The sequence below is a fragment of the Mixophyes fleayi genome, chromosome 10 (assembly GCF_038048845.1).
Source record: "Mixophyes fleayi isolate aMixFle1 chromosome 10, aMixFle1.hap1, whole genome shotgun sequence".
Taxonomy (NCBI): Eukaryota; Metazoa; Chordata; class Amphibia; order Anura; family Limnodynastidae; genus Mixophyes; species Mixophyes fleayi.
Genome location: NC_134411.1, coordinates 12,116,989 through 12,261,167, shown reverse-complemented (window position 1 = coordinate 12,261,167; position 144,179 = coordinate 12,116,989). Strand labels below are relative to the sequence as shown.

At 39.5% G+C, this 144,179-nt stretch overlaps 1 protein-coding gene across 1 annotated transcript; it reads left to right on the top strand.

Moving 5' to 3' along the window:
• Nucleotides 1-51,183: 51,183 nt before the first annotated feature.
• Nucleotides 51,184-133,165, top strand: LOC142104105 (mucin-2-like). The gene is made up of 16 exons (XM_075188594.1): nucleotides 51,184-51,328; nucleotides 73,662-73,799; nucleotides 74,886-75,050; nucleotides 76,331-76,425; nucleotides 82,157-82,283; nucleotides 83,809-83,943; nucleotides 84,932-84,984; nucleotides 95,736-95,887; nucleotides 101,365-101,503; nucleotides 110,320-110,499; nucleotides 115,909-116,148; nucleotides 121,614-121,770; nucleotides 124,050-124,178; nucleotides 128,068-128,212; nucleotides 129,710-129,792; nucleotides 133,062-133,165. The coding sequence occupies exons 1-16, from the start codon at nucleotides 51,184-51,186 to the stop codon at nucleotides 133,163-133,165; spliced, it is 2,187 nt and encodes a 728-aa protein (XP_075044695.1).
• Nucleotides 133,166-144,179: the final 11,014 nt, after the last annotated feature.

Genomic DNA, 144,179 nt, shown 5'->3' with positions numbered 1-144,179 from the left:
GCAACAATGTTTATGTAGGTGATAGGTGTCAAAGCAACATCCACATGAATGCCAGGACCCAAGCTTTGTCCAGAGTATCACACTTCCTCCGTCGACTTGCCTTCTTTCCATAGTGCATCCTGGTGCCATCTCTTCCCCCCAGGTAAACAACGAACATACACGCTGCATGATGTAAAAAAAAACATGATTTATCAGACCAGGCCAACTTCTTCCATTGCTTCACAGTCCAGTTCTGGCGCTCACATGCCCATTGTAGGAGCTTTCAGTGGTGGACAGGGGTCAGCATGTGCACTGTGACTGGTCTGTGGCTACGCAACAAGCTGCAATGCACTGTGTGTTCTTATACCTTTATACCATAGCCAGCTTTCAGTTTTGCAGCAATCTCTGCTACAGTAGTTCTTCTGTGGAATTGGACCAGGTGGACTAGCATTCGCCACCCACGCGCTTCAATGAGCCTTGACCCTGTTTAAGTTTCACTGGTTATCTTTCATTGGTCCACTTTTGGTAGGTACTCACCACTGCATACCGGGAACATCCCACAAAACCTGATGTTTTGGAGATACTCTGACCCAGTCGTCTATCCATCACAATTTAACCTTTGTCAAAGTCGCACAGATCCTTACACGTGTCCATTTTTCTGACTGTTCACTTGTTGCTTTATACATCCCACCCCTTGACAGGTGCCAATGTTATTCACTTCCCTTTTCAGTGGGTTTAATGTTGTGGCTGATCGGTCTATATGCACATATACATGATATATAATATACAATATGTTCAATTTGTGGAATGCTGGAATCCTTAGTATTACACAGTGATTTCATTTGCTCAGATATAATGTACACAGCCCCACAAATTTGCAACTTCTATGAACTAAACCTGTAAATATATAGCATACAACCTATTTTTTTTTTATTTCTAATGAATTTTTCTGCTGACTAACTATACCTTACTATGCCTCCCTTTCTCTTCCAGTGGTAGACAATAATGAAAATGTCTGCAGCACCTGGGGGAACTCATATATTAACACATTTGATGGTTTTTTTTATAACGTTAATGGCAATTGTACATACGTTTTTGTCAAACACTGCCATGTATTGACTGAAGACTTTAAAATACTTATCCAACGGGATATGAGGGGTGATAAGCCTCGTTTAATCAATATTACCATAAAACTGTTATTCCTGATTATTGACGCAAGTACAGCAGGTATAATTGTCAATAATAAAAAGTAAGTATTAGTTTGAAACTTTGAGAAGCTTTATCATTGTTTCCTTCTACAACATTCACTTTTTATCACATCTTCATAAATTATTGCTACTCTTTATTGTTATTAAATAGCACGTGCAATTTCTTGCGGTGTTACATGCATAATTTTTAAGACAGTATATCAATCACCATTGAGCAAGTTTGTTAACAAGGTCGACCTGTATTAAATCAAGTAACAGGCTAACAATGCATATATAGGCAGACAAATAAACAGCAGATGCAAGTGTAGAATAATACACGGAGACTTGCAATAAGCAGGATATAAAAAAATATTTTTGGGTTCAGGTGAAAGAGGGAAGCAAGTGAGATGCTAGAAGTATGCAAGACAAACGAGGGAGGGTAACATTTGGAGAAATAGATAAGTTGGTGACAAATTATGCACTGATGCAATAAGAAAAATGGAAGGCAAAACAGAGAGGTTGTGGAAGGGGACTGGAAAAAGCTGGGGTTGTTGAAAGCAGTTGCTGGCTTCTGTAATGTATTTTAAATATATGCTCTTAAACTCTAGTTTTCAGTTTCAGTGATAATAGAACAATATACTGTGTGAGTTAACCAGTGATAGCTCTTTATGTCTAGAGAGCTGTATGTTTATTTTGACTCTAGTACTATGCTTGTAGTATTGTGCTTCATTCATTAACATTATGGCTATAATACGTATGTTAAGTTGTGACCATCTATTTGGATTTCTTATTTGTCATTTCCATTTGGACTACTGCAGGTAAGAAGATCCCCATTTAATTTATAAGATGGTAAACAACGAATATGGGCGTGTTTGCATTTGATCACATTTTAGATGGAAACAGTGACTTTTGCATCTATTAATAAGCTTCTCAGTACACTATTATCTTTTGTGTATAGAACATTTCGTTACATTATGTTGTGTACGAATAGTTCAACGTGACTTTCGTTTTTATAGCTAACACTGCAAAGTCGCATCTCTGTGCTATTGTTTGGCGTAAGTATGTATTTGTATGACTGATGCACAAATACTGCTTTGTTTTCAGTTGAATATATGCTGACATATGTGCAATTCAAAATACACACAGCAATTTATGGAAATGCATTTTTTACGCACGTTTTAATAAGCAAAATGCCTCAAAATCCAAACCAGGACTCTAGTCTTTCTAATATTATGCATTATTACATAAATAATGTATCATTTATCCTGAAACCAATTATTCTGAGCATATTTAATTGTAATAAACATATCTGATATTTATTATAGCAATCATCGTAGGCATTAAGTTGTATGTACTATTAAAAAGCAGGCAATTTGAAATGAAAATATAGGGTCATACTTCCAATTTATTGCCATTTTTCCACCTGTTATGACATGAATGAATGAAACATCATTGTTTTCACTTAGCAGTGATATGGGCAGCACGGTGGTGTAGTGGTTAGCGCTTCTGCCTTACAGCACTAAGGTCATGAGTTCAATTCAAGACCATGGCCTTATCTGTGAGAAATTTGTATGTTCTCCCCGTGTTTGTGTGGGTTTCCTCCGGGTGCTTCGGTTTCCTCCCACAATCCCCCCAAAAAATATTGGTAGGTTATTTGGTTGCTCTCAAATTGACCTAGTCTGTCTGTGTGTGTGTCTGTATGTGTGTTAGGGAATTTAGACAGTAAGCTCCCATGGGGCAGGGACTGATGTGAGTGAGTTCTCTGTACAGCACTGCAGAATCAGTGGGGCTATATAAATAAATGGTGATGATAATGATACTAGATGCATGGCTAAGCTCTCAAAAGATACTGTGAAATGATACTGGTAAAATGTGACGACAGGTTTATAGTTAGGGTAGGGCATGTCCTAGATAAACTTTAAATAGCTTGGTAAACATACAGCTAGCAAGTTTTTGTGTGTAACATTAAAATACAGCCAGTATTTAACTTATGTGCAAAATAATAAACTAATATGCACCCCTTGTATTGTAACATGGTTTTCTCCAGGTGAAAACTTACTTATTTTTGTAATTCCTTAAATTAATTAATCAGGCCCACATTAGTTTGAAAACACATTAAAATGTCACTAAAGTAAAAATCCACATTCAATGTTAGACAGATTTCGCTGTTCTCTCTTACCTGATCTTGCAGTGTAGACGACCTGATGTTCTCTCTTGCTTGTTCTTGAAGCGTTGTTGTCAGTTGGCTTCTGGAACATTGGGCTCCTGTATTGAAAATGTGCAAGAATGCAAAATGTTAACAAACCCTGAATGATTCAAACACAACACTCCATTATGATAAAATAAAACAACCCCTTAGTACAGGCATACATAGATAATAAAAGATATGAAAATGTATACTAACATCCATGAACCCCTGACAGTCAGTTCATTAAACCCCCAGCCCTTGGCCAATTTATAATTTTTATGCCCTCTGCAGCATATCCCCCCCCCCCCCCCCCGAGTCATATTCTCACCACTGGCCCCCATATAGAGAAAAATATTTATCCCCCTGCAGCTTCTCCCCCACCCCAAGTAATTATTGGTGCCTGTGCTGCCCCCCGCAGTAATTATTTGTGCCTGTGCTGCCCCCCCAGTAATTATTTGTGCCTGAGCTGCCCCCCCCAGTAATTATTTGTGCCTGTGCTGCCCCCCCCCCAGTAATTATTGGTGCCTGTGCTACCCCCCAATTATTTGTGCCTGAGCTGCCCCCCCCCAGTAATTATTTGTGCCTGTGCTGCCCCCCCAGTAATTATCTGTGCCTGTGCCTGCAAACGCACGCCCCTGCTCCCCCCCCCCTCCCCCCGGTTATTAGCACAGTCATTCACTCTTTTACTTACCTGCTGAGAAATGTGATCTCATCTTCTGTTCTTCTCCCGCGTCCGGCGGTGACTGTTGTTTCAGTGCGGGCACGGTCTGTCTGCATAGTGTGGTCATGTGAGATATTAACATCTCACGTGACCACCCTGAATAGCGCACAGCGCCCGCAGTGACGGCAGCTGACAGCTTCTGATTAGCTGTCATCTGCTTACTGGAGCTGAGCCTGTGTATGGAGTCATAGGTGGACTTCATACACATGGGTGGACCGCATACCGTAAGAATTCCGGGGCGGGGCGGGAGGGGGTGGATTTGAATCGGGCGAAAAAAAATAAAAGGATTTTTTTTCAACTAAACAGCGCTGCTGCACCCCCCCCCCCCCCCAAACCAGCGCCCCAGGCTGCAGCCTGGCCAGCCTGTTGGCTGATCAGGCCCTGCATACAACAGTTTAACTACAGTAAATAAGTTGCTATAAATCAATTAATTATAATGAAAACAATAATAATAGTAATAATATATGGATTGGAATTTGGGTTGTGTGTAACAAAGAAATAAAGTTACATACCTGTGTTTAACATTGCTGAAACAATCCTAATAAGCAGCCCTATGTGTCTTTACATGAGCCAAGTTAATGTCGGGGGTGACTTCATCACACCCGACATCCATTTCGTAGCACAGCACAGAGGAGTCACCCGCGCAAACTATCAGCAGCAGTGAAAGATTATCGAGTATCTTATTGTTGTTACTCTGAATTTGGACTTTCTGCACCATGCAATTATGAACTAGCTGTGTTCTCTGTATGTATCTAATATAAATATTAAGAGATGATTGTATTTTTAATATTTTAAACCATTTTAAATGTGCAGTGCTGAGTAGGGTGAAAATATCACCCACTGTTACCCTCATCGGAGGCTTCTCCAAGAGCCATTGTTCCCGCCACCCTATCTTTGAATCTCTGTAGATTTCTATTAGTCCTCCTGATGCTACCTATATTGGTGACCATTTCAAACTGGTCAATAAAAAAAATGATTCATGGGTGCAGAAAGAGAGGGAAAAAAAGTTTTTGGCATTTAATTCCCCGAACCCCACTAAGGGGCAGATGCAGGTAAGTTAAATTGTAGCTGGTAATGGGACTACTGCTTTAATCATGATTCTGCAACAGGTTTCCTAACCCTTACTAACTTCATTTCCAAGTAAGTTTAATATGTTAACTATGTTTTCTATGGTTTTTTTGATGATCAGCTATCGTTAGTGTTAGTGTATTTTATGTGTGGCCCAAACCAACTCGTCGTCTTCCAATGTGGCCCAGGGAAGCTAAAAGGTTGGACACCCCTGGTTTAAATCATTCTTCTCCCTTTACCTCATTGTCAATTAATTTGGAAATAGCAAATACCAAGATCCTTCCACAGTGGTTTATGTAAAAAAACCTCCTACTCTTTTCATAGGATTGCTGCTTTCAAATGTATTAATTTCATTATACTTCCCAATCCCTATAACACAACCTGTGGCAGTATTTTATTTGCTCTAAGCTGGCGTTATAAAATAAAGTGATGGTAGTCATTACACCGACGCTGGAAACACCGACATCAGATACCCGATATGATCAGGCCGAAGGTGTAATTCCCGACAGAATGGTAATAGTGGCAACTTTAAAAAGAGATGTCAAACTATTTCGACGAATGAAGATCCCGGCAGCCTACAATGATGTCAAATTGAAGGGCCACACTATGATTCGTTCTGCTTAAGCTGATCATTTAAGGAGGCGCCGACTGCATAATGCTCTTTACAAAGTCTAGCATATTGTACAGCCGGAGACTCCTTAAATTAGCAGATTAACATGAATTATAGTGTGGCCCTTCAAAGTGTCGTCATTGGAGGCTGCCGGAATCTTTATTCATCAGAATTGTTTGACATCTCTTTTTCAAGCTGTCACTATTACCACTCTGTTGGGAATTACACCTTCAGCCTGATCACGTAGGGGTACCCGATGTCATTTTTTTTTATCATGAAATACTGAAATACATTTATCACAATGTTAATTATGCCTACTGTACATAAAATGCATTTTTTTTTGCAGTTGCTATTGATTGCAAACAAATGTTCTAGCCTGCATTTGCATCCGTCATCACTATCAATCCACACTTACACCTGCTCTATAGCTGGTGCAAGGGATACAGCTGAAAATCACGTACCTGAGAAATGCCCAGAGCTTGAATTGGATGGATGTGTGTGCGCTCTAACTTGGCACACCCTTACTATACATTGCCTATGTACATATGCCCCTTCTCTCCGCCCCTTGATATAGTCGGCTGACAGAAGCATCCTTTGCTTCTGAAGATGAATTGTATGCACTTACGTTCACTGGAGTACAGTCCATTTTTACGCAGAGCAATTTTACGCAAAATATGGCTCGTATCAGCATTTCTTTTTTTTAATGAGTCAGGCTGTATATATTTATAGATTTATCAGATTCTTGATTTTTGTGGATCTCAAAATCAGCATGGTTTGGTGGTTCATGTGATGGATTTGAATGGATAATGGTGTGGCTTATTTTGGCCCACGTTTCCTTTTGAGTGTTGAGAGGTATATATTTACTGTGATAACTTCGATGGTTAACATTGTTAAACACTAGTATAAGCATACAAATATAGTAAACCAAAAATGAGCGCTAATGTATTACCAAGAAGCAGCCCAAGGTGCATAAAAAGGAGCCAACTAGTATAAGCATTGCCTGTCCAGTCAATGTCTGCAAATGCATGTTGAACTGTAGTTACACAACTCCAAACAAGCACACATAACTCAAAAAGTTGAATAATTGAATTGTGTAAAGTTAGAAATGTATTACGTTTTCACATGTGAAGCCTTATCACATGGGGAATTAAATAGGCTACACGGGTTAAGCCAATGTTTAGAGTAACAGCAGACGGCATTAGATGTAAAATTCTCTTGTGTTAGGGGTGGAAATACTCTCTGAATAAACAGTATTATTTGTAAGAGTAGACACATATAACAGACTGAAATACACGCACATGTGTATGTAGAATGATTTCACATCAGAATGCACATAACTTTTATTGGATCATAAATTAAAACAGCAACTGCTAAAAATACAATAAAATAATTAAAAAGTTCAAATATAATCCATGTATAGATTGTTTTAGTTTCATAAATTATTTTTAAATAACTACTGGTAACTAGTGAACTATTCATTGCATACAGTGCATACAATGCATTTTGAAAATAAATCTTGAATGCATTCATTTGTTTTGTGATGTCTAGTGAGATGGAAAAGTGTAATATTTTTAATCAAAGACTATGCTGTGTCGGTCATCAGTATCACCATTGTCCTGTAGCAGATGTAAAAGATACGGCTGAGAACAAGCGCACTTAAGCATAGGATTTTAATTAGACACATCTGTGTGAACAGGCCCTTACTGTACATGGTCTAGCTTAGTCCTCTCCTTCGCCTCTCAAGTTGTAAGAGGTTATATGTGTCCGCAGGGTTGCCTTCAGAAATCATGGGGCCCAGTATGGGCCCCCCCCGGGCCCCCGATGAGCGCCCCCCTGATGAGCACCACCCGCAACAGCGCAACACATACTTACCTGGGGGCCCGCTGTCTTGCAGTCCGCTGGTCTCCGCTACTCTGTCCTCAGCCTGGCTGTCACCATTACAGCCATGCACCAGAATGCGATCGCAGGGATGGTGGAATCATTCCCCCTGTGATCATGTGATCTGTCACAGGCAGATCACATGATCGCAGCGGGCCCCCAGGTAAATATGTGTTGAGCTGTTGTACCCCCTGTACCCCCCTGATGGTGGCCCTGTGTGTCAGATATGTGCGGATAGGAATTACGTGCAATTGCATTCACATACTTAAGTTTGGTTTCTGGGGTTGCACAGTGTGAAATCACTGTTGTACATCTGAACTTGAATCAGACCCTTACTATTTTTCACTTCTGCATTCATATTATCAAATACCCAATCATCTCTACCACAAGTGTTTTAACATACCTCTTTCCTTCAAAATAATCCATCATTTGGGCGTAATGTAAATATACGTATATCTGTAAGAACAAACTCTTCTACTATTTCTTAGAATTGTTTTACCATGCAGTAGCTGCTACTTTAATACAATATATTGAACACAAATCGCTTTTAAAAAACATAGATAGTAAATATATACAATATATTTTACTAATCAGATGAAGCTGGCTTTATTGCACTATTTGTTGGGTTAATCAAATGTGATTCAACTTGATAAACCTGAAGCAAGATAAATAGCATTGTGCTTCTATAATCTCAATGTCTCTGGAATTATGCAGTTATTCTTTTTGTAACAGTGTAATAAACATAGCATAAAGCTTGCCCCTTAAGTATATCATAAAGGGGTAATGTTAACTTATGTGACTTAGATTAGACCTGTGTGATCATTAATTCATCAAAAATATGTTATTGAAAGTATTAACAGTGTATTCTCATTCCTTCTTTTACATTTGCAACAGAATTACTGTTCCATATAAAAACTTAAATTTGAATATTGAATACGTTGGCATAGACCTGATTTTTTCAATGAATGGAATAATAATAAAATGGAATCAAGATGACAGCCTACAGGTAAGAAAAGTCCACACATAGGGCCTGATTCATTAAGGATCTTAACTTGAGAAACTTCTTATTTCAGTCTCCTGGACAAAACCATGTTACAATGCAAGGGGTGCAAATTTGTTTTCTGTTTTGCACATAAGTTAAATACTGACTGTTTTTTCATGTAGCACAGGAGACTGAAATAAGAAGTTTCTCAAGTTAAGATCCTTAATGAATCAGGCCCATATACCGTAACTATGTAAAACTTATCATACCCTGTTTGATCTTCTATTTATATTTGCTACACAGCTTTGTTTTCTGTTACTGACCATTTCAGACTGGGAGAGGGCAGTTGCAATGCACTTCCATTCTAGATTGTATGCTTTCTTCAAAAACACATCTTTAGCCCAAAATCTTTGATAAACTCCTGAAACGTTTATGTGTATTTCTGACCATGTTTTTAGCCTATCTTTCACCTAAGGCACATTTTAATGTATTTTAACTTTGGTATCTGTCCAGAACTTCCCAAGTGGGCTTGTTAAGAATGGTACAACCTACATAAGGTTATGCAATAGTAATTTAAGGATCTCATAATTGTCTCGACCCTCGTTACCCCTTTTCCACCTTCAACTGACTTTACTGCTCACCCCCTCCACCAGGGGCGGGCCCAGAATCTCAGCTGTCAGGGCTGGCAGCCCCCGGAAGCAATATCGCCGGTAAACCCGCGATAAATGTGATGCGGCCGCATGTGCGCCCCCCGGGATGACATCAGCCAGCCTGCGCTTCTACCTTCCTTGCTCCTATTCTTACCTTGATGCTCACAATTTAGCCACTGAGTTCAAAAGCAAAATCGACTTTCAAGAAATCTCCTTTCACCAGATCCATCAATCCATGTTCTCCTCCACTCACCTATGCACCCGCATATCTTTTTCTCCCGGTAATGTGGATGAGATCTTCAAACTCTTATCTTTCTCTTCCACCTCTACCTGCCCATTAAACCCATTCCCTCTGAACTCTTCCACTTTCCATCCACAATGCTGGTCTGCACCTTTTCAACTTGTCCCTCTCCATAGTCACTTTCCCTTCTGTCATCATTCACTCATCTCTCCTACCCCCAAGAAAACATCTGTTGACCCTACCTCTCTTTCTAGCTACAGTCCCATTTCCTTTCCCCCCATTGCTGCCAAAATACTTGGGCAACTTGTGCACAACTGCCTGACCAATTCTCACTCCCTTCTGGACCCTTTGCAATTGGACTTGCACCTTCTGAACTCCACTGAGGTTACGCTCACTAAAGTGAACAATGACCTACTAACAGTATAAATGTCACTTCTCCCTACTCAGCCTCCTTGAAACAATGTCAATTTTGTCAGCCATTCTCTCCTCACTCACTGTTATGATCTCATCTTTATTAGTAGGTATAGAAAGAGACTAAGTCTATGAACAAGCTCAGCAGGAATAATGTTTTCCGCCACTCTCCAGCTGCCTCTGATGATGCCTAATTACTGCTCTTTAAATATGGGCCTTGCAGTTTTGCTAGGTCTTTTGCTTGTTACCACACCGCAATATTTGCTGTGCACACTCTGAATCTTATCCCAGATTCCTGAACTTTTGCTAAACCTTTGATATTAAGGACTTTATGTTTGGTCGAGCAAATCCAACTTTGTTTTCTGCTCAGCGTATTTGCAAGTTTTTACCAGTCTGTATCTGTATGCAATCCCTAAGCTCATGTGACCACAGTGTGGCTTCAGTCCTGCTATTGGTCAGCCTGGTTACTTGCATCAATAACTGTAGTCTTATTTTCTGCTTAGCCTATTACCAATGTGTTCCTGTTGGCAATACCCAAACTCCTGTGACCATAGTGTGTCTTCAGTCTTGCTGTTGCTCAGTCTGGCCTTGCTTCCTGCTCAGTGTATTACCAGTGTGTTCCTGTATGCAATTACTTAGCTCCTGTGCCTATAGTGTATCTTCAGCCCTGCTGTTATTTAGCCTTGGTACCTGTACTATTACTGCCACCTTATCCAGCATGGTCTTCAGCTACTGAGGTCCTCTAATCTCATTAATCATTATTTACTATATCTGTGACTGTTTACACAGCATACCTGGTACATGTCTATACGGAAATAATGATCTGCCTTCCACTATTCAGCATTGGAATAAAGTTTTGTGACAGACACCCATTACTCCCTTGGCCTTTGCAGGCTTTTTCTCACCTGGTTCACCTTTTACACTACTTAGGACACATCATCCACTTTACTTCCTCAATCTGTTGATGTCCCTCAAGACTTTGTTCTTGACTCTCTGCTTTTCTCCTTTATACCTTGTCTTTCAGTGAACTCTCCACTATCACCTATATGCAAACCTACCTCTCGTCCCCTGAACTCACTCCTTCTTTGTTTAACTGCCTCTCAATGATCTCCATATGGATGTGTCAATGCTACCTAAAACTTAACATGCAAAAATGGAGCTTGTCTTCGTCCATTCAGTGTTAGTACTTTCTCCTAGCATTCCTCAGGGTTGACACCATTACACTCCCCCCAATTCCACAAGCCCACTTCCGTGGTGTCATCCTTGACACTGGCCTCAGATTCACTCCACACATACATTCCCTTGCAATGTCTTGTCACCTCCTTCTTTGAAACATTGCCAAAATATACCTGTTTTTCATTCAGGACTTTGACACACCTTTATCCTTTCTCTCAGTATTTCCTGCCTTGGCTATTGCAACTTCCTGCTCAGTCATATCTCCCCTCTACAATCCATGTTAAATGCCATGGTGTAACCAATACTCTACATCCACTGCACCGCTCAACAAATCCCTACACTGGCTGCCCATTTTCTCCAGAAATAAATTCAAGCAACTCACCCTCACATTCAAAACCTTTAACAAACTCCTCCTGCTTCCTACATCTTCTGCCGTGCACCTTGCATCTGGTCTCACTCTCACCTCCAATAATTCTCCCATGGTTCTCCACATTTATGGAACTCTATACCATGACTGACCATATTTTGCTCTAACTGTCAATCTTTGATGGTCTCTCTCAAACCCCCCCTATTCACTTAGGCTATCCTCCTGTGGTGGCCGAGTACTGATGGGATTTCCTTCCCTTACCTTGTCCTCCAGACACGAGTCAGGTTCTTTTTTATTCGGACATCCGGTGGTCAGGAGATAAATACTTCAATGAGAGGGACAAGGATTGGTCAAATAATAATAATAAAGCGGTAAAGATAATTTTGGTAAGCCACCGCGCCACTGACCCCTTCAACTCAATGGTAATGACAAAATATTAATTTGATCAACATAGAGCACAATAGCATTTAACATATAATAACAATAAATCAATTTTCAGGTAAATCACTTAACATTAATATTCAACTAAAACATTTGGTGCACCAATATTATCTTGGTAACGTCACCATATTTTACACTCAGTCCTGGGTTGAACTGTGCACAGGGATTTAGTAGAAGTGCTGCACGTGGTTGGGGCCCATAAATTACTTTTTCACGACAAATAAGCTGATGATCTTTGGTATTGCACAGTCTCTTTTGTGTGTATTCACAGACCTCTCTATTTTCTCTCCTCTCACACTGTTCTCAGTACAAAGCTCAGTCTGTTTAGTGTGATGTCACAGATCTCAATACTGCTTATTTATTTTCAGTACTTTCCTTTTTACCTCTCTTTGGCTCACTCCTTATCTTCTTCTCTTCTTACACTTACTTCACTTTTAATCTGCTTATAGATCACTTTGTCCGATTTTCACTCTGTTCTTATTTTTGCTCTCTCAGTCTATGCAGACACAGGGATCTCTCTCCCTCAGAAGTCTAGAACTTTCCTCTTCCCACTGCCTTCTGGGAGTTCACAGTTATTACCAAAGTTAGTGGACTTGTTTCTATGCCACACACTCCTCCTTCCTGTCACCCCCGGCAACCACCAACCACTCCCAACTGTCACTTCTCCCTCAGGAAAATATTTTTTTTTTTTTTTAAACCTTTATAAACACTTTTAACAATTAACAAATTAAATTAACAAATTAAAAACATATAGATACACCCCAGGGTACTCAGATTTTGGGGCACCACACTCCCCTCACCTGATAATACTCAATCTGCATGTTTTACCAGCTATAATCCCATCTCCACTCTGAGTTCCAACTTCTATTGTCACCATTTCACTCTCCCTCTAGACTGCAAGCTCTTATGAGCAGGGCCCTCACGTCAGCATCCCCTTTGTCATCCTCAAATGTATGCAGCATTTGTTTTTATGTGTGATTTGTATTTTGTATGATTTATCATTCTGACTGGATGGGTTTATTGAGTGATGCATTGCTTCTTAATAACTCACAATTGGGTGCCTCAGTTGTTCATTGGTTGACATTAGTGGGCCAGGATTTAAAAGACAGTGCAGTATACACAATCCTGCCTGAGCAAGTGGTAGTTTTTCTACCTTGTGCTGTTATCTGTGTGCTAATTTGACTACCCGTTACTGTCTTGGCTTGTTCTTGGACATTTCTATGCCTGCTGTCTGCTCTGTCAGCTGCTGTCTATTGGGGTTAATCCGAGGTCTGTAACCTGTGGGTGACTCATAGAGAAGTTCATTACCTACTTGTAGGGATCCCTAGAGAAGATCAAATATGCTTTATACTCTGTGGCCCAGGTTAACCAGTCCCAACTGCTAGTAGCATGTTGGTTGCATTACTTAACAGTAATTCTATTATTTTCTTTTACATTTTTATACTCACTTTTCTCTTTAAACAACAACTTTGCAGGGCTGCTTTTATATAAGTCAGTGGGGAGATGGCAATATAAAAAAATATATGCGTTATGAGAAAGCATCTGACCCAATTATCTCATCAAACTAATTAATTTCCACTTCTCCAATTAGGTAGAGTTACCTGATAAATATAAAAATCAGACATGTGGCCTTTGTGGTGACTTTAATGGACTTCGGAATTACAAAGAGGATTTAAATGGTAAGTACCATATAACCAGAATATACCATGATTTTATTGCTATATAAAATGCAGTGGGAAACAGGACAAGTTTGAATGGTACTGCAGTAGTCATGCCAGCAGTGCCTTCCTCATTCTGCATGTGGTATACAGGGCAAAGCTTCAGCTATGTTATCTAAAGATTGCTCTAATGTGCTTTTATCAGGTCCAAAAGTTAATAGGACAAAGGACACATTTTGAAGTGTAGGTGGAAGGGTATGGTAATATTTTGTGAATGCTAAAATTTGCCTTTTGCGATATAATGAACTTGCATTTTATATCTACAGACTCTTTAAAACAATCAGAGTATACGGGAATATTTATCAAAATGTCTCTGATCTCAGTGATAAGTCTGATTTTTAATCAACGCTTATTACTGTAATAAAAAAATAACTTAGTGCTACAATTTAACAAAAAAAAATGTAGATGAGGCAGCAGAGCGATACTGGCCTGGACGATAAGCATTAACTTGCTGCCATGTCAGTCTCTCCAGTTGTGCACATGCGTGTGCCTGTTTATCGACATGTACATGCACCTTGGAACTCAAAGCTCAGATTTGGACTTTCAGTTTACACTAATGTTGAAAAAAAAGTAAATACCTTTTTAAAAAGATCAAATATATGTTTAAAATATATATTTTTCTTAATTTAAATCATTTAAGTGGTATCTCAGCAACATGTTCACACATGTTAGATTATGATTTCCCCTTCACTACTTCCCTCCTCGCTAGTCTGTACACATACACACACTGAACTGATTTATCTCCTGCACCCACTACACTCACCAGCCTACATAAACAGAAATAAACCTCACACCTACAAATCCTCCTTGCATGTCCTCTTTCTCACCCTGCTCCTTCTTATGGCTGCTGGTAATATCTCGCCTAACTCTGGGCCCCGTACAATCCCCATTATCTGCTCACGCTCCTTGCTCCACCCCCAACCTTTCCATGCATCCTGTACTTCAAATCCCGCCAACCTTATTCACCTATCTCCACTGTCCTCTATTCCCTCCTCCTGAGCACTATGGAATTCCAGATCTGTTTGTAACAAACTTACATCCGTCTATGATCTATTAATTTCTAAATCAATCAAGCTCCTTGCCATTACAGAAACTTGGCTTACCTCCTCTGACACTACATCCCCTGCAGCTCTCCTATGGGGGACTCTCCCTCAGCCACACTCCCAGACCCGGATACAGGCAAGGTGGTGGAGTAGGTATTATACTCTCTCCAAGCTGCACCTTCCAAGTCATATACACTGAACCCTCCCTCTCATTCTCTTCCTTTGAAGTCCACACTATACGTCTGTTTTATCCTCTTCACCTTCGTGTTGCATTTATCGCCCCCCCCCCCCCTGGACCAGTTTACCAATTCTTTGACAACTTTGTAGCCTGGCTCACTTATGTATTAGTCTTTGACCAACCTACACTCATACTTGGTGATCTCAACATTCCCATTGATAACCCCACTGTCTCTCCTGCCACTAAACTTCTTTCACTTACTTCCTCCTTTGGTCTCTCCCAATGAGCCTCATCTCTCAACCACTGTGATGGGCACTCCCTTGACCTTATCTTCTCCCACTACTGCTCCATCTCTAGCTTCTCCAAAGAAGTCTTTCCACTCTCTGACCACAATCTCATTTCCTTCAGCCTCACCTTACCTCATGCCCTTCCCCCTGCACCCAAATACACATGTAGTAATAATAATAATAATCATGATCATCATCAACATCAACATTTATTTATATAGCACCAGCAAATTCCGTAGCTCTTTACAATTGGGCACAAACATTAATAAAACAATTCTGGGTAATACATACAGACAGAGAAGTAAGAGAACCCTGCTCGCAAGCTTACAATCTATAGGACAATGGCAGTTTGAGACACAAAGGCATGTGCTACATCATATTGCACAATGGACCAGCTAGAATGCGAAGGTAAAAGTATTGAGTGGGTTGTGTGTGTGGCAATGTTGGTCAGAGGGTTGTTGTCTTGTGTTAGCTGTGTAGAGGGTAGTAATAGGGTAATACATGGAGATTAAGATGGTGGTTGAGGAATATCATAAGCATCTCTGAATAGGTGGGTTTTCAGAGAACGCTTGAAGGCTTAAAGACTAGAGGAAAGTCTTACTGTGCGAGGGATGGAATTCCACAAAGTGGGTGCAGCCCGAAAAAAGTCCTGTAACCGAGAATGGGAGTATGTGATGAGAGTGGAAGAGAGACGTAGATTTTGTGCAGAATGGTGGTGTCGAGTTGGGAGATATTTTGAGACAAGTGAAGAAATGTAACCAGAACAAATAAGTTTGCAGACAAGAGCCAATCTACAGATAAAATGGTGTCAATAACATACTCTCTATACTCATAACACAGTAATGAAACATTGATGGAAAAGTTCAAAGTCCTGTGTTCCTTTAAAAAAGCAGCATAAGCATGCTGACGAAGTTCCAAAGAAATTCAATGTCCCTCGTAGGTCAGGCATAAAACATAAAAATAAAAAAAAATAAAAATAATAGTGCAGACTGTAGATATAGCAAGATGGTAGAGATAAAAAACCCCAGCTAATCCGTGAACTCAGAAAACGATAGGAGAACCACGTGTGGACAAGGGATAATTTTTAACCCCTAAGGGGTGTGCACTCACCAGACGATATAGGTAATCAAGTCTATAATACAGCCATTGATCGTCCCATGCAGAAATAATCCTCAAAACTGGAGTTCCACTCAATCGTTAGCGGATCCAAAAGAAAAAACAGAGCTCCATAGTGTAAAAACATATAGAACAGCTTTATTCACAAATAAAAACTACTCAGCGTCAGAGAAGTCCTGAAGATAGGGAATAGATGTGCCCTTACCGTCCTTAGGATGGAAAAAGCGTGTGTAAGGTAGAGAAGAATAGCGAAACAGTCCCGGGTGATTCTCACTCTCAGTCTCGACCTGGAACACACACTCTAAGAACCGGTATCGGAGCAAATCCACACTTCAGGCGTTTAGCGTCTGACGTCACTTCTCCCAGCACCAACGCTTTTCGGCTCATCTAGAGCCTTTGTCAAGGCATGACATGCCATCTATATTCCTTACTTCCACCCCTGCAGCCATTTTCCTTATCCCCCCCTGCACCATTGCCCTCACAAGTCATTTTCATTACCCCCCTGCAGCTATTCACCCTCCAGTGGCAGCCCAGATTATTTCAGACAGCCCCGGAGCACCTACTTTATGAAAAATAGTAAAAAAATGTCACATGCCGGAGGCACTGCACCACCCCGGGATCCAGCATCCCAGCCTGTAACCTGATCAGCCTATTGGTTGATCAGGCCTTGCATGAGCTGTATTTGCATGAACACACCCTTAGTGTACATGCCCTTTCCCTCCCTGTCTCACTTCTCCAGTTGCAGGTGGGCGTAAGTGGCAGAAATAAGCAAGTCAGCATAGGAGCTTATGTGTTCACCCACTTTCTGTGCATGCGCAAAGTGATTTCACACAATCTACGCTATGAAAAACAGCATTCCTTTTTCTCCGAAACAGTCCCATAGTACATGTATATGCAGTATGTAGAATATGACTATTTTGGAGATGAGAGATGTCAAAACCCTGCAATTACCGACGGCAAGGGGGCAGGACTGCTTCAATGAGTACATATACAGATCGGGAGAGTGCAGTATTTTTGTTCACCTAAAAGGAGTCATATGTGCCTACTGTATATGGCAGGAGAATTGTCACCCAACTTAGCTAATATATAGGTCAGAATGGAGCAATGAGAGTTGTTTGTGCTCTCTGCAAGAGCCGATTGCACTTGAGTAATTTTCCAGGTCTTTATCCCCACTCCTGCTCTGGAGTAGATCAGGTCATTATGCATTATGCTTTTCACACCATTTCATACTACCCAATAATCCTATTTTTCATGGAATAGGCCAAATTTACAGCGGGCAACAGAGGAGCAGCATGTACAATTGGGAGATTGCTTGTTTCTTACAATTCTTCTGGTTCTAACATTACTAATATTTGTTTTACTTACAGACAACCAAGAGAGCATAGATAGTTTCATAAACAGCAACTTAGCAGGAGTTCCAGGAGAAGTCTGTGTGCACGACAGCACGCCTTCATCTGAATGTAACACTGGTGTAAGTTGCATGTATGTGTAAATTGTGCTAATCATAAATACATTTTGTTACTACACATTTTAATCCCTCTTCATTATTTAACACAATGTGAATTGTGACTTCGCATAAATCATCAAAGTAAGTTAAAATGTACAAAGGTCAATAGGAAAACAGAGTGTGCCAGTTATAAAAATAAAAGAATAAGAACCATTTACCATGAAAAGCAAAGGAAAATAAGGATGAGTGGGACATGTGGAGTACAGTCAGTTCACCTATTTGTCTCATTGGACAATAGGCTTATGACATAAAATTCATATGGCTAATGTCCTTTCCTTCACGCACCTTACCAACCTTCGTACCTTATAAGTGTAACTTAAACTAAACAAATAAAGACACAGACACGTTTAGCTTCTTTGGCAAAAGGTCGCAGTTTATTAATAATAAACCAATTAAATGAATTTCACCTGGTGGTGGCGAGAGTAAACTGCAGTCAACTAAACAACCAGTCATCTAACCAAATACTGCAATGCCCAAATGGCATTCAAACTAACCAAGGAATAATCCCTTAACATTGGCCGGTGTTAAACAGGCGTCAACATGACTGCTCCCATCTGGACTCAACATTGACGGCCACGCAAAGCACGCCAAGGGATCCTCCACTGAGAAGGATCAAGAGTAATGTTACTTAAAAGGGGCAGTGACGTGCGGACAAATATCATAGCCACCGTTTTGACTAGTCGCTGACTGCACTGCTCTCCCACCAACTGCGCCTCCTCTATAAAAAAGATTGTTAAACAAACCAAACAACTAGTTGGGTGGGCGGGAAGGTATCAGTGAAAGTGCGGGAAGAAAAGACCCAGCAATCTATGGGAGTTACTACTGAAGAGGCTATGCCACTCCCCATGGATCCTATTGGCTGGGTATCGTAAAACTTTAACCCTGAATGGGTAAGGGCCTGAAACACATAAACCAATGCTCTTTAAGTGCCCTCAGCTTAATGGCCTCGCTTAACAGAATTGCAGGTTATAAAACAGGCCCTCTAATGGCCAACTCAGTTGAAGCAATTGCCTTAAGCTCTAAGGTGTTAAAGACATATCATATCAACACCCAAAAGATTACTCCTTGACTTGTTCATAGGAAAATGATTTACTTTATATTTTTTTGCCACCCACCATATTAACAAATGTGAGACAACATGGAAGTGCTTTTCCTTGACTTTTTAAATAGACATAAATTAATTTCAGTGTGTTTCTATTAACCTTCATTAAGACTATAAAAGTTCAGTCAACTTTATAGCCTTTCACACAAATAGTTTCATCACCCTTTGTGACTAAAGATACTTTAGACATCAATAGTTAGGATGTTAACATTTTTGTTGGATTTTTGTTAAGCTGAGAAGAAATGTTTAATTTATAAATGTTTAAAAGTGAATATTATTATATAGTTTATTTAATTATAGATTCCCCATACGGGTCTTTGTATCTGATGAGCGGAGGTACAATAGCGATATAAAGGAAGAATGAGTGTTGATTGGTTCCTGTGTGTGATCATATGTGCCTAAGGCTTTTTTTCTAAACATTGAAATACAAATAAATGCACGGGTTAATAGAGGTAGTTTTGGGGGATTGTGTTATGAGAGGGGTTGCAAGTTCTTTTTACCGCAAGCCATAAATGTTTTCAGACACAACTGAAGAATTCTTTCTGAATATTGTGGTATTTTGGAAGGCTCAAAATGTTTCGGAAACTTGCATATAGGTAACTAAGCGAAAAGGTGATGTAACAAGAGCTGAATTAAGGGCCTAGTGTGCCCATTAACTAAAGCAAAACAAAAAAACATATTTGCAAAAGATGCCATCCACTTACTTTGGTGTAGAAATATAAGAGAAATCTATGTACAAGAGAAAAGTGTTGCGGTTGCATATGTATTCATGGTTATTTTTCATTTTGTCCAGCATATTCTTTCTTGAGAAAGACACATATTATTTCACACATTGCACTTGTTTTACAGAATACAACATGGGAGAACATATTGAATGGTCCTGAATTTGCTGACTGTGTTGCACATTTTGATATGAAGCCCTATCTTGAGATTTGTAAAAGGGACACCTGTGCTTGCAGAGAAAGTGAAAGTCATTATAGATTCTGCATCTGTTCCACCTTGACTGAATTTTCCAAACAGTGTGCCATAGCCAAAGGAATACCAGACAACTGGAGGAGACCAGACATATGTGGTGAGTAGCTGCCTATGTGTTGTTTCAGGAAGGATGAGGAAAGTTGTGCATTACTTAAAAAAATGTTTAATGTATCACTTCATGTCTGTTGTATTACAAGGACAAAAAACAGACACAAGAGTTACCAATATGCCTAACTTAAGTATAGTAAACTCTTATTTCATCATCGTCATCATCAATTTATATAGCAGCACTAATTCCGTAGCGCTGTCCCTTCATCAGTCCCTGCCCCAATGATGCTTACAGTCTAAAGTCCTTAACACACAGAGAGATACTAGGGTCAATTTGATAGCAGCCAATTAACCTACTAGTATGCTTTTGAAATGGGGAACGGCTGCAAGGGGATTGATATAATCATCATCATCATTTATTTATATAGCGCCACTAATTCCGCAGCACTGTACAGAGAACTCATCCACATCAGTCTCTGCCCCATTGGAGCTTACAGTCTAAATTCCCTAACATACACACACACACACACACAGACAGACAGAGAGAGAGACTAGGGTCAATTTTTTTTATAGGAGCCAATTAACCTACTAGTATATTTTTGGAGTGTGGGAGGACACCGGAGCACCCAGAGGAAACCCACGCAAAGATGGGGAGAACATACAAACTCCACACAGATAAGGCCATGGTCGGGAATTGAACTCATGACCTCACTGCTGTGTGGCAGAAGTGCTAACTACTAATCCACCTTATTTGCTGAAATAAGATGGATTAGTGGTTAGCATTACAAGCTAATTAATTTACTGAATGCTGATAGCTGTATTAAGTGGCTTTCCTGAGCAGGGTGCCTGGTACTCCCATTCCGCATGACCTGACTAATCAGTCAGCATTCACATCCACAATTGGGTTGCAGCAACGCGTCTGCATACTCGGTTGCTGTAGAATCGACAGTTCTCTACAAGCATAGTTTTCATCTGTGACAAAACAATATTAATAATCACAGTGAGGGACATACCTGTACTAGCACAGTACAGACATAACAACTTCCACAGATATTACTGAATGAAAATAAAAAAATGCCATATAGAATATTACATAGAGCTTATACAAATAATTAATTGATTTCATTGCACTTTCACTGATGCACCGATGAACTTGTACCAAAAAAGTGCATGTTATAGCTAATTCCATTACTTTTAATGAAAAAAATGTGATCATAATCTGTTTACGGAAGTTAATTCATAATTCATACTGAACAATCCCAAGGAAGATTGTATGGTGGGTAACAATGGGAGAGGTATTTCTGAGACAGAAAACTAGTACAGACCATCTCTTTAGGGTACAAAATACCAAAGGAATTTTAGATCACCTATGCTGGTAATTTGGGTGCATCAGTAATCTTCTTTATTTTTATAAACTCCTTATTTTCATCATATTGACAGAGTGGTTCATAAATAAAAGGAAAATAATGCAAACACTATTCAATGGCGTCCCAAATAAGTCTTTTTTCATTGAGAGAAAGCAACAGAGGCAGCTGTTGATAAGTTAGTTAAAGAAAGCAAAAACGGTGCAAGGGAGAAGCAAGCAAAAGGCATCTAAGATAAAGATGTATGAGTCACCAAAGTTAGCTTTTGCGCATTTTGTCCGAACTAGAACTTAAAATGTATAATTCACAACCAAGTTAGCATTTTTCTATTCGTACCATCATATCATCCCAATTTGCCATATCCCATGCCAATTCGCCCTGCCCACTTAATTTCAGTGATCTATTTTACAATCTCTGCAGATAACAATATAATGGTGGGGTACTTATTATTATGATTGTCGTTGATATAAGGCAACACATTGTTCTGAAGTGCCGGGCAGTCGAGATAGCAGAGCATAAATAAAACAGGGACAAACAAGGTAGACAAAATAAATGTAAACATTAAAACAGAGTTGGGAAGACCCTGCTTGTGAAAGAAGTTACAATCAAATTAGATGAAATGTAATATGGGGGCATGGTGAGTTAATGTTTTTTTTAGTTAAGAGTTAAGCTTTGTCTGTATTTAGAGAAGTTCTTTAATATTTTTGTGTTGTTGTTGCCAAAACGTACATTGGTACCAAATTCAGTAAACATGACATGATGAGGACTGTAGTGCCCCAAATATATATATGCCTCACAGCGTTGGGGTCATGAGTTCAATTCCTGACCATGGCCTTATCTGTGTGGAGTTTGTATGTTCTCCCCGTGTTTGCGTGGGTTTCCTCCGGGTGCTCCGGTTTCCCCCCACACTCCAAAAACATACTAGTAGGTTAATTGGCTGCTATCAAAATTGACCCTAGTCTCTTTCTGTCTGTCTGTGTCTGTGTGTGTATGTTAGGGAATTTATACTGTAAGCTCCAATGGGGCAGGGACTGATGTGAGTTCTCTGTACAGCGCTGCGGAATCAGTGGCGCTATATAAATAAATGGTGATGATGATGAACCACGTACAGATGGCCTGCACTACCGCTAGGCGAACCAAAGCAGTTCCCTAAGGGACAAGAGTGTAGGTTGTGCCTAAAATACTGAATGTTTGACATAATATTACTAATTCAGTGTCTGGATTGTCACTGGTGCACCCCCACAATGAGTGCCAGCCGCTGACATGGAGGGGCAATAGCTAGCCGCTTCTTACCCATGAAGATACAGGCTTCTACTGCTCCATATTTCTAATGGGCTGGGAAGGGATAGGGTTAGTGTTGAGCATCACACTCCCAAGAATAGAAGATGCCCCCTGGTGTCCACTCCATACTTTGTATGTAGCGGGATTGGGGGGTGATTGTTTCACTGATGCACGATCGTTTCAGTGCCCTTGGCCACCCTAGGTCCACAGCACTACATACACAATCAATGTGGGCAAAAAGAGAAATACCTACATAAATGAGGGATACCAGACATATTGAAAGCATGGACACAAGTGTGGCTTATAAATTAATTAGGCACATAACAATTCAGCATGGTCAAGGTCATTTATAAAAATGCTTAACTGATCTGGTTTCCTAGAATTATGGCTAATATAGCTGCAAGAGGAGGCAGTGTTATGATTAACTGGCTATTTGTAACGATAGCAAAGTAGTCTAGAATAGGTGAAGGATATACCAGTTTACTGAAGCACAAACACACTGTTGCAGAATATGACAGAACAATGCAATAAGCAAACACAATTCAGGAATAGCAGGTAATAACCAGAACACATAGTTTAACAGAATCTGGGTGTGGCTGGATAGAAATAAACAGTATTTGAACATAAACTGGATTACAGGTAATATTCTGGAACTAGAAAGGACAGAAGCTTACCATGAAATAGATTTCTCGGCATAGGCAAATGATGTGAGCCAGATGCTGAAGGAATACAGGTAACCTGTGAGTTTGGAATGATACTGGAAGGTAGCCAAATTTACACAGGAACAAACAATGGTCAGCAGAATATTTAGGTTACAGGATAAGGCAAACAACAAACAGTGACCAGCAAGGTACATGGTGAGGGGCAGGAATAAATAGTCAAGGAAGCAGGTGTAACCAAAAACAAAATAATATCAGGCGCTCTAATATATAAAAATAGATAAATGATAATATCTGGAAATGCAGCTGGAAATGGGCAAAGTCAAGTCTACAATAAATAAATAAATATAGAAAAACAGCAACCAGCGCAGATAATCACCAGAAAAAAATAAACACACTTGGTATCCGTGAAATGTGTAAATATATATAAAGTCACTATGGGACTAATTGCATAGAAATAAATATCTATAAATATAATTTTAAATCCCAGCCGGCACATGTATTGCATATATATTTATTTGGTAAAAAACCACAATAAAAATAAAACATATATAGCAAAAGATGTGGATAATCACTCCTAAAAATGACATAGAAATGATGCTATAGAACTATAAACACATATAATAATCCCATACATGACAAACATGGGACAATAGAATATAAACCAATACCAACATAGGATTGATCCACCTATGTTGTACATATTGATACCACCGTTGGAAATTATTTCCCTAAGTACTTTACATTGAGGTCTGGATCTAACACATCATTTACGATCAATCCTATGTTGGTATTGGTTTATATTATATAAATGTTCTCAGTCACTTGATATGAAGCCTTTATTGGATATTTTGTAACTCTGAGACAGCATTTTCCACCGTAACAAGTGCAGTAGAATAGTGCTGTATCCCTCCTGCACCATTACAGACATTGGTATACTCAATGCCAGTGCACACAGGCCGATTTGGCTGCACATAGTAGTCAACTGCCCTAAACTGAGCATTCATTCTGGAAAAAGATTTGCTTCACCCACAGCTAAACCATTCAACTATTCTACAATTGGTCCTGCTAAAGCAAGAAATGGGTGGATCCTCAACACATGGGCCTCTTTGAACACTTGTTTTAGTGCAGGGATGGCCAAGTAGTCAGAGACTAAGAGTCAAAAAATATCTATAGATACCGCAAAGAGACAGCTTTAGCTTTATCTTTTATATATGTGTGCATATAAACATAATTTACAATATTTTTCTAAGAAAAACAAAGGGTATCCAACATTGCTAGATTACTGATCATATCAGCACAGCTCTGCACTGAAAAGTTCCTATGCTGTTGATTTGTCCAGTGGAGGAGGGTTCAAAAGTACTTACAGACTGCATCCACAGTTGCTTCAGAGGGAAAGGGAACTGTTGAAATGAGGATAAAAAATTCATAAATGGCCAATATGCCCCTCTAAACCTTTTTACATTCAAATCAGATCTCCCCACATAACCCTTATATAAAAATCAGCCTCCCCACATGACATCAGACCTCTCCACATGCTGTCAAATCTATTCACATGTCCCAGAAAAGCCTGTTGTCAGGTGCCGTCTCCGCTTTGCCACTTGGTGCAGGAGATGGACGGCTGCACCTTCTCAGCAACCAAGTCCTGTTGCCTAGCAGCGGGACGATATCTCTGCTCACCTGTCTGCAGCCAGCATGTCTTACCGACAAAATCTCCCTAACCCAGTCAGGAGGCACCTTAGGGTATATAAAGCAGCCTCTGACACATGTCTAGTGCCAGAGTATTTGGTCTTCATCCTTGCTCCAGCGTTTGTTCCTGTGTTGTTGTTGTTATTTGGATTCTGACCCCGGCTTGTTCCTGACTTCTCCTTTCGTTCCTGATTCTGGCGTAGAGTGATATTTGGTATTGACCCAGCTTGACCATTCTCCTGCTTCTGATTTGGCTATATCTGTTCCTCTGGTTTTGACCCGGCTTGCTGACTTCTCTTCCATCCTGCATCCTGGTGGACTGTCACCGCTGCTTCAATTGTTACCTCGCCAGCTGACTGATACTGAGGGCCGCGACCTGCACGTCCCTTGCAGCTGAGTCCATACCTCCTTACGGGGGGTTTGTCACTCACCGGAGTGTGAGTGCCTCCACTCTGGTACGTGGTTCTCCATCTTTCCCGCTCACACCTGTGTGGAACCGCGGCCGTCCGCCATCCTGTCGCACTGGGCATGCGCAGGTCCCTTTAACAACTACACCTGACCACTAATGTGATTGATGGATCAATCACTCCTCCCTACTTAAGGCACCTGCAGCCTTAGGTAGTGGCCTGATCTTGAAGTCTCACTCCCAGTGAACTTCTATAGGTGTGTGCAGTTTCCAAACTGCTTCCAGCTCTATTCCTGTGTGCAGTTTCCAAACTGCTTCCAGCTCTACTCCTGTGTGCAGTTTCCAAACTGCTTCCAGCTCTACTCCTGTGTGCAGTTTCCAAACTGCTTCCAGCTCTACTCCTGTGTGCAGTTTCCAAACTGCTTCCAGCTCTACCCGTGTGTACAGTTTCCAAACTGCTTCCAGCTCTACTCGTGCTTCAGCTTCCACGCTGCTCCCTGCTAAACTCAGCGGCGGTTCCCATACCGCTACAACGCTTCACTTCTCAGCTGATTCCGGATCTACACAACTAAGTATGCTCTACTGACTATTGACTATTGCCTATTGCTCGCATACCAGTTGTATCCATTGTTGTTTGCTGCACAGGGTACAAGTACCCATATAGACTGTGTTACTGCATTGCTTTATTTAGGACAAGCTTTCACTCAAGCTACGATATCTCCTCACGCTACTACTTAGCGTTATTGTGCATATCTGCTGTGACCAGCTTCTCCTCCCTGCAAGGCATCTACTCCATACAGACTATTCATTGTGCCTTCCATCTCTGCCTCACAAGACATTGCTCTACTCGCGCTGTTTCCATACAGCCACAGTTTGCCTTTCAACTTCACTCTCCTGCACCTGGACAAGTCCTCATTCCTTCTCACAGCAGTGGTACAACTTGCTGCACGCAGACCACTGACTTCCCTGCTACCTACCCGCACCTGGACAAGTCCTCCTATCACAGCGGTGGTACAACTTGCTATATGCAGACCACTGACTCTCCTATTACCTACCTACACCTGGACCAGACTCTTCACCATAGCGGTGGTACAACTTGCTGAACGCAGACCACCGACTACCCTGCTTCCTACCTGCACCAGTACTATTCTTCCCATCACTGCAGTGGTACAACTTGCTGTACGCAGACCACTGACTCCTCCTCTACCTACCATCACCTATCCACATCCACTCCTCGTGTCTACATTATCTTCAGCCTCCAGTTTACTGCTCCAAGTCGCTGACTTTCCTCGAACCATAGCTGCAAGTCGCTGACTTCCTCAGACTATCTCTACTCTCCTGCTGTTGTGTCGCTCCAATCATTCACCTGCCTGCTTTGAGGTGCGTGCCATAACCCCGCCTCTCTAGCAGAGTTCCATCTGGTGAAACTCGGGTAAGCAACTCCTAGTGCCCGTGACAGGGTTCCTGGTGAAAACCAGTGGCGTGTTAGACTCGGCGCCTCAGTACTCTGTAGCGCCAACTGCTGGCAGGTATCATCAATTCCACCTAGCGATTCTGACACCTGTCAAATATCCCCACATGCCCATTAGATCAATCCAAATGCCCATCACATCTGTCCCCTGCCATGAGATCTCCCTACTTGCCATCAAACCTAACTGAATGTTGCTTGTCTTCCATCAAACCTTTACACATGCTCATCATACCTCCCTGCTTACTACAAGATTTCACCACATGCCCCTTACAAGCAATCAGACCTCCCCACATGCCACTTACATGGCCATCAGCCTCCGCACATGCTGCCAGATCTCACCATGTGCCCCTTAAATGCCATAAGACCTACCCACATGTCCCTTATATACCTATCAGCCTCCTTGCATGACACCAGATATCACAGCGCAGATGAAGGAGGGAGACCACACTATTTGTTCATCTCCTCCTTCCCTGATTGGATTGTCTGTGACCTTCTTGTGTTAAGCAGACGAGGTCACAAGACGCGGCTACTCACAGTCAGTCGAGCTGCCGAATGTTTCCCAATCTGCACCTGCCAGGACCTGAGCACTGTACTTGACTGATTTCGTTGTGCTTTGATAATTTTAAAGCACAAAGGATTGACTATAACTGCTTTAGTGAGACCCAGCCTTGTAGGTGCTTTGAGACACAATCAAGTATTTCACAAAAGTGTCCTGCTTGATATGCCTTGATGTCACTAGATTTTGAAAAAGTTTTACCTTAAAGGGGATTATTAGCCGGGATGAATGGAATATAAGAAATGAGATTTGTACTTTAATTGGTAACTTGGGTATAGTGCTGGACCCTTGCTCTCCTTATGATTATACGTAATATACCCTTGTAGTAAGACCTGGGGTAAGGACATTCCTTATGAGAGTAGTAGTGCTTGTAAGCAGTTGAAAGCACCTATAAAGAAAACTGACTTGTGCTGTACTTGTAGTATTGAGGCACAAGACCATCTAGGCTGTTAGGTATGTGTTCGACAGCTAGACATTCATTTGGTTGACATTCAGAAAGTTGACAACATTAGGTCGACAAGTCATATGTTGACAGTATTATTTGGTCGACAATTTGAATGTAGAAGATTATTAGGTCGAATGTGCAAATATAGGCAGTATTATTAGGTAGACAATTCAAATGTAGGCAGTATTATATAGTTAGGATTAGAGTTTGGGATATTATTGTCGACCTAATAATACTGGTAGCTTTTGAATTTTCTACCATATAATTGTCAGGCCGTAGGCCTATTGAAGACTACAATGAACAGGACACTAACCGGTATTAGCACTACTGAACTAGCAGGTGCGGAGTCTAACGTACCCCTGGTATTCGCCAGGGACCCCCGCAAGGAGGTTTGGACTTTGTTGCACAGGGTACGCATGTCGCGGTCCTACTAGCCAGTTTCCGGTGTAGCGTATAAGAGTCAGACGGTCCGGGGTCAAGCCAATCGGGAATGCAAGGTACCAGGGAGAATCCAGAGGAATGGTCAACAAGCCGAGGTAGCGGGAACAGTATGGGTCACACAGATAAAGGAATGGTCGCCAAGCCGGGTCACAATGAGAGAGCAAGTCACAGGAAGCACAATCCGGAAACTAGGAGCAGGGAAACCAGAAACACAAGGTCAGAAACCTGTTACTCTGGCACCCTAATGGCGCCAGAGCCAGGTTTATATAGAGGCAGGTAGCAGCTGATAGGAAGAGCCAAGAGGCGGCACATAGAGACACAGTAGCATCCCGTTGCTAGGCAACGGGACGGTGGTAGGGTGCATGCGCCCGACAAGAGAGTTAGCCGGAAGCCGTAGCGCATCTGTTGCCTAGCAAGAGAATGCTACGGACCGGGAGGCAGGCGTCCGTCCCCGACTGACAGGGGATTGGCGGGGACGGCGCCTGACAATAATACTGTCTACATTTGAAGTGTCGAAAAAATAATACCTTCTACATTGCAATTGTCGACATAATAATACTGTTGATGTTATTATTGTCGACTTTCCAACCCTTATTATTATTGTCTAATATTATGATTTCGATCATATACATGTTGATCATGTCAAACATATATATCACACCTGGCTCTTATCTGTTGGATACTGCTAAATAGCTTGCAGGACAGCACTGACAAACTATATATGCAGAAGAAGTCTGTATCTTACAGGGACGGTCTTATGTAGAGATGCTCACTGACCCCCGTGTTTTGTTTTTGTTTATGGTTTTGGATCTGGATTACCTTCGTGTTTTGGTTTTGGCTTTGGTTTTGCAAAACCGCTCTTGTGTGTTTTGGTTTTGGTTTTGTTTTGGTATTTTAGAAAAAAATAAAAAAATTTTGGTCTTAAATAACCTAATTTAGTGCTCCACCAGTTTCTTAGATAAGTGAGGTAATTCTAAAGCTAATAAATTATGAAAAAAAAAGTTTAATCCCTGGTAGGCCGTCCTTAATTCGAACACTTGTCTGCAAATTATACAGACAAACCTGGTTGTCTACCTCCTCCATCTTTGATTATTGGCAATGTAGCCATCGTCTTTGGGTGTATATTACACCCTCCACTTGTAGTTGAATATAAAAAAAAAGGGGCCTGCACAAACTGTGGAATTAGAAAGTAAAATTAAATGGACCACGGTAGTTTGGTGGCTATGTATGCCCCCCCCCCCCCCCCCGCCCTCCACTTGTAGTTGAATATAAAAAAAGCGGCCTGCATAGACTGTAGAACTAGAAATTCGAATATACAAAGAAATGGACAAAGGCAGTTTGGTATCTGTCTGCATCAGATCCCCTCTCCACTAGGAGTAAAATAGAAAACTATTAAGCCGTTATATAATCTAGAATATAAAAAGAAATTGAGAAAGGCAATTTGGTATCTGTCTGCATCATAATCATCAACATCCTCATTAGCGCCCTCGTCACCTCCACAAATCTCCCCCTCATCCTCTTCTATTTCCGAAGTGGCATCCTCAATTTGTGTATCACCGGCTACACTCGGGCTGTTCAGGTACACATCAGCAGAACTGCTGAAAGGGCCCTTCTTTATGGGTACACTAACAGAATGCTCATGATTAGACATACCACTGTTGGATGGACTCTCCACAGGGATTGGTGTAATTTCTGATTCAGAGCAAACATTATCCTCCAATGCCTTACTGTTATCTTGCAGCTCGACTTTGACGCTTAACAGTAGTTGTGCACCATTTGTAGGCTCGGTAACATTTTTGGATCTGCCACTAATAGAGAAAGGCGAAGGCCTCATTCTCTCTTTGCCACTGCGTGTGTAGAATGGCATGTGGCAATTTTTTTTTTATCGGCACTTAATTTCCTCAGTTAGACTTTTTTTTCGCTTCAACACCGTAAAAAATTTTTGGGTGTGTGTTTTTTTGTATGATTTCAAAAGACGGTGTAGTTTGACATCGCCTTTCCCAGATGACGTACTGGGAATACTACCATCAGGACTGGTGACAGAACTTGGTTGCTCATTTTGCTCATATGTGGACTGCTTTGAATTCATTCTGAGCCCAAAGCACTTGTAGTGCTAAAAATTATTTGGTAGATATTGCTGAGAGATAGTAATTTTGACAGCCAGAAATATTTATGCACAATTATGGGGGACACCCCAAAAGCACTGAGGAGTGCTAAAAATTATTTGGTAGATACTGCTGACAGATAGTAATTTTGACAGCCAGAAATATTTATGCACAATAATGGGGGACACCCAAAAAGCACTTTGAGTGTCAAATATTGAAAAAAAAACAAAAAAAACCCTCTATCCTCCTCTCTTCTCTAGCGATTTTTGTTAGCACAATTGGAATCAGAATATTGTATTCTCTGTCCCTGCTCTAATCAGCCTGTGACTACACCCTGCTCTCTCCCTCTGTCAAATGGCGATGGATTGCTGTGGAGGCGTGTATTTATAATCTTCAAGTATCGCGAGAACCGAGCCCCGAGATCCGACGACATCACGATGACGTTCGGCCTCGATTTGGATTCAGAGCGGGCGGTAGATTACTGAGCCTAGGCTCGGTACTCGGATACCCAAAGTTCGGGTGGGTTCGGTTCTCGGGGAACCGAGCCCGCCCATCTCTAGTCCTATGTCACCTGCACAAAATGGGAAACAAAATATGTTATATAGGGACATATAATAGTCCAGAAACACTGCTGCCCTGGTGCCTAATGTATTGTGAAGCACACTTTGCACATTTTTGTTAGGTCTTATATAATTTTTGTTTAAGCAATGTTGCTAGCAACCTACAATTTATTTTATGCTCTTATTACATTTGCTTACAAAGTAAGAATGCACACTTAACTTTTAAATAGGTTTCAGTGGAGTTGCTTTTAAAGAGTAATTGATTCAGCAAAGTGAGCTAGCGATTACTTATTTGCAACCTCTAAGGCTGCCATCTGAGACAGAAGATCTGTGATTCAGGCTTGTTTATTTGTTTTTTATGGCACTTTTTGCTTAATGATTAAACCATGTATCTGTGGGCTTCCCAGAGTGTGGTAGGTGAGCCTTGTTTGTGTTATTTTAAGTAGGGATGTGCACCGGCCACTTTTGGTGTCTCGTGTTTTGTGTTTTGGATTCGGATTTGCTTGAGGTTTTGGGTTCGGATTTGTTTCGCAAAACACCTGACGAAAGGTTTTGGTTCGGATTTAAGGTTTTGGATTCGGATTTATTTTGAAAAAAACATAAAAAGTGCTAAAAACCAGTTTTGTGGGTTTTTTTTTCACTCCTACGCTATTATTAACCTCAATAACATTCAATAACAATCATTTCCACTAATTTCCAGTCTATTCTGAACACCTCACAATATTGTTTTTAGGCCAAAAGGTTGCACTGAGGTAGCTTGAGCACATAATGCCAAAAAAAGAGGTACAAGATGGAATTGTTCTGGGCCCTCCCTCCCACCCCTCACGAGATTCAACGCGAGACTTGGACGACAGAGCCTCGTTTTCAATTTTTTGCCCGCCGGAAATATCCGAACAGTGCTCGGATCCCGTTCGGATCCGCACTGTTCGGGTGGGCTCGGATTAGCGGAATCCGAGCCCGCTCATCTCTAATTTTAAGTGAAGAAGTGTTCTATTGTGTGTCTAATATCATAGGTCAAAGGAAAAAAAATGTAATTCTAAAAATATTTAAAATGTTGCTTTGAACAAGAAATATCAGTCTATTAAGAAAAACAACAAATTGTATAATGGTGCATGTGCACCTGAATAGCTTTGGTTTTGTACCTGTACATTTAGATGATCTGCCTACCACCCATGATAGAACATGCTTATTCTTCACATTCAGTAGATGCCACCACAAACTAGAAGTGTGGCTAGAGAGAAGGTGTAACATTTACAATGTGCAAAAGTGTAAACAGTACCTCAATCTCCATCCTCCACCACGTTAAAAACACACTTTTCATTGCATTAAAATTTTTTCCCATTTATCTTAATTAATTTGATTGTTTTTATCTTTAATATGCTGCTATATTTAACTGCATTTATAGCTTATATTAATCAGGGGTGAGTGGACCTGAACTGCCTTTATCACATTTGACTTGATTTACTAGTTAAGATCAAGGGCTAGATTTATTAAGCTGCGGGTTTGAAAAAGTGGGGATGTTGCCTATAGCAACCAATCAGATTCTAGCTGTCATTTTGTAGAAGGTACTAAATAAATGAAAGCTAGAATCTGATGAATCTGATTGGTTGCTATAGGCAACATCCCCACTTTTTCAAACCCGCAGCTTAGTAAATCTAGCCCTTGAAGTGTTTTTGCAGGTTGAAAACCACTGTGGGCCTTTCCAAAAATCAAGGAAGACTCCTCAAATTAGCACACTCCACCCCTTTATTTAATTTTGATAATCTCTTCCTGCAAAATGAAATTTTTAGTTTTTGCAGCTCTTCACAAAAATAAGTACATTAATGCCCATTCCGTACCTGAAGGGCACCCTTGCCCCACCAAGTTCCTTGTATGGGCTCATGCAAACTTCTGTGCCTTGATAAGCATTACCATCCTGTTCCTGAAGCCCATGCTTGTTAGTGAAAATCTTGGTGCAAATGTGCAAATCAAGGCACAAAGCTGATTTTGTGCAGCATCTTGGCTATTTTGAGTTTTGTATATGGGGCTCTAATTTTGTTCAGGTAGCAGTGGACAACAAAGTATGGGACAAGGAAATATTTTAAATGCTCAACTTATTTTTTGAAATAGAGACCAATAACAAAAGGCAACTTTTTTAACATTACCCCTAATTGAATTCTGTTAACTATCCTTTATTTTAAAACCGTCTCATTCAGATCACTATATTATTATCACTTACATATCAAATGATTTTTTTTATGTCATCTAATTTGTATTTTTTGCTAACAAACTACTACATTGAACAGCACATATGAAGTCACTATTATATGCATATAGGGAATATCCACAGTTTCAGAACAAGCGTAATAACACTATGATTCTCCATTCTTAGAAATAATATGCCCTCCAACCATGGAATATAAAGAATGTGGTACAGCTTGTGAGGCAACCTGTAGCAATCAAGAAGTGGGGACTTGTACAAACATCTGTGTCACTGGTTGCTTCTGCCCAAATGGTATGTATTTATATTATATACTCAGATCTGCTTAGATACATATAATGCCCTAAACACTTTGGGCCTGATTCATTCAGCTAAGTAAAGCAAAAAAATGAGTAGGTTTTCTCCTGGACAAAACCATGTTACAATGCAAGGGGTTCAAATTAGTTCATTATTTTGCACATAAGTTAAATATTGGCTGTTTTTTCATGTATCACAGAATTACTTGATAGCTTTATTTTTACACTGAAATTTAAGGTTGATCTAGGACATGCTCTACCCCAACTATAAATCTGCCATCAATTTTTTAATTTAGCTCCCCCTCCAATGCAACATGGTTTTCCCAAGGTTCAAAGTTGCTCATTTTTTGCATTACTTTCCTTAATGAATGAGGCCCTTTATATTTACCCTAGTGCTACAGATCTTTACCATGCACTTTCTCAACTACGGTGTACTTAATAAATACCAGACTTTCACAACTCTTCTAAAATGTTGTACAATATTAGTCATAAGGGGAATTACAGTTTATATAATATAATACATCATATTGCAGACTCTCTCTGCTGTATGTGTTTGTCACAGTAGCATTGGTTATTCAGGAAATAGTGCCTCCTTTTAACTCGAGCTCCTGCTGAATAATGTGTGAAAATGTCTTCAAAGCTCAAGTAACTAAGTAGGGCTTGCTTTACATACTATATACAAAGCAGGGATGATAGCACTTATTTGCTTTTAGCACAGACAGAGCTAAACTGTATGTTGTATATGTGTCATCATTCACAAATGAGTAAATGAGTAGGTCTAGGTACACACTGAACAATTTTCCAAATGAAGTGTTATCTCAAACGATTGTACCTACGACTGAAGGTCCGATCAGTCTGGCAATTCACGTATACACACTGAAACATTTACCTTCAGATCTGTGCTCTTCAACTGGTCCTTCATCTGGTCCTCTAGTCTTCAGAGAATGACAGCACAATATTAATTCATTCATTATTGTCACATTGTCACACTGATTAAAACCGCCTTGTTATAGCTTTCCACATGTCCTAACGAATTTCGTTAGCTTCTGTGACTCTGAAACTAAACATTCTGTCTCAGAATGAACAAATTTATTATTCCTTCTAGAACACTCTCTTCATTTATTCATTTATTAAGCCCGACTCTGTAAACTTTATGGAGATAGTGAGCGTGAGTGCATACACGCTACATGATCAGTTGGTGATTGGTTGGAAAATATTAAACAGTACGACCAACCAAATGAGCCGACAATCGACACCTTGTAACGACTTTCGATCATCATGTCACTATACACACTAGCCCAACTTCTGACCGATTTGCCCGATTATTGGACGAAAACGCTCCAGTGTGTACCTAGCTTAAAGGTTGAGCCTGATATTCTATCAGTTTAGAACTGGTAGACATTTGCTTAACATAACCAAATCAACAAGAGATAAGTGTTTTAATCCTTCTTTCAAAAAATTTTCTTAATAGGGTTAAATTTAAGGGGAAGCTAGTCCAAGTGCAAAATGTAATTGATTTAATCCTTAAATTTTCAAAGGATACTTATGTAAACCCATTTGGTCATATTGTCTCTGGGATGAAATCTGCAAGCATCTTATTTTTCATAATATTGTCCACATTTGTGAAATGTTATCAGGTTTACATAGATGGATGATATCAAAGATTGGCCTTAGGAAGGTTAAAGGTAGGGTTATTCCATTCTGGGGAGAGAAGTATGACAGATTGCAAGCCAGAGAAGGCTCCACATGATGAAAAGCTGTGTCTCATGAATGATGAGTCTCCCATTACTGCCCATATTCTCCTACTAACTACCATTTATAGGCTTATCTGACCTGGAACAATGCACACACCATTTAAAAATATTACCTGGATTGATTACTGCCAAAAACTGAATGTGTGAGACAACCGATGCATAAAGTATTATCATGTATGTAAGTTGTATATAACAACACCCCTCATGTTTATTTTCAGACACAGTGTATGATGATGTTACAGACAAAGGATGTATCGAGCGATCCGACTGCTACTGCAAGTACTCAGGAAATGTCTATCCTAATGGGGCTTTATTGGTTCTCACATGTGAAAATTGGTAAAACTTGTGTATTTATAGCTTTCTAAATAGCTTCTCTGTGTAAAGAAATAATCTTTAACTAATTTTTCACTTTATTTTCACAAAAGACAATCTTATTCAAATTTCTTTCATTTAAATTACTGCACCATGAGAAAGCTTGTTGCAGATTGGCACTGATAAATGTTTTACATGTATGCTGTATACCCCATTCACACTGCCTAAAAAAATTCGGGTTTTTGCTGGGGTGAGCCCTGACGACCCAGGTCTAGGCTCAGTGTGAATGGGTTCCGGGACATCTACCCGGGTCGGATGACCCTGGAATTAGACACTGGTCTTTTGGAGGTTTATTCCAGAGTCCAAGCCGGGTTGCTGCCAGTGTAACGGTGAGACCCAGGTTGAAAAGCCCGGGTCTCACCGAACACCATTGTAAAGTAAAAAAAAAATAGTGATCTTGCCTTGGAGACCCGGCAAGACCCATGTTCAGTCTGAACACTGTCTACCTGGGTATTTCCCTGGTGTCCTGTACTGTCCCCCGGCGATATCCCGGGTTCATATACCCGGGAAATTGCCAGGGTGACTATCTGAAACTGGTACTATATATGTATTTATTGTAATTTATGTATATAGTACCACTACATTACTCAGCACTTTACAAAGAGCTTACAGTCTAAATTCCATTACACACAATAGGCTCAATTTTTTCTCAGCCTATTTTTGGGCTGTGCGTACATGAAGAAAACCCACGCAAACATGGGAAGAACATACACAGATAGCGCCCAGGTTGGAATTGAACTTATGATCTCTGCATTGTTAGTCAGCGATGCAAACCACTGAGTCACCATGCCTTATGTATCCAAGCATATATTATTTCTACAGTTTTTCATTATCCATGTTTACCTTTTTTTAAAAACAATTCATACACGCAAGATAGCTCAAACTGAGTACAGGTGGAGCTATCACACCTTTGTGAACCACTTTTTTTTCTTTTCTACAAAACATTGGTTTGCCTTGTGGTTTGGCAAACCTCCACTGCATCAATGGATAAATAAACTTACAGAATGAATATAGCTTTCAAAATATCTACTTTGACTTCAATCAACTCTTGACTTCAATGATAATAGTGTCGCAATAGAACAGTCCTGGACAATCTGTGGCTCTCCAGGTGTTGTGAAGCTACAAGTTCCAGCAAACCCTGCCAGCTATCAGCTGGCAAAGCATGCTGGGGTTTGTAATTTGTCAAACCTGGAGAGCCACAAGTTGTCCATGCCTGCCATAGAAAGTAACAGTTAGTGCCTGGTCTGAGCAGGCAAACTCTTCCAGTAGACAAATTGAAGGGAAAGTGGTGTAAAGTCACAGTCGGAACACTGCATTGCTGGGCACTATAAAACAATGCTAGTCCACCTTCCCAGGGACCCCTCTCTGCTATTTTGACCATGTGTCATTCCCGAGTATGCTAGGAAGAGGTCCCGCTCTGATGAGCATAATCAGAGCCTCGGGAGAGTGGAGTGGCATTGCTGGGTCCCCATCACCTATCTGCCCCATAATGGCTGCACTCTCTGCAGCGATAATAGTTCCACCACTTGTCATAGTGATACTTTAGAAGTAGATCAAAATTGGGCAAGGTGTGGCTGAAATGTCAATTTGCTGCTGTAAAATATTGGAAATGGCAAATCGGATCTATGTTGATGAAGTGCACTACAATGTGCTTTTACAAGTTAGTATTTTTTTGCTGCATAAACCAGATAAAGTCTGTGGAAACACTTCCTCAACGTTTCCTCTTAAGGTTTTTTGTAATTAAAAGATTGACTTTTTCATGTACTCATATATAATCATGCACCTTGGCATACAGAAATTACAAAACACAGCTTGACATGCACATTACAAACACAACATAACACTTAAACAGGTATTGGGTGCTAATTTAACTCTAGAAGACAAACACTTGGGACTCAATGAACACGTTTTTCAATAAGGGATCAGAGAACCAAAATTTGTGATTACAATCCCACATGTAACTAAATAATTTTTGATAGTTTCTACACATAGTGTTTTTCTTTTTACTGGAAGAATGTGGCCTTCTGCAAGGCTAGTGCGACACAAACCTTAAGATAATGGCACATGGCTTGTTCATAGAACAGGCCAGTACCCATGCAACAGAAAATTGGGATTCAAACTGCCTGCTAAGAGAGATTGTGAACATTTAGTGTAATACTTTGGTACACGGAGCACACATGTGCAAGTACGTCATGAATTGCATCACACAAGCTATAAAAAGACAGAATTTTGTAGCTAAACAAATGTATATGACCAAGGCCAGATAAACCCAAGGTCTAACTTTGCTACAGCCCAGGGGCCTCGGGCATCCAGGGGGCCCTTGACTGTGCTCAGCGGCATTTTTGATCGGTGTGGGAGCGAGGGTGCCCCCGGCCCGATCAATGCTGCTAAGCCTGTCACTGTAGTCCTTCCGCGGCACTCAGTAATCTCCTTACTGAGGAGATCTTGTGATTCTCACTCTCACGAGTAACGGCCCAAATTTTCTTGCACATCTCTGTGGGTACAAACACACAGCAAGATCCCCCAGCACACTGCTATAGCCAGCAAAAGACCTGCCATTTCTACTGTAGATAAAAATGCAAAAGTCTTAGCTACACACATTTGCAAATATATGTTAAAGCCACCCGTCACTCCACAGCGCTTTTGCTAATAAGGTGGTCCTAACTCTAAACAATGAGAGTCCCGTATATTTGGGCCATACATTTATGTGTTTTTAAATTGAGAGCTAACTTACCCGGAGGAACCCCAAAAGCCTCCAAACAGCAGTCCAATGCCAGCACTCCCCCTCAGCTACTGACACCAACATGCCTCTCAGACAAATACAGAAGTGGAAGTTGCTCAATCAATTTATATACATCTCTGTGGGTGCAAGGAAACATCTGTGATGTTTCATTGCTGCAGGAGGCGTTCCAGTTTTTATTCTGCAATAAAAACTGACCATATTATCTGAGATTATGTCCACCACCTAAATAATAAGAGTAATACAATTGTGCACATATTGTACATATTGGAAAGGCTAGTGACATGGAAAACTTCACAATACTTATTGGAACTGATTAACAGTTGGGATGATTTGCTCATTTATAAATTTTGTTATGAGGTTGCGGAAACCGCAAAATATGTGGCACTATTTGACCAAGGTGTATATACTTTACACTATTTGGAAGTGCATCCGAGCTTGCTTGAAAATTTACAGGATTGGAAAGTACAGGAGAGCAAAAGTTAAAACATCACTTCAAAGTCCGGCCCGCTATCACTTTGAAACACCTCATTAATTATCTTCAATGTTTCCACTCCATTACTAATAACAAACTGTTCCTTTTGTTTCACAGTTCCTGCACAGATGGGGCATGGAACTGCACACGAAGGCCTTGTCCTGGTTCTTGCTCAGTAGAGGGTGGCTCTCACATCACAACTTTTGATCAGAGAAATTTCAAACTTCATGGGGAATGTACCTATATTCTAGCCCAGGTAACAGGCACAGCTTTTTAGAAATTGTATATTTTAAAAAGAATTTAGTACAGAAATACAATAGCAATGTTGTCTGAATATGCCATAATAATATAAATACATTTTATACACTTGCTAAATGTGACTGTTCTTAATGAGCAATCAAGTGTAATCCTGTCATAGAGATATTTTGCTCAATACTCATTAGTTGATAAACGTGTGGTAAAAACAATAGAAATATATTATTAATATATTTTAATGCTTAAAGGTGTTTCCTAGTGTATGTCCTTGCTAAAAAATTTAACAAAAAGGGGGTGGGTTGTGAGCTGGTGCAGAAATATGCAATCTCTTTAATTTAAAAGAAGTTAGCAAATCCCCAAATCCCTTTGCAGTACAAGTCACAATTGAACCTGAACAAATATCTATCTCTATCTATCTATCTATCTATCTATCTATCTATCTATCTGGTCAACTTAGAATTATTGGCACTCTTCATGAAAATAAGCTAAAATCAATATATGAAATACATATGGTACGCTGCATAGTTTTTATTTCCCCACTGTGTTTTGGATACAAAAAAAGCCTTTTCTTTATTAGCCTTTTCTTTATTAATTAAAAAATGGGCAACCCCATTATTAATATTTGGTGAAGCCTCCCCTGGCATGAATAATAGAACTGAGCTGCTTTCAAGGTTAGAGGGGATTTTAGACCACTTCTCCATGCAGAACATTTCCAGTTCCTTGATATTCTTGGGTCGTTGCACGTGGACTGCCCTCTTCAATACACACAACAGGTTTTCAATTGGGTTCAAATCTTGAGATTTGGACCATTGCAAAGCTTTGATTTCGTGCTCCCGAAACCATTTCTATGTGGATTTTGGTATGTGCATCAGCCTTCTGGCAGAGACGCATCCGTTCTGGCCTAAAATCTTCTGGTAAAGAGTTCCACTGTATACGGCTTGGATTCTTCGGTATATGCTGTTTCTTCAGCTAGTGATCTTGCTCCTCTGTGCCGTACTACCAGGCGCGGGGCTGCACAGGCGGCCGCATCACATGACACGTGATGCGGGCGTGTCATTGATGATGCGGCTGCAACGCCTGTCATGTGATGCGGCCGCCTGTGCGCTGATGCGGCCGCAGGTAATATTAAAGTAAAACATGCATCCATGGGGGGGGGGGGGGGGGCGTCCCGAACAGAGGTCAGACTGAGTGGCCCGGGGGAACGATGACCCCCTGCCCCCCAGCACAGCCCGCCCCTGCGTACTACTCTACCTCTACAGAGTCTATTCTCCTTACCAACCGTCTGTCACCTATCACGTCAGTGGGCTAACCTAAGGGCCGCAACCTGTGGACCTCCGGCAGCAAAATCTATCCCGCCTTGCGACGGTTCACGGTGAAGACCGGGGGGGTTGTTAGACTCCGCGCCTTAGGAAGGCCAGCGCTAACACTGACTGATTGTAAACTCCTGAGAACTGTAACAATTTGACAGTAGATGTCAGGTGCTTTATTTTTTGGTTGCTGTCCCTGTTTTTTCTCAAAGCAAGATAATGGTGGGACAAAAAGTTACATTTTTGTTTCATCTGACCACATCACACGATTCCATTTGTATTCCAATGACATTTTGCAAAGCTCAGGTGTTGCATTTTGTGTCTTGATGTTATGAGAGGCTCTTTTGTGCAACTCTTTCAAAAAGTTTCTTGTCATGGAGGTAGCACCTGTCAGTGGATTTTGCAATTTCAGAGCCTCAAAATTCAGCTAAACGGTGCAGTTACGAAACAGTGATCTTTGGTTTCGTTTTAGTCTTTGCCCCTCTTACCATCCTGCTCACTGTACGTGGGGGCAGTATACTCATACATCCTCTTCCTGGCAGATTTTCAACAGTTCAATGCTTTTCTGTCATTCTTATTATTGCCCTGATTGTACTTAATGGTAGTTTCAACTGACTACATTATTTTTTATAACCATTTCCTAATTTTTACAGGTCCACAACCTTCTATCTCCTTTCAGCTCTTTGGTTTTAGCCATGTTAATGGAGGACAAACAGATTTTATATGTGTCTAACCTCATATTTATACACCAGGAAAACAGGAAGTGGTCATAGTCAACTAAAGATCCAGGAGACTAGGAGCAATAAAGAGAGACTAAGATGGAAATTACTTTGGTTTTATTTAAAATATTCTTTAAGGCTGCCAATAATATTGCCCCATATGTTTTTAAAAGAATACACTATTCTTAAAATAAAATAAAAAAACACTTGTAGGAATGATGCCTTTTATCTAAATGGTAAGCAATTGCTCCATAACATTTATGAAAAACATTTGAATAATTATACGTATTGTTTATGCTATATGGTCTTATGGTCATTTTTCACCAATTTTTTTAGGGGTGCGTAAATGGCACTCAAAATCTTTTTCTTATCCCTCCTCTCAGTCATTACTTGGTGGGCAGTTCAGCTTTATCTAAATAGAACATTTGAAGTACTGTTACTAAAACATCATATATTAAATTCACCTGGATGAAATAGTGCCACAAATTCTCTATATCAAACTGCACAATCTCTTGCACTCCTGGTTGGGCCCAGTAGTTCCACAAACCATAAACCTCTTCATGCTGATTCATACAGGCTGTCAGGGGGCATCTGTTTCCTGCCCCTCACAGGCTTGATCCTCTTCCATTTATATGCAAGCAGACTGTCTCTGCTTTCTGCCTGTATTAACTGCAGTGTCTCTCTGACTACATGCTGTAACTCTTCATAGTATGTGGTCACATAGCCCCCTTAGTGCTGGGGCTGCCAATTATCTCTTCGATGTGCCTGGGGACTTCTCTATGCAGCCACATCTCTCAGTCCTCTCTGGGGATCCTCTCTCCCAAATGGCCATGACTCATAGCAATGATGCAGCCACCCATGCAACTGTTTAGCCACCATCCCTTAAAAGTCCTTGTTCTTTGCCTTCGTTTGCCCTCCAGATGACTTCTGCCAGGCCATTGCCACTCTGAAGGGCAGGCGCTGCACACATTTGCCCATACTGATCATGCATATTTAGAATAAAAGGTATTTTGCACTTGTGGTCCCTTGCACCAGGAGTGTTAGATTTTGGGTACTCATATGCAAGTAGAGTACAGTAAAGGCATGGTCATGAAAGTTAGCCATGCTTTTAAGAGATGCATCCTATTTATAGTTAAAAGTAAGTTTAGGCAAGTTCTCAGATGTAAATGTTGCACATATCCAAGGCAGACACAGGTTTTGGAATTGATAATGATGACTGCCAAATCTTCCATTGTTAAAAACAAATAAGTTTAATTTGTTTTTAAATGGGCATGTCCTCCACTAAAATACCTTTACATACTAGCATTATGCAGCCTGGGCTGAGCCCTGACACAGAATTAATATGGACTGAATTGACCGGGAGAGTCAATAGTTGCCCAGCCAATAAGCATTTTCTCATGCCACTTATGATTGGCTAAGTGGTTAATGGGAGCTGTGAGGACACCGGGGTTAGAACCAAAGCTCACTAGATACCCTGTCCTCTAGGTTCACAGGTCACACAGGTAAGGAGACAGGAAAGAAATAATAATCCCTTTTATTAAACAAAGTGTACACACTTAGTAAAATACAACAGGGCTCCCCAAGGAGAAACTTGTTCCCCCACCAAATATATCAAGTGTCAGAAAATCACCAGTGCAAGTAAAAACTCCCCAACCAAGTCCCCAGCAGGTTACCTCCAAGCACAGAGTCCTAGCAGGCCCAAACTCCTGGTAATAACATCCAAAGCTGACAATCCAAGTGGGCCACGGTTTCTGATCCTTAAGGTGGGTCTGTGTATCTTGCTGATCCCAGCCGCTCGGCCAACTCTCCACCAGCTTGGTGGGACCCTGGGTATAGTCTCCCTACCGATGTAGGCTCACCAATACCCCAGAATCTGCGAGTGTCTCCTGATGGAGTGGTAACAGAATCAGTCCTAGAGGTACACTGTCCGATCTCTGTCAAGAAGCTCCTGCCTTAAGCATTCCTTTAAGGCCCTGCGAGAATACGGTTACTCTCCAACAGTCCAAGTCCTCACTGTCTCAAGATTCTCCAACAACTCCCCTCTTGTCCCTTCCACAACCCCCCACTCATTGTCCTCTTGTGATTGGTGGTGTGAAGAGTTTGGGTGGTAACAGGGTTGGAAATAGTGCATGACATCAGTGGTCTCCCCCCCTGCGGTGATGGTGCCATTCGGACTGTGTTGCAGACTTGCTAGAACAATAGTTAGCAAACAGGGAGAGACCCCCTCCTGATTTTAGATAAGGTCCTGACCCTCCTCTTTTTAACCCGTTCCACTACTTTTTGATGTCACAGGGTCCACAGCTGATTCACACTTCCTGTGAGCTGCCTCTCCTTTCCCTTTCTGGACACAACAGCAATAATAGATCTGGCCACCGGGCGGCATTTAATAACAGAGTGGGCCATGGTTGTTCAGTTGGCCCACTGAGGACAGACCGGGTTGGCAGGATATTCTCAATATAAGGCCCGGGTCTGTCACATACCTCCCCCTTATTAAATCAAGGGGACAGTTGGAGTCTGGTGGTCGGGCTCCAGATGTTCTCCTTGGCACGGTGGGTTCCTTAATGAAGGGTTCTCCTCCTCTCTTCTGGAGAGTCCGTCCGCATTTGAGTGGTCTTTCCCCTTTTTGTGCGAGATAGTAAAGTTATAACCTTGTAATGCTAAACTCCACCGTAATAACCTCCCATTTTCCCCAGAAGATCTTTGTAACCAGTAAAGGGGGTTGTGGTCTGTAATTACTGTAAACTCTTGCCCATAAATGTAGGGTTGTAATTTCTTTAGGGCCCACACTATGGCCAGGCATTCTTTTTCAATTGTGGCATAGGCTACCTCTTTATCCACCAGCTTTCGGGATAAATAAACCACTGGGTGCTCACGCCCATCCTCCCCCACTTGGCTGAGCACAGCACCGAGTCCACACCCTGAAGCATCTGTCTGTACCAGAAATCGTTTCTTGAAGTCTGGGGCTGCTAACACTGGGGACTGGGTCAATGCTGCCTTCAGAGCGTCAAAGGCTTCCTCGCACTCTGGGGTCCATTCTATATGTCTGGAGCATTTTTTCTTTGTCAAGTCAGTCAGGGGCCTGGCAACAGTGCTATACTGAGGCACGAATTTTCTGTAGTACCCTGCTATCCCGAGGAACGCTCGTACCTGCTTTTGGTTGGTGGGTCGGGGCCACTGAACAATGGCTTCTACTTTTGCCGGTTCAAGTCGTATGATTCCCCCACCAACACGGTGCCCCAAGTATTGCACTTCTGCCATGCCCATGAAGCATTTGTCTGGGCGAATGGTCAACCCTGCCTGCCTGATTCTCCTCAGGACCTCTGACACTTGCACTAAGTGATCCTCCCACGTCTGGCTGAAGATGGCAATGTCATCTAAGTAAGCCTGGGCAAATTCCTGACACCCCCCCAACAGGTCATCAATCATCCGTTGGAATGTGGCTGGAGCATTTTTCATCCCAAAGGGCATTGTCGTACATTCAAACAATCCCAGTGGGGTTATAAAGGCTGACCGCTCCTGAGCTTTGGGGGTGAGGGGAATTTGCCAATAGCCCTTACTGAGATCCAAAGTGGACACAAACTTGGCTGCCCCTAGCCTGTCTAGTAGCTCATCTATTCGGGCCATGGGATAAGCATCAGTGGTGGTGACCTCATTTAGTTTACGGTAGTCCACGCAGAAGCGGGTGGTCCCATCCTTCTTCGGGACCAATACCACCCCTGCAGCCCATGGACTATTTGACTTCTTAATTACTCCTAAGGCCAGCATTTCCTCTATCTCCTTCCGTACTTGGGCCAGTACTGCGGGGGTCATGCGGTATGCTACCTGCCTTATGGGCTTCTCCTCCCCCGTGTCTACATGGTGGGTGGCTAGGTGGGTACGCCCGGGCTTACAGGTAAATTGGGCCTGCTCCTTCTCCAGCACCTCCCATTATTTCCTGCCTCTGTCCCTCTCCTAGCTGCGTCCCCACTGTCACTGTCTCCACCCCCTTTTCCTCTCTCACCTCCCCTATCATCTCCAGTAGGGGGTCTACCTCTGTGGGACCCATGGGGGGACAACACACCACCATTGGTGCCATCTGCCGTTCCACATAACCTTTTAGTCGATTGATGTGGAAGGTTTTCAGCCAGGTTTCCTCATCATCCAGCGCTACTACATAGTTGACCGGCCCTACCTGCCTCACCACTTTGTATGGGCCATCCCAGGTGGCTTGAAGTTTATTCTGTCTCATTGGGACTAGCACCATCACCTTCTGTCCTGCGTTCAGCTTCCTATCCTGAGCGTGGGCATCGTACCACTCTTTCTGTCTTGCCTGGGCTCCTTTTAAATGGCCTTGCGCCAGCTGCGCTACACTCTTCATCCTCTCCCTCATCTTCTCTACATATTTAAGGATAGGCTGCTCATTGGCCTGGAACGTTCCTTCCCAGCTCTCTCTAACCAGGTCTAGGGGGCCTCGTACCCTCCGGCCATACAAAAGTTCGAAAGGAGAGTATCCGGTGGACTCCTGGGGCACTTCTCTGTATGCAAACAGGAGCTGCTGCAGGGCCCTGTCCCAGTCTCTCCCTTCAGACTGTACATATGCCTTCAGGAGGTGTTTCAGCGTTCCATTGAAATGCTCACATAACCCATTGGTCTGGGGATAGTACGGAGTGGTTCGCAGGGGCTTAATGCCCCACTTTTCCCATAGGGTCTGGACTAGGTCCCCTTGGAATTGGGTCCCCTGGTCAGTAACCATTTCCCTGGGATATCCTACCCGGCTGAAAAGGTCCACCAGAGCCTGGGCGACATGCTCTGCGTCTATGGACGACAGGGCTACTGCCTCTGGGTATCTGGTGGCAAAGTCCACCAGGGTGAGGATGAATCTTTTTCCGGTATAACTGGGGATGGCTAATGGACCTGCGATATCTATAGCCACCCGGGCAAAGGGCTCCTCAATTATAGGCAGGGATTGTAGTGGGACTTTCTTAGGGGCTCTCCCTATTCTCTGGCAGGTGTCACAGGAGGCTTTGTACCGTTTCACATCCTGGGTGACTTGAGGCCAGAAAAAAGTCCGCAACACCCGGGCCAACGTTTTTCTGGTCCCAAAGTGCCCTGCTGCTGGAATGTCATGGGCCAGCGCTAATAAATGGGTCCGGTAAGCCCAGGGTACTACCAACTGCTTCACTTCTGTCCCTGGGTCTTGATCTAGGGTGGGGGTGACTACCCTATATAACAGCCCTTTGTCCCACACTACTTTACTGCCTGCCACTTCCCCTCCCCCACGTCTGCTGCACTCCTCAGTTTTATCTAGGGATGGGTCAGTCTGTTGGGCCTTCCTAAATTCCCTTCTGTCCTCCTCCCCCAAATCAATTTCTGGTACAACATCAGATCTTTTAGGGTTACTCACCAACGGTGCTGCCTCTGGCTCCTTGGTTCTGGTTGCCGGGGTTAGTCTTGGTGGTCTCCTTGGCGTTGCGGCTTCTTGTGCAGCTGTGGCTTGCACTCGGCTCTGGCTGCGGGTCACAGCTTGCACAAAGTGAGTGACCAATCCCTGGCCCAAATCATTCCCCAAAATCACTTTTTCTCGTAGTCCATCCAGGATGCCCACCACCACCATTCCAAATCCCGCCCCCCAATCCAAATGTACCCGGGCCACTTGAATATCTGCAAGATGGCCCCCCACCGTGGAAATCCGGACCTGCTGTCCCTCCATAACTTGGGATCTTTTAATTATATCAGGCTCCACCAGGGTCAGGGATGCTCCTGAGTCTCTCAACCCCTGGACCTTGCAGTCCCCCACCCACACGTCCTGTAGATGACCCTGCATATTCCTAGGACTCTGCCTCCCCTCCCCCAAAATCAGGTTCACCACATACACCCCGTCCCTTGCCTCTGGCACATCAGGACAGGGTGGCTTGGCCTCAATGCCGATTTCAAAATCTCCTGGGGCATACTGTACAGCGGCCACTGGTGCAGCTCTGGCTCCTGCCATCGGACCTTTGGTACGGGGACAATCTCTCTGGAAGTGCCCCACCTGGTTGCACCGATAGCACCTCTTTGGATTCAGGTCCCAGGGTCTGGATCGGACTGGTTCATCTCTTGGATTCCAGGCAGAGTTCTCTCTAATAAAGGGGCCTCGAGGTGTCGCTAGACTTGCTGGAATTGGTCGGCTCCCCCTCCCTGCAGCTGCTTGACTAGGCATACTAGGGGCTCTCCACCTGGGTTGACTCACCACATACTCATCAGCTAGCCCTGCTGCCTCCTCAGGGTCTCTGGTTTTCTGTCCGCCAGCCATTCACGGATCTCTGGGGCCATTTTTAGAGTCAGCTGCTCCAGCATAATGAGCTCTTTAATTTGCTTAGCGGAGCGGGCCCCTTTCCCTTCCAACCATTTCTCACAGGCCCTCTGTAGCTGGCTGGCAAATTCCTGGTGTGACTGTGACCCTCCTTTATTTAAAGTCCTGAACTTGTATCTGTAGGTCTCTGCATTTAACTGGAATTTTACCATCAGCGCCTTTTTCACCGTACCATAATCCCCACATTCTTGAGGGCTTAGAGCCTGGTAAGCTTCCAGCGCTCTCCCAGTCAGACTGGGTCCCAGATATTTGGACCACTCTACCTCCTCAATCCCATGGACTCCCATCAAGTTTTTAAAAACCTGGAGATGGGTAACAATGTCTGCATCTGCCTCTTTAAAACTTGGGACTCCACTATATCCCAGCTGAGGTCTCAACCGGGCCTCTCCCCGACCTTTTTCTCTCTGAATCTGGGGTACCTCAGTTGCTACCCCCAACATTGCTTGGAGTACAGCTGCCCTTTCATGCAGGGTTGCCCTTTCCCCCAGTGCTGTCAGCCAAACTTGCAGCACTGCTGGAGTGCCGGACGGTGGTCTGGGTTGTGTCCCACTGGGGGGTCTCTGTGGCTGGCCTTTGGCCTCCTCCTCCTCCACCTCTGACTCTTCCATCTCCTCAGGGTGAGCCCTTTCGCATTCCATTAATTTGGCCACCAGAACTTCACGCACGTCTGTGTCATCAAAGTCCACCCCTTTGGTTCTGCAGAACCCCTGCAAGTGTTGTTTCCTTGCTTTCATATAGAATCTCTCTGTGGCTTTTAAACTGATCTGCTCTGCTTCTGTGGCCATTCCTGCTGACTTCCCAGCTAGGTTCTTTTTTTACTAACACTGGTGCTGACAGACTGTTGCCTTGTGTCCTTACAGAGCCTGACCGTATCTGGATACGAGTCCCTGCGCTCTACCCAAAAGTTGGGACTGTGTGATCCCACTGCTGCCACCAAAATTGTGAGGACACCGGGGTTAGAACCAAAGCTCACTAGATACCCTGTCCTCTAGGTTCACAGGTCACACAGGTAAGGAGACAGGAAAGAAATAATAATCCCTTTTATTAAACAAAGTGTACACACTTAGTAAAATACAACAGTGCTCCCCAAGGAGAAACTTGTTCCCCCACCAAATATATCAAGTGTCAGAAAATCACCAGTGCAAGTAAAAACTCCCCAACCAAGTCCCCAGCAGGTTACCTCCAAGCACAGAGTCCTAGCAGGCCCAAACTCCTGGTAATAACATCCACAGCTGACAATCCAAGTGGGCCACGGTTTCTGATCCTTAAGGTGGGTCTGTGTATCTTGCTGATCCCAGCCGCTCGGCCAACTCTCCACCAGCTTGGTGGGACCCTGGGTATAGTCTCCCTACCGATGTAGGCTCACCAATCCCCCAGAATCTGCGAGTGTCTCCTGATGGAGTGGTAACAGAATCAGTCCTAGAGGTACACTGTCCGATCTCTGTCAAGAAGCTCCTGCCTTAAGCATTCCTTTAAGGCCCTGCGAGAATACGGTTACTCTCCAACAGTCCAAGTCCTCGCTGTCTCAAGATTCTCCAACAACTCCCCTCTTGTCCCTTCCACAACCCCCCACTCATTGTCCTCTTGTGATTGGTGGTGTGAAGAGTTTGGGTGGTAACAGGGTTGTAAATAGTGCATGACAGCAGTGGTCTCCCCCCCTGCGGTGATGGTGCCATTCGGACTGTGTTGCAGACTTGCTAGAACAATAGATAGCAAACAGGGAGAGACCCCCTCCTGATTTTAGATAAGGTCCTGACCCTCCTCTTTTTAACCCGTTCCACTACTTTTTGATGTCACAGGGTCCACAGCTGATTCACACTTCCTGTGAGCTGCCTCTCCCCTCCCTCTCTGGACACCACAGCAATAACAGATCTGGCCACCGGGCGGCATTTAATAACAGAGTGGGCCATGGTTGTTCAGTTGGCCCACTGAGGACAGACCGGGTTGGCAGGATATTCTCAATATAAGGCCCGGGTCTGTCACAGGAGCTGGTAATTTTTGGAAGGGGAGCTAACTCGGTTTTGCTACCTCCTTACCATAGAAGCTCCAGGTCTGACCAGGCTAAGGCCTGTGAAGTCCAAAGGTGATTTCCAATTTAGCAGAACTTCACACTCGTTCCCCTGTTATTGTGTTAACCAGCTCAAGCTCTATACTGCTGTTTCTGGTTAAGGATTTTAGGGAGATACACTCGGCTTATATATATATTTATTTATTAACAATGAATGAGACAATTATCACCATTATCAACTTTTCCCCTAAGACAAACTTGTTTGAATGGTTCACAATGATGATATTGCCCGCTCTATCTTTTCTTCATATGCATCTATATAATGGACATAAGTTGATAATGATGACTGGTAGCTAGATTTTTAGTTGGGTATATCCTGACATATGTGCAACTTAAAATAAAAATGTATGCAGATGTATTTTTGCATGTATGTTCTTGATCCATTTTTGCGTTCAATCCTAAAAGGGGCCCAATGTTTCTAATGTGACAGTAGACTATTCCTTAAGTATTTTAAACTTGAAAGTCTTACAGACCTATTACAATGCAAATATATATATATATATATATATATATATATATATATATATATATATTTTCAGATATAAATCTGTTTGTTATACAAAGAAAGTATCAATCTTTATGTAGTTTCTCCTATTTTTTTCCATGCGTTTATTATTCTTCTTATTATTATTATTGTTATTATTATTAGCAATATTTGTGGTAGTAGTCATAGTAGTATTATTTATTAAGTTCTTTATTGTTGTATTTTTTATTCTTCAGCTGTGTCCAACATCCGTCTTTAGCGTCCATGGAGAAATTAAATCATGTAACCATAATGATTTTGAAACTTGCCTATTAAATATAATTCTAATAATTCGGGACTTGGAAACAGTAAGTAATGTCACAAGCTGAACTCAGAACAACCCTACATAAATCTATATTATCAGATATCACTAGAATTATGAGTCATTTTCCTTTAATCATATCCAGCACTGTATAAAATATATATCAATACACATAAATACATAAGGCAGTAAAAAGTAAAGTTCCTTTAAGGGGAGTTGTCCACTCAATTTAATTGTACAATAGAGATAAACAAAATTATGGTTAAACTTTGCATGAATCAAACTTTACATCACAAACAGACCAAGGGCTAGATTTACTAAGCTGCGGGTTTGAAAAAGTGGGGAAGTTGCCTATAGCAACCAAACAGATTATAGCTTTCATTTATTTAGTACATTCTACAAAATGAAAGCTAGAATCTGATTGGTTGCTATAGGCAACATCCCCACTTTTTCAAACCCGCAGCTTAGTAAATCTAGCCCCAAGAGTGGCAAAGTTCCTGTGATAGTATTCCGCATTGTGGGCCTGATGCTGAGTTGGACGTATATTCGGTGTAATTTATGCTAAAAAAAGTAGTCCGTAATAATAGTGGATTTACACCCATATGCATCAAACAGCTCTGCACTGTAGCATACAGTATGTACTAGGTTTACATCAGGCATACATACACCCACATACAGTACACATCAGACAATTAGGTCATAAGCACAAGAATAGTTTGTTAACATTTGTTTTGATAGTGTAAAAGTGTGCTATTTCTAGAGTCTGTTACTGCGCTCTGTTAGCACTGAGGGTCTAATAGTGCAGTAAATATGCCAAGAAATATTCAATAACCAACCTCATTAATTATGGATTATACAAATTGCAATCTTTAATGGAAAATTGTATATATGATCCTGCACATGACAGAGAGTGTCTGTGCACATGAGAGAAAATGTGCGTGCATGTGTTAGAGGCTGTGCATGTACGGAAGCGAGAGTGTTCATGCACGTGAGTGAGAGTGTGCATCCACGTGAGTGAGAGTGTGCACAATATGAAGGACAGATTGAACAAGATGGAAGACAGACCCTATGGAAGACGAGAAGTACAAGATAAAACAAGATGGAAGACTAACTGCATGGATGAGGACAAAGACAACATCAAACAAGATGGAGGACAGAAACAGAGAAGAAAAGAAAGTAAGATAGAATAAGGAAAAGCATAGCTGGGTTATAGTGTTTAGAAGAATTTGGTTCAGAGGATTTAGGTATATTGCAGGAGGAGGTATATTGCATTATTATAGTAAAGTTACTACATAATATATTGTACATTATAGTAAGGCTAATGCCCAATATAATATAATTATGAATTAAGCATTTGTTACCCATGACATTTTATAGCTAACCTCGTCAATATCTAACATGGCATCTTAGATTTTCTTAACATCTCTATACAATCTTCCTAAACTTTCCTCTTGCACCACAACCAACCATAGACAAGGTTGTCCCAGTTACTACATTAATGCATCACAATCAGAAGTCCATAAAGGCTGCACGTGTGAATTCCATTTTTGACCGGGGCCCTCACCCAAGTATCACACATGCTTGGTAATTCTGTCAAGGTAACACACTTTCACATGTAAAACTGCTTCTTCCAAAAACAGTCTTATCAATAACTTAACGACAATGAATTATAAGTATAATAAAATCTTTTGCAAAAACATACAGACAAAATACATGGTACCACATTATTGTACTTCACAGATAACTATTAAGTCATTATCAGAAGAGTGTTTCCAGTTTATCGCCAGTAATGTGTTATTTCATTTTGTTAATGAGATAACTTATATTATTGATCTTTTCCTATGTATATAAGTTCCAGCGTTTCTTTACTTTATGTGTATATGTATGTATGATTATGTGAGTGTGGAAAACTGAAATAAAATAGAAAACAATGTATGTAAGTGAAATATCAGTATGTTGTCTCAGTGTACCTTTGTCTATATGTATGGGTTAATAGGGAGAGAAAGTGAGCGTGCATGTGAGACAGAGCATGCATGAATGTAAGAGAGAGTGTGCATGCACATGAGAGAGAGTGAGCGCGTGCACGTAAGAGAGTGTGCACAAGATGGAGGACAGAGTGAACAAGATGGAGGACAGACCACATGAGGAGGAAAAAGACAGCCTAATACAAGATGGAGGACCAGCTGCATGGATGAGAACAAAGATAACATAAAACAAGATGGAGGACAGACGTCATGGAGGAGGACAAGGACAACATAAAACAAGATGGAGGACAGACATCATGGAGGAGGACAAGGACAACTTAAAACAAGATGGAGAACAGAAACAGAGATGGAAGAAAAGAAAGTAAGATAGAAGACAGCCAACCATAGCTAGGTCATAGGATTTAGCAAGGTTTGGTTCAGAGGATTTAGGCAGAATGTATTGCAGAAGGAAGTATATTGCATTATTATAGTAAGCTTATTACATAGTATATTGCACATTATATAGAGGTTAATACACAATGTAATATAATTATGGCAGTCTTAGTATAGTTGGCTATTGCAGGGTTAAGCAGTAGAGAGTAGTTAAACAGTATATATATTATAAAGTAGTATACCATAGGTATCGTTAGTACAGTGTAGTTATTACAGAATGATAGATTTATTAGGCAGTATACAGTATGTGAACAGTATAAATAATACAGAGTAAAATACCGAAGGTAATGTTAGTTCAGTACATTGTAGTTATCAGAGATGTGTGATAACCCCTGTGTTTTTGTTTTGGATGTGGTTTTGATTCTAAAACGCATTTGTGTTTTGGTTTTGCGACAGGGTTTGACAAAAAAACTGTGAAAGGTTTTGGTTTTAGTTTTGGATCTGGATTTGATTAAAAATGGTGAAAAATAGGTAAAATAATGTCATTTGAGCTGTTTTGTTCCCATATTACTCTTTATGACATTAACATTCTTTTCCAGTCATTTCCAGTCTATTTTCGAATGATCCCTTTTTCATAATTGTCCTAAATGTCACCAGTTCTGCAGCAGGGCCAGGCTGGGCGGGGAGGGGGGTTAGAAAGAAATCTACACCCCGGGCCAGTCCCATAGTGGGCTACCTTGGGCTGGTTCACTGGGACACCTTCATTTTTTTCTTTAAAATGCTCCTAATAGGCTGCTGAGTCGAATCTTGCCTCCAGGCTAAAATTTCCTAGAACTTCCCTGGTATGCTGCAAGCTTTCTTAATGAAAGACTTTTTTCATTTTGCCATCGTTGCATTTGCTCTCTCCCATGCCAGTCCAAAAATAATTAATCACACTATACAGTTCTCTAACTCCATCACTTTGAGTAAATTGTCAGCCATCATATTTCCATCTCTATATGTATTCTTTGCCAAGGCCAAAATGTGTCCTCTTAATTTCTCAGAATGTGGACTTACAATTGCATTGTCAAGACATGTTTTGGGCAACAAAATCGGCATCAAATGTGATTATTATATACTGACATGTGTGGGAAGAGCAAATATTGGCCTAACTGAGCTGTATATTTTACATATTTCTTACAAGTTACCATTATAACATATAAATATATTATTTATATACATTCTATATTTATATAGATGGGTGTTGGGGACCACCTCATCTCAAGCAGTCCCTTTTACCCCAGGGTTGGATGAAGCTTTCCCTGAGGTAAAGACTCTTCAGCTTTCCCTCCCCAGAAATATATACAAATTCCATGGTTTGATTCAGAAGCACAGCATTGGGGCACAGAGCATTTAAGTAAGACAAGCTAAGCAAAGCCCTGTTCTAGGCTACCAATGAATGCTTTGGCCATTGAAATATGTATTGTGTGCACAGTCTTTGAATTTTTGTAGAATGAGTGCAGGTCACCTTCATCCATTTACTTTCATAAATGTCTAACTCTATTCATTTATACCACTGTCCAATCAATAACCACTGCCTGGTAATTTAATTACAGCTGCAAGCCCCAGCTGTCTGCTACTAGCTGGGATGCAGCGGCAGTGTGAGAGTCGTCAAGGTTGCCCTGGCAATGTCTGAGCCAGGACGCGGCCACAATTTGGATTCACTGAAGCCATCACTGCTAGCACGGCAGCTTGTGACATATGATTGGCCGATGCAAAATCTTGCAGCAAAGTCACTGCACCCCTACTTGCTGCAAATTTTGGGCAGTCCCCTTTACCCTGGGGTTTGACAAAGCTTCCCCAACGAGACTGGTTCTTCAGCCCTCCCCATAAATATATACGAGTCCTCTAGTTTGATTCAGCAGGGCAGCGTTATGGTATAAAGCATATAAGAAAAGCAAGGTTAGTGGCTACCGATGAGTGCTCTGGCCATCAAAAAATGTATTGTGTGCATAGTCATTGAGGTTTTTTAGTATGGGTACAGGCCACTTTCGTCTATCAGCATCATCATTTATTTATATATTTATATTGCGGCAGCAAATTATATAGCTCTTTACAATTGGAGATCTACTTGTCTAAATATTCACTGATGCCTCTATCCATCTAATGACATCTGATTCTTACTGCCTCTTCATATCCCATGATGCTGTGTAATGTTCCAAATTTAGTGGGTGTGTAGTGTTTCAACTTTTTAACTCTTGCATCTTACACTAAATTTTCTGCCCAACACAAAATTACCATCACTATAAAAACTTAAAATTTTAAAAGAAATAAATCTATTTGTTTTTTGGATTCTGCTACTAATAGTTATACAGCAAAATATACTACTTAGTTCAGAATGATATCTAACTCTGGCTATATACTAGTACTATTATATATGCATGAACAGCAACCAGTAGCCACTAGTCCATCTACTCTAAACTCTATGAAAGATTGCCATTAAAAACAATTTCTCAGCAATCTATTCTAGCTAACTAATGTCCACAAAACAGTTTTACAATAATCGCATGACTCTATAGGTTCTCACTCTGAATGCAATTTTCAGAGCAGAGCACTGCAGCTAACCTCCTCACTGACTGCTCTAAGATGGCACTTGAGAGGGATATATATATATATATATATATATATATATATATATATATCTATGTATACGTGTGTACATGTATATGTATATATATATATATATATATATATATATATATATATATACATATACACACGTATACATATATATATATATATATATATATATATATATATATATATATATATATATGTATACGTGTGTACATGTATATGTATATATATATATATATATATATATATATATATATATATATTAGAAATGTTCACTGATACCCGTGCTTCGGTTTTTGTTTTGGATCTGTATTAACTTTGTGTTTTGGTTTTGGCAAAACCGTCCCCACGTGTTTTGGTCTTGCTTTTGGAACTGTATTTTTTTTAAAAAAAATGCTAAAATATGCTAAAATCACATAATTTGGCTCTCTTTTAGCTCTTACATTATTATTAACCTCAACAACACTCATTTCCAGTCAATTTTGAGCACTTCACAGGTCACAACATTGTTTTCATCCACTTTCAGCCAAAGACTGAAGCGAGCTGGCTGGATAGTAAGCGACAGAGCAACAGCTCAAACACATGGCATTTCATACCACATCTAGGTAACATTGTCACACAACAGTGGCAGAAAAGAAAAGTACATGTACAGTTTAACAAACTAAGCACTTCAGTGACAAGGACTGCCACATTTGTGGCTGAACTGTTTGGTTTGTTTGGGCCCCCAAAAAACTATCTACCAGTACCTTAGCTGCCTTAAACCCAACAGTGCTGTCAATGAACTCTGTCTACAGTGGCAGGATGTTGCTGTCATCATTCTCACGCTCAGCCTTACTGTCATCAGTGTATATATCATCCCCACTCAATATTAATTAATCTCTGCTGTAATCTACCATTACAGAAGTCTCTGTACTTTGATGTAATTGGCGGTAAAGGCCTTCCTCATTGAATTTGTGGTTCATTTTAATGAACAACTTTTTTCCACATTTTTAGGAATTAGTCTCCTTCGCCGATTACTGAGAAGGTTCCCTCTCGGCTGTGCTGAAATTTTTTTTTGAGTACACACTGGAGAGTGGGCAGCTTAGGTATTGCAAAGCAAGTTTGTAAATGGGTCTCCAAATTGTGTTTTATTCCTCCCAGTATGTAAAGGGACTGTCTGACATGTCTAATTATATGCTGTCATTACAATAATCCTTCACTTTTCTTTGTATGTTGATAGTAGGATCAGGTGGAGTTATGGCAGAGGTAAAATTGACAGTATTATTAGGACATCAATTGCAATGTAGAAAGTATTTATTAGGTTGTCAATTCAAATGTAGACAGTATTACCCCTAACTCTAATCCTCTAACCCTTTCCCTGTCCCTATCCCTACACCTGTCCCTATTCCTACACCTGTCCATATAGCTGTCTCTAGACCTGTCCTTAACCATATCTCTAGCCCTATAACAATACTGTCCACATTTGAATAGTCTCCCTAATCATACTGTCAACCATGTGAATTGGTGACCTAATAATACTGTTTAGACCTGAACTGTCGACTGTTACACAAACTGATAGAACAAGGCCAAAATGTCAAACAGTGGAGGATGGAATTGTCCTTGGGAAATATGTTAAAAAGGTTTAACAAACTCACATAGAAACAGGAGGGGTAGCAGGTACAGTTTAACAAACTTATGAACTCTAAGACCGCTGGCTTTTCGCTGTTCCTCCATCCTCTGAAGCATATAAAGGGTGGAATTCCACCTTGCTACTGCATTTTGCTTCAATTTGTTGCAGGGAAAATGGTATTCTTCTTGTAGCTGCTGCAACTGTACAAACACACGGCAGTTCATAGTACATCTAGGAAACAATACCAAACAGTAGGGGCAGAAAAGAAAAGTGGTGCAAGAAGGAATTGTCCTTGGGCCTTCCCACCCATTCTTATGTTGCATCTTAAAAAGGACATGAACACTTTAACAAACCAAGCACTTCAGCAACAAGGAGTGTCAGTTTTGTGGCTGAAGTGCTTGGTTTGTTTGTGCCCCCACAAAACAAGCTACAAATGGGCTTAAGACAGCTTAGCTAACAGTGCTGTTAATGAACTGTACAGTGGAAAGTCATGCACCAGTGGAAGCAGTTCTTACCAGTGATAAGAACAAGGCCATTGTCATGCCTGGTTATAAGACCAATAAATCCACCTCTTATGTGTAGAATTATTTTTAATCCTAACAGTTAACTAGCCATTTGTAGCATTTGTAAAGCCACAGTCAGTAGAGGTAGGGACCTTAACCATCTTGGAACCTCATCTATGTTACACTATTTGATCAAGTTCATGGCAAGGTCTTGGTAAAATCTGAAATTTATGCTAATAAAATAACAACAAGTAGTCCAGCATCAGCTAATTCCCTTCTCTCGGCTAGATCCCAACGTCTGCAATCTACATCCCCAACACCTTCATCATCAGTATCCTCACTAGTGATCGGAGTTAGTCCTGCATCCAAGTTGCAAAGGCTAGATGACTTTCCACTATCCAGTATTCCTCAGAAGAATCCTTGAGCGTTAGGACTAGAGATGGTCACTGACCCCTGTGTTTTGGTTTTGTATTCGGTTTTGGATCTGGATTACCGTCGTGTTTTGGTTTTGGTTTTGCAAAACCGCCCTTGCGTGTTTTGGTTTTGGTTTTGTTTTGCTATTTTTGAAAAAAATACAATTTTTTGGGTCTAAAATAACCTAATTTAGTGCTCCACCAGTTTCTTAGATAAGTGAGGTAATTCTAAAGATAATAAATTATGAAAAAACAGTTGAATCCCTGGTAGGCCATCCTTAATGCGAACACTTGTCTGCAAATTATACAGTCAAACCTGGTTGTCTACCTCCTCCATCTTTGATTATTGGCAATGTAGCCATCATCTTTGGGTGTATATTAGACCCTACACTTGTAGTTGAATATTTAAAAAGCAGCCTGCACAGACTGTGGAGCTAGAAAGTAGAATTAAATGGACCACGGTACTTTGGTGGCTATCTAAGCCCCCCCCACCCTCCACTTGTAGTTGAATATAAAAAAAGCAGCCTGCACAGACTGTGGAGCTAGAAAGTAGAATTAAATGGACCACAGTACTTTGGTGGCTATCTAAGCCCCCCGCCCTCCACTTGTAGTTGAATATAAAAAAAAGCAGCCTGCGTAGATTGTAGAACTAGAAATTCGAATATACAAAGAAATGGACAAAGGCAGTTTGGTATCTGTCTGCATCATAATCATCAACATCCTCATTAGCACCCTCGTCACCTCCATAAATCTCCCCCTCATCCTCTTCCAAAGTGGCATCCTCAATTTGTGTATCAGCGGCTACACTCGGGCTGTTCAGGTACACATCAGCAGAACTGCTGAAAGGGCCCTTCTTTATGGGTACACTAACAGAATGCTCACAATTAGACATACCACTGTTGGATGGACTCTCCACAGGGATCGGTGTCATTTCTGATTCAGAGCAAACATTATTCTCCAATGCCTTACTGTTATCTTGCAGCTCGGCTTTGACGCGTAACAGTAGATTGTGCACCACTTGTAGGGTCGGTAACATTTTTGGATCTGCCACTAATAGCCAAAGGTGAAGGCCTCATTCTCTCTTTGCCACTGCGTGTGTAGAATGGCATGTTGGCAATTTTTTTTCACTTAACTTTTGCTCAGTAGCACTTTTTTTTCGCTTCAACACAGTAAATTTTTTGGGCTTTTTGTTTTTTGCACTGATTTGTAAACACTCTGTTGTTTGACATCGCCTTGGGCAGATGACGTACTGGGAACAGTAACATCAGGACTGGTGACAGAACCTAGTTGCTCATTCTGATCATATGTGGACTGCTTTGAATCCATTCTGAGCGCAAAGCACTTGTAGTGCTAAAAATTAGTTGGTAGATACTGCTGACAGATATGACTTTTGACAGACAGAAATATTTATGCACAATTATGGGGGACACCCCAAAAGCACTGAGTAGTGCTAAAAATTATTTGGTAGATACTGCTGACAGATATGACTTTTGACAGCCAAAAATATTTATGCACAATTATGGGGGACACCCCAAAAGCACTGGGGAGTGTTAAAAATTAGTTGGTAGATACTGCTGACAGATATGACTTTTGACAGCCAGAAATATTTATGCACAATTATGGGGGACACCCCAAAAGCACTGAGGAGTGCTAAAAATTATTTGGGAGATACTGCTGACAGATATGACTTTTGACAGCCAGAAATATTTATGCACAATTATGGGGGACACCCCAAAAGCACTAGGGAGTGCCAAATATTAACAAAAAATAATAAACCTCTATCCTCCTCTCTTCTCTAGCGATTTTTGTTAGAGCAATTGCAAGAAGAGTATTGGATTCTCTGTCCCTGCTCTAATCAGCCTGTGACTACACCCTGCTCTCTCCCTCTGTCAAATGGCGATGGATTGCTGTGGAGGCGTGTATTTATAATGTTGAAGTATCGCGAGAACCAAGCCCCGAGATCCGACAACGTCACAATGACCTTCGGCCTCGATTTGGATTCGGAACGGGCGGGAGAGTACCGAGCTGCTCGGTACTCGAATACCCAAAGTTTGGGTGGGTTTGGTTCTCGGAGAACCGGACCCGCCCATCTCTAGTCAGGACTGCTGCTGCTGCTGCTGTTCCTGCTGCTGGGGGTGAATCTTCCACCCAGAAGCAGACCAAGAAGAAGACTACTAGTAGTTTACAACAATTGACTGTTAAACAATCCTTTGCAAGAGGAAGCAAGTATGACAGCTGTCACCTAGTCACACAACGGATCACAGGCGCCATGGCGACTATGCTAGTATTAGATCTGCATCCAATATCCTTCATTAATGCAGCAGGTTTTAGACATTTAATTGAGGTCCTTGTCTTCGTTAGAAAATTCCATCTTAACACCATTTTACAAGACAAGCAATTCTTCTCCTGTACCAGGAGGTTACAAAAAAGAAATTTATTGGGCTACAAAATCACAGAACAAGGATGCTGTGGTGCCATGTTGTGTGTTGCGAGAAGAAAGTCTGTGGCTTGCTCATCTTTAATTGAAACTCGTCTTTCTTTAAGGACTTTTCTACATATGGCTACCTGAAATGAGGGCAAAGATTCAGCATCTGGATCTCAAAAGATCCCAAAAACTGCTGCTATTGGTTTTTTTTTACATCAATATTTTTATTGATTTTTTTAAAAAAAAAATATGTGGGGTACAGAAAAAAGAAAGAGGGGAAAGTAAAAACAAAGGGAAACACATGGGAGACCCCCACACAGGAAGGGGGGAAGTCACTCAATTGAAGAAGGGCTCCTGATATCAACAACATACATACAGAGAAATGTGATTATATATCAAAACAAAATAACTTTAGTTTTGAAAGTCTGAAAATATTCATGGTATAGCAAGGGTGCCGGGTGGTGTAGTCTGTTCATTGGGCTGGGGATATTCTATGAGGGTCGCTGGAGAGAGGGGTGGTGAGGAATCATAAATGACTCGAGATACGCCAGGGCCATCTGTAACATATTCATGCCATCTAAACCATCTCATATTGGGAGCTGATGCAGATGTGGATTAGGGCATTCTATTGTCTCCATCTCAAAGCTGTACTGAATATTTGAAATTATTTGGATGATAGAAGGGGAGGTGGGGTATTTTCAGATTTGGTCTATTGTCACTCTAGTGGCTGTCAGTATATGTGTTATGAACCTGCCCTTAGTATTGGCCTTATCCAAGATGGCTGGGACTGTCTCATGAAGATTCCATCTTGGATCTCATTTCCTGTTTGGGCCTAGAAAAGGCACTTCAGATTTTGAAGCCTTTGCTTGAGTATTGTGTTTGTATCTGAACTTGATGCTTCCACAGAAACTTGCTCCCTCTTGTGATTTGGAATACAATTGCTTTATATTTCTACCAGACCTTTATCTGTCTTGAGACTGTGGATTTCTCTTGTTGGATACTTGAGATTTGTATGTATATATATATATATATATATATATATATATATATATATATATATCTCAAAATAAATCATGTTTACTACAGAACTACCTGGCTATTAGGTTCCATTTGTGATACCAGAAGTGTGACAATATGTCCCAAGAGGTATCGATCTTGCTTAGGGATGGAGGTCAGGTATACATGAAGAAGAGCTAAGGCAGGGTCTGGAGCAATGGTGGTTTTCAAGACAGTGGAGATCAAGCCAAATACCTCGCCCCAGAGTGGCTTGAGCACTGGGCACATCCAAAATACGTGGAATACGTCAGCTATCTGGGCACAGTGATTCCAGCACAATTTTGATTAGTTTGGACAGATCTTGTGTAGCTGGTCTGGGGTAAGATATTGCCGGTTGAGGAGTTTAAACTGCATTTGTATGAGATTAATGCACTTCAACATACAGTGGGAAATTAAATAGAGTTTTTCCCATTGTTGCCGGGTGAGGTTTAGACTCACATCTGCTTCACAACAAAATTGCGCTGGGGCTTTAGTGTAGGGGATCAAGGACTGGAGGTATTGATACCAGAATGTCATATACAACAAATGTTTTTTTGCCAGTGTGAGTATTGTCACCATCTCTATTGTTTAGCTACTTTTACTCATTCACTTGCAATGATTAGGGCACCAATAATGACTCCCTCGGGACTTGAATTACCAAGTCTATAATCATGGCTCCGCCCATGTACAGATGCCAATCCAGTGGATGGACCAATCAAGAACTAGTAACCTATGGCCACCTCCCATATAAGGCCCTCTGAAAAGACTCTCCCTCTAACACACAACTATAATCCCTGACGAAGCCCCACGGGGGCGAAACGCGTAGGTAACATTCATTCAAACAAACAATCAGCTCATGAGCTCTTTTTCACTTTTTTTCACGGACTCTGCCGAAATTGCACTTCTGCGCATGCTGACGCCTAAACTCGAGAGACGCAGACACACATCTGCACAGACAGGAGGGGAGGCCGGCCGGGAGTTACTCCCCACCACATCACAGGACCGAGGACAGCATTACTGCAGCACGTGGAACCCTAAAATATCGGACTGGGACTCTTTCTGGGAACACACTCCGGATACAGGTCAGTCACTCCTGTTTTTTGGCATCGCAGTCTGGTTATCACCGCTTTTTTGTGTATGAACTCACTTTCATCTCTGACCACACACAGCGGCTACAGTCACTGGACCTCACACAGTGTGTTTCTGCTACCATTTCTTACCATTTTTTGCTGTGTTTATTCAACCGGTCTTTGGATATATAAACTCTGGGAACATTATATTTTTTGTGTTCTTTGGATTAACGTTAAACGGACTTACCAGTGTTGAAATCGGGAGTACAGCCACAGCTGGTCTAGCGTTAACAAACATCATCCCTTTCAGGGCTAAGTTAACATGTGAGCATATTACTCACTACAGTTCCTATCTATGCATTTGTTTTATTTGCATTTGCCCATATGTGTGCCATCATATTTATGTGTGCCATCATATCTATGTACTTGCCAATAAATGTGCTTGTCCTTAATCTTTAACTCAGCTCTATACCTTTGCGCCTGGGAACTCTATATTATTCTACCATCTATTTGGGGAGTAGAACGAGCCTCTTCACATATCCCACTGGCTGCATCTATACACATAGGTTAAGAAGCGCGGACCCCAATATCTCTATACAGAATGTTATTCTGCCTTTATTAGAACCCTTTGTCAATCTATCTAAAACAGAAGTTGGAGGCAGGGAGAGAGAGAGTTAGGGATATTAGAGACAGTTATCACCAAGTGCCTGACTTGCAATTACTTATATGTCTCACATGTGGGTAGGCTGCAATGATCTTGGAGCAGATAGAAGGGAAGAAACAGACTCTAAGCAAACAAGTCTGATAAGAAAGCGATCCCTCTTCCAGGTAGTGAGATTCATATCTGAAATGAGTTTGGATACCGCTTGAAGGGAAAGATTGTGGAATGGGAGTGCAAAATCTGTATGTAACCCGATAACCCTGTCCCACACCTGCATGGCATCTGAGATCGATAGTAGTCTATGGGACTGCTGCTATTTTTGCCGCTTCATGTGCTACATTGTTTTCTATGACAAGAAGATTGTTTTCCCTGTGCTGTGCAGGAACCTTGATGATTGCAGTCTCATCTAGGTGTGACATTTTCCATTCCCAAGTTCTTACAGAGCGGAAATGCGCACCAGCGGTTTATTTTGACTGTCCATGAATACACGTTTTTGCCTGTCACTCTATACCGTGTGTCTCCCTGGAGGCTGGAAGAGAAATGCCTCTTTCACCACCTCTAACTCAGCATGTTGTGCAGACAGGTGGTCCATAAATCTAACCAGACTCCGGGTCCCTGTGGTCTCATCCAAGACCACATTCCTTGTCATGTATATCCTGTTTACATGGGGATAAGACTCATCAACACAGATTATTCTGTCATCAATGTGAGCTTTCTCTCTGAAGAATGGTGCTGTGAGGGAATGTGCAATCTCAAAGCAATCATGCTCTGTTCCAACAGGACAGGACATATATAGCCGTGTGGCAGATTTTAATAATTCGCCCACTAAGGCCCATTATCCATCCCCAAACCTCTTCTGAGAGACTCCAATAATTGTATCCTGTAGTAGGAAAGATTTCAGAGAGTAAGGTATCTGCATAGTGAGATGTCAGAAGCCTACTATATGCTCAGTCACATTGATGGCATGCTGAATTGCTGCCAGCTGCTTGGCGGATTCATGAGATCCTCTTTAAAGTGTTGAAAGAAGTCTTGAGAAGTAAACCAAAGGTCTTATTGTTTTTCCCACCTCTTGTAAGAGGACCGCTGATATTGATTCTGAACCAACATGTACTTGGATGGTCAAATCGCCATCCGAGTGGAGAGTTGCAAGTACAGGGGTTGAGGAGAGGTTTCTTTTATGTGTTGTGCCAGAGTCCTTTTGCATTTCCACCCAAGCTTTTAGTGAAGGTTTGAGTAATTCATAGAGGAACCTATAACCCCGGGAACTTACACAAGTACTGCAGGGTGCCAGGCCTGGGTAGTTTCTCTTTTGCTACCACGCGGGTAGATATTTGTTCCATGGGCAATCCTAACCCCTAAGAATGTGACTTCTGACCTAGCCAGGTTTGCCTTGTGAGGACTCAGTTTGAGTCCTGTATGTGACATCATGGTAATACAAACTTGTAAAAGCAATTTTCTGTCAGAGCTATGGAAAATAATCCACATTAGCCACATCAATGTTTGAGAATATTTGACTTTTGCCATATACCCTCACCACTATATCTGGGATTTCTGCCACTGCCTGCACTGACATGGGGGTATAGTTGTTAAAAATCCTGAGATCAATTGTAAGTCTCCAGGTATGTGTTTCCATCTCCTTAACAGGACATAAAGGATTATTGCAAATTGAATTTCCCTTTCTGAGCACCCCCTTGTCTCTATATCAGCTACAGCTTCTACCACAGATTCCATTGCTACAGCGGCAACGTGATAATGACTTTGAGGTGGTAGGTCTGGTCCTTGTACATCCACCTGAACATCCTACCACAGACATTTTCCCCTGTGCCCATAATTCTGGACTCTTATACAAGATAGGCTCAAGGTTTGCCATATTCAATATCCAACCCTGATGTGTATCAGTCCCAATACCACATTAGAATTTTTAAAGCAAAAGCATGACTAATTTGCACAGTTATTTTGTCAATTCCATTGGTTGTCAAACCCCCCTCCTCTTGTTGGTGATCAAATCCAATCACAACACACTAAGGGCTTTCTTGAGCTAAAACATGCTTCACATTGAAATTTCAGCTCCAGTTTCAAGCATAATTTTTAACACTTATTTTGAATTTTGGCCATGATGTGGAGTCTCCCTGAAGGATCTAATATAAGACATAATAGTATTAGATCCTTTGGGGCCCCGGACCTTCAGTCAATATACATCAGACATGTTGTGGTGGCTTCTGATGCACAAACTGCAACCTCTTTTTCTTGGAAGAGTGTTTACATATGAAGCAGATTGTTTAACTGTCCATTTATACATGCCACACTTAGCTGTAAGTGGGCGACTTATGAAACTTTCATCTGCAGAGAATTACTGTACTTCTTTCTGAAGCCATTAATATTTCCTGTTGGAGAACAGGCTATTTCAGGGCAATCTTTTCACTTATGTCCCCTTTTCTTGCATCTAAAATATTTCTCTCCTTCCTCCGCTGATGGAGCTGAAGGCTGAGAAGATGTTGAACGTTGTTTATGATATGTCTGGCAATGATTTTGTGATATGCCTACATGCATACCATTTTCCTATAATTGCTGTAACAGATTTCTTGGAATTTTATATCTCTTGTGCGAAAACCTCAATTATCATAGCTGCACTTGTGAGTGTGGTTTCCCTATGTGCATTTGAACACAGATTGGCATTTGTATATGGAAAATGTTCCACAAAAGTGTGAACCATGCCTTGTGGAGTGTGAGTCCTAATGTCATTGGTTACATTTCTATACATAGCGTCAAACCTACCACATAGAGCAAATGGATCATGTTAAATTATGGGTTTAAAACTATCCAAGATCTTGGGAGTCACCTCTCTACGTCCTGTAGTTAGTATCATGAGAGCAGCAAATTCTTTCCTGTTTGTCATGATACCGACCTTTCTTGGGGGCGTAGTCCCCAGTGGTCTCATACCATGACTTAGTTGGGTGGGTAACAACTGTTTAAACAGATCATCTGGGGCCACACTAAGTTGAGTGCAATGGCCTTCAATAATATCACATGAAGTTATAGAATTGGAGTGATCGGTTATCACACCCTGCATATTAATCATTTGGGCTCCACTTCCAAATCCTGGTCCAACTGCAACACATGGGCTTCAGTAGCAGCCATTCTCTCATCTGCAGATTACAGTTCAATACATACGTCTTCAAGCTCTTTTACTTTTTCTATACAATTGTTATCTTTCTCTTATAATTGGGCTTGTAGGGTACAAATCTGTTGGATGATAACCTTACAACATTTACCACTGCCTTCTTGAATCACTATATTTATTTTTTTAGTCAACATTTTTAGCTAACATCTCTGTATGTTCCAGTCTCCAAATAATTTCCTCATAATTTCGGTCTAACTTAACCATCATTTGGAACCATTTAGATAGTTTGTTAAACACACTCAACTTATTAATACAAGATTTATCATGATTATAAGCTTGATCAAGGAGCTATAACCATAGATTTTCAGCAGATGTATAACTAATTGATATTACTGGAGTAAACATACTGTCCTCAGCAAGTTTCTTAATAGTAACAAAATCCATATTAACCAGTTGTGTTATGACTTTCCTGACTGTGTCAGCGACATGTGTGATACTCCCTCTGTCTGTTGCATGGGAGTGAAGTCTTTAATCCTGTAAGAGATTGGCCAATATGTCTCGAAAGACATGATTACACCCAGTCAAAATTGCTAAAATTTACTTTCCGTGCTTTCCTTATTCAGGATTCCTAATGCCTTACCAAAGCACTACCCGCTAGACAGATTTCAAATATGTGTTTCTGCATGAAATATGGGTTAAAGTGCTATAAAGCTGATTCCTCTACCCCAGGGTCAGTATGACTTCAACTTGGAAAACATACAAAATAGCCGAGTATCATATTCTACAAGACAAGTACCCACTTAACAAAAAATATATATTTTATGTGTCCAAATAATTCATAAGTTATTGTACAAACCTACTACTGGAAAACTCTCAGTTCCCTAGTCCACCTAGAGAAAGAAGCGTTAAAACATTAACCATAGGCAGATTTTCATTACTTTTCCTCTTGTAACATTATTTCAACAACAGTCTTATCAATAACTTAGACACAATATATTATGAGTATAACCAAAACATTTGCGTAAACATACAGTCAAAATACATGGTCCCATATTATTTTACTTCACAGATACCTTTGAGATCATATAAACAGTACATATAAATCCTTGTATACAATACATATAATACAGATAAAAAGCTCATACAATACTATTAATTCATTATAATTTCCAGTTTATCTTTAGTAATGTGCTATCTCATTTTGTTACTTAGTTAACTTGGTATATTATTGATCTTTTCCTATGTATATAAATTCCAGTTTTTTTTTAATATATACATATATGTATGTATAAGTGTGGAAAGAAAAATAAAATATAAATAATGTATCTAAATGAAATATCAGTATGTCCTCTCGGTGTACGTGTATCTTTGTGTATTTGGTAATAGAAAGAGAGGGAGTGTGCACCTGAAGGAGAGTGAGCATACACGTGGCAGAGTGTGCGTGCATGTGAGAGAGTGTGTGTGCATGTGTTAGTACAGTGTAGTTATTACAGGGTTATAGATTTACTAAGCAGTATACAGTACGTAAACAGTATAGAGTAATATACCGTAGGTAAAGTTAGTTCAATATTGTGTAATTATTACAGGGTTATAGATTTATTAAGCAGTATACAATATTTAAATAGTACAGATCAGGCCTGTCCAACCTGCGGCCCTCCAGATGTTTGTGAAACTACAAGTCCCAGCATGCCCTTCCAGCTATCAACAGGTTGTCTACTGGCAAAGCATGCTGGGGCTTGTAGTTTCACAACACCTGGAGGGCCGCAGGTTGGACAGGCCTGGTATAGATAATAGAGAATAATATGTATAGTCCCAGTCCATATATATATAGTGCCAGTATTAGTTGTTACAGTATAAAGTAAGAGTTAGAAGATTATAATAATTGGCCTATGTTAAGGCACCCCTTCTCTGCCTGGTTCCACTTCTCACAATGTAAGGAAGCTTAAGCACATTGCAAATTTTCATAATGTACGCTACCCAGATAGCATACGTTCAACTCTACATAAGTCCCTGTATCTGTACATTCCACAGGTCATGGATTTTATAGGAGTAGAGCTGAAACGACATTATGAATTCATACTTTTTTTTGTTGTGGTTTAAGTCTAATAAAGGAGAAGTCACGGAGGAGCAAAAATAATAGGTAGAATTCTGTGCATCGAAATACCACCTGCAAAATACACTATATGGACAAAAGTATTCGGACGCTTGACCATTACACTAATAGGGACTATAATGACACAGTATTATAATACATCATCATCATCGCCATTTATTTATATAGCGCCACTAATTCTGCAGCGCTGTACAGAGAACTAAACACTGATGTTGGATGAGAAGACCTGGCTCGCAATCTCTGTTCCAGTTCATTCCAAAGGTGTTCAATGGTGTTGAGGTCAGGGCTCTGTGCAGGCCAGTCAAGTTCTTCCACACCAAACTCATCAAACCATGTCTTTGTAGTCCTTGCTTTGTGCACTGGGGCACAGTCACTTTGTAATAGAAAAGGGCCTTCACCAATGTATTGCCATAAAGTTGGAAGCATAGCATTGTCCAAAATGACTTGGTATGCTGAAGCATTAAGATTTCCCTTCACTGGAGAGAAGTTGCCTGGTCCAAACCCTGAAAAACTGCTCCATACCATGATCCCTCCTCCACCAAACTTAACAGTTGGCATAATGCAATCAGGCAGGTAACGTTCTCCCGGCATCCGCCAAACACAGACTCGCCCATCTGACTGCCAAACAGAGAAGCATGATTCGTCACTTCACAGAACACATTTCCACTGCTCCACAGTCAAGTGTCGGTGTGCTTTACACCACTCCATCCAACATTTGGCATTTGTCTTGGTGATGTGATGCTTGCATGCAGCTGCTCGGCCATGGAAACCCATTCCATTAAGCTCCTGCCGCACAGATTTTTTGGGCTTAGCATTAATGCCAGTGGAAGTTCGGAACTATTCATCTATGGAATCAACAGAGTGTTGGTGACTTTTACACCCCATGCACCTTAGCAGTTGTTGACCCTGCTCTGTGGTTTTACATGGTCTTCTGCCTTATGGCTGAGTTGCTGTTGTTCCTAAATGCTTCCTCTTTCCAACAATATCACTTACAGTTGACTGTGGAATGTTCAGCAGGGATGAAATTTCACGAACCGTCTTATTGCAAAGGAGGCATCCTAACACAGTACCACGCTTGAAGTCACTGAGCTCTTCAGAAAGACCATTTTGTATCACAAATGTTTGCAAATAGAGACTGCATGGCTAGGTGCATGATTTTATACATCTCTGGCAATGGGTCTGATTGAAACACCTCAATTTAATAATTAACAACTGGTGTGGCCAAATACTTTTGTCCATATAGTATATATGAAATTATGCAGAGTGCAGAATGAGATGAATATTTCATGCAAAGTTTTGAAAAGTTTGCTCATCTGTAATGTAGAATATATTTTTTATTGATAATAGAATATAAAAATAAATTTAACAGAGTTACATTCATTTTTACTGTTTCCATTTGGTTTAAAAACAACATTTAAAAAAATCAGTATCTTAGCGGGGCTGCAACTAATAATACATGGGGGATTTGTAGCTTTAATTAAAAAAACAGAGTTAGTGGTGACAATGTAATACTATATGATATGTTTGTCATAGCAACAAAATCTGTTACAAATTCCGGGTACTTTAACAATGACAATAATGGGTATATGTTGCTGAAAAAAATACGAGTAAATGTCTGTCTTGCTCTTCAGATTTGTTATTGAAGGGCATTAGACCGGTTTTTCACCAGAACAATTATTTGAAGTTATTTGCCTGTGACATTTATACACTGTATATAATGAGCCTGATGCAGAGTTGGCTGCAAAATGGACATAATTTACGTTTAAAAAAAGCTGGACATAAAAATTACAATTTATGCTGAGCTTTAGGCTTCTTAAGATCTGAGCAGCTATGTTTACATGAGTGAAACGTCACAGGCACTTACATCCCACTTGTGTCTATGTTTTAATCTATTTGTCTTATGTGCAACAAATGCATTTACTCTTAGGGCTAGATTTACTAAGCTGCAGGTTTAAAAAAGTGGGGATGTTGCCTATAGCAACCAATCAGATTCTAGCTTTCATTTATTTAGTGCCTTATACAAAATGACAGCTAGAATATGATTGGTTGCTGTAGGCAACATCTTCACTTTTTCAAACCGCAGCTTAGTAAATCTAGCCCTTAGCATCAATAAAATGTGAACAATCTCTCTAAGGCTACACCACAAGAAAATTCTAATGATGCGATAGCTAAGAGATTTTACCAAGGCCAGAAAAAAAGCCGATCAGCATGCTGATTCTTGTGTACACACTATACACGATTACCTTCAGATCTGTGATCTTCATCTGTCATAACCATCGGCTGCAACTCATGGTCTTCTCTGCCTCTCTGCCTCTCCTCTCTGTGACAATTAATGTAGTTAACTTGTCGTTCCAATTCTGCAGAGTGCACACACACTGCAGAATTGTAACGACATTGTTCCATTGTTGAACGAGATTTTAACTTCAGCTTGCAAATATGGTTCCATGATATGATGTGATTTGAAACAATAATTGTTCCTCATTGTAGGGTACACACTACTGTGATATCAGGTCTTGCAGTCATTTATTGTCTGATTAGCCTGATAATCTTCTGAAAACACTGTAGTGTGTATCTAGTCTTATAGACAAGAAACAACTTCCTTTCTTGTGCAAAACAAAAACAATTTGCTTAAGCATGCTCACAAAGCCATAATATATGCTTGAGTGACAAAGAAAACACCAATAAGCTAGAGCAGTGCAATTACAAGCAGCCAATTACAAGCAGTTTTCTACATGTGCCACTGACCACCCACAACAAATACAGCTTTATCCGATATATATGTGTCTTTTACCCTGTCTGCATCTGTTTACAATGGCATGTACATTAGAATGCCCCATCCTGCCCCCTCCCGCCTCTCCAGGTGCAGACGAGCGTAGCTGGCAGAATCAAGCAAATCTGCATGGGCGCATATGCATGCGTCCTCTTTCTGGGCATGTGCATAACAACTTCATGCAAGATATGCTTTACAAGTTAGCTACAGTCCTCACTGTGGATCAACCCAATGTGCAAATTCTGAGTGATGTGTAGCAGTGTTTTTTGTGTGCAATTAATTGCTCTGGTGAAATATAGTAATTCACTGTGAAAGTTAAGGGCCAAAGACACACCAAAGTTTGGTCATAGTATTGGTTCACCATTATATGCCAGTTGAGCTTGTAGCAGTCATTTTACATTCCCACAACAAAACCCTTATGTGACATGGGGGTTTTGCTTCCACTCCTTTAAAATAACAACTTGCAGTGACAAATTTCTCATGTCCCTATAGCGCAAGGGTAAACTGTTTTCCAGTGTTCAGGAAAATTGCTGCAACAAAGTAAAAAAACATTAGTCCTGGCTGTCTGGAAAATTCTTTAGTGGTGAATAGGGCAGGAAGTGGGGTAAGAGATATCAGAATGCTATCTTTTCAAACTGAATTAATATATGTCGATGGAAATTTTCTATAAGTAAATATAGATGTATTTGTCAACAAAAAAAGACGAAAGCTTAAATAATAAATTCCAAATTAATTTATTGATGTATATGTTTTTTTTTATTTGTGTGTACTTCCATTTTAATGTTGCGTGAATATGTTTGGCCAAATATGTCTTTATTGTTGTAACTTGGTGCAGCATTTGTTTCTTCTTCAACATAGAATCTGGTTATCGGAAGTGATGGAGAAGTGACAATAAACTATCAGATGATTCATTTACCTTATGAGGACGGTAAGTACAAGGATAGCTAACATAAGTATTCAGATGAATAATTTAGCTGTAGGATTCATAGACACCACAAAAATATCAGATGTTCCCCTTGAAACAAGTTTGTATTGTATGCATGTTCCTTTAAATTTGTCAGTTCACTATGGTGAGGTTTACAAATCAACACTTTCCATGTATAATATCATTTCAGAAGTGTTCATTTTTAGTTTACTTTTCAGATATTTGCTTATGAATGCCAACTCTGTCTAAGACTATTAAAGTTGAACTACCAGGTATGGTGAAAAAGCATCCTACCGATCGAAGCATTTGGGGCTGCTCCATACAGCCATTTTCCCTTGGCTTGTGATGTTCATCCTCAGCTGAAATTCAGGGGCTGTGTGAAGCTGCTGAGGGATGTGTGTCAAGACAGATCAATCACAGAGATTGCAGCTTCTTACTGGTCCTTCAGTTCATAATACCCCTTTTATTATTATTATTATTATTATTATTATTATCTTTGACTTATAAGGCGCCACAAAGGGTCCGCAGCGCCGTACATTACATATACAGAAAACAGAACCAAGACACAACATGATACACAAATATATACAAACACAGGTGACAGGGTAAAGCAAATCAGATTATATCTGACAGATAGTGAAAGGGATGGTAGAAATCAGCAAGAAGAAGGCCGAAGATTAATAAAACAGGGCTAGCGAAGCAGGCCAAGAGGTACAGAGGGTGAATGAACAGTAGAAGGAGCACACAAGGAAAGAGGGCCCTGCTCATGAGAGCTAACAACCTAAAGGGAGGGGGAGACACATAAAGGGTGGTACTAACTAGGGGAGAGAGCCAGGACAAAAAAGTTAGGAGGACTGATATACTTGAATAAAGAAATGAGTCTTAAGGGCACGCTTGAAGCCTTTGAGAGTAGATGCTAACCTGATGGAACGTGGAAGATCGTTCCACAGCAGGGGAGCAGCCCGGACAAAGTCCTGAAGACGAGAGTGAGAGGAGGTGATCAGTGAAGTAGTGAGGCGGCGGTCAGAGGCAGAGCGGAGGGGGCAGGTAGGAGTGTAGGTAGAGATGAGATTGGAGATGTAGGGAGGGGAAGATTGACTAAGACCTTCTCAGCTATTTTAAAGTCGAGAGCAGAATCGAGGAGACCTGGGAACATCTGTTTCAGTCTGCAGTTCCCAGGACTCCACAGCAGGTCAGAAACTGACCTGGGAATGCTGCTTAACAGTATGCTTTACAAGAAGATAAGCACAAAATAAGTTTGCACATGTATTAATAGTTGTGAGAAAAGAGCAATTACCCTGGGACTGCATGTTGTTATATTTCAAATTGTCCAGTAGGGATCTTCCAAAACAGAGTTATAATAAGGAAAATATCATAAAATAACATTGTTATTCAATGTCCACAGCCCTAAGCACTACATGGGTAAAGCTTTTTTATAGTAACAATCCTTTGAATGGTTTTCAAGTATTGAGAAGTAATGATTTAGCCTTTCTCCATCACAATCAGGATAACCCATGAGTCTATAATACAGGAAGGGTAGTTTGGAGATTTTGGAGGGCTGTTTTTGGGAATAATGATGATCACTCATAGAGAGAAATGGTGGAGCTGATAGAAAGTGCCAATCTGTCGCTTTCCAATAATAAAAGCATTTATGACATATAAGAGCAGCTTACCAGTGAACAGGAAAAATAATGATCCAAAATGACCTTCTGAAGTTGCGGCTAAAATTATCTTCTTAGCCCTGACCTTAAACTAGCCATGTATGGAAGAGTTACCAGCTTACACCGAGATGTCACAGCAACAGAAGGGCTCTGCCTTCTGATAACAAATATTAATATGGTTATGTTGTGTCTTTACTTATTATATTAATAATATACATATTTCTCACCAGGTAACTTGACTATTTTCGAGCCAACTTCCTTTTACATCATTGTACATACAAATTTTGGTCTCCAGCTGGAGATCCAACTCAACCCTATAATGCAAGTTTACATCTATATCAGCCATTCTTACTTTGGCGAAACCTGTGGTAAGTTTTTTTATGTAATTTAAAGATGCTTTCTTTTTAATAATGATGTTATCAATTGTCCTCTCAGCTCGATTTTATAAAATTCTCCTTAAATATAAAAGAAAAAATGTTCTGTAAAATTTTACTGCCCAACATTTGAAACGGTCAAAGAGCACACAACAAATTTGACTAGTGGCGGAACTACCATTGGTGCAGCAGATGCAGTACACCGGGGCCCATAGAAATAATGGGGCCCGCTGCATGGGGGAACTAGTAAACTGTGGGTCCCGGTTCCTCCTCCTTGCTTCCCTGCACCGGGGCCCACAGCTCTCTAGCTCTGCCTCTGTACTTAATGTAGCTATATACAGTAAGGGCAGAATTATGTTGAAGTCAGTGTTGAGATAGACATGTTTGGAGTCAGTTCAACAGATCCTTGGTGACGTAGAGATGGAAGTAAAACATTTCCCTTTGTGTATATGCAAATGTGTGTCTGCATTTTGAGTAAGATGCATCTTATGATACTTGTAACTTTAAATAGAGCATAGCTACATGCTGTTGCTAGAATGAATTCTTTGCACCTGTCTTGCGTAGGTACAGAATTTATGCTTAAAAATAATAAATAATAAATAAATAATGTATTGTAAGATACATGTAACCCAACTCACAGACGCAACTGAAAGGAAGTAGCCAAGGTGTGTGTACACACCCTTACTGTACTTCACTTGCATGTAAAAGCCCCTGATCCGTCTCTCGCAGTGCAAGGATAAGCTAGGATTAGCTAAAAATGCTGCCACAGGTTGTGCATATGTGCAGCGTGACAAATGCTACCTGAGATGCATAATTAAGCTGCAGAAATCCAATTGCATCCACCTCTAACTCTTGTTCACTGACAAGCGTTGGAAAATAGGGGTGTAGTAATGATCCAGATAAATAATAAAACATAATTGCATTAACTCAATAGTGGCATTAGCTAATATTGTGGATATTATCTAACAATGTACCTATGCTATTAAACTGCACGAGCAGCTCTGCATGTAGATAGATGAACACAATCATCAGCTGACTAACAAAACTGTTCTTAATCACTCTTTTGTTTATATCATTCAGGTTTATGTGGAAATTTTAATGATAAACAGATTGATGACTATATTACACCAAATGGAATGTCAGCACAGAATTTGAATATTTTTGTAAATTCCTGGAGGAGTGACCAAACCTGTGAAAAAGTCCCGACAAATGTCATCGATCCTTGCTCCATCAATATTCAAAAAGGTAAACAGCAAATAGCATGTTAAAAATAAATTTTGGTATTAAAACTATGTCTTAAATTGTACAGTTTATATGTGGATATTACAGTAAACAAATCATATTTAGTTGTTAAAGAGAGTTTGATTATTAGGTATTTAAGCCTATAGAAATGTAGAGGTATACATGCCATATTTCCACTTACAAATGCGTATTCTGTATTGGAATTTTGTTTTCAAAACCTTAAAACACATACAATCTAATGGATATCCATATTTATGGTTGGCAGCAACAAAAACTAAAACTAGCATGCATGTATGCACACAAATAAAAAAGTAAAAGATTAAACTGCACAGATATGAAACATGAAATGAAGACATTCCCAAAATCCCCTTGCGTTCATATCTTAGTTAAGACATAAATATGTAGTAGCAGAAAAATGTAAATATGTAGTATATTAAGTAATTTGGTTAAATAGAAGCATTATTATTACAAACAGGTATTCTTCTCTCACTGCTCTCCATCCTTAATATCAAATTCATCCCTAAAGGGTATACTCTTATCCCTATCCATAAACATCACTCTATATCCATCACACTGCCTTCACACTGTTATATTATTTTGCTTCATATAACTATGCTCCCACAATAGTCCAATTTTTGTACGACAGTCCTGAGTGGGTCAAGGCAACAGGGCACATTGGATCATGGATATGTGCACAGTGATTTGGTTTATCTTTGGGCAGAGTCTGACATGATTCCGACACAAAGCATGTCATGATGGAACACAGGCAGGTTCCATATATTCTTTCCAGGGTCATCTTAACAACATTATGGGCCCCCGGGCAAAGCAGTGCACCGGGGCCCCTAGATATAGATATAGATATAGATATAGATATAGATATATAGATGTATACAGATACAGATATAGGTATATAGAGATAGAGATAGATAGATGTACTTGCTCAGTGACCCTTGTAGGTTTTTTTTGCAGGTTTTTTTCTTTTGCAGGATTATTTATTCTCATTAAGAGCCGTGCCTATGGGGCCCCCTTACCCGTGGGGCCCCCGGGCAGCTGCCCATCGTGCCCAATGGAAAAGATGGCCCAGATTCTTTCCACTCATCCTTCTTAGCAATGTTTTATACAAAGACTAACAAGGTGCTGAATATCCCTTTAAGATATTAGTACTTTACATGTACTTTCATTGTAAAGGTTATCACTTTATGTATCTCCGTCTCATATATTTTTTAACTGTGCATATACAGCTAAATAAAATTAAACATTGATGCAGTATTATTTTGCCACAGAATCATATGCATCAAATTGGTGTTCCACGTTGAATTCAAGAAACAAAGTTTTTGCAGCTTGTCATTCTGTAGTTAATCCGTCACCATACTATGAGGTACAGTAATTTTATCTATACTTTAATAAATGCAATGTGGGACATGAGTTACTGTAGCTTGCTTTTCTTAAAAAGTCAGCAATTAAATTTAAGCATCTACTGAGATCTATATTTTTATGTTATGCTTCGTTGTTCTCACTTAAACTATATTGTACCCCATTTCTGTTTATTTAAATGTTCAAGGTATACGTGTTGTTGATATCAAATGTATTGAATATCGTTATTTATTGTAAGTGTTTTCATTTAAACATTGATTACAATGAATGTGTTAAAATCAAATATTTGCAACTGCAATGTACTTATTGTTCACTTCTGAAGGGGTCAATAGACTCCTCTGCATCATGAAATTGGAATTATTTCCTGTTCTAAATTATTAGACTATGCATGTAGACACTGGAGAAGCCACATGAAAAGTGGACTCAGTTTACTAATGTGTAACGCCATAACAGGTGGAAGACATATGTGTGACAAAATCATAGTTTAAGGTTAGGGTCTGGTTTAACTTACATGGTTTGAAAGTGCTTTTTTCTACAGCTAAAGGATGTGTCTGTAGTAAGAGTAATCAAACAGATTATGATGAGAACTCCTTTTTTTAAAAGGGAAAATGGGAATGTCAACTACCCATCAAGCTAGGGCTGTGGGAGGAACAAGTATAAAACGTGTTTTTTTCATTGTTCAGTGTGACCAATTCTAGAAAAGCTGTCCGGTGTCTAGAGAGCTGATCTCTGTTTAATTAGTTCCTAGTGTTACAGTCTGTATGGAATTATTATGTTGTCAAGTACTTTACCATCCTGATATTAAAACAAAGTGAAAAGCAAGAAGATGTTCGCTTGTATTTCACCAGAAGTGTGCTCTTACTAGTTTGTTTATCTTTTATGAAAAAAAGGTTCAAATCTTCTGCTATTCTGACAAAATAAAAGAAGAATAGTGAACCAACTGAGCCGTGTACTGTCAACTACCTGAAACCTTTATCACAATATAAATTCCATAGACAAAAAAAACTTATCAGTTAACATATCTGATTAAGGTTTCTTACAGTTATGCACAATTTAAAATTTAAGAATAGTATTGAAATTCTTACACTCAGAATCTAAAAAAGAATTAAATTACGATGATTAAGGCAGAAGCCTTAATGGACGTGTTCCTTGCGCAACACAAATTCAATACTATCATGGAGTGAGATTGCTGTCACTCACAAAAATGGTGGAGCTGTGAATTCACATATTTGTGTGTTCAGTAGAATATGCAGATTAAAGTGCACACAGCCATCCCCCATAGTCCTGATATATCAATGGTAATTTATTTAAGTGAAGAAGCAAATTTGGAGCTACATACTAGAGCCTGGTTTGTGAATGTGCAGAGATTTGGCTGAACAGAACCCCATATTAAGGATTTAGTATTTACTAGTGCATAACAAAAGTTTGAGCATCAGTACTCTACCTCTTGACTGACGGTTTACTAAACCAGCTGGTTACTTCTGCAATAAAATATTTTCCTATGGAGGATCTTTCATTTTTACCAGAGCTGGACTAATTTTGGTTCATTGGTTTTCTCTGAGCAAATATATCATCTACACCTATTTGTATGTACTGATTTGAGCACTCTTTGCACTAGTTTAACATTCTTTGTATTGCTGTTGGTATGAAGTTTTTGCTTTATTAATGAATACATCTGGTAAGCGTTATTATTATATTAAAATAAACTAGTTTTTATTATACTTAATGTGGGAACATAATCTAGTTTTATGTATATAACCCTTGCCGCTTTGTGCTAGCGCTCTCTGTGCGTTCAGTTTACACTACTGTGCAGTTTACTAATAAAATATTTCCCGTTATAGTTTTTTGGCTTTATGTATCCTCGAACTGTTGTTAAAAGTCAGCTTAGCACTTCAAAGGGAATGTAATGGAAAACCAAATTAAGCAGAGTAGCCACTATGTCATTTAAATGTATTTGAAATATATTTATATTTTGTAGTTCTTCTTTTTGTTTTATGAAGTTGCTCTACTGTCTCTTTCCAAGGCTGGGTACACACTACAGAAAATGTCTCCTGATTCAATATCTTTAACTGGAAGTCCCAATCAGCATGCCAATTCATGTGTACACACTATACACGTTTTACAATATTTAACTTCAGATCTGTGCTTTTCATCTCTCATATCCATCAGTTGAAATGATCGTGAATCTGTACACTCTATGGAGATCTGCCTACACTGATGGTCGTGAGTGCATACACACTGCAGAATTGGCACAACATTGTTCCATAGTTTACAGAGATTTTTAGTCTATTTAAAAAATCAAATCAAACAAAACAATGTGCTTTGGAACAATAATCGTTGATTGTTGGAGAGTACACACTTTATGCAACATCGGACCTAACGTTTGTTTATTGTGTGATTAGCATGATAATTGGGGGAAAACCTGTAATGTGTACCCAGCTAAAGACACTGGGGACCTAAACTACAATAAAGGTAAACTAAGGAAATGTAATAGTACTGCAGGTGTGTCTTCTAGTGAACACACAAATGTGTGAATTACCAGTTTTACCATTTTGTGAGTGACAGCAATCTCACTCCATGATGGTGCTGAATCTGCAGCTAACCACAGAATGTGGTAGCAAAGCATATCTGTATTGCGCAAGGAACATGTCCATTAAGGCTTCTGCCTTAATCATCATAATTTCATTGTTTTTTGGAGTTTAAGTGGAAGAGTTTCAATAGTTTTCTTAAAGTTTAAAGTGTGAATAAGTGTATGGATTCTTACATGTTAAACCATAACGTTTTTTGTCTATGGAATTTCTTAGCTTTTTGTAAAGTGAAAATATTTCAAATTTCAAATTTATAAACCTTGAATTCATGGCAGATAAAAAATACTTAGCCCATCTAGTTTCTACCATTTTCCGTAATTACCAAACATGTTTAGAGTGCTTAATATATATTAGCCTCTACCAACTTTGTTAGATGCCTATGTCATCTATCAACTACTGTTTTGATAAAGTAATTTTTGCTCAGATTTCCTCTAAACCTAGTACCCTCCATTTCCAGTGTGTGCCTTTTTCTCAAACATACCCCATTGCCCAACAGCTTTGTGATCGCATGCACACATACCTCCAGCATGCACACCAGCTTTTCTCTCACATCTCCTCCTGTGTACCAGTGTCTCTCACATGTCACATGATATTCTCACTAGCTTGTCTTTCACATGTAACCTCCCTATGCGCCTTCATTTTCACTTATCACCCCATTTGCACCAACATTTCTATCAAATATCACAGGCTTTGCATTGTTTCTTTCTCACACATCACCTCCTGCACACCAGCTTTTCACACACGCCATACCTTGCACACCAGCTTTTCACACACTCATAACTCACTGCACACCAGATTTTTACATACGTCTTCCCCCCACACACCAGCTTGTCTACCATGTGCACCAGTTTTCCTCTAACACCCTCTATTTGCACACCAGCTTTTCAAAAACATGTCATCCACTGTGAACAAACCTTCCCCTTACTTCACATGCTATGTACGAGACTTTCTGTCCTATGTCACCCCTGCACACCAGATTTTCACACATGCCGCCCCTATGTGCATCAGGTTTTTTCGCACGTCACACCCTGTTCACCAGCTTTTCTTACACATTTCATAAACCACCCCGTGTACCAGCTTTTCTCACATGTGTCACCTCCTGTGCACCAATTTTTCTCTCACATGTCACCCTCTGCGTACCAGCTTGTCTCTCACATGACATACCATTCACAACAGTTTTTTTCCTCTGTCAAACCCTGCACACCAGATTTTCTAGACCACGTCACACACTGTAATTAACATTTTACTCATGTGTCCTACTATGCACTATATTTTCTCACATCACCCCCTATGCACCAGTTTGTCTCACATGTCACACCCATCCACACCAACTTTTCTCATATGTTACCCCTGCACACCAGACTTTCACACATGCCACCCTTATGTGCATCAACTTTTTTTTCATGTCACACCCTATGTGTCATCTTTTCTTTCCCATTTTATACACAACCCCGGGAACCAACTTTTCTCACACGTGTCACTACCTGTGCACAATCTTTTATCTCACATGTCAACCCCTCATCCGTTGGGAGACATCCCCCTGCCATTGCTCAGATTGTCCAGGTCACACTTCCCTTGCTGCTATCCAGCATTTCCTTCCACCCTGGCACACTCACCCTTCAGCAGGCGACTAATCAGGTTGTCCCCATTCCACGCTCAATCTGCAATATTTCCTGACTAGAGCCAAGCAGGAGCTCAGTATATATGTGTATATATATATATATATATATATATATATATATATATATATATATATATATATATATATACACACACACACACACTTACACACTTACACACCTGACAGCCTTTGCCACTGTCAGGTGGTGTCCATTCCCAGTATGTACAAGTGCAGGGCAGATACGTTCTCATTGTCACACTGGTCAGTGGCAGGAGAGGGGATCTTTGTCCTGGTTGGTGTGGTGACGAAAAAGTGTTGGAGTTGCCTTGAATTAACGATGCTGCTCATACCCTGCTAGGTAAATTGCATCGGGAATCTTGTGTGCTACTTTACCTGAAAGTGCCAGGAGTGAAGTGAAGCAGAGAGAAAAAGCTATCTGGGTATATACTATGAAAAGATATGTGTAAACCACCCCACTCTTTGTGATCACCACTGTGTGATCTCTGCATGAACCACAAGCCACTTTTCTGGATCCGCTCACAAAATCAAGCTTTATTACAATTAGAACTTCCCGTTTCCTACCCTCTTTTAAACCCCCCTTCCCCCCTACAGATCAGTTTGGTGAATAAATTAAGGGACATCACTGAGGAGTGGGAAGTTTAAAATGGGCTCTGTAGTAGTCGCCTCTGGCACCGCATGGACCCGGGGCTGAAAATGTTAGTGTGTGTCCCTCACAGGCCCAAAACTCCAATCGCCTTTCCTGTAGCCTGCAAATATAGCTAATTACTTCAGCTCAAAGAAGAAAATCTGTTAGCGTGAGAAGTCAGACATATTTGTACTCTCAAGTGAAGCCACTCTATGGTAACCTATCACACACCTCTATTTGACATGTGCAACTCTATGAAATCCCCTATCTGTAAAATGGGGCATATTTTACCAAATTATAAAAAACTATAACTTTCTCAAAAATGTCACCCCTCAAAGGTTACTGTCACATTAGCTTTTTAACAAAACAAACTCATAGTATTAAAATGTCCTGTACACTGAGTTACTCTTCCAAAAAAATGGAAAAACGGTGACTTTTTACAAAACAGGAGGTAGAAAAAAGCGGCAGGGTTATTAACTTAGATTATTCCTAATTTGTCACTTTTTATTCTTATTTTCAGAAATTTGGCATGCAGGACCCAGAGGAGGTTCTCCATATGCAATCCAGTTCAACTTAATAGCTTTAATACTTTTTAAAATGTAGCACCTCAAACACCATGCCCCCCTCATAAAATTAACATTTCGGAGTGCGATTTAGTAAAGTCAACTTTAATACAAGGTCACAACTGTGGTTTCATATATATGTATATGTAAATTTTATCGAAATTCTACTAATAATTTCACCATATGGATACATCTTGGTATAGTAAATTCATTTATCTGTTAAAATTACAGGTTCAATTAAAGTTGTCAATATGTATGTACAAGATTTGTCACTTGTTTACCCGTGTAATAAACTTTCTCTTGTTTCCTCTTTGTAGAAATGTTTGTACGATACTTGTTTGTGCAAGAAGTCGGAGGATTGTTTATGTGCAGTATTTTCAAGCTATGTCCGAGCTTGTGCTGAGCGTGGAATCACTCTACGCAATTGGAGACTACATTTGTGCGGTGAGTACCATGAGTTTGGTCCATACCTGTGGCCTGATTAATAAAAACGAGAAAGAAGAAAGTCCAATGGAGAATTAGGAAGAAAGATGAAGACACACTAGCCTCAAAATTGTACTTTGCTTGATTGTGTCTCATACAGGGCAATGTACAGTATCTACTAGTTATAGTTTTAAAAGGTTTATAGACTATTCTCTGCTATAACTAGTGAGAACTGCTCTTATCAGCAGTCACAAGATGTTTGTGGATTTTTTTTTAATATCCAACCAACTCCTAGTAGCTGGAAACATGGGAATATAAAATTTACCTTTTGCTACCTAGATTGGGCTCCTTCTCCTTCCTTCTATGTGTCCTTAATCCATCATCAACACAGTTGGTGCTATTGTAGCTACGGGAGGCTTTTTAGTTGAGAAACATTTTGAACTGTTTTGCTCTGTTTCTCTAGTCAGTGTTAGCAAAAAAACCAGCTCAGATGAGCACATATGATTAATCATGGCCCTGATCTGTGCTGTGTTGCCATAAATCAGTAACATATCAGTTACTGGCTTGATGGAATGTACCAAAGAGCTTGTGCAAGCCCTAATTTAGAGGACCCCCCCCCCAACATTTTATTAAACACTAATAAAAAAATCAATATATTTCAGCAATCACCTTGATCAACTGTAATATGTGTTATAAAAATATTATATAATTTACACTGATAAATCTCTGTGGTAATTTCATATGTAGACTTGTAAATCATATTAATAAAAATGATAGCTTTCAGATTTAGATTCTTGAATAATACTATTTTTTAAAAAGTAAACTCAAAATGTCCTCTACATTAGATATACTACACTAAGGATAGGTTTAGTGGGACATCTGGCATGCCCTGCTGCCATTCCCGTAAGCTACCATGACACATTTGTGAAATGCATCGACAAAGTGTTTTTCCCAAACTTGTTTTTTTTTTACGTCCAGTACTTTTTTCTACTACTAGATTTTATATTGTGCTGGAAACACCATTTAGACAAATGGGCTAGGTATAACCGATTAATAAATAAGAAGAGTAACATCACCCAGCATGTAACCTATATCCAGCCCCAGCACTATGGATTGGTTCCAACTGAAGCAGAGGTACAATGAACCAGACCCAGACTATACAGGCTTTGTGGCCTAGCCTGGTAAATGTGCAGGCAAGGACAGAGAACAATAAAGTCATAATTTATTTTTACCATAGCCGCCATTTTTCCATATATGTGATATTGTGCTACCTCTCCAAATTCAGTTGGTAAGGGTTTGTTAAAAAATATTTGCGCTCAATGCTTTTTGGCCCTGCAGCCCACGCCCCTCAGTTCCACTTCTTAATTTTGTTCACAAAAAGGTACAGTGACTGTACGGTTTTGAGGTTTAAAGTTTCTTGTATTCATTTGTTAATATATAACATGAAACCAAAATGTAGACTGGAGGACGTCTGATGAAAATGCCCATGGTCAGTAGGCACATTTAAGCATTTGGGACATGTGTCATATTTTTTTTTCTTTTTTAGACAAATATATCAACGAGTGCCAAGATTTAATGACCTTCAAGTCTGAAGTTAGCGTGTGCCAGCGCACTTGCAAGTCTCTAAGTGTGGCAGATGCATCATGCAATGTTAAATTCATTCCCATTGACGGCTGTGTCTGTAAGGATGGTCTGTACATGACAGAGTATGGTGAATGTGTTTCAAACAGCAGTTGTCCGTGTTACCACTTAGGAATATATCATAGCCCGGGAGAAAAATTGCACAAAAATGGCAGAGAATGGTGTGTATTTCATTGCATGATTTTTGGTTTACAAACAAAATAGTGTATTGGCCGAAGTCCTTAATTACTTGCCTTAAAATTTGGTGGTGCTCTCAAATCAATGTACTATTATTTATTATTATAAACTCTGTTACTAATTCAAGGCAACACACCACAGAAGATTGCCAGGATCCCTTGTGCTCATCAGAGCTGTTCTATTGTAACATCAACATTTGTAACAGAGACAAGTGTGTTATTTTGTTATACTTGTCGATGTTACAATAAACCAGCTTGGATAAGTACTTAGGATTAATCCCGGTCATCTTCTGAGCTGTGTTGACTTGAACCAGTGGCAGATCCAGGGGGGGGGGGGGGGCGATCGGGGCGATCGCCCCCCCTAGCAGACACCTGCTGCCGACGGCTGCACAGTATGTGCAGGTCCGTCCAGCCGTGACAGGCAGGGACAGTGTTCTGCCCGGCTGCTCTGATTTTGTTTAAAACACAATCAGAGCAGCCGGGCAGCACACTGGTCCTGCCTGTCACGGCTGGACGGACCTGCACATACTGTGCAGCCGTCGGCAGCCTAAACTGTTAGAAAGGGGGGGGCCTAAATCGCCCCCCCTAAATCGCCCCGGGTACAGTCGTTTTCTAGATCCGCCCCTGATATAACACAGGGCTTGTGCAAGACCTAATTTAACAAAAAAACAAAACAAAACAACAACACCTTTTCATTAAAACACAAATAAAAGAAGCATCAACTGCCATCTGGGTCAATTGCAATATAAGCTACAAAAACTTCATATCATTTACACTAATAAATATCTGTGGCAATTACAGCTTTAGAGTGAATAAGACTAATTTTAACTACACAATCATTTTCTTTAACAGTGTCTGCAGAAACGGACGGATACACTGTGAACATAAAGGCACGCCGACAACAAGTAAGAATATATATGTGCCTAAAATATAATATATTTGATTAAAAATTTGCCCCTGTTTTTTTCCGCACTCCCTTCCTCATTTAGTGCTTCTCACAAATTTTTACCTGGACAAACCATGTTGCAATGAAAGAGGTGCAAATGCAATTGTTTATGCTTTTATGGGAAATAATGCTTGTTTTTGCATGTAGCAAACAAATACTAGGCAACTTTATTTTTACACTGCGATTTAGAGTTAAGCTACAAGACACCATCTCACAATTCTGTAAATAAATCTGCACCCTCCCTCCCTCCCTGTAGTGCAACATGGTTTTGCCAATGGCCCTTGGTGATCATGTCTATATGTATGACATAATCACCAAACATCATTGATCTGCCCTTCTATCCCTCTATCCATCCATCTATGCTTACATAGCATTTGAAGTTTTAAAAAAAAAGAGGTCTATCAAAATGAACCCTTTATAAATAATAACTGTGATGAAGCAGAGGCAGTCCAAATCAAAAACTCTCAATAGATCATGTGGTAATTTAAGCCACGGATAATCTCAATGTTCACAGACATAACAGCGCATTAATGACCCTAAATCATACTTGCCTACTCTGATCGAATTGAGGGAGGGGGTGTAATTAAGTCCCGCCCTCGCGGTAATGGCAGGAATTTTGGCATTTCCTAACTTGCAAGGTGGCGCAATAGCATTGTCACCACGCTCCCTCCAACCCCTAGGTTTGAAGGTTTAAAAGTTTCGCAAGTATGCCCTAAATAACAAGTTAGATTCAATGTAATACATTTTTAATCTAAGATATAGCAACTCAATGGAATAAATTATATGAAAAATAAAAAATCAATACTTTTAGAAGAAATTATGAAATAATTAAAGCATACTCTTTAGATATTCAACAGATAGGGTAAATAAATTTCAGAAAATATATTTTACTACTTGAATTTTACTTCTTATTGTAAACTAAATATGCCCCTAAACTATAAGTGAAAGGGATTCAGGATATTTTATTATAGAAAACAGGCTGCAGGAATGTCATCATTATTTTGAGTCAATTTGCATAAAGGAGCGATCTTACTAAACTTTAGCTATTGCTTCCAGCTGCTCATTGTTGTTTATCCCAGGAACAGTTTATTGTACTAATACCTGCAATGAGCAATAAATAGCAAGACATGATCATTACTGTGGAAGCCCTGGAAAAATAAGCCTCTTGTTAACCTGCACTGTTATGTTTAACCTACTAAACAAAGAAAGATGAAGAAAATTAAAAAAATTAAAATGAATAATAAAAAAATATATGAACACCCAGTCTAGTGCTGCAACACAAAGACCCAAGAAGGTTACACTTTTCACATCTTGGTTCATTGGTGTAGGGGTAGAGTATATTAAAGTAATTTTATCGTTTTAAAATAAGCATTGCCCAATCAATTGAGTGTGTGTCCAAAGCACAAAGTAATTTATTTTAGCAGATGTAAATAGTCAACAATTCAATACATTATTATATTATGATAAAGTACAGTACAGCACAGCCAATACCAAAAGATAAATACATACCAAAGCAATCACATGCGCACGCTGCGCCCTCACGGGACGCGATGGACAATATTCTGTATAGAATATTGTGTCAGAGTTGACTGAGGCCCCAGTGAGATGCAGCTAATATATATACAGTCAGTGTTTCATTGTGAACAATAGAGATGACGTAGATTGTTTCTATAGGTCCAGACGTTGGGTGGGTCCAGGCCAGACAGGTAATAGGTTGATTCAATCTAAGGAATCCAAAGGTGGGGGTCTTCTCTCCAGGGGGTCTGCTCCTTTTCATAGCCAGTATCATACAAAGGTTTACTCTCTAATATCAATAACTAAAGTATGCAATGTGCGATCTCTTCGCCAACTGCACCGGACAGCTGCTGATGATTAGGGCTTCAATATGATATCAGGCATGACACCTTTCCTATTACCTAAACCTTTAATAACACTACAATGTACATATAATCACTATAATCACTATATATATATATATATATATATATATATATATATATATATATATAGACTAATAATAAACCGAATACTATCTGCTCCTGAATTACAGTGTAATAGAACCAATATGAAATTATATAAATAACTAACTGTTGTAAATGCGAGTGTGTGCGTGCGTATTTTACCGTGCGATCGCATCACGCCACGTAACACGTGGCGTACGCTTCGCAATACGCCCGGCAAACCAATATTAAACCAATATACTTTCATTCATCCAATTATACGACTTTGACAGTCCACCCTTTGATAGTACAATAAACTATCACCTTAAAGATGTTATAAGCAGGATCTCAGTACCACGTTTCATTGTTATGTAATACAAATCCCCCTTGGTGTATGTCCACGCTGTTTGTAGATCTAAACAAGTTATCATAAGAGAAAGTCTTAATCCTCTAAACGACTTCTTCTTTTACTGTAAACCGTACACTTCTGGAGCTTGGAGATACCCTTTTGTATGCCCTTCAAGGGTGCAAGAAAACACTTAATACATTATTTGGAAAGGTACAAGGTACAGTAGAACATGTATCAGCTATACAGAATTCTCTACTACAGTTCTTCAAGTTTAACAGGTTCTTCTGTCCAACGCATGTCTTTAAGCTCAGAATACATTTAAACACTTCATGTTCATCAATAGCATCATCCTATGTCTATCAATAATGTCATATGCAATCTCCTTCAGCTTGCGTTAATATACACACATCTAATAATGTCACCAGTTCTTTTCATCAGCACTTGTGGGCAGGCTATTGTCTGTTCGTTCTTCCCAGTCTCTCAATACTCAGATTTAACAGTGATCGGCTTGCAAAGCATTGGGAGACTTTAGACTAAGGGACCTAGGTGTCCTACTTTTTCCCTTAGTAACCTCCCGCCTATAGTTCGGGTACCTCAAGAATATTTAGTGGAAAGAGAACTAATCCTATTTGATATAATCAGTGAGGCACACGTGAGCATGCCCAGCACTTTGTTTAGTCTAAAACCTTACCCTCCCAAGAATGATAATCATTCTCAAGGATGCCTGCTCAAGTCCGAATATTACTGGACTGGCATCGCTGGGTGTGTCTCTTTTTAACTATGGGGTCGCCGTACTTACGGACGTAATGCTACTCAGACAATAGCCCCTCACACTTTCTCCAAGCTCCAAGGTTTCTAAATTTTTCTTTACCCCTGAATTGAATAGAGTAATTGACTGGACTGATTATGCTACTAACTTCTTCCTCCCCAATACCTCCTTATCATTACCTGAACCAGTCTCTGTCACCTGCTAATAATCAAAAGAATTAACCGTCCCGAGAAGAGAGTGAAATGAGAGAACACAAAAGAGGAAAAACTACAACTTCATGCTGGACACCAGTCTTAGCCTTTGGCTCAGGTGCTACTAACTGCATTCGAGGCCTTCCAGAACAAACTCATGAGTGCCCTTGGACCCTTCTCTGAGTGTTGGCCCCTCTGCAGTGGGTGGTATGGGCACCAGTGTGTCTCTGCTACTCTTGAAGCCGTGAGGCTGGTAGCCTACACCTGGTACCTGTCTGGCAAATAACCTAAGCTTAAAAGATTTCTGCTCCACAACTTACTCTCCCGATCCAACATCCTGACAGTTAGTGTGACCTTTCAGGAAACAGTGTTTTGGACGTTCTCGGTTGCTGTCTCATTATTTACCTTCTCTCAAGGTCTAACCTAGCCTCCCAGTTACAATCTCATCTCACGAGGGGTCAAGAACATTTCAAAAACTGACAGGTTAGGAGTCTGCCCAGGGGTGATCTCTTGGTAGTGGGAAAGGACTAGTGGCACTTCAATCAAGTTCCAACTCTTATTCTATTCAATTCATTCTACCGAGTACCACTACTTTATGTTCACACTGGTTTATGGCTAACTGAAAGTATGTGATTTGTTACCACTACTCATACATTATACATCTATTATCAATGACATGAATACCCCTATCATCTATTATAACTCTAGGACTATCACATTGAATAACAAAAGCTTTGAGTATGATACAGTAATACATTAGACACATTTCAATACACCTCTACCCAGACATATTTCATTGGTACACCTGTGTATACTTGAGGATCCTGCATGGTTGTAATTGGATGACGTGTATTTGTTTTACCTGGAGGAAAACCCATCAGCAGGAGGGATATGGGATGGCTCTATTGGTCTACCTTGTCCATCTCTCCAGAGTCCACCAGACTCCTCACCACATCTCTTCACCTTCCAGACAGTTTATCCCTCGGGTAACACAAATCTTCCTATATTAACCAATATGTGTATGCGTGCATGTGTGTGTGTGTTCACCTTTTTTAAAACTAAAACAATACAACGAAAAACAAACAAAACATAGATTTGTTAGCTGTCACATAAAACCCTGTTGTCTATTTGACAGCTATGTTCTCCCTGGTGTGACAGCCATGTATGGTTGTGCGTGTAAGTGTGGACCTTACTAGCAGCTACTTCAGTTGGTAACTGTGTCACTGTCTAAAGTCCTCTATGTAGTGTCCTAATCATGTGCTGGTATTGCTATAAAATGATTTCTCAGTCACCTCAACATCGCCCTCTAGACTAGAAAAATGCTAAAGACCAATGTATATCAATCGATTTTCCCTCTGCCAACACACATGTCATTCTCAGTACCTCATATTCAGCTACTTGACTAAGTGGGAAAGGCAAAGGGGTCTATCTCTATAACACTTTCTTCAAATATAACAGTATCCAGTACATGCCTGTCTAACAGTGAAAAAATATAAAACATGAAAATTCTACATTTTCTAGGGTTTCACATTCTGTTGTATCTTGTGGTAAAAATCATACTCCAATGTTCTATACAGAGATGCATATCTGTATGCTTAACCTCTAGCATTCTTTTGTCCTCCTGTCCTCCCCACCGTTTGTGCATCCATAAAAAGGCACATTTTTGTACAGGAGGCACGAACCAAAGCAAAAAAAACAAAACAGATATGCAATCTATAAAACATGAATCGTATTTCCACAACAGAACCTTTCTGCTTAAAATCAGTAGTTTCTATACACATGAAAACAAATCACCTGACTGTTTCTGTAACTCATGTCAATCTAGTGTGTGTATCTCTGAATTTGTCTTATGAAAAAAAAACAAAAAACATGTTTTAGCCCCATTGTTGAGACTGTGTCTGATTTTATCTCTACCAGAGCAGAGAGAGAGAGAGAGAGAGAGAGAGAGGGTAGAGAGAGAGAGAGAGGGTAGAGAGAGAAAGAGAGAGAGAGAGACTAGCATTTGTGTAAAGAATGGGAAATAGGAAAGCAATGAATGATGGGAATACAAAGGTTTGAATACAAACATACATGTAGAAAGGGAGATTTTTACAACAAAATGACAGCTGGATTGGACTCTGACTCTATGGGGAAATGGTTGTATTCATTCCACTGTTCCCCTTAGCTATTTGCTAACTATGACCCCTCCCCATACTTGACTAGGGGGGTCTTAACAGTGCCATCCAGTGTCGTCCGTCATTTGTTCAGTTAAGAACTCGGTATAACATTGACTACATACCTTTTCAACGGACTTTCCTAACTTATAATAGAGAAATATAAAAATGTACTCTTAGTGACTCATATTTTCTCTGAAATACATAAAACAATATTTTGGAGCAAAGTATGTACATACTTCATTGTTGGATAATGATTCTCAGCCAAACAAATTATCATGAGACACTGCAGCCTAAAACAAAAGAGTGTTCCAATTGTCTATTGTTAATTTGTCTTTCAAGAGTGATTCTTCTATTTCTCTATCTCCCCTTTTGATCACTAAGTCTATACTCCTTTTGTGTCCCCTTTACCTGTGAGAAGAAAAACAAGATAGTTATCTTAAAACAGCAAACACAACAAACATTTCTATTCTTTGCCGTCGGCTAGCAATTTAGGAAAACAAACATTTCACAACATAAATGAACAAACAAAATCAACAAAGATTACCTTTTAAACTCAATTTCTTCCTAAAAGTACACACTAATACTTACCACAGTTTAAACCCCACCTGGTTGTAGTAATAGATAGATACCCAGGCGCTGGTGTGATAAAGGGATATAACATGCATAAGTGAACGGCTTACAGCCAAGTTTATTACAATAATAATGTTAAAATAATGTGCCGGCACACTTAAATTGATGACAATATATTGTACACCAAAATACATAGATGTAGAAGTGAAACCCTAGATATAAATTAGAGTCCACTAGCATACAGATAATGCAAAAAAAACCACAAAGGCTCAATGGTAGCTAGCCCCAAAAAAGTAGTATCAAGAAAGTTCAGCTGAATCTTGTGTAGGGGGCTTAATGATCTAATATACCTTGATAGAAAAGGTGCTATGTACCAGAAGTAGAAAGTCTTGAAATTGTTAATTTCCAAAAAGGCAAATGTGTAGAACACTAAGTGTGGTCATGAATGAGTTCATACACCTAGTGTAAATAGGTAACAGCCGAAAAACCACTGACCTATATCCAGAAGGAATCTCCGGTGCGATCCTGGTCCTGTGTTATGGTTTCCACGTGCGGCTGGACGTCCTTCCCGGGTCTTGCTGCAGTGTGGTGAGGAGTTTCCAGGCAGCCGCCCCTCCCCTCTGTACAGCTGGATGGTCGCGTCCCTGGCAGATGCCTCGAGTGTTGCGCATGCGCAGAGGCGCGTTACCGGTGTTTAGATGTTTGAATGAAAAAATGAAAAAGATCTGTACTCATGAGCTCAAAAAATGTACAATGTAGCAAACCTACGCGTTTCGCCCACGTGGGGCTTTGTCAGGGATAATGTAAGGCTCCTCAATGAACTCTTTTTATGGGAGGCGTCTGTGAGTGAACGATTTCCAATTGGGTTCTCAGCTGGATTGACATCTGTCTGGGGCGGTCCCCTAGACACATGTTCAGTATGATGATTGCAACTCCCCTTAAGAGGTTACATATTAAACAAGGGTAGCTCTCAAACTAGAACTAAATTCCAGATCATTAAAGTGATAATAAAAGAGTGGTTGTAAGACATATAATGGTTATAGAATGCTCCACTCCACCTCCCCCTCCTCTCACTAACTGTCAGGCATGACATCATCATCATGCCAGACAATATAAGTGAGGAGCCCAGCAGAGGGGAGCAGCTTCAAGAAGACAAGTTTTAGGTAAGGAAAGAGAGGGGAGGGGGTGTTGATATGCTACAGGGGAAGGGGGACATTGAGATCCAGGGAGGGGGTACATTGAGATCGGGAGGACGGACATTGAGATGTGCTTGAGAGGGAATATTGTGATTCAAAGGGGGTGTGCTGTAGGGGGGACATTGAGATGCAGAGGGAGCAGTGTGCTGGTGGCCAATCAAAACTACTCTTGTGATGACTCACACTTATTGCCATGGCAGACCCGATTCAGTATGAATGGGGTCGACCTGGGAATTTCCCGGGTCCAAGGTGCAGTGTGAAAAGGGTCTGATGAGCTGGAATGCTCTGTGACACGGCAATTTACCAGGTTCAAAAACCTGGGATGTTGTTGGGGTGGCAGTGAGAATGTGGTACAAGGGTCTGAGTCATTAAGGAAAGTAAGGTAAAAAAAGGAGTAAATGTTCTCCGGGACAACTAATATTATAATGCAAGGGGTGCAAATGAGTTTATTATTTTGCACACAGGTTAAATACTTGCTGCTTTTTCATCTAGTACACAATACTTGATAGCTTTATTTTAACACTGAAATTTAAAATTGATCTAGGACATTCCCTACCCCAAATATAAATCTGTCCCCACATTTTAAATTTACCTGCTCCTCCAATGCAACATGGTTTTGCCAAGGTGCAAAAAAACTCCTTTTTTACAGTTTGATCTCCTTAATGACTCAGACCCTAATTCTTTTTTCAGACAGGCCGCTTTTCATTCATTAACGTCACACTAAAAGTAGGTTCCCGGTTTATTACTGGATTGCTACTGGACTGAAGAAAAGATGGGACACTATGGATTTAGTAGTACAATGAATTGATACCAAATGAGATTTGTGTGAATATTCATTTATAATAAAGGGTTGATAAGTTTGGTGTTTGTGTGTTTATTTACTGTTAGTTAAGTTCATGGAGCTGTGAGTGCCCCATGAGCCATATTGTTGACCTCATTAGGGGTTGTGTAGACCCCTTATTTGATTGGAGGCACCAGAGGGGTAGCCCACATAGCCTGGGGATGTCCCCAACATATTGAAGTTGAGTGTGGGACAGCCGCAGAAACGTCAGTGTAAAAGAAGAGAGGGGGCAAACCTCAACATAATTGGAAGCTCAAAGTAAGGACACCATACGATATGGAAGCTGGAGACAGCATGGCAGAGAAGTACCTGGACAGTGGAATGGAGGTCCTGAGGATTTGTAATTGCCCTGCATGCCTGCAACTGGGCGTGACATCTTGAAAGGACTGTGTGATGTACCTGTGGTCTGTGATTGTGGAACTAGCAGCAGCTGGCATTGAATGAGCTGTCAGTTTATAAGTTCTGAGCAGTAGTGAGAGGGTATAATGCAATAGCATTATCATCATCTGAAGAAAATATGCAGGAGGAGAAGGTGTTTAAATGTATACCATTTGCAACAGTATGTTTTTCTGTGGTGGAGGAAATTAATTTAAATATAGATTATGTTTCTGTTTTGAACTGAGATGGCCAGGCGCCAAATATCATTGTTATTGTACGTGCACACTAGTGCCCACTTCACATCCTGACTGTGTTAACCACCCGTGTATTCTGGGGTAGTCCTCTGGTATTGGTTGCCCGTACCCACCAGCTTGCCGGGGCAGAAAGTACTGCAAGTAATTGCAGCTATGGCCTCCAGGGGCACCCCTTCACAGTAGTTCTACAAGTCCCAACATGCTCAAGCAGTTAAAGATTGCTCCACAAATTTAATGTGTTTAACTAATTTGCACAATACCCCGGACTCCACAGTGCAGGGGAACCCAAGAAGTGCGACGTTTTGTCTATTTTTCAGGACAATTAGTGAGCAGAACTGCCACAATATTCTACATATTCTTACCCACAATGGGCAAGATGTCAACCTTATTTGTGCTGCGTCCATTAACCTCAAAGGAGGCATCTAGAAAGGAACTGCAGGAAAATACGTGGTAGAATGAGCACAAGACTTCACCAATAGTTACATGTGCACAGTAAGTGTATGTATATCTGAAAAACATGACATTGTTACTAGAAAGAGGGGAGAGTAACATTCTAACCCTTTTCTGCTGGCCTTTTAGGTAAATGTGTGTTTAGTGTGTCTAGTTTTTCATGGCTATTGCTCTGGAATTTAATTGTAAAAGGCACAACATTTAGGGTATCATTTATTTCTGTAGTATCCTAATTACTTACATGAATAATCAGTGAAAAATTCACATGTAAGATACAGTGTTAATTATGATGAAAGAAACTTAAGCATATATCCTTATATATATATATATATATTACATTTCAGATTGCACAGCACCCATGTTCTTCTTTAACTGCTCATTGGAACCTCTGGGCTCCACTGGAATAGAATGTTTACAGAGCTGTCATGCTTTAAATGTAGATTGTGTAAGTATAAATCAGGTTGTTTATTCATCCTGTGGTATGCTGGACCTTCATGGAGATACTATGTCAATTTCTCTAAAATAGGCTTTCTGATAGATATATTATACACAAGTATGTGCTTACTACTAAAATTGTTTTATTAAACGCTCTTTATTTTGTCTCAGTAAACATTACAACAATTAACAGGCTTAAAAGGTAAATGGCCTGTAGTTCTAAAGATAAGACAAATAAGGTAATATGTTAGTTTCATATATAGAGGAGCAATGATATTATTACACTTATTTTATTATTGTATACTATATTGGTCTTGAATAAAGATTTAAAAGAAATTGGCTATACAAGATAACACCTGCTGGTAGCACATTTAATAAAGCAAGAAGGTATCTATTTAACCCGGCAATACTTCTCCATCTCTTGTGCCCACACACTCACAGTGAAGTCACATTTTGGACTTGCACTGAAACTCACAAATTTTACCCAGAGGTTTTTAAATATATATCAGCATCACTCTTTATTTATTATGATTTTAGAAATCACTTTGGCATTTCATGACCCATTTAAAAAAACTTGCGATATTGCACCTTTACATTGTAAAAGAAATTCCCAGATGACTTGCAATATCCTATCATTAACAATAGTGTGACCATTATAGTGTATATGACACATTAGTAATGTTTATTACATTGTAATATTTGTATATTTTTGTAGATTAAATGCTGTCGCAAAATAGTTACACTGACATCAGTATTGGGTATAAAAACATTGATCTCTGTATCTATTAAAAATAAAAACGTAGCACCTGTTGTACATGGTATTGAGGTCCCAAAAGGCCTCAGCAATATATTTTAATAATCTGCAATATATAATGCATGATTATCCAAAATGGAAATGGAATAATGCACACCTACTGTAAGAATACTAGAAGTCATAAAGGTGTTCTAAACCACGTAAAGGTATAAGGCTGCGGGCCAAGCATATTTGCATAGATCAAGAAATCTAAGGTGACTTCTAGTATATATAATAACAGTAGGAGTGCATTTCTTATAATACAAATGATTTTCTAATGAACTCTGTAGCTTTGACATCAAAATTCACAGATAATTCACTATTTATACTATTATTAAGATTACTTGTGTATTAGAAGCTAATAATGCTTGTTTGTTGCCCTTAACAGTACAGCAGTGAGTGTGTCTCAGGTTGTGTTTGCCCTACAAATATGTTGGAGGACGGCAAAAGAGGCTGCGTCAATAGTGACAAGTGCACCTGTACTTACAATGACAAGGTATATGATCACATGGAGCAAACAAAGATTGGGTGTAAAATGTGGTAAGTAGCACTATTTTTTCCAGCTAAATCTAGATGGTATAAAACATGGTATAAAACAGAAATAGCAATAGCCACAAGTATTACTGCAGTACACCCCAACCTAAAACATAGCCTCCAATGCTAATGTTCCTGCTCCCTGTTACACTAAATCATTAGCAGAGCCCAATTTCAAATCAAAGTTTTCTCTAAAGGCTCTTTAGGCACATAACACAAGACAAGAATTTTTTATTTTATTTATAATATACTAAATGTCATGTCTTATTAACGATATTCCTGTTTTTTCTCTTGGGATGCACAATCAATTATGTTGAGCACAAACTGATACATAAAATCATCAATCCAAACCCTTTTATATTGTTTACTCTCTCCAACTTTGTTTTCTAACAAAGATTTTTAATCTCACTGGCTAACATTTTTCTCTTAACAAAAAACACAAAGGAGGAGAACCGCACAAGGCAAAATAATACGAGCAACCTAATAAAAGTTATATTTTAACGAGCTTCTTGGTAGTGCCTCATATCACACTGACTTTTTTCCCTCTTCCCCCTTACCTTCCTTGGTATACTAACATTTTTCTCTGTTTTCAATCTTGATTTCTCCAGTTGCATTCCATCATTTCCATCAAGCTACTATTCTGTCTATAATTTGCGTTTAGGCAAAACATACTGATAGCATAATCTATACCTGTACAATCAACTTTCTCTCCACTACTTCTGTGTTGTTCTCCCTTCAAGCAGGGATAGAGTGCTGTAAATGACTAATATGACAGAAGTCTAAAGACAAAAATATATATACAGCTCTAGGACCAGAACCACTTATACTATTACAACATCCAACTACCTATAATCATCATATAAAAAAAAAACAATATTTATTTGTGCACCTAATGTAATTTACAAACAGAGTATAATAAGTCCAAAGTCATCGTAAAGTCATCAGGCTCCATAGTATATCAGTTAAATGGCAACATTCAGTATTAATATATTAAAGCATGTCGGGATGCACAGAGCAAAATTTCTCTCTGTAGTATAGCACGAAAGATATCTCAAGTTAATACTTAATAGTCAATATCTGGTGCTTTGTTTCTTTTTAATGTAGCACACTAGTGAATATTCATTCCCTCATTGAAATAATATAGGCACAGCTGACGTCTGTAAGCTGTGACATGAAAATGGAACAGTTATTCCAATAATAGGATCAGACAGACACTAATTAGCAAATACTTACATTTGTCTTCAAGTGTCCTTTCAATGTTCCATCTCAATCCTGTTTCTGAAAGAATCACTGGTCAATATAAAAGCTGACACCCACAGTTTCACAGAGTGGAGTAATACGGCTCGCACAAAAAATAGATCACAGATATCCTTTAAAGTGCACCGAACAAGTGAACAGTTATATAGCTACCAGACGCATTTCATCGCCTTGTGGCGATTTCCTCAGAGCATGATATAGGTTTTGCAATTAGAACCATACAGTCAAATATGGCAGAAGTCATTTGCTAAAAAGGGTTGGCAAACAATACACAGTCTATTGATAAAACATAATCACAGATCACTCATAAGAAAACAGAGATAAAATAATACATGGAGTATACACTTTCAATATGTCAATAAGGGTTCATAGAATAGATGTTACATTAATAATGCATCAGTTCAATCAAAGAGCCCAAAACAGAACTTCTGAATTCCAATATTATATGGTAGAACTGACTTTTAACTTAAACAGATAAGCTGACACCTGTATCAATCTAACTATTTGTGTGCATATCATAGGTATCTCTCTGCTCAACTTAAGAGTGAATTAAGAACTCTTAAGTCCCTGTGATGTATATTGTTCTGGTTTCAAACTCTTCCAGACTGGCTGATGACTGCACAGTTTGTAATTGTAGTATCCACTGCAATGTGAAACATAGACAGCCATCTAATCCACATATCAAATGTTAGAACAGTATCACTAATGACATATGGCCACACAGGGGCCACAGTATAGCTCTTGGCTTGTTTCTGTGGAGATTGTAGATAAAGCTTCAGCTGTAGCAACATCAGAAATAAGGCACTCCCGGTCCTCTGATTTTACAGCAGTAGTCTAAATAGTCACCTCTGATGCATTTCATCACTACATGAGACTTTTTGCAAAGAGAATCAAACCTCTAAGCCACTAGGTATGTATTTATGCAAATTCAATTAACTGCAACCTGTAATGCACAATCCACATTATATATACTATTTTGTATACTCCACCAAGCAGTACATTAAATATATCGTAAATATAAATAGCAAGAATCGTTAGTCTGGAATGAAATGCCAAACTGATTAAAATGCCTACAATCAAAAGCAGATATCAAAACTGTTAACAAATCAGTATATTGTGAGTTATCATAATTATGTTACACTTCTTCAACAGCTCACCTGATAGCATTAGCTACACTCCATTTTATATGTGTAATGAGTCTCACACAACCCACCACATTCTTTGTCAAAATAAATTATTTAAATGTGTTCACAAATAAATTTCAATAGAGCATAGAAAATTGCTCATGCAGAAATAAAGTATGTATTATATCATTCACTCTGATCTGTTCTTTTTTGTGCTTTAAGAATCATAATTGTCTAAAATTAGATCCTCAAGTGTAGGTACTTACCACATAAGGAGAAAGAGGGTCGGATTACCCGCTAGCTGAACTAGGCTGCTGCCTAGGACACGGTAGGGACTGGAGGGACAGCCTGCCACCTGTATTACTCTAACTTTTCTTAAAATATTATACTGAGACCCTCCCTCAGTCTGAGTGGGTTTAAGATTATAAGGTGTAGGTAGGAGGGGTGGTTAAGGGAGGCCATTGTTTGTTTCACCCTGATTACCAGGGCTAGGCCAGGCCCACCATTGCTGCTCTTTCTGGTTGTTCGCCTTTCTCCCAGGCACCAGACATCTTCCTTCTCTCCCACCCCTAACCTCTTCTCTCCTGTCTTCTTTTTTTCCAGTCCCTTCATTCCATCTTCCCCCTCCACTTTAGTCTCTTCTGATATACTTGTTCACTACTGTGTCACACCAACATAATCCATTGTGAATGTTTGCATTTTCAATCCAATGGAATTCTTATACCTCTTAAATGAAAAGGAAATGTTTTAGTTCATCAGGGAAATGTTTTTATTTATTTTTTTAAGATTTGTTTATTAAAGTTAATTAACACGATACCAGAATAATATAACGACAATAGGTAAATAGCTGCGGAATAAGAAAAAGAAACATGTACATAACTTTATGCAGTATAAGAATATGAGGTTAAACCAATTGAATAGATCATTCTTTTTAAGGGTTAGGTTAGAGAGAAGAGATGAAAAAAAATAAAGGGTGAAAGAAGAAGAGCAGAAGAGGGGAGAGAAAGAGAGACGAGAGCAGTAAGAGGAGGGGAGAAAAGAAGAGAGAGAACAGTTGGAGAAGGATAGGAGGCGGAATAGCTGAGACCATGGAGGAGGGGAGAGGGAAAGGGGAGGTTAGGTATATTCAGGGACAATAGCACTCAGTATGTTAGGCAAAGGGAGAATGGTATTGAAAGAAGGACAACCAAGGGTCCAGGGAAATGTTCTTAAGGACATCCAAGCTAGATCTTTTTTAATCCAAAGGGAAATGTCCTAAATGAAACCAAAACCATGTAATTTCGTTTTAATCCAAAGGATTATTGAAGCCAGATCTTCTTTTAATCCTAAAGCTAACCCAAGGAAGAAATAAAAAAATTGCAAAGAATGACACAAACTGCTTCTCTCAGAGCCCCACAGTAAAATGAGGGGGAATAAGTTGACAGGGCCTCCACTTAGTCAATTACAAGCAGTTTTCCTTCACCAGTTATGATGTGCTTGGCTGGCGTTAAGGACAGTTCATGATAATCCGTGCCGTCACACATCAGTAGAGTTTAATTGAATCTATGTTAATGTGGGAAAAAAGTAATTGCCTGTGCAACTCCAATCATGTCTACAGTATAGCCTGGTTTTTTTCAATGTAGTTTCTACAATTAGTGAAAAATTGCATAAAAATGAATGGGCTATATGAATGAATGGGCCATAGAAGTCAGTGGGTAAAGTACATCACAAGGCTGGATAAACTGCTTGTGCTAACCCTTAGTGAGTGCTCCTATATAGATCAATCGACTTTTTCAAGTGGGGTGACATGATTTGATGGTCCTGAAATGGAAATAGTCACAGGTATGTGTGCAAATAGGTACGGATACATAAGGGGAGATTCAATTGCCGGCAATGTGACACGCGTACATTGCATCGCACACATTGCCAGCAACTAGTGGCCAGTAGCCATTTTCCCCTCATATTTTACTTGAGTTATGTCACTGGTCGACCTATGTGATGATTGTAAAAGGCATTTACTATTTAGGGTATGTTGTGATATGGGACCTCTATTTGTTCTCCTTTCTTTTTAGTGCAGATACAGACTGAGCATCTCTAATTAAGACGAGTGGTGCAATTAAGCACCAGTCACATACCACATCTATCATGCCTTTCACTCTCAACCACACCAAGAAACCATTTAAATTACATTTAATGGACAGTGTGATTGAGTACCATCTGGCTTACCCACTCACTTCTGGGCTACCATTATGCTCCTTAGAACATACTAAAAAAGAATGCATATACATGAATTAGATCTATGATTTGCAATGACTTGGCGGTATGTTAATCTTGGAAAGGTTTTTTTTATAACTTTGGGCAACAAGCTTAAAATATAGTATGTATATTTTTAAGAATGACCCTGTCTTTCCTCATGCTGCTTTTGTCATTCTCTTTCATTAAATTTTTCTAGCCGTGACTGCAAGGAAAGGCATGTGATGATCACATCTGTGTGTACGACATTATGATAACTTACAGCAGCAATAACTTTTTTTTACTTATTCATGATTTTTCAAACTTTCTGGATAATAGATCTTCCCACCTCCATAAAGACTTGATTATTTTCATGAAAGGCAAAGTTGGAAATTCCCTTGTCAAATTCCTGCATATGTGGCTTGTTATAAAACGGTTTTATTCTGATAAACTGTTAACTGTAATGTGCACAGTTTGTTCTAAAATAAATCTAAATTCCTCAAACCTGAAATAGTAAATGTTTCTTAAGCAAATATCAAGCACAGTAAATAAGGAATTTTATTGATGTGTATACTGTTAACAGGAAAATATAATTATTTATTGGGAAATGTAAATTTGTGGAGGCACACATTAACTCATTCTAATCTTTTAATATAGAGATATTAAATGGATTAAAGAAACATTATTGTTATGCTTACATAGCTAGAAATAACGACATCAGATTTTAAAGTATAATATGCTCAAAGAGGTTCCTCTTAATGTGAATGAATTAATCACATGTCTTCCATATTTTACTAAACTTATTCTTTATTATTGAGAGTATCAAAACTGATTATGATGTTTTGAGTGCTGAAAAAACTTGCTAAAACTCTGTTTCCTATTTTCTATCAGTACCTGTAATAACCGGAAATGGGTCTGTGATGACACTGGATTCATTGCACAGTGTGCAGTGTATGGTGAAGGAAATTACATAACATTTGACAACAGACCTTACCGATACAGCGGGCAGTGTGAATACACCCTTGTTCAGGTATCATTTGAATAATGTATTGGGTTGAAACTCCTAACAATACAAAATGTTATCTCAACTGTTTATTTTTAGGAGAGACAGTTACTTTACACATAAAAAACCTCATGTCTTGCTTCCACTATTCCCTCTTTTGATTCTTTTATGCACATCTAAATGCGTCACTTTGCCTAAATTCAACATCAGTATTATTGTGACTTTTAGTAACTAGTGGATTTTGTGACTTGATCAGTACCATAAGCTGTGCCTTTTGTTAACCAATTTCCATGTCTGCAAGCTGTGACTATATATACTATATAGATGGAATTTAATCAACTGTGCATACAGATCTTCATTATAAATACTCATCATAAATACTTCTATATTTTTAAACCTCTTTAAAAAATCAAAAATATTAAAACATATATGTATATATATATATATATATATATATATATATATATATATATATATATGTGTGCACATTTATAGATCGATATATATATATATATATAGTGTATTTCAATAACGAAGAATGGCTCAGCAGGTCATATATAAATCGTATAGAATTCCATGCTTGTAAAATCCAGGAAACCATCACGCTGTTTATTTTCTTCATTTATTGAGATTATACCATTAAATAATCAGCAAAAATGTAAAGATATATACTCATCACGTCCTCAGAGAAACGGGTCACGGAAAAAATTGGTGAGGTGCAGGCGGACCTCTCCTTGATTAGACATAACATGCAGAAGATTTGGGAGCGAGTAGGGAGGTGAAAAACCATATATTTTGCTGGAGAATTCCACTGCTCCATTTAAGAATGAGTTAACCAAACTAGACAGACAAGTTTCCCAATGTAAACTCAAAATGTCTAACTTGGAGGGTCGTCTGAGGTGCAACAACTTAAGATTTATTGGCCTGCTAGAGCGGGCTGGAAGACCGAATCCTGAACTGTTCCTGGAGCTGTGACTGACTAAAGTGTTTGGCAGGGAGAATTTCTGCCAATTTGTGGTGGATCTAGCGCACTGTCTTCCCCCACAGAGCACCCTCCCATACATTTATTGCTAGACTACTTCACTTCAAGCATCGTATGTGGTTCTCCGATTGGTTAGGCAACAGGGCTCCCTTAAATTTGAGAATCACACATCACTATATTTCGTGATTTTGCACTGGATGTCCAAAAATCTATAGCTCAGTTTATGCATGTGGAATCCAAATTTTGTGAACTGATCTTGCCCTACACTATGCTAAGTGTCAGCACTTCTTCTCTTCACCGAGGAGGCAATGTGTTTTGTTCTTGCCCTTAGATATGCCCTCATTCAAGATGGCCGTGATTGCCTCATGAAGTTTCCATCTTGGATCTCTAATATGAACTTGCCCTTACAATAGCCCTTATTCAAGATAGCTGAACTGTCTCAGGAAGATTCCATCTTGGATCTCATTTCCTGTTTGGGCCTAGAAAAGGCACTTCCTGTTATGCAGCCTTTGCTCGAGTATTGTGTTTGTGTCTGAACCAGATGCTTCCACAGAACCTTACTCCCTTGTGATTTGGAATACAATTCCTTGATACTTATACAAGACATTTATCTTGTTGATACTTTGGACTTGCTTGCTGGACATTTGAGATTTATTTCTATATCAAAATAAATCCTGTTTATTACAGAACTACCTGGCTATTGGGTTCTATTTGTAATACCAGAAGTGTGACACAATGAAGTGGCTGGAGCGCAAACAACCAGAGAGGACTCGTGATGCTTGGTCCTGGATCTTGACTTTGTGAAAGTGGACATTTCAAATAAACACTTATTAGCTGTTGATATTATGAATTACAGTTGCTTTTGTCTTTAAGATGGACCGTAGGGGATTTGTGAACCATCACACTAAGTGAAAGTGCCTACTAACGATAGCCATGAAAGTATAGATCCCCCCAGCTCTGTATCTACCATTGGGGGATAGTTACAAGGGTTTTTGCTGTTTCAGGGTTAAAGTATACCTTAGTTGTGTAGTCTAGGGGTATATGGGGAGGGTGAGGTGGTTGGGGTTTTGTTTTCTAGTTTTAGCCTGAAGTATATGTAACTTTAGGACATGAGTTATACTCAAACTAGAATTGTATGTTTCACTGTTTGTTTTCTAAGCATCAGATGTGTTGATTGCTATGTTACATATGAGGATCTCCACTGCATCATTATTCATATGTATTGTTTTCTTACACAGTGTGCGGGGTTGGTTTGCGCTTCCTTCCCTTCCAGTGATTGGCTCGACTCTCCATCTTCAATTTTGCTGCAAATGATTTGCTGTGTGACCCTGTGGTGGCTGGCTCCTTTCTCCATCTTCATATCCGGTGTGACTGGTTGGTGTGTGTTCCTGTATGGCTGTGATTAAAATGACTGGGGATGGGCTCCGCCTGCTCCCATGGAATACTAGGGCCTCAAATCCGTAAATATAATTCAGACATCACATGCCTGGTTGAGACCCATCTCTATGACAGTAGGGTATTGGCCCTGAAGAGACAATGGGTAGGGTGGGTGTATCACTCTGTTCATTCTCCCAACTTCCGGGGTGTCTCGGTTCTGGTTAGTAAATCCCTGAACTTCACACTGGAACAAGTCCAGCCAGAACTGTATGGGTGACGTGTTTATCAGGGTGATTGGTAACTTCTCTCCGCTTATTATTCTTGCAGTGTACATTCCACAATTGTGTAACAATGATGTGTTAAAAAGAACTGCAACGTTCATGTCACTCTCTCCAGCTACTCTAGTTGTGTGAATGGGAGATTTTAACGATATTCTGCACACAGGCTTGGATAGGTGCATGGAGGCCCGATTTCGCTACTATGCACTGATGTGAAAATCCTGGCCAAAATTCTCTATCTTTACTTGAACTCTGTAATTTCTCAAATTGTTCAATTTGACCAAATGGGTTTTATGCCTGGCACGTCCACTATGTGCAAACTCTGCCACCCGTATACACACATTCAGTTGCCCCATGAAGCCAAGGGAGAGGCCGTGATGGTGTCACTAGATGTTGCTAAGGCCTTCAGCTCGGTGAAATAGGGTTCTTCATAGATATGGGCTGGGAGACGGGTTTATTAAATGGGTTCAACTACTATACTCCTCACCAGTGGCTAGAGTCTCTGTCAATGCTCTTACCAGTGCCACGTTTGGTCTTGGTCGGGAACTAGACATGAGTGTCCTTTATCCCTCAGTTTGCTTGCCCTCACTATAGAGCCTATAGCATGTTTGATCCGCGCACAGATGAAAATTCTGGACCTTCCAGTTGGCAAGATACGGGATTCTACAGCTCAATATGCTGACTACATGCTGCATTTCCTGTCTGATCTGCATGCCTCTCTAGACCACCTCCTCCATACGGTTTATGAATTTTGGCATTTTCAAGTTTATTAGTCAATTGGAACAAGTCCTATCTATTTCCGCTACACAGTGTTGAGGCATCATTCTTTGCAATAGACTCTCCGCTTCAAGTACTTAGCAGTGTGGATTTCTAACTTGAGTGCTGAGTTTGTTTCCCTAAACTCATAGCCTGTTACAGAGTATTTTAAGCAGAGTTCCCAAACCTGGAAAAAATTTCCCCTTAATGTGAGAGGTCGGATTAACTTATTTAAAATGACAGTCAAACCCAACTTTTTATATATTCTTCAAGACTCCCCAGTTTACCTCCTGAAGTCTGTGTTTCAGGGCATTGCCAGGCTCATCTCCTCATTCGTGTGGGGGGACAGGAGGGCTCGGTTAAGACTGTCTGTACTTTGTAGATCCAAGGGTGATGGGGAATTAGCCCTTCCTAACCTAAGACTGGTTACCTGGAGACTCTGTGCTCTGAAGCATTGATGGGATTCCTTAATGAGCAGACAGGGCCCTCCCTCTTTGTGTCTGGGTTTCTCTCCCCCTTGGCAATGCTGCTGATGGGTAGATGCTCCTGACAGGTGTCGCCCGTTGTTCGTCAAGCAGTGGCTATTTGGCATGCCACTCACTGCATTCCAGGTGGCCAGGGGCATGACCCCCTCACTCCTCTGTGGAATAATTCCTTCTTTGCGGAGCTTGGTAAGCTACTAAATTCTAATTTCTGGAGTAGGTAATGGGTCATTGTCCTAGGCCAACTATATGACAATAGGTGCCTAAAATATTTTTTCCAAATCCACTGGGAGTGGGTTGTACCTAACGCTGTCTTTTACTGACATGTGCTGGACTCCCAGTATTCAAATGTGCCCCCAATCTACTCCGGTAAAGTCTCTATTGTTGTCAGTGGGCACCCGCAACACCATTTCTGCACTGTATTCTAATCTGAATTCCTTGATTGCTCCAGATGACTTGGATGAACTACGGTCTAGTTGGGAAATGGACTTGGGACCCTTTCTAGTTGAAGACTGGATCCATATGCTTAAAGTCCTACACAATGCCACCTCTAGCCTCTGTGATCAACAAATGCATCTGTTTATTTTCCATAGAGTTTATTATTACCCATTGGATTGTCCCGGATGGGTGGATGGAGTACCTCTGCCGACTCAAAATGTCATGCTCCTGATAGCGGATTCTAGCATATGTTATGGGCATGTCCACTAGTTCAAAAGTTTTAGGTTGAGCTTTGGGAATGTGTTATTGCTACGGTCCTAGGGCTCCTCCCATGGCTCCCAAGTGATGCCTCTTTGGTATATCTCTTGAGCATTAAATGGATCACCCTGCATATAAGTACACTTTAGTTTAATAACCCAAGCTATAATAAGTAAAGTATAGCTAGCCCCTGACCAGCTTGCCTTTCAAAAATGGAGAGTACTTGTTAATGAAACCTTACAAAACGAGAAATACATGTATACATATTGCAAGGGGAAGAGTAAGTTTCGCAAAATCTGGTCCCATTGGTTGCGCCCGAGGTGTAGAGTCCGTCTGGAAGATCTTGATACCTCAAACTAGATCATTCTTACCATGGGAAGAGAGAGAGAGAGGGGCGCTCACCCGGCGACCCCACCGCATGCACTCTTGCTTTAACCTTAACTTTACATTTATCTTCAATTTTAAATTTAGCCACATCCAGGTTTTACTGACATGATGTAATGTACTATTAAGTTTTTGACTTTGAATGTAATGACTGCTTCATATTTTTTGATGCCAATATGTGACACACACAGAATGCAACCCACTTATAACTTACAATATTACATTTTGAGGTGTTACAGCCTATCCCTTTGGTGTGTAAGGGAGAAAAAGCAAGTGTGGTTCTTATGCCATCCATAAAAATTGATGTTTTGTTTCTTTCTTTGTTTTTGTCTGTCTGCAAAGACCAAATAAAAAAGTTATCTGATTAAAAAAAAAAAAAATGATATACTCATCTTGAGCAGTATATCAATGTGCCCTATTCCCATTTCGGTACCCTCCAAGCACCTTTATCAAGATATCATTATACTTTTGCTACTTATCCAATGTTATAATTTCAATAAATGCTGTAAATAATGAGTGCTGGTTTCCTGGATTTTACTAAAATGAAATTACATAGAACTAAAATTTTTTACAGCTAAGGCCCATACACAGGGGTGTTAAAATCGGGTGTTCAACACTTGTTCTTAAAGCCTACTAAACACCCTTTAATGCTGATAGCCTACATAGAATGTGCACGCTCACATTATGGCAAATATCCTCTTCTCTCTGCTTCAGTGTTGCCTGCAACATTCACATCTGTTAACATTTGGTACTTATTACACTATGCTGCCCTGAGGCTTTGCAAGGACAAGATACAAAGTTTTGGTGTTGCTTTTAACAGGCATTATTTTGCAATGTGTGTACTGTACGAAACCTTACACATAAAAATGACCTGTCTTGGTTAAATTCCAAAACAGTTGCATTTTAATGTGTTTTATTGTAAGGAAAAAGTATATATTTTTTCTTTTTTCATCTTTTGCATTTATGAGTTTATATTAGATTATGATTATTTTTAGGATTTCTGTGGAGTGAATTTAAAGAATGGAACATTTCGAGTTATTTCTGAAAACGTCCAATGTGGTACTGATTCTACCTGCTCCAAGTCCATCAGAGTGGTTTTAGACGTGAGTTCATGACTCCCTATAAAATACTAAATAACTATGTATGTACAAGGTAGTGTAGGCAGAGTAATTTTCTTTAAATCTATAACTTCTAGGTGTGTAAACTGGAGTTTTAGCTGTTAACAAAGAGCTCAAGGTTTATATATACTAACCAGACCTTTCTGTGCATTCAAATGACACTTAATCATTTAATTATTTCAACTGTACACTTAACTGCTAATAACCAAGGACTATGGCCCAGATGCTCTAAATTATTTTATTGAATTTAAGGCGACCTTAACACCTTTAATAGGTCTTCTTAAGGAGTATATATACTAAACAGCAGGTTTTAAAAAGGGGAGATAAGATTCTAGCTGTCATTTTGTAGAATGTACTAAATAAATGATAGCTAGAATCTGATTGGTTGCTATAGGTAACATCTCCACAAATCCGCAGTTTAGTAAATATACCCCCTAAGCAGTTATACTCTAAGATAAAATATAGCAAAGTTCCTGGGTGCAAGTGCGAATGCAAAAGAGAAAAGTGAAAAACAAATATAGAGTGTACTGTCTATAAAAAAATCAGTATTGTGAAAATTATAAGTGTTTCAAGCTGAATGCAGTTAAGGGGCAGTGTCAGTAACATCTTTAGTACTAAGCAGCCAAAATGATGGTGTTCTTTAATTCTGAGCAGCATATATAAATTTGTTAAGAACCAATTGTCTAAATGTGAATTATATTGTGGGCAGTCTCAGAAATTATAAGGTAACATTCCCTCCTTTCCTTGCCTCATTGGGCTTTCACCTTTACTCTTATTGTCAATCATGGATCAGTCTATAGATTAGAAACATCCATGTACTGGCAGCAGAAGTACTTTTTTGACCTCTACTAGAAAAACATTCATACAGGAAGAAAGTGTAAGAAATCGTGCTCAAAATCCAAACACTGTTTGTCAATCTCAAAGAAAATGTCAGCTCTTGTAAGGATGTAAGGATTAAGAGAAAAGTTTCTGATGAATATGGTGATTTGTCCAAAAAAATATAATAGTTAACATTCCATACAGCACCCAAAGTGGCAAAAAAAGGCTCAGACCATGCCTACTTTTTGCTAGTAATTGTCTTGCTATTGCTGGTACATTTAGAAAGCCCATTGCAAAACATAGTGCCCAACACGTTCATGCATCTTCCTTAACTTCCTATGCACCATCTTCTTGCTCAGAGTGTAGGTTTGTCATCTCCAAAACAGCCACATTAGTGCAAGAAAGAACACTGAGGCTGAAGAACAACTTGGGCACTCAGAGATTACTGAGGATAATCTAAAGCATTCATGAGTACTAGATGTGAGTCTGTTGTTTCATATTCTGACACTGTAATTATAGAGCAGCCTCCTTCCCAAATTTCATTTCATTACCATTTGGAAATGTGAGGATGAGTAGTAGTGATGAAAATTTAGACATACAAATTGAGGATGCTACTTTAGAATTTGCTACTATGCAAGCGGATGAGTGGAATAATTGTGGAGATGAAAATGAATGTGTTGTTCTTGAACAAGATAATGAGGAGGATGATGATGATTGTGTTGAACTAAGGCAGCCACCAGTGGTACCAGCTCATGCTCATGATATGCACATAGTCATGCCAGGGCATAAGACCAAAAAAGCTCGTTTTGCTTTTAATTTTTTTTTTATCCCAACCTAGGCAACATTTTCCAAGGCATCTATAGCCTTTGACATGCCACAATAGGTAGAAGTAGGATGTTGATCATGTAGGTACCTCCTTTCTGAGCTCATTATAATAGTTTTTCTAAAGGTGGAAAATTGTGTATAGTAGCAAGCAACCCAGCAGTTGAATGGATGGACACCTCATGTAAACTTTACCTTCAACACCTTGATCATCAACCTCCTCATTATTAGTATGTAGCATGCAATTTTCCAATTCAAATTGACTCCCCTAATGCAAGATTCCCAAGAGACATCATTGCATGCTACAGCTGTCTACTTTCCAACTGTTTATATTACTCTGTCGACCATATAAATGTTGATCATGTAATTGTCGAACATATGTATCACACCCAGCAAGAGGTGATAACGAGGTGGAATTCAACAATTTATATGCTTGAGTGATTTTCTCAAATCATTTCTATTGTGGGGTGGCAGTTGTGAAAGGATCGTTAGAAAATGGACTGTAAATGACTTTAAATGGATGATAATGCTATAAATAGTAATGTAAGAACAAAAATAGCTCAAAATCATATGCTTTTACCTATTTTTCCCAATATTTAAATAAATCCAAAACCAAAACACGTAAAGATTTTTGATCAAAGCCAACACCAAAACACGAAGATGGTTTTAAAAACAATTAAAAACAAAAACAAGGATGTCTATACGTCTTTGGTAATTAGTCTAGATTTGTCTTTTTATCTCAATTCTAGGGGTAAATGTATCAAATAGCAATTTTTGCAAATCACCAATATCCAGCGACTTTCCATGATAAATTTAAAGCGGAAATAGCTTTAAAGGCAAGTTTTGCCTTAAACTAGTTTTTACATTTACACCTACGTCTCTAATATGATATGTATAGGGAGAAAATAAAGAAGCAGAATAGTGTGCACCATTGTGAAGAGATAAACATGAAAGTACATATTTAAATTTGTTCGTCTAGAGCTATTCATAAAGAGGCATTTGCTACCTGACAGATTATATGATACATAAACACAAGCATTACTTGTAACTAACAAGAAAATAGAAATAGTTCACAAATTACCCTACTATGTTTTTTCTTAGATTTAACAATAAACTTACCTGTATTTAGGACTACGTCCTCCTTCTAAGGAATGGTGACATGGAATTAAAAAATGAAGGAGGCGTGTTAGAGTCCCCTTTTCAGGTCCGAAATACTAGCCTTTATTTGATCGTTAAAGCAAGAAACGGAATGGTCCTGATTTGGGATAAAAAAACAAGTCTAACCATCAAGATTTCAGAACATTTTCAAGTAAGTTTTGTTTACGTCTGTAACTGTCTTTGATGTTTGCCATCCAAATTGGTTTGCATGTAGTACTGATTTTAAGAGAATAGATACCACAACCTAGTCACATTATTGCATCTGGTATTAACTTCTATACTTCTGACTGAACCTCACCTGATTGCAATCAGTATTTTCCATGTATGTATTGTGACATGGGCACCTGACTGGTGATGCACGCACAAAAAACCTTCTTGCTGTATAAATGGTGCTTTTATTGTTACATCACAATAAACAGATAAGGAGCACACTTTCCATCAGGATGACACCAGGAAACCTAACACAGACACAGCCACTGTCTGGCATTGGTCGCACTACACATATGCACAATACAGGTTTATGTACACAATACCCCTCTCTTAAATATAATTACTTCATTAGAACACCTGTGTGTGTTCAGCCTAAGATTTTTACTGTGCAAGATTTAACGCTGTATGCAGTGTTTTCATCTGAATAGCTAATTCCTCTCTTAGAGGTCTGTGGCAAACCACTCCCTTTGTCACAGTTATCTTAAGTTTTCAGCAACTAATATTACCTGTGATAAAGTGTTGATTACAGATGCAACTTGTATGACTCTGCACTAGATTTGATCAACACTAACTCTTAACACTAGTGTCCCTTTGATCAGCTGACCAATATGTTCACAAGTAGCTCATTTAGTAAATGAGCCTCAATAAATCTTAAGGGTCAGTCTAAAAGTGTGTAGCTTGACTCCCAAGATTAAGGGACATACTATATATTGCTCTGGTTTATAAAATCCAAAATTGTTTCATTATTAGGCTCCCTTCTGAGGGTGTCACCCTGATACCTATCTCTAGGTAACAAAGGCCCCAAAAGTGTAAGGCTCCTGTGATGTGTCATGAAGAAGATGCAAACCAAGGCCTGGTGCTGCCTTAACTTGTATGGCTGCATCATTTGGACATCAACAGCCCTACTAGAAATGAAGTGCCCAGCAAAGGTAGCGCCTCTACATCTTCTGTGCTCTAGTCGCACTACCAGGCCTGACTAACATTTCAAGTCCTAGTCCACTCCAGAAACTGGCAGCTAGATTTACACGCAATGTGGATAACTTCACTAGGCCACAATATGAGAGGTAGTTGAAACAATATCGCACCTGAACTACAAGATAAGGGACCCTGAATATCTATCTGTACCTAGCTCACAGGACTAGAGTCATGGTGCAATTCATAGAATAGAAACAGAAGAACCCAGTGATTAGGTTACCAACTCACAATTTCTTTTATGTCCAGCATGATTCAATGGGAACCTATTCTCCAAGATTGGGAGCCTTGTCTCCCATAATGTTAAGTGCCTATCCCTGCTAAGATTGCAAACTGCAAGAAATACACATGCCCCAGCAGAGACAGTGCAGTAAATCAAGGTAACAATTGGAAGACTTTTCCTCCCAAACTAATTCTTGATCACTAAATTGTACTGACAAAAATCTGAAGCTTTAATATTCCTTATCAACTATTAATTATACTCTTATGTCCTTGAGACTTACTGCAGGAATAATTGTCAGCATCTCTGATACTCCTGTCCAATCCACGTTCCCCTCAACTCTATTATCACTATGCTGAAGAGCACAAAACCTTTAACAAGCCAACAACATCAGACACAAAAAGCAATAAACCTGACACCCCTCCCCCAAGTCAAACCAATCAGAAACATACTCAGAAGATAAAGAACTTACTCCTATAACTAAAATTGACTTTCTCTCTTAAGTCAATGAAATGAAGGATGTTAAATATACAATTCAAGATTAGAATGGGACAGTCTACCAATCCCTGAAATCTGAAATGTCCAAACTGGGAAAAAGAACTGATCAGGTGGAATGCTGTATCGAAGAGATGGTCGCATGCAAACAATCGATTGAAATATACTTTTAGCAATCACAGCAAGACATCTCACATTTACAAGATGGTGAAGAAGATCACAGATAATAGAATGAGGAGGAACAACCTAAGAATTAGAAGATCCCATAGGAGATTAAATTCTTTCACCACGAACTTTGTCATAAGTCTGTTCGTGCAAATTTTTCCAGACACCAGAGGAACATTTCCTTCTCGACAGGGCATACAGAGTGCTTTGCCACATTCACTGGACCCCTTGTAACCTTGAGATGTCATCCTGAGATTGCACTACTATACTGCTAACGAGGCCATTCTGAGGAAGGCCTTGAAATCTCATTCCATTGCTTTCGAAGATAAAGAGTTTCAGATCTAGATTGTATCTCTTATAACTCTAGGTAAAAGAAAACCCATTTGCAACAACATGACATATATACAGATGGGGGTTTTGTTCTGCATCATTAGCAGGCCCAGAGCAAAATGCTAGTACCTAGAAATCCTGACAAAGCCCATGCCCACCTGCCAAAGCGCAATATATAGACTGTAATTCCCAGGCACAACCATCACCAAAGATACCCAGACCTCAACCTCCCTGATCCATATGGATAGCAGCCTTCAAATCTTCTGGTACTTTGGCCCCTAGATCCAGAACTTGAATGTGAACACTGATTCCCCATGATTTTAAATTAGTAGGTTCTCCTCCAAGTTTCACCTTGGATTGTAAACTTTGCCAAGACCATATTCTTTGTATTATATACTCTCTTGTGGCCCGGATTTTCTTATGATAAAAACTACCTGTTGTCGGGTTACAAGCACCCTCAAAACTTGATTTCATTTACTGCCCCCTTATTACCACAAAGGAGGAAAAAATAATGTTTTCCACTGGCTATTTCCTAAAGGCAAGCTTACAACCTTGCATCCCTAAACTACAGCCATAGACTACATATCCCATGCTGCTACCCCACCTATATTATAGCTGGTATGATCATATAAACAGTCTGATTTCCCTTGCATCAAAGGAGTCCGGCATGCTGAGAGAGCATATCAGGTTAAGATTGTTAACATTTAACAAGGTCTTTTTAACTGTACAACATTTGTGCTGTTTACAATTTCAAGTTATACATTTTTCTTCTCAACCATGGTTGGAATTATTGTATTAACTTTTACTCCATCCCCTTTTTTGATACAAAAGCTTTTATTGATTGTTCTTGAGACAGGTAAAGGAATCTGTTAATCTCCTCATCTCCCAGATCCCTCTGGTTCCCCTGCAGACCTACATGCTCTATTAACAGGTAGTCCCCCTCCCAACAGAAATTTTGGCCATGGTCAGCACTGCTAATTGGCCTACTTTACCCTCCACCCCACAGACTTTATGTGTACTTCTTCAACCCGCTAATATATTAGACTTGTAAATATATGACTACTCTACATGGGCTCACTTATATTGGATATAGATCAAATCCCCTCACTAATAATGGATTTTAGAATTCTCTCATTTAATGTGAAGGGGCTCAAAAGCCCTCAGATAAGATGCAAGCTCTTCGCCCCTCTGAAGTTACATGGAGGAGACCTTGTCTTCTGAGTTAAAGAACAGGACCTACCCGAGCGCATTTCATGCGTGTGATAGTACACAAGAGAAAACAAGGGATGACTATTAGTCTGCCACCTTACATTTGAGTTGACTAAACCTCATTCAGACAAGGAGGAGTGTTATCTAATTCTATTAGGGACATCGAGCAATTGGACTTGTGCCATAGTAAATGTATTTTCTACAAACCAAAACCGACAGGCTTTCTTTTCCAAATTGTAAAGTATAATATCCTATGTAAAAAAAGGAAGGTCTTCTAGTTGCCAGACACTTTAACTCTGCCTTAAATGGAACTTTGGACAGATCAACCCATGTGGCCTAAACCTCAAACAAAACTGATTTCCAAAAATCAAAAGCATTTTCAAGCTTTTTCAAGACTCACCTACTCTATGATTCTTGGAGAGTAAGAGAGTGGAACCAGAGAAGGCGGTCTACTCTCTCCCCTGATATTCATCATGGTTAGAGCGCTACTTGCATCTGTGATCAGATCAAACCCTGATATAAGTGGGGTGTTGGAACACTAAAGGCAGAACTGACCTCCTGGAGTCTCCTAAACATCTTGTTGCTGTACAGGATCATAGCGGTTACAATGAGCATCATTCCTAAATGGCTGCATTTTTTGCAAACATACCCAGTAGAAGTTCTGCTTACACTACTAAGCAATATCCAAAAATATTTGACAAAATTTACATAAAATAGTACTCTTTTCCAAGAAATAACACGCTCAATTCCCTGCACCGTCTAGCACCTTCTCTTCATTTGATTACATAAATTGAATTAAAATATCAACCCTCTTCTTCTTCTCCCACTCTGTACTAGACCACTTGACAATATCTTCTCACGAATCAAACAGTAGCAGTCTCCTGTGCTCACCCAGCCTTAACTAAAATCTGTAACCTCTTCCTCTCCAATAGTATACTTCCATAATTATCCAAGTATGCTATTATTACTCCTATTCTGAATTTTTTTTTCACCCCAATGCTCTCTCAGATTGCCAGCTTCCTACTCCCATACCCTCCAAGCATCTTGAGAAATTTGCATACACTCACACACTTACTTCTTTTTTTCACACAGCCTATTGGATTCTTTTCAGCCAAACTTTCATTCTAAACACTTTACAGACGGCACTGATTAAGGATGCAAAAAATTTGATCAGTGCAAAACCTAAAGGCCACTGCTCACTTCTAATTATCTTGGACTTCTTTGTGGTGATTGACACTGTTGACCATTCATTTTTTATACAAATGCATTTTTCCTTAAGGATTCAGGACACTGGTCTATCCTGCTTCTCATCCTTCTTGAGTGTCTGTTTCTTTGGAACACTCAGCCTCTGCTTCCGCTATCTGTTAGAGTACCACAAAGTTTGTTCCCAGGCCCTCTCCGCTATCTTTACCACTTTTCTTGGAAAACTAACCTCTGTGGGATTTCAGTTTCATCTCTATGCAGAGGATTTTAAATGTATGCACATTTTTTGGATCTCCAAACATCTGTGTTGAACCACGTTACTGAATGTCCCTCTGCCATTTCATCTTGGATATCCTTTTATAGCACAAACGCAATCTTTCAAAATGTGAGTTATTCCTACAAGTCAATAGAAGCCACCTACCTGACACTCTATATCATTATGCCATCAATAATCTTTTTGAACCATATATGTTCTGAGACTTATTGTTGCCAGGTAAACTCTCTGTTCTGGGAAATAATGCTGTAGTCCACTTGTTGGCATGTTACACTTGAAGTACTGACCTATTCTCAGGTAATGAGGATGTGGAGATTTATCTATAGCTCCACACATATTCCAAGTTATGTTTTTAAGTTAGTAAATATTTTACTGAGTTTATTTTAAAGGGGTTTTCCATATATACAGGATTTGCACAATGTATCCCCATGTTTATTTAATTTGTATATACTCCCTGGTTTGTTTCTTTTACGATTCAACAGAGTAATGTATGTGGACTCTGTGGAAATTATGATGGCAATTCAATCAATGACTTTAATACTAGAGGACACTTCACAGTAGAAGATGTTATTGAATTTGGTAACAGCTGGAAACTGTCATCAACATGTCCAGAAGTTAAAACCATGATAGAACCTTGTGAAATTAACCCACACCGAAAATCATGGGCACAAAGGCATTGCAGTATCATCCTCGGTAAATCATTCAGACCCTGCCACTCTGAGGTAATTTGAATTACTGAATATGCTAAAGACATGTTAATGATGTGTGTATTGGGATGAATTTACATTATTGGAGCCTGCAAAGTGCAAACCCACACGGTTTAGAGTTTCAAACTCCTCTAAGTCACACACCTTCTACACATTGCACGCTGTAGCTTTGCTAGTCATGACATAACTGAATATAGCTGCACTATCCTGCACAAATCAAGCATTCAGCAGCTCAGTCCACATCTCTTAGCTTATCAAAGTCGACTAATGGAACCTGTAAATAAAAGTAAGGAGTGTCCAATGGCAAAGTAATACAAGTATTGCACTGTGATTTGATGCAAATAATAGTGAGTAGCCTTGTACCAGATAATAAAGTATTAGGAGCTTACCTGAACCACAAAAGGATCTTCCATAATCCATTGTAGAGTATCTTCATATACTTTACTCACAAGAAACTAGATAGAGGAAGCTTAATTCTCTACAACCTCCAAAAACATATACATAGTGTATAATATTTAATAAAACAGCTATAATAAAATGTCTTAAGTACAATAAATGAAAGTTTATTTGGATAAGATTCTTGGAACAGAGAAAAATGGTAACCCTAGTTTCCCTTCTGCCGCATTAAGGAACCAGTAGTAATTGGCAGTCTCCAAAAAAATCTGTTCAGTAAGGATAGTTGATAACTGTAAGGACCACTATGCATTTCATCTTCCAGGTTTCTTCAGGTCTGTAGTCTGCAAGGTAAGTGTACAGAGAGTGAGCTGTCCTCCTTTTTATATATCCATGTTCTCAATTAACAGGCTCCATGATCCTCAGCACCCAATCACATCTTATACCAATAATTAAATAGGAACCGTACATGTTTCATAGGCTAATCATAGCCATTTTCAAGACCAAAGGCTTCATTATGAAGTAACAGTACATAACAGTATTACTGCTAGAAACTGAGCTGGAACTGCACATCCTCAGTGAGCAAGTCACGGCTATATTGAAGACTGAGACAGATCAAGTTGGAGACAGAAGACTCCATTATATAATATATAGCACCATTACACCATTAATTATATAGGATCACACACGCTTAATAGGCTAAGTATAATCATATTTAAGACAAGGAATAATTAATTTTAGACTCCATAATGGGATATATAGTGTTCCATGGGATATATAGATTTTCTTCCCTTCCACTTACCTTAGCCAGACATGCTTTTATTTATTGTGCTGATGAATATGCTATTTTATCTTTATTATTAAATCATTTTTAAATATAGTACACTATGTATGTGTATATGTGTTTGGAGTTTATAGAGAATTAGGCTCCCTTTATCTAGTTCCTTGTGAAAATTAGGAAAGTATATGAAGAGATTCTACAACAAATTCTGGAAGTTCTTCATATTTTATTATCTGATGCAAGGCTAAACAAGGCTACTCACTATTATTTGTATCCTATCACTGTGCAATACTTGTGTTACTTCACTATTGGGTGATCCTTATTTTTATTTATAGGGTCACTTTTCACTGAGGAGGCAAGAAGTTTTATCAAGGTTAGCTTATTAAAAGAGTGAAAATTGACAAATTGGGGTAAATTTATCAAGCTGCAATTTTGAAAAAGTGGAGATTATGCCTATAGTAACTGTTAAAGGACCTGTGGTAGCGCCTTACCTGCGCACCCTATCCTCCTTTTCTGTTCTTAGATACACTCACTATAAAACTCACACTTTTATGCACTTTTCCTTACACAGTGTTGCCTTACTCAGTCTTTTGACCACACTAAATAACACAAGTTTTACAGAACTATTTATCCAATAATCACTGTATCTGATCAGTACTTCACAGTCTATATTCATTATAAATAATCAATACTCACAACATATGTATGTATTTAACTCAAAGTATTTTACTGTTAACACAGAAAAGCTTGTACTCACAATTCACACATATATCATAACGTTGTTCAACATAACATAGTATATAAATATAACATTAACCCTAGGTTCACCACCGTTATTCCTTACACTATCCTAGCTTCACATATGTATCCTTAATAAGAATCAGTATTTATAATATTGATTTAACTATCACAGATATCAGACAATAGAGCTACACAGTTATAGGTATATAAATAGTTAAATCCACATTACAAATACACATATAGCTCTATGGATATATATATATAAATATATATTAATGATACTTATCAAGTCCTTGTATCCTTGTTCCGATTCTTTATCTGCAATGTAGGGAACGTTCCTGTAGCATAGAATCCTTTCTTGTAGCTTAGTGTAGGTTTTCTGTAGTATAATGTATATATAGTTTCTGTAATATAATGTATCTTTTCTGTAGTGTAATATTATAGTGTAATATATATATTTTCTGTAATGTAGTGTGTCCCTATTAGTGAGTGTTCCTAGTGTATTTTCTGTAGTGTAATGTGTTGTTCCAGGGCAGCAGCAGCAAGAGAGAGAGGGGGGATCCCGGGTCTGGACTTTTATAGTCCAGACTTGGAAACTCCCAGCCTCCCAAGTAACAGCGTGTGTGTGGTGATTCACCACACACACATGGAGCTTCTTGGGTCCAGGGGTGATGATGTCATCACCCCTGTTGGTTCTCCCCACTATGTATGTGTCCAACAGTAAAAAGCTAGTGACCCTCCCAGTGTCCCAACACCCTCCTTTGTCTCAGGTTTCAAAGCTGTTATCTGAAACTGACCAGAGTTGTGTGTGGGGTTTTACAAACACATGCAAAATAGCTAATGTTGCCATGTGGCTGGGATGATGGGAGATACTTTTGAACAATGCATGAAATGGCTTGAGACTCATATCATAGGAGAAGGTTCTTCAACAGCAAGCAATTAAAAAAGTCTAGCTGTCATTTTTGTAAAATGTACTAAATAAATGATAACTAGAATCTGTTGGAATCTGAACGTGCTACCCTAACACCCACCAGAGGCTACCTGCCTCACTCTGGAAAGCACTGGCGCACTTCAATCCCATGGGCTGCGGTCAGGGGCGTAGGAACGAAGATGTTCATGGGGGGGGCAAAAAGCTCAGGATTATTATAGGGCTTGGGGGCCCTTTCTCTCGTGTTTGGGATCTTGTATTATGACAGTTGTAACAGTGACTGTAGATATGCAAAGACTCCCAGTCCTATGTTAACCTCAGCTTCATAGTTTATTTTACTATAAAAATGTAATTATACATTATTAAATAAATATTATTATTAATATTAACTACCAATTCGTACAATAGCTGTTAGAAAGATAGATAAATTTGATTGTTCATCTTAAAAATTTTCATTTTTTATAGTCCTTAACCTAGTTTTTATTCAGATTTCTTTGACAGCCTAATCTCATTTGATTGGGAGCATTTTTAAATCTATAGTCAATGCCTCACTGGTTATGGTATCTGCTATAAACTCAAATTGCTATATCTCAGGTTTGTTACCGGATGCACCGCACAGAATTCAGGGTAAAAGTAAAGTGAATAGTTGTTCATTATCAATAGAGATTATTTATTAAATATTTCTGAACGGAACACTTAGAGTTTTTAAATAAACAAATCAATCAATCTCTATTAAATCTATACTAAGGCAATCTATATTAAAGAACATTTGGTAGTTATACTAAGACAATCTATCATTTAAAAACGTTTCACAAGTTTAGAACAGATACCATGACTTCAGAAAGTAGCATGCAGGCTTTTGTGTAGATGTTTATGGGGGGGCAAAACACAGTCTTTGCCCACCCAACGGAAATCATGGGGGCGCAACTGCCCCATCTGCCCCCCATGGTTTCTACACCCCTGGCTGTGGGCGCCTGTTCAATATTTAAGAAGCCACCTGGAGTCACCCTAATTCCCTAAGGACCCAATCCGCTATACCAAAACAGTAAGAAAAAGCAAAATACACATGTAATTTTAAAAGAAATTTGAATTAAATAAAACTCCTAAAACCCTTGTTCACCACTTTAATAGATTTTTTTTAAAAATCTTCTTCCTTGGCCTATCATAGTTGAAATGTAAAACAAATAATAAAATAATAAAACCCAGAAAATCCCATAAAAATGACCCACCAGCATGCCAGCACTGATTGCTGCTAAATGAAAGCAATCCCTGCGAAAACACATGAGTGATGGTTTTGCGTATTTAATGGTGGTCACTGCAAGAGTGTGATTTTTTTTTCCCATTTGGACCATGATCAAGGAACAATAAGATAATAATTTATTCATAAAATATAGGCAGTGTGGTCTCCTATTTTAGTGGAATCCAGTACACGCTGCCCATTTTTTTTATTTTTACACAGTGCAGTTTTTAACAATATTTATTTACTGAACGTTGCACCAAAAACCTGTGAACCTGTGGAATCAGGAATGAGACGGAGATATATGAAGTGGGTTATGGGGCTAGTGCCATTACTACTGCAGTATCAGCTCACACAGGAAACAATGGTAGTCTACTGCAAGAACACTACTACTTTATCACTGGTCACCATTGCTTTGTAAATGTGGATGGGTTGCTTGAATCTTCAGCGGAGGTTACTTATTTGCCTAATCTTTGGTGAATCAGAACAATTCCCAAATGAATTAGCCGGTGGTGAATCTCTGAATCTGATTCTCAAATTTTTAGTATCAATGTGAGTCATGATGTAGAATGGCAACTCCATCAATGCATACACTGCAATTGGAATTGATTACATAAGATACGCTTGTTCTGGTGTAACTGCTACACCTGGGATGTTAATGAATGAGGAACACACAGGGGTAAAGTGCAGATGTTGCCTACAGCAACCTATCAGATTCTAGCTCTCGTTTATTTAGTACAATCTACAAAATGATAGCTAGAATTTTTTCAAACCCGCTGGAAACTCACAGCTTGAAAAATGTACCCTTTAGATCCAATCAGGAGATGAGATCAGGTAAGGAATGATACAATGTAGAATAGTGCACCACAGGCAGATAATATGTACTTAACACTTTACACATTTTAAACGTTTAAGCTTCAACCTTTCTCCTGCCATATGGCTGACTTTTACCTAGAACAAAATTGAACAAACAGAGTTAAGGTAGGGATAATTGTGATTAGCTGTCTTATGAATTTGGTTAAAAATGTCTCAAGATAACCCATTAGACAATTTCAAAGCATTCATCTCTGCTATATTGGTTAAGGTGAGTTCTCCTGGAGAGATAATAAAGCTATTTGTGTGGAGTTTCTATGTTCACCCTGTATGGCTTTCCTCTGGATGCTCCACATTTCTTCCACAGTCCTAAAGCATACTGGTAAGTTAAATGACTTATGACATAATGGACCCTAGTATGTGTGTGTGTTAGGAAATTTGGAATGTAACCCCCAATGGGGGAAGGAACTAATGTGAATGATTACATATTCTCTGTGCAGCGCTGCGTAATATGATTGGTGCTATACATAAAGGAGAATAATAATTGTAAGTCAAATAACAGTGATATTCTATCTTTATGCTTAAAGGTTGACCCCCAAAGCTATTATGATGCATGTGTTAAAGATTCCTGTGCTTGTGATGAAGGTGGAGACTGTGATTGCTTCTGCACTGCAATAGCAGTGTATGCTCAGACATGCCTCTCTCATTGTATCTGTGTTGAGTGGAGAACTCCAAACCGTTGCCGTAAGTTTCATTAAGAAACTAGAACCTCATCAAGAACCATCTTAAAGAGCAAGAAAACCCTCTTTAATGCATTCAAATAAGAAAGTATTTAACTGAAATATCTGAAGTGTATGTATGCAGTATAGAGTATCTGTTCAGGATGCAATCCAACCTCTTTAGGTCATGATGCAAATGATGAGCTCCTATGCCCCTCCACCTTATGTGCACTCCATTAGTTCCCAAATACTGTTATGTATATGTGGCAGGGTAAAATTAACCTAGCATTCCTCCCGGCTTTCCTTGTAAAATCTAGACAAAACAAGTCCTGTCCCTGATCAGCACAAACCACACCCCGGTGTAAAATTAGAAAAACAAAGGGAGATAAGCACTAATTGTGTCATGCTGATCACTGAAGGTGTCACATCTGCCCCAATTTCTGCCCCAATATCTGGATGCAAGCATTGACGTAGTGCATGCATCAAAGGCCACCCTATGCGTTTAATAATCCATTGCTTCATCCCAGGTGTGGTCAAGCAAGATAATATTTAAAAGAGAACATTTGGAGGTGACCTCATACTCTATGGCTGGTATATTAATGATCTTTTTATAATTTATAATGGGGATGCTAATTTGGCACAGAATTTTGCTTCACATTTAGGACCTCATTTAGAGTCGGACGCAAAGCCCATTTAGGAACTGTGGGAGTGTGCCGCAGCTTGGTAGGGTATTATGAGTGGCAAGCAACCCCAGTTGCGTCCCACTCTTAATACCCTATCGAGCTGCGAGCAGTTCTTGCAGCTAGCTAACCGCTTGCACAACCTAATTCCTGCCGCACAGCTTTAGCCCTGTTTTGACATGTGTTGCATCTGCGCCTCGCTGCGACTAAGATTTATTTACATGGTCACACCTTCACAATTCCACGTTCCTCCCATTCTCTCGTAGTGAGTAGCAAGCTGTCGCAAGTGTTTCTGCACATGCGTGATGGTGTTTTTTGTTGGATGGGCCTAAAACGGACTTTGTGTCCGACTCTAAATGAGGTCCTAAAACTCTAAACACTACAATTTGAAATACACTCAAACTTTTCGAAACAGGGCTATTTAAATTTTGCACAGCACTGTCTCAGTGCAGGGCTCAAAAATTATTTCATTTAACTTCCAGAAAGATCTAGGGCTAAATGTATCAAGGTGAGAGTTTTCCGGCGGGTTTCAAAAGTGGAGATGTTGCCTATAGCAACCAATCAGATTCTAGCTTTCATTTTGTAGAATTTACAAAATAAATGATAGCTAGAATCTGATTGGTTTTTCAAACCCGCCGGAAAACTCTCAGCTTGATACATTTAGCCCCTAGACTCCAATAATTAGCTTCACTTATTATAGACCATAGGGTACTAATTTTAATTATCTTGGGTTATGTTTTCTACATCCATGTGTTTGACTAAGTGAATCACTTATTACATTTTTGGTCAAAAAATTTAAATAGTAACCTTTAGAAGAGAGTCTTGCAATAGACATACGCCAATACAGTCAATCTTTATTTTTAAACTGCGATCCCAAGTTTCAGTGCCCCATTATCCTGGGACCAAAAGTATCAGTTCATCATTGTTCTGGACCTCAAATTAATCAGTTCCCATAGGTTGTGTAACTGTGGGGTAGGCAATAGTTTGAAGAATTAAAGCAGTGATAGGTATGTATTCTGTAATGATAAATAAATTTAGTCTACTGTATCATATTTCATTTATATTGTGTCGGATACATAATAACTAAACCTTTTAGTGCCTCCTTCTTAGAATATATATGTCGGTGTCTAGGCCACACTTAGAAATACACCAAGCAGATTCTACCAAGGTTGGCACTCACTCCTATAAAATTCTCAGCTGTGATGATTGGCACCCAAAATCACTTTCACCAATCAATTCACATGATCAGACAGAGACACAGGACTGGAATGAATGAACAGAAGAACACTGTTAAGATACATAATGGTAAAGTCACTGGATGTCACTGATCTGATAGTGACATCCATTTTCTTGTGGAGGCAGAGGGTCCACAAAACTACTGTCAGTTCAGCTACAGAATCTAGTCTGTTCTGTTTTTTTTCCTCTGTTCTTTTTTGTTTCCTCTTTATAAATTCTGAAGATATAAGTTACTTTTAAGATATTTTCTAGAAAGTGGGTACATAACCTATTTTTTCATATCTGAGACAACAATCAAATTCAAAGTATGATTGGGGGTAATACCCACATTAATGGCACAAATTCTGTGACAGTTGCTCATGTTGTATATGTTTGTATTCTTCCACAGCTGTGTTCTGTGATTATTATAACCAGGAAGGAAAATGTGAATGGCATTATAAAGCCTGTGGAGTCAACTGCATAAAAACCTGTAGAAACAAAGCTGGAAACTGTACAACTGAACTACCCAAAGTGGAAGGTATGAAAAGTGAACTTTTTCACTAGAATGGTTGAATGGGAATTGTCATTAGAAATAATTTACATACATATTTATATAACAAAAAAATAAACTAAAAATAAAAATGAAATCAAAATTTATAAAAAAAAATATATAATTGGATTTGCACTTATCCTATGTCTATTATGTGATGGTTCTTTCCCTCTACATCACAGTATGTTGGGTGTAAGGTGTAATAACTGTTGCTAATAGGGTAGTAATAATAATAATAATAATAATAATAATAATAATAATACAATTTTTATTATTAATTTTGAAAAAAATATTTAACTAGTAAAACATTATTTAAAGCACAAAATAAAAAATATTTATTATAGTAGTAATCAAATTAAGTATAGCCTATATATCCCTAAAATCACTATATGTATTCACTACCTATATATTGACTGAAGTTATGCTTTAATGTTTATTTTTTTAGATGATTGTGTGGCATAATTTTCTATAGTCTGTGAAGTTGTGTGGTTTACACATTTTGCCCAAACGTGCACCACTTGCTTAATTTTTTGGAGAGTGTAAGGACATATGACCTGGTGCTGGGTTGGACCTATCTCTATTTTTCTAACATAAAATACACATTCCCATACTAAATATGAGAACTAAAAATATGCTTATGCATATGTCCATATGGTAATTTGGATGCATCTTACACTTACGACTCCTTACGCTTAGAGAGGTATAATGGGGGAGAGAAGGTATCGGTAAGCGTAGTCCAAGTAGAGTAAGGGCGTGTTTTCATAAATGTGACTGAATCAGACCTGGACACAGACACATATATGCCGGTCAAGAAACACATCATTTGCGTTCTTAAAATTAAAGCTATTTGCTGGAAGACTGTTACATCGATCTGTGCTTCTGCTGCTGATGATCATCAGCACAGACCATTGCAATGTAAGAAAAACCTTTTAAGTAAATAAAAACTATTCCTCCTCCCCATCAAAAAACTGTGATACCAGAATCAGTCCCCATAGCCTGGGCCGATTGCTGCAATTGCTGATGGACATAACACTATAACAGGGAAACCCACAGTGACGGAAAAACACAGCTCCAGCCTATCAGCACAGGGCTGAAATTCCTAGGGGAATCGTTCATGCAAAAAAAAAAAAAAGTGGTCCCCTCCCTGAGAAAAAGCAGCTCCAGGCTAAAAAACTACGGCCCTTCCCAGGTCCCATACCAGATGAGTGTTAATAAATAATTAAAATGAATGAATCCGCATTTTTTCTGTGACACTATTGGTCCCAGCACGCCCTGGCAGCCATGAACTGCTTTCATACGCTGGTGCCTGTAGAATCAAAGATACCAGCATACCCTTGACTGCCAGAGCATGCTGGTGCTTATACAACTATAAGCACCAGCAGGTCCTAGCATCCCAAAAATATTTTTTAAAAATTGTTTAAAAACAATTGTGAAAAACTATTTTGTTAAAGTAAATACTCCCTGACACCCCCGTTATCAATTTATCACACACCTAAATCCATGGTTTGGATCCTCTTTAATCTTCCAGCTTTTAATCATTAAGAGAAAAAAAAATATTGAGACGAGCATCATGTTACACTTAAGTATAAAACATGCTTTAATCATTTGGATGTATGTAACAAGCTATACTGAGTATTTTATATCTTAAGGTATGTGCGACTCAGTATATAGACACAATTGCATAATTTGTGCCTATGCATTTAACGCTAATGCGTTTAAACTCCAGATCAAATCTATTCCATCTACTGTAACTGTTTTAGACTAATAATGACACCTGCTCTCTAAACAATAGTATTTCATAATATGAAATACATCCTTAAGAGATTTCTAGATAACATTTAAAAATAAACTTTCCAAATTAAAGATTTTCACTAGTCACTACAGAAGTATTCTCCCATAATGAAGATCAAGGCGTATGGATGTCCTAAGCAGTGATCAATTTGTGCAAACTGAATAAGATTCGATTGTTCAGCACATGGGTCGAACAGCAGCACCTCTTCTGGCTTCCCTGATGCTGGTTAATACAGTTGGAAGATGATTAGATACACATCTTTCAACCACATTTTAATGGATCAGATTATGACTCCGTTCTGCACAAGATCTGCGTCTCTCATCCACACTCATTACATCCTCCCACTCCCGGTTACAGGACTTTTTTCAGGCTGCACCCACTCTATGGAATTCTCCCCCTCGCACATTAGGACTCTCCCCTGATCTACAAGCTTTCAAGCGTTCTCTGAAAACCCACCTCTTCAGACAAGCTTATAATATTCCTCAATTACCCTATTACCACCTATTATACAACTACCCCTTGACCAACATTGTTGTGTGACAGGATCATTTAGCTTATGAGTCACTTTTACCTTTGCAGTCTGGCTGGGCCGACTGCAAATGTAGACTTAACCTCATGTGTCAAACTCCCATTGTCCAATAGATTGTAAGCTTGCGAGCAGGGCCTTCTCACCTTTTTGTCTGTTTTACCCAGTTTGTTTATTAGTTTACTATGTTTGTCCCCAATTGTAAAGCGCTATGGAATATTTTGGCGCAATATAAAAAAATGATGATGATGATGATGATGATGACATACTTGTCAACTTTTATTATCTCCTCTCACTGAGATCCCAAAGGGCAGGTAAGGTGACAAGTGCAGGAGGGGTGGGGTCAAATATGCCCCCTTCCACATTATAATCATAATCAGTTCTGGAGCCCAAAGAAATTCTGTTTATTATAATAATAATAATAATAATAATAATAATACTATACTACAGCAAGCTAATTAAAGGGGAATGACAGACATGCAATGTTGTTTTGTAGTTATTATGTAATCTGCATATTTATAGATATTTGTTTTTCTATTTGTTGGCCTTAATGAAAGAACCTAATTGCTTATAATGATGTCTATGATGGGTAAAGAAGCAGTACAGGAAAAATTTGTTGAAACACTTCTTCATAATTCTTTAGTCTCAGTATGAGTTAAGCAGAGAATGAGTTAAAGGTTGTGCAGAACTGTAAATAGCAGGAAGGGGCAGGATATTCAAAAGAATAACTACAAAGCTATAGGATTTTTTATTAGAATCTCCGATTATAAAACTTTTTTTTTAGAATGCTTTAATAACAAATTTGTTCAAAATAAATATTTATTTTAAAGGAATTATTTTAATGGTGTAGAATATTTTTTATGTGCATTAGAGTTTGCTACAATTTGCACTTTAAGTTTAGAAGTTGTGATACAATATGATGAAGTTTTAGAAAATGGATAGAGAAACTGAAAATTCTCCATCTTTAATTTAACAATCACTCACAGCAGAATTTGCCATCACTCTACTCATTGCTGCCAAACATGAACTGCTTGATAATATATCTTTTGCACACACTAGACATTTTTTGTTACATTGTTAGGTATATTTCCTCTAGAATATGCTTAATATTGCCTACAACTTTGTGTAAACTTATTGGGCCTGACTCATTAAGGCAAGTAAAGCAAAAAAAGGAGTAACTTTGCACCTTGACAAAACCATGTTGCATTGAAGGGGGAGTTCAATTTAAAATATGATGAGAAATTTATAGTTGGGGTAGGGCATGTCCTAGATCAACTTTAAATTTCAGGGTAAAATTAAAGCTATCAAGAATTTGTGTGCTGCATGAATAAACAGCCAGTATTTATCTTGCTCACAAAATAATAAACTAATTTGCACTCCTTGCATTGTGACATGGTTTTGTCCAGGAGAAAACGCACTTATTTGATTTACTTACTTTCCGTTATGAATCAGGCCCATTGAGTATAATAAGCACTATTACCCCAGCAACATATAAACTGGCAGATCCAAACAAGGCAGTACATGTTGAAAAGTTAATCATTTTGTGTGCTATTTCTTAGGCTGTTATCCTTCGTGCCCACAAAACAAGCCTTACTTTGAGGAAATTAGCATGGAGTGTGTTGCTGAGTGTGGTTGCTATGATCACATGGGAAAATATTACAATCTAGGAGAAAAAATTATCTCCTGCAATACATGTGAGACTTGGTGAGTTATTAAAAAAATATTTTGCAGTTCAATTTGCATTTTTACAACTCTCATGTGGTTTGTGAAACTAAACGACAGAAGTTATTATTTTTGTTTTTCAGTGAATGCACAAGGAAAGGAATTAAATGCATATATGATGAAAATGGTAAGTTTCAACATGGACATGAATAGAGGTATTAAGGTTAAAATAATTATATTTATTTACCTAAAACCATTTAAATGTGCTTATTCTTTTTATGGAGACTTAGGGGGATAATTACTAAACTGTGTGTTTGAAAAAGAGGAGATGTTGCCTATAGCAACTAGAGATGTTCACTGACCCATGTGTTCTGGTTTTGGTTTTGGATCTGGATTAACTTTGTGTTTTGGCTTTGGTTTTGGTTTTGGCAAAACCGCCCTTGCGTGTTTTGGTTTTGATTTTGGATCACAATTTTTTTCTAAAAGCCCTATTTTTTTTTTTGCAAAATCACATATTTTTGCTTTTTTTCCCCCCACCATTATTATTAATCTCAATAACACTAATTTCACAATATTATTTTCATACACTTTCAAACAAAAAACTGCAGATTTGGAAGACCAAGCCTGCCAGCCCTAGTATTTGTATTTCAGCAATGACAATTAGCAATGGAGCAATGGAGCTCTCCTCTTTGTGTTTTACCTATATAACACAATACAATGTGACTGCAGATTTAGAAGACCAAGCCTGCCAGACACATTATTTCTATTTCAGCAATGACAATTAGCAATGGAGCAATGGAGCTCTCCTCTTTGTATGTTACCTATATAATACAGTACAATGTGACTGCAGATTTAGAAGACCAAGCCTGCCAGACCTATTATTTGTATTTCAGCAATGACAATTAGCAATGGAGCTCTCCTGAATGTCACTGGAGACTTTGAAAAACACTTCTACCCCTCCTCTTTCTTTTCTGCCTATGACGCTGCCTAAGTGCACTAGAGACTGCCAAGAACGGTGCTATCCCTTCTGTGTCCCTCTGTGAAATGGCGCTGGATCGCGGTTTCACAAAAGGAACTTTTCTCAAACTTCAAGAGCCGTTGTCACATCCCCTTACTTTTGAAATTCCCATGACCATTAGGACAAGTAATCTAATTGTTATGAGTCCCAGGCTCTACTCTTTTGGCCAAGGTTTTTGCAACATTGTATTACTAAATTTAGGACATGGACCACTAATTAAAACAACCTAAAATATTCACAAAGTGTAATATTCTTTTATACTTTGTGAAGTGTCTCAGCAACGTCACATGTTCCTGATGAATGATAAGCTGCGTTCCCAGCTCTACTTATAGGTTTTGGTTAGGACATACTTCGATTTTGTATATGTTAAGTGTCTATACTTACTATACACAATAATTGATGCAAATAAATGTCATTCACGTACACAACTTTCTGTCTCATATACTAGATCACTCTGACACATTCCCTGTGCACTGACAAAAACCCTGGGCACCTTTGAGTATTTCATTTTGTCTCCTCAGGTTCTGTGAGTGTCCAAGTTGTTCCTCAGCCTCAGTGTTCTTTTCATGCACAGTCATGGCCGAAAGTTTTGAGAATGACACAAGTATTGGTTTTCACAGTGTTTTTAGACCTTTTGTCAGCTGTTGCTATGGTTTACTGAAGTAAAATTGCAAGCATTTCATAAGTGTCAAAGGCTTTTATTGACATTTACATTAAGTTTATGCAAAGAGTCAATATTTGCAGTGTTGACCCTTCTTTTTAAAGACCCCTGTAATTCACCTGGCTTGCTGGCAATCAACAGCTGGGCCACATACTGACTAATGGCCGTTCATTCTTGCCTAATCAATGCTTGACATTTGTCAGAATTTGTGGGGTTTTGTTTGTTCACCCGCCTCTTGAGAATTGACCACAAGTTCTCGATGGGAGTAAAGTCTGGGGAGTTTCCTGACCATGGACCCAAAATTTCGTTTTGTTTTGATCCCCAAGCCACTTAGTTATCACTTTTGCCTTATGTCAAGGTGATCCATCATGCTGGAAAAGGCATTGTTTGTTAACAAACTGTTCTTGGATGGTTGGGAGAAGTTGCTCTTGGAGGGATTCTTTAATCATGGCTGTGTTCTTAGGCAACATTGTGAGTGAGCCCACAGATGAGAACAGAAGAGAGGGTTATATATAAAAGATAGAGAGCCAAAGCTAACAAGATCTGTCATTTCTACCGCAAATTACATTTTGACTCGTTTTTAGGTCCATAAATGTCGTAAGAAACCAAGTCATGACTTGGATCATCTCGATACTCTAAAAAAAAATCAATTGCGTGCATATGCAAAGTTAGAATAATTATAAGATGAGTGTAGCTCTGCTCTAGTAGCATATGTTCCAGATTTACATCAGGCGTATGTCAGATACACTTACAGTGATGGCCAAAACTATTGGCACACTTGCAGTTTTGTCTAATAATGCACCATTTCTTCCCGAAAATTGTTGAAATTAAAAATTGTTTTGGTATTCACATATGTATTTCTTTGGCTTGCCATGGAATAAAATACAAATAGTAAAACAATTTACCAAGTCTTAGCTTATTCCACACAAAAATTCTTAAATGGGCCAGACATAATTTTTGACACCTTAGAAACAATTCGATTTCAAGGAACTGATTCTTCATTTTTCAACTGAACACATCTGTGATGAGTAGCAGGTGTATGTCATATAAAAACATTTCATTTAATAGTGAAAAACACTCACCACCCAGAGAATTGTCTAAGAAGGTCAGAAAAGAGATTGTTGCCAAGCAGGGACAATCTGAAGGCTTAAAATTAATCTACAGAGTCTTGATGTTCCTGTAATGTTATTTGAAAGATTAGGACACGTGGGACTGTAGTCAACCTCCGCGGAATGGCTGCAAGAGAAAACGTGATTACTGATTGCAGCATAGGATTGTTTGAATGGTGGAGTAAGCACTTTGATCAACTGCAAAACAGATTCAAGCTGACATTCAGACATAAGGTGCAATAATTTAAACTTGCACCATCCATCGCCAAATCAATGAAATGGGTTAAATGGTAGGAGGCACAGGAGGGTCCAATGCTGAGAAAGAGAGAAAAGAAAGCCTGATTTGCCATAACACACCTGGACAAGTCAAATTTCTTCTGGGAGAATGTCCTGTGGATAGATGTGACCAAAATGTTATGTTTACAGGAAACAAAATGAAGCTATCAAAGAAAAGTACACCTTCCCTACAATCAAACATGGAGAAAGCTCAGTGATGTTTTGAGGTTGCTATGCTATCTCTGGCACTGGGTGCCTTGAATGTGTGGAAGGCATCATGAACTCTGGAGATTACCAGTACATTTTGGAGTGCAATGCTGAATCCAGTGTCAGATAGCTGGGTCTTGATCAAAGGTCATGGGTCTTCCAGCAAGCCAGTAACCCCAAACATTTTCAAAAAGCTCCCAAAAATGGTTTACATCAAGACGCTGGACTGTTCTGAAGTGATTCGATCTAAATACCATAGAACACCTGTGGAGAGATCTGAAGAAAACGGTTAGACAAGCACACTTGACTCTCTCAAATTACCGCCTCATCTCTCAGCTCCCATGCCCCTCAAAGGTTCTAGAGAAAATTGCCTACACACGCCTCACACACTTCCTTTCTGTTAACAACCTGTTGGATTCTCTTCAGTCAGGCTTTCGCTCTCAAAACTCGTTAGAGTCTGTGCTGACCAAGGTTGTCAATGATTTGATCACAGCTAAAACTAAATGCCATTACTTTCTTATAATCCACATGGATCTCTCTTTTTTGCATTTGACACCATTGACCACTCTCTCCTCATATATACCCTACAATCCCTATGTCTTCAAGACACTGTACTATCCTAGTTCTCATCCTACCTATCTAATCGCTCTCTCAATGTTAATTTCTCTGGAGCAACCTCCACTCTCCTTCCTTGATCAGTTGGAATACTAGAAGTCTCAGTCCTATTTCCTCTGTTATTCTCTATCTATACCACTGCTCTTCGAAATCTAATAAGCTCATTTCAGTATCATCTCTATGCAAATGATACACAAATTTATCTGTCCTGTTGTCTCGCACTTCTGACTGCCATTTCCCCTTTGATGTCCTCTCGCCAACTCAAACTCAACTCAATCTTTCAAAAACAGAATTAATAATATTCCCACCCACCAATAGAAGCTTCCTCCCTGAAATTTCTATTTCTGTTGACCACATGACCATAGATCCCACCCACAAGCTCGCTGCCTAGGTGTAATCCTTGACTCACAACTAACCTTGGTTCCCCACATCAATTCTATATTCACATCATGCTGCATACATCTACAAATCATTTACAGAATACATTCATATCTCACACAAGAGAAGATTCATGCACTCATCATCTCCCACATTGACTATTGCAATTCCCTCCTTACTGGTATTTCCAAAATCAGACTCGAGCCCCTACAATCTATTTTGAATGGAGCAGCTAGATTGATTTTCCTTGCAAATCAGTCTTCCTCTTGAGCCACTCTGTTAGTCTCCACATTGGTTGCCTGTTTTCATGAATCCAATATAAAATCCTTCTAATAACCTACAAGGCCATCAACAAAATTATACCAACATACATCACCTCACTTGTATCAAAATATCTTTCAATTCGACACCTCTATTCTGCACAGCATCTGTGTCTCTCTTCCACTTTCATCATTTCCTCCCGTTATTGGTTACAGGACTTTTTTTTGAGCTGCACCCACTTTGTGGAATTCACTCCCTTGCATAATAAGACTTTCTTCTAGTCTTCAAACCTTCAAGCATTCTCTGAAAACCCACCTCTTCACACAAGCTTATAATATTCCTCAACCACCCTCTTAATCTCCCTAGGTTACCCTATTACCAGCCTTATCTCCTTCTGGTTGCTGAGCAACCAGGCGCAATCTAGCAGACAGAAGGTGGCCTTCCCTGGATGGAAGAGGGACAGCACCTGACACTACTCTTCTTTCTTACCTCTCTTATGTAGAATTGTACAAAAATACATAGCATTTTTGATGCCTAGTTGTCTAGCTTTTGATGCAGCAGAGCATGATATTACTACCACTGTGCTTGACCTGTGGTATAGTTTGGCACTCTGTAATGCAGTTTTTAAATTCTCTCCAAATATAATGGCGCTCATTGTGGTGTAAAAGCTTGATAATACCCAGGTGCATTTTGGAAAACTTGTGTGATGTGAACACAAACGTTCTTATTAGTAAGCAATGGTGTTAGCATTGCTACTCATGAGCAGGACCCTCATTCCTCTCGTTTTCCTGTCCACATTATCCTACCTACCTCAATACCCTGTACATGCACCATCTGCCTGGACTTCCTCCGCAGTCCGCAGGTTCTCTTGCCTATGCACATGGACATAGGATTGCTTCATGCTGGTATGTCTTGTTATTATTATTATTATAATTAATTTTTATTTATAGGGCGCCACTAGGTGTCCGTAGCGCCATACAGGGATGAACGAAATTACAATACGAGGTGAGACAGCACAGTACAGTAAACAATAAGCACAGTAACTCAGTGAGCTCAAAGCACAGCTAGGGGGGTGGGGGAGGGGAAAGGGGAAGGTCCTCCTAAGACAGAGTCCAAGAGGGAGGGCACGGGTGACAGGGAGACCCCCAGAGGGGGGAGGAGGGAGCGAGAGGGGACAGGGGGAAGAGGGTCCTCGAGGAAAAGGGCGAGGTAACTGGAGAGCAGAGATAAAAGTGGTGAAGACAGGAGGAGAGAAGACCCTGCTCAAAGGAGCGTACAATCTAGGGGGTGGGGTAGACAGACAGAGAAACATGGGGGAGAGAGGGAGAGAAGGAGGGATGAGGATAAGGGAAGGTGAAAGAGGGGAAGAGGCAGAAGAAAAGGTAGGAAATTAAGTGGGAGACTGGAAGGCTTTAAGAAAAAGATGGGGTTTTAAAGCCCGTTTGAAACTGGACAGATTAGGAGAGGTTCTGATGGAGGGAGGGAGCTTGTTCCAGTGGAGGGGGGCAGCGCGGGCAAAGTCTTGGATACGCGCATGGGAGGAGGTGATCAGGGGGGGAAGAGAGGCGACGGTCATTGGCAGAACATAGAGGGCAGGATGGAGCATGAATAGAGAGGAGGGTGGAAATGTAGGGTGCAGTGGCATTGGCGAGGGCCTTGTATGTAAGAGTGAGGAGCTTGAACAGGATTCTGTAGGGGAATGGGAGCCAGCAAAGGGATAGGTAGAGGGGGGAGACGGAAGAGGAGCGGCGAGAAAGGAAGATAAGCCTAGCGGCTGCGTTAAGTACGGATCAAAGGGGAGCTAGATGAGAGAGGGGTAGGCCAGTAAGGTGGAGGTTGCAGTAGTCCAAGCGGGAGATGATTAGAGAGTGAATAAGACATTTGGTGGCATCTTGGGAGAGGAAAGGCCGGATGCGAGCGATGTTCTGCAGCTGGAAGCGGCAGGATTTAGCAAGAGAGAGAATGTGGGGGCCAAAGGAGAGAGAGGAGTCGAGGATGACACCGAGGCAGCGAAGTTGGGCGACAGGGGAGATAGAGGTGTTGTTGACAGTGATAGAGAGGTCAGAAGGGGGCGAGGCATGAGGGGGAGGAAAGACTATGAGTTCAGTTTTGGCGAGGTTAAGTTTGAGGAATCAAGAGGACTTCCAGGAGGTGATGGCAGAGAGGCAGGTGGACACCCTAGAGAGGAGGGAGGGAGATAGATCAGGAGAGGAGATGTAAAGTTGAGTGTCGTCAGTGTAGAGGTGGTAGTTGAGGCCATAGGAGCTGATGAGTTCACCCAGGGAAGAGGTGTATAGAGAGAAGAGTAAGGGTCCCAAAACAGAGCCCTGAGGGACCCCGACTGGAAGGGTGGACAGGGGGGAGAGAGACCCAGAGGCGGAGACGGAGAAGGATCGGTCAGCGATGTAAGACGTGAACCAGGACAGGACTGGGCCGGAGAGGCCAAAGGACTGGAGGGTGTGGAGGAGGAGGGGGTGGTCAACGGTGTTGAAGGCTGCTGAGAGATCAAGGAGGATGAGAAGGGAGAAATGGCCCCTGGCTTTAGTGGAGAGGAGATCATTGATGACTTTAGCCAGGGCAGTTTCAGTGGAGTGAAGGGGACGGAAACCAGACTGGAGAGGATCAACGAGGGAGTGTTCAGAAAGGTAGGAGGAGAGACGGCTGCAGACGAGCCTCTCGAGAATTTTAGAGGTAAAGGGGAGAAGAGATATGGGGCGATAGTTAGAGGGAGAAGTGGGGTCAAGATTAGGTTTCTTAAGGATGGGGAATGCGAGAGCATGTTTAAAGGAGGAGGTTCCTCTACCTCCTCTGTTCTCCCCTATGTAATATACAACTCAGTAGTTTAGGCTCACTGTGAAGTCTGTTTGTAAATTTATAGCTGTTTGTTCATTGTATAATATATAGTTTTGTAGAAACACCAATGTACGGCGCTGTGGAACATTTGTAGTAAAAGAAGGTAATAATAATAATCCATGTTTGTTCAGTATCTCCTTTTGAGATTCATGAACACTAACCTTAACCAAGGTAAGTGAGGCCTGCAGAGCCCTACATTTTGTTTGAAGATTTTTTAGGACTACATGGATAACTTAACCACATTACCCAAGGACACATTTTGGTAGGATGGCCACTCCTTGGACATTGGTTGCTGTCCCAAACTTCATCCATTTGTACCATTTTAATGGAGAAACCAGAGAGACAGGATGACATTGGGATGCTTCCCAAACTAATAGACATTGATAACTTGTTTTCTTGCTTGTGTTCACGGATCTTTTTTGATTGTGGCATGGTGTGCATCTAGAACATACATGCTAAAAGAATCACACTGTTGGTAATGGCCAATGCTAGTTAGATTTATATTCAGTTGCTGACCTAAACCAGAAGTGATTGTTAGCGAAAATATTCAAACAACTGACACTAATTATTGTTTCAGTCAGGCTGAATTTCCTATTGACAATAACTTTTTCATACTTTGAGATTCAATGTTTGATTATTCTGCACACCAAACAAATGAAAGTAGAACCAAACTTTGATGTATTTCATTCTGCCCTTTGTATAATACTACAAAAACCATCTATTCAAATTCACGATGAATATATAAAAGTGCAGAATATCGGAGAGTGTGCAAATACTTTTGCGTTGAACTGTTTTTGGCCTTGAGGCTAAGCATAAACATTCCCAAAATTATTAAAAGTGCTACAGCACACTGTTTATGTTAAAGGGAGTCTGCTCCTGTGTATCACTTTATAAAAAAGAAGACTAAAAAAGATGGTGTCTTAACATTGGTTCATCTATTGTTTATTATTAATAATTTCATGAGCACCCAACACTTATCTATGTCCTGTAAGCAGCCTCTGTCATCTAACAGGATGTAGAAGTGCCCTACCATGACTGTAGCCAGGGAACATGTTGGTGAAGGAAAAAGACTGCCCTCGACAGCATCTGATTCAAGCTTTGTCTGCAGGAAATATTTCATTCAGTTCATGGGCACCCAATCTTTTAAACACAGCACTCAGTAAAAGAGCGGTGTTTACCAAATTAGTAATACTTGCCAACATTAAAATTTTCCACAAGTAGGTTGATCCTGTTGTTAGGCTTGACCATCGAACATTATGAACTGTTTCCAATAGGGCCACTCATTAGAGTAGCGATATTGGACAGGTACAGCAATTTGGCATTTAGGTGGCTGTAATATGTGTAAACAGAAACTGATGGTGGTCACCTACAACTAGATTTTTGGTTAAGACTGATATTGATCCTGAAGATTAGTCAGATCATTCTTATGAATAGTTTTCATTTTCATGCCACATATGCCAGTATTGGGCCAAATTACCAATTTTAATTGAGATCTATATATAAAAATAACACTTCTTGTTATACTAAAATGTTTTGTGGAAATATTCTAACTTTTAAACCTTTTCATTCTACAGCCTGCTATTGTAAATACAATGGAAGGAGATATTCATACAAAGAAACAATCTACAATATCTATCTCGGCAATGGATTGTGCAGCAATGCTACTTGTGAAATCAATGGAACGATTGCTATAAAAAATTATGCTTGTGCAACTAGGACAACACCAGCAATAACCGTAACATCACATACAACTAAACAAACTGCAAGAACTAGCACAATAAAATCAACTACTGGTACTGTGACTTCAAGAACAGTAACACCATTCACATCTACTCCAAAATCAACCACCAGAATAGTAACACCAACCAGTAGAACAGTAACACCATCTACAACTATTAGAACTACTAGTACAGTAAAACCAACAACTGGTACTGTGACTACTAGAACTGTAACACCATTCACATCTACCCCAAAATCAACAACTAGTAGAGTAACACCAACCAGTAAAAAAGTAACACCACACACAACTATTAGAACTTCAACTACTAGCACAGTAAAACCAACCACAGGTACTGTGACTAGTAAAACTGTAACACCATTCACATCTACTACAAAATTAACAACTAGTAAAATAACAACATCCACTAGATCTGCAACTACTAGCACAGTAAAACCAACAACTGGTACTGTAACTAGTAAAACTATAACACCATTCACATCTACTCCAAAATTAACAACTAGTAAAATAACAACATCCACTAGATCTGCAACTACTAGCACAGTAAAACCAACAACTGGTACTGTAACTAGTAAAACTGTAACACCATTCACATCTACTACAAAATTAACAACTAGTAAAATAACAACATCAACTAGATCTGCAACTACTAGCACAGTAAAACCAACAACTGGTACTGTGACTACTAAAACTGTAACACCTTTTACATCTACCTCAAAATCAACAACCAGTGCAGTAACACCAACCAGTAGAACAGTAACACCACACACAACTATTAAAATTTCAACTACTAGTACAGTAAAACCAACCACAGGTACTGTAACTAGTAAAACTGTAACACCATTCACATCTACTACAAAATTAACAACTAGTAAAATAACAACATCCACTAGATCTGCAACTACTAGCACAGTAAAACCAACAACTGGTACTGTAACTAGTAAAACTGTAACACCATTCACATCTACTACAAAATTAACAACTAGTAAAATAACAACATCAACTAGATCTGCAACTACTAGCACAGTAAAACCAACAACTGGTACTGTGACTACTAAAACTGTAACACCTTTTAAATCTACCTCAAAATCAACAACCAGTGCAGTAACACCAACCAGTAGAACAGTAACACCACACACAACTATTAAAATTTCAACTACTAGTACAGTAAAACCAACCACAGGTACTGTAACTAGTAAAACTGTAACACCATTCACATCTACTCCAAAACTAACAACTAGTAAAATAACAACATCCACTAGAACTGCAACTACTAGTACAGTAAAACCAAGCACAGGTACTGTGACTAGTAAAACTGGAACACCATTCACATCTACTACAAAATTAACAACTAGTAAAATAACAACATCCACTAGATCTGCAACTACTAGCACAGTAAAACCAACAACTGGTACTGTAACTAGTAAAACTGTAAAACCATTCACATCTACTACAAAATTAACAACTAGTAAAATAACAACATCCACTAGATCTGCAACTACTAGCACAGTAAAACCAACAACTGGTACTGTGACTAGTAAAACTGTAACACCTTTTACATCTACCTCAAAATCAACAACTAGTGCAGTAACACCAACCAGTAGAACAGTAACACCACACACAACTATTAAAATTTCAACTACTAGTACAGTAAAACCAACCACTGGTACTGTAACTAGTAAAACTGTAACACCATTCACATCTACTCCAAAACTAACAACTAGTAAAATAACAACATCCACTAGAACTGCAACTACTAGTACAGTAAAACCAAGCACAGGTACTGTGACTAGTAAAACTGTAACATCCATTACATCAACTCCAAAATCAACCACTAGTAAAATAACATCCACTAGAACTGCAACTACTATCACAGTAAAACCAACCACTGGTACTGTGACTAGTAAAACTGTAACACCATTCACATCTACTCCAAAACTAACAACTAGTAAAATAACAACATCCACTAGAACTGCAACTACTAGTACAGTAAAACCAAGCACAGGTACTGTGACTAGTAAAACTGTAACATCCATTACATCAACTCCAAAATCAACCACTAGTAAAATAACAACATCCACTAGAACTGCAACTACTATCACAGTAAAACCAACCACTGGTACTGTGACTAGTAAAACTGTAACACCATTCACATCTACTCCAAAACGAACAACTAGTAAAATAACAACATCCACTAGAACTGCAACTACTAGCACAGTAAAACCAACCACTGGTACTGTGACTAGTAAAACTGTAACATCAATTAAATCAACTCCAAAATCAACCACTAGTAAAATAACAACATCCACTGGAACTGCAACTACTAGCACAGTAAAACCAAGCACAGGTACTGTGACTAGTAAAACTGTAACACCATTCACATCTACTCCAAAACTAACAACTAGTAAAATAACAACATCCACTAGAACTGCAACTACTAGTACAGTAAAACCAAGCACAGGTACTGTGACTAGTAAAACTGTAACACCATTCACATCTACTACAAAATTAACAACTAGTAAAATAACAACATCCACTAGAACTGCAACTACTAGCACAGTAAAACCAACCACTGGTACTGTGACTAGTAAAACTGTAACACCTTTTACATCTACCTCAAAATCAACAACTAGTGCTGTAACACCAACCAGTAGAACAGTAACACCACACACAACTATTAAAATTTCAACTACTAGTACAGTAAAACCAACCACTGGTACTGTAACTAGTAAAACTGTAACACCATTCACATCTACTCCAAAACTAACAACTAGTAAAATAACAACATCCACTAGAACTGCAACTACTAGTACAGTAAAACCAAGCACAGGTACTGTGACTAGTAAAACTGTAACATCAATTACATCAACTCCAAAATCAACCACTAGTAAAATAACAACATCCACTAGAACTGCAACTACTATCACAGTAAAACCAACCACTGGTACTGTGACTAGTAAAACTGTAACACCATTCACATCTACTCCAAAACTAACAACTAGTAAAATAACAACATCCACTAGAACTGCAACTACTAGTACAGTAAAACCAAGCACAGGTACTGTGACTAGTAAAACTGTAACACCATTCACATCTACTCCAAAACTTACAACTAGTAAAATAACAACATCCACTAGAACTGCAACTACTAGCACAGTAAAACCAACCACTGGTACTGTGACTAGTAAAACTGTAACATCAATTAAATCAACTCCAAAATCAACCACTAGTAAAATAACAACATCCACTGGAACTGCAACTACTAGCACAGTAAAACCAAGCACAGGTACTGTGACTAGTAAAACTGTAACACCATTCACATCTACTACAAAATTAACAACTAGTAAAATAACAACATCCACTAGAACTGCAACTACTAGCACAGTAAAACCAACCACTGGTACTGTGACTAGTAAAACTGTAACATCAATTAAATCAACTCCAAAATCAACCACTAGTAAAATAACAACATCCACTGGAACTGCAACTACTAGCACAGTAAAACCAAGCACAGGTACTGTGACTAGTAAAACTGTAACACCATTCACATCTACTACAAAATTAACAACTAGTAAAATAACAACATCCACTAGAACTGCAACTACTATCACAGTAAAACCAACCACTTTTACTGTGACTACTAAAACTGTAACACCATTCACATCTACTCCAAAACTAACAACTAGTAAAATAACAACATCCACTAGAACTGCAACTACTAGTACAGTAAAACCAAGCACAGGTACTGTGACTAGTAAAACTGTAACATCAATTACATCAACTCCAAAATCAACCACTAGTAAAATAACAACATCCACTAGAACTGCAACTACTATCACAGTAAAACCAACCACTGGTACTGTGACTAGTAAAACTGTAACACCATTCACATCTACTCCAAAACTAACAACTAGTAAAATAACAACATCCACTAGAACTGCAACTACTAGTACAGTAAAACCAAGCACAGGTACTGTGACTAGTAAAACTGTAACACCATTCACATCTACTCCAAAACTAACAACTAGTAAAATAACAACATCCACTAGAACTGCAACTACTAGCACAGTAAAACCAACCACTGGTACTGTGACTAGTAAAACTGTAACATCAATTAAATCAACTCCAAAATCAACCACTAGTAAAATAACAACATCCACTGGAACTGCAACTACTAGCACAGTAAAACCAAGCACAGGTACTGTGACTAGTAAAACTGTAACACCATTCACATCTACTACAAAATTAACAACTAGTAAAATAACAACATCCACTAGAACTGCAACTACTAGCACAGTAAAACCAACCACTGGTACTGTGACTAGTAAAACTGTAACATCAATTAAATCAACTCCAAAATCAACCACTAGTAAAATAACAACATCCACTGGAACTGCAACTACTAGCACAGTAAAACCAAGCACAGGTACTGTGACTAGTAAAACTGTAACACCATTCACATCTACTACAAAATTAACAACTAGTAAAATAACAACATCCACTAGAACTGCAACTACTATCACAGTAAAACCAACCACTTTTACTGTGACTACTAAAACTGTAACACCATTCACATCTACTCCAAAACTAACAACTAGTAAAATAACAACATCCACTAGAACTGCATCTACCAGCACAGTAAAACCAACCACTGGTACTGTGACTAGTAAAACTGTAACACCATCCATATCTACTCAAACATCTACCATTAGTACAATGCCACCAAGCAGTAGGACTGTGACACCCACTATTGCTACTTTAAAATCAACAACTCCTGGCACCAGTATATCTTTAACACCATTTTCAACAACAGGTATGTTTTTAATCAATTAATATAATGCTATATAGAAATAATAATCAATAATAACATGTGAAAAGATAACATTGCAAAATGAAACATGTATGTATATTTTATATAATCTCAATAGTCCTCTTGTTAAGATTATCGTTGGATATTTTTTAGAGCTCTAATTAGACATTTTAGTGCCCTTTGTGAGAGAGAACACCTGCACCACTCCATGTTGTATGGAAGAAGCAGGAGGAATTGTCAGCCCACTGAATTGGAGTGTCTAACTCACACATTGCATAGAACCACTATTACAGTTACACAAAACAGTAATACCTCATACAACTATTAGAAGTGCAATTACTATCACAGTAAATCTAGCCACTAGTTAGGCCTTTACAAGAGCTATACCACCCTAAAACCCTTCAATGTACCCTGTCCTACTCCCTATTATATGAGTGACCATCAGAACAGTAACACCATGCTGAGCCATTCCTCACTCAATATAGATTACCACAGAGACACAGTCCATTTTTACGGCTTCTGCAAATCTCCCACTTAGCTAAATTTCTGTTCCACACTGCTGATCAACGTGACCTTCCAACATGGGAAGCCCAGTGGTTTAAGGACAGAGTGGATGCAGTAGATGGCATATGGTGATAGGTGGAGTGAAATAAATAAATGAATAATTAAATAAATAAATAAATAGCATAAAGAAAGTAGAAAAAGCAATAAAGGCACTTAGTGAAATGTGATACCAGGAAGATACAACTTAATAATTTCAACCTAATGTATAAATATATAAACACCATAAAAGTGTTAAAAACTCACGTATAACATACAATCTTGTACAGCAGGCAGAGCCTTAATTTTTAGCACTTATTTGCAAGTGCTCAAAAGAATCTAGAAAACAAAAATAGAAGCGCCACACATAGTGTATCACAAATAGCAAAATATTTCTCCAAAAGACAAGTGGAGTAGCCTCATACCAGAAATAAAACAATATTCAGCTTATCTGATGTAGTCACTCCAAAGTAGACATACGATAAGAGCCCTCTTGTATCAATTCTTTTTGGACATCAGGTAATTAGGACTGGAATTGGTTTGAAATAAACAAGATTGTCGTAGTTATCTGGTCCTAGTGGCATTAGTCACTCCTGGGATGACCAAAGAAAGGAATGCACTCTCCAGGCTTCCAAGAGATTAGTAATAATTACTATCTTCCCTGGAGCATATTAATAGATATCATACTCAGTGCAGGGATAAGTAACACTATCATAACATGTGGAACAATTGACCAAAGCACTTGACTATGTTAGAGTATGTGATATGCAAGTATAACAAAAGAACTCTCTGCTTTGCAAACATACATTTATTGAAATTTTCAGGCAAAAGAATACAAAGTTCACATTTGATTTTATAATAAGAGATAAATTATATAATGAACTAAACATGTGGTAATAAAAAATGTTCGTCCATGATGAAATATGAGCACTGAGTAATTATTTACTACAGGATGAAACTGAAAAATAGATTTTAAAGATATTTTTTTTAATTTCTTTTCAATATATTTATTTTTAAAATATTTTGCCTTTTGTAGTATAACATATGTTTGAGAAAATTATTTTAAAATAAGACTTAATAAAGTATAATAATTTTAGTGTAATAGAAAATTAGTGGACTGGAGTTCCTCTTACTATAAAATCATGGGGCTAGATTTACTAAGCTGCGGGTTTGAAAAAGTGGGGATGTTGCCTATAGCAACCAATCAGATTCTAGCTTTCATTTATTTAGTACCTTCTACAAAATGACAGCTAAAATCTGATTGGTTGCTATAGGCAACATCCCCACTTTTTCAAACCCGCAGTTTAGTAAATCTAGCCCATGGTCTTTTATTGGCTCTAACTTGGTTAGTGAGAAAAGGGAACATGCCCTCTAATGTGATAAAATCAGATACAATACCGACTAATACAAAAATAGAGGTTTGGGGGTAAATGTATGAACGTGCGGGTTCTTCAACACCCGCGTGTTCGGCGATTACATTTCAAGCGGCGCTGCATTGTAAAGGGAAACTTCCCTTTACAATGCAGCGCCACTTGAAATTTAA

Excerpts from the sequence above, each read along its gene's own strand:
- LOC142104105 (XM_075188594.1), top strand. The coding sequence starts at position 51,184 with ATGAAGGACAGATTGAACAAGATGGAAGACAGACCCTATGGAAGACGA. Across the intron at positions 76,426-82,156 it reads ATCCGTCACCATACTATGAG|AAATGTTTGTACGATACTTG; the intron begins GTACAGTAATTT and ends TCCTCTTTGTAG. Across the intron at positions 116,149-121,613 it reads TCAGACCCTGCCACTCTGAG|GTTGACCCCCAAAGCTATTA; the intron begins GTAATTTGAATT and ends TTATGCTTAAAG.